The sequence below is a fragment of the Falco cherrug genome, chromosome Z, assembly GCF_023634085.1.
Source record: "Falco cherrug isolate bFalChe1 chromosome Z, bFalChe1.pri, whole genome shotgun sequence".
Lineage (NCBI taxonomy): Eukaryota > Metazoa > Chordata > Aves > Falconiformes > Falconidae > Falco > Falco cherrug.
Window position 1 is genome coordinate 35095758 of NC_073720.1, and position 135711 is coordinate 35231468.

General features: G+C 40.1%; 2 protein-coding genes and 1 long non-coding RNA gene across 11 annotated transcripts; 2 read left to right on the forward strand and 1 right to left on the reverse strand.

The window, feature by feature from the left end:
- The first annotated feature begins 1857 nt into the window (after positions 1-1857).
- On the forward strand, positions 1858-9537 carry LOC114016332 (uncharacterized). The gene is made up of 2 exons (XR_008730184.1): positions 1858-6967; positions 7764-9537. It is a non-coding gene; the product is annotated as an uncharacterized LOC114016332 (long non-coding RNA).
- TTC39B (tetratricopeptide repeat domain 39B) lies at positions 8454-83634 on the reverse strand. Of its 9 annotated transcripts, XM_027807872.2 has the most exons (21): positions 73369-73468; positions 73134-73274; positions 56969-57026; positions 56518-56552; positions 35741-35845; positions 33132-33263; positions 31170-31246; positions 30009-30076; positions 28553-28617; positions 28296-28401; positions 26943-27008; positions 25178-25286; positions 24210-24277; positions 24063-24122; positions 23615-23776; positions 22445-22536; positions 22008-22128; positions 19788-19899; positions 16430-16547; positions 13003-13119; positions 8454-11973 (listed from the first exon to the last, which is right to left on the reverse strand). In XM_027807872.2, exons 5-21 carry the CDS (start codon positions 35833-35835, stop codon positions 11877-11879), a joined length of 1665 nt encoding a protein of 554 aa, XP_027663673.1. In that variant the 5' UTR covers positions 35836-35845; positions 56518-56552; positions 56969-57026; positions 73134-73274; positions 73369-73468; the 3' UTR covers positions 8454-11876. The 9 variants fall into 9 exon arrangements, with proteins under 9 accessions (XP_027663673.1, XP_027663672.1, XP_027663668.1 ...); XM_027807871.2 differs by lacking the exons at positions 56969-57026; positions 73369-73468 and adding an exon at positions 73672-73761; XM_027807867.2 differs by lacking the exon at positions 56969-57026.
- A 21612-nt stretch (positions 83635-105246) lies between these two features.
- On the forward strand, positions 105247-131011 carry SNAPC3 (small nuclear RNA activating complex polypeptide 3). The gene is made up of 9 exons (XM_055699167.1): positions 105247-105732; positions 112328-112405; positions 113674-113758; positions 115658-115762; positions 116289-116438; positions 123723-123805; positions 125104-125268; positions 126311-126418; positions 128089-131011. The coding sequence occupies exons 1-9, from the start codon at positions 105452-105454 to the stop codon at positions 128234-128236; spliced, it is 1203 nt and encodes a 400-aa protein (XP_055555142.1). The 5' UTR covers positions 105247-105451; the 3' UTR covers positions 128237-131011.
- The last annotated feature ends 4700 nt before the right edge of the window (positions 131012-135711 follow it).

A 135711-nucleotide genomic window follows, 5' to 3' on the forward strand; every position in this document is an offset into this window, starting at 1 on the left:
GAGCTCAGATAATCAGTTTCTTGTTTGATTGTCAGCTAGTTTTGTAGCATAAAATGTTTTCCTGATTGTTCTCCAACATCCAGAATTTCAGGCAGTATTTCAGAGTCACTGTGGCTTCATATGTCTTAACTAGAATTGTCCCAAGGGGCCTCCTGAACTTCTTTCTGAGAAGGCAACTTCATCCAGGCTCCGTAGCAGAAATGCGCACAGACCTTTCATGGTTCACAGGAACATTATACAAAGGGAAGACTGATGAGGAAATAGTTGAAACCATTTGAAAATACTTCAGATCCTTGAACCACTAGCTTTTTATGCTTTAAAAATTTCAGCCTTTTCTGGATGAAACTGCCTCTGATGTCACCAGTTGCTGCTAGCTCCCCTGGAAGCCCAGTTCTCCAGAAAGATTTGAGAGATGTCGGGGGCGGGGTGTGTGTGTGTGTGTGTGTGTGTGTTTTTAAAAACAATACTGTCACAGATAAACTGATCTGAACAAGCTTTTACTCATGATATATTGTTGTCTAGTACCTGAGGTACATGGTGGTAGCCAACACGAGGTCCCTCAAACATGTCAGCATGGTCCAGGGGTGTGGGGGCAGAAAAAACTGCCCCAAGCAACCCTGCTAAATGGCACAGCAGCACGGTGTGACTCCAGGTGGTCCCACCCCGGCACTGGAAACTCCTGGTTTGGTTTTTTTTTTCCTTTTTCACGAGATGGCACAAGATATTTCTAAAGCTTCTTCAGTAATGTTAATCACCTAGTGTTTTACAGTGGTCCAGTAGTACTGGACTTAGGAGATGAATTAGTGCAACCAGATAGTCAGGTCACACCAAGCACACTGGAATCTGTATGGATGCACTGGGTGGATAATGGTGGATTATCTGGTATTTAAAGCAGGAGTTACAATGCAAAGTCTTTCTTGCAAGATCTAGTGGGGCTGCTGCCCCAGGCTGTCACCATGCGATTTGGCCAGCAGCTGCCAATATTTAGGTAGAACAGGACAGTTTAAGTGTCACTCGGGTGTTCACTCAGAAACAGCTGGAAGACAGAGCCTACAGCTACATTTATCTTACTTTCTGTAACTTACTTTCTGATAAACGATTTTTAAAATTGTAACAATTAACAGTACAATGGATTCATCAGCAGGAAACTCCTGCATATGCCTACTACAGGGACATGCCAGCTGAGTCCTTGCACTGTTGCAGTCAGCCCATGACAATTTTACCTTGCCTAGCTGTATCGCAGCAGCAAACTGGACTAACAAAAGCTAATACTAACCCTATTAACTTCTCACTCAAAAGTGTATTGAAACATCACCTTTTTCTTTCTTTTTTTGTATTGGTGAAAATTCATTGAACATACCTCTTCACAAAAACACAGAAAGATACATTACTTGACCTGTCCCTACCTAAAATGCTATTCAAGTACTCCATTCCTCCAGGATGCCTTAACTGCATGCTTATGACAATGACTTACTTAGGCTCAGTAATGCAAGTTACCAAATGCAGAAGTGCATGTGCTGGGGGAATAAGGTGACAGAATATGATGCTGGAAAGATGCTTGATTTACGGATGAACATACTTCACTCTTCAGGTGGTAGATAGGTCTTTTCAACAGCCTCTTGGCATTGCCTCTGGTACAGCGTACTGGACTCAAAATAGAATAGTCCAATCCTACCAACTCCCTTAATAAAATCATCAGCTCCTTCAATGGTGTCACAGTAACACCTGCCAGCTAAAAATTTGCCCCCAATCTGTTATTTCAGTTTATGATTGGTCTAAACAATGGGTTTCTATTCCAAATGAAAACCAACTACTTCAGACTGAAGGGTTTGCTTGAAGGTCCTGATATCAGGTGATTGATGTGTTGATTGAATGCGTTGTTGGTGGTTTGGCTTTGAGACAGTTGCAGCGAACGAGTTGTTCAGGGCGAATTCATGTTCCAAGGGCTGTGCCTGTCCTGCTGAGCGCATCGTGAAGCACCGGCAAATCCTTCTGTTCAGGAACAGCAGCTCCCCAAGGGGAGCCCCTCCAGTGGGTGGATGGGCTGGCAGGGAGCTCACATGGGCAAGGAGCTCAGCAAAGCCAGGGGAAAGGTAACTCCGGCAGAGACAGATCGCAACCACCCACTCACTGACCACCGACTCGGGAAACCCCCCAGGCCCAAAAGAAGTTGAGACTGAGCATGTGAACAAACTGAGAAGTGAGAGGATTATTTGACAAATGGGAAATGGAGTAATGAAGGAGCTGGGTAACTGGTAACCAGCGAGGGGTGATGTCTTTGTATGCTTTTAAACTGTGCAAACAGTGTGGCGGTTTGACAGGCGGAGACCCGGGCATTTGTGGGTTGGCACCCAGCTCCCCGCTTCGTGCAAACCAGAATAAGGACGTAAGGAATGTCGCACCTCAGTGTGCGACCTGGTGCTGCACACCGGGTAACGAACCCACCCACAGGGAAATAGTCCCACTGCCCCCCCCAGGAAATAATCCTCTATTAATATAATGTACTTATTCAGGTATTGTGACTGAAAGTTGAGAAGCCCAAGTGTTGAAAACCATGCATGTAAACAGATACTTCATGAAAGTCTAATGGATTTAATTCTTGCTAATAATTTTCACCTATTGGCAGAGCTACCAGATCCATGCTACAACCGGTCTTGTAATTTAAGAACTTTCAGATGAAAGAGCTAAACTTCTTATAAAAATACCACAAGCTACAATTAAAACTTGGAACAGGATGAGATGAATTTGCCTACCACACGTTCTTCACAAAAGACTTCAAATTCACAAGGCAGGCAGTATGTTACTGCAACACATCCAGCTGTCCTCTTGCCAGGATTACTGGCCAATAGTACGGTTCACTCTGGGGACACCTCTCCGGGGATATTTTTTTTACAAATTCATTTCATTTTAAAATACTTCTCAGGAAAGGGCAGGGATTATGCTCCAAAGAGAATTGCATAGAAATTATTTTAATAATAAGATTTTTCGTGTTGCCTATCAAGTGGCTATTATTTCAAATAGCATTTTTACTCTGCTTCTTATCAGTGTTTTCTTTACAGTTTTGTTTGAAGAGATCTCACAATACAAGACTTTCACATAGCCATTGCACTAGTACATCTCATTTTTATAGTAACTGTTGTTACAAAATTTGATCCATTGAATCAATCAAACTCTCTTCCTTGAAAGAGGTATGTACTTTACTATGTAGCTAATTATTTAGTGGAGTAGAAAATGTATTTCAGAAGTTAAAATTCCGTTTCATCATTCCATACTACAAACTGAGTAAAGATACATGAGCTTTTATTAAATCAATAGGAATGAAAACAGAGTTTTCCCAGTTCTGAAGTTGTGCAACATCCCCGCTCATTCTAGGGTCCCTAGTGCAAAGTTACCACTGGGCTGTGTTTTTTTGAGGGGGAGGGGGGGTGTTTGGTTTTAATGTACACCTACAACAGGTAACGTATACGGTACCTTTTCACCCATCATAACAAAGACCAGATTACTGAATGAACAGACAGAACTGGAAAGGAAGACCCCCAACCCGCTACTGCCCCAGCACACAGTTTATAGTCAAAATAGATTATCAGGCAAGGTAGAAAGAAAAATTTGTAGTCTGCCTTCCTCTCCAGCCCCACCTAAAAAAACCAAGCAGGTTGCCCCATGGACACACTCATCCCTCCCAGGTGTTACCTTAGCACAGCAGCACAAGACTTTGGGGCAATTTGATTGCTGAAGAATGCAGTTAGCTTTGTGTAGTAGTTGCACATGTAATATAACCATAATGCCACTTATATTTGTATGATTTTTAGAAGTGCTTAGAGATGTTGTGTGTCATGTCATCCATCTGTCTGTCATTGCTCTGTGCCTGCCCCTCCCCCCCCCCCCCCCCCCCCAGTTTCAATAATGGTTTAAAAGCAAATAACCTAGTTTGAAAATCACCCAGGTCACAGTGTGTTAGCATTACAAAGTCTCATGAAGTCAGCTGGTAAAGTATAAGCATCTTTATCTTTAAGAGTTCAAGGTCTTTGTCAATGGCTTATGGAAGGTATTCTGGTCTCCCAAAACTTCTAACTACCTTCCTAAGTCAGGAAGCAGCAAGGGAGGAAAACCTCCTTCTTAGCCTGTAAAATGGGCAGTCTCTTTTTGATAATTGTATTGGCAAACCATCCCAAATGGCACACATTTTTGGATAGAAACAATTTATTACATAATGAAAAATGTAATTGCTGTAGTCATATTAGCTTTTCTGTGGCAAAAAGTGCCACAATATACAGGAGAAAAGCTTCAAAATTAAGTGTAAAGGTCCACAAACATTACAAATTCCACAGGACATTCAACAGCAAGAGCTTGTAAGACCATTGACAGAAAATTAACTAAAACAGCTCTTTAAAAATTTGGAAAATACTATTTTACTAGCATTCTGAAAAAAAGCTGTACCTCTCTACTATTAACTCTTTTCTAGCTTTTTCTACTAGGATGATAGGCTCCATCCCCTACATCCTCTACTGGAATTGTTGCTGTTATTAGTTCACCAAGTGATTTATTCAAACGTCAGGCAACATTTGTTTATTTTCTTCTGATGAAACTATTAAAATCTTAGTTTGAAGAAAAACATCCATAGCATATTCTGCAAGTTGCTTCATATTCACTAGATGCTAAAACATATGGATTGTCACTGGCCTCCAGCATGTACCACATCTTAAGCAGCATCCTGTTTAACTGTTCATCTTCTATAGCGACTGTGAACTCCCCACAACACATTCCACTTTCAGCCTTGTTTTCTTTCAACTCACAAGAATCTGATTTAAAGCAGCTACCTCTTCAAAGATTCATTCTGTAACCAATAGACACAATGATTATGTTATATATGTATTATTGACTAGAATAAGTTAATTACATGCTTCCACAGAATATGGACAGTCTAATAAAATTAATGTAAAATACAGGAGGAGCACTTTCCCTTTGGACTGTGAGAAGAAATTGATCTTGAACTTTATTTGTACTATACACAAAACAAGTTTAAACTTTTCTTTCACATAGTCTTCTATCCAAGTGTAAAAAACACTGAACAGCGGGTGAAAACATCCAACATTTCCCATCACTGTTGACAATGAGAAAGTTTTGAATGTTCCTTTGTAAAAACTAATGCAAACTGATTTGAAGCAATTGTATTAATGCAACTACAGAGTTTGGAATGAGATTTAAACAAGCATCTTGTCAAAGTAAAGCCTGAGCATGTACATGCTAAACCATATAAAACTTTGAACTGTAGCTGGATTCCTTTGTAGAATATTGTGTAAGTAGGTTCACCAATGCATGTAATACAGAAACAGTCTTAATAGAGAGGTAAATAATCTAATCAAAGTGGGTTGGGGGTTTTGGATAGAAGTTTTATACCTGCACCTCATTATATTTAGACATTGTGTTTTGCTTGGACATAAGCTCTATCCCCTTGAGTAAAACAGTATTAAAAATAAAACCATACTTAAATTCATACTGCCCTCTTTTCTACATCAAGTTTAATTCTGAATATCTCCTAATGCTCTGAAACAAGTTAAGCCTAACATAAGCTATATAAGTAGCATTAACCTAATTTTACATATCCCTCCACCCTGACTTTAGATACTGAAGACTTCATTTAAGCATTTCAAAAATGGTTACCTTAATGTAGTTTACACCTATTTTACAAGGGAAAAAAAGCTCCAAGATCCACATTTATGTGCTTGAGTATATAAAGACATTAACCTCTCTAGCTGGATTTCAGCAAACACTTTCTCACACAGTGGCAAGTCATCAACACTCGAGTACCAAATTTGAGGTACGCATTGAATCTGGCCCACGCAGTTCGGATGCTCCAGCTATGGTTTTGACAGTAGAAAAGCACAGCACAGGCAACAGAACCTTCTTAGTACTAATGCTTTTGAAGAAATTATCTCTTTAAATGCATGACTAAATCTAGGAAGGTATTCCTAACTGTGATTACTAGCTGACATGTGCTTTTCCACAGATTGGAACTGCACACTTACACTTCTATAAAAAGGAGAATATTTTATTTTGCATTCATTAAACATTGAATTTGCTATGTAACCACAGGCTCTAATTTTGGCCAGAGTCTTTTCCTCTACAAACTGTGAAGCTGAGAGCCACAATGCTTGAATTTCTTTATGAAGCTGTCCTACAGGATTTATTAAAAAAAAAATAGTAAATAACAAGACCAGATTTAAAAAAAGACAAATAAGAAACAAAACCCACAACCAACCAAACCAAGCTAAGGTCACAGCACCACTGACACCCTTCCCCTGGCTGGAAGGCAGGAAGTCCAAGTGTTGAACAGATCAGATGACTATAGCTTAGACTTATAAATGTAACATAACTTCTGTCAAATGATTGCATGAATGCAGATATAGTTCCTACTTTTGTGCTTTTGTCTTTCTTCTGTGGGTCTTCCTTCTCCTTCTTCTATTCAATGTACTTCATTCAATACTCTGGCAAGCACTCAAGCTGCAAAGGTGTTATTCTGGAATATGGTATGTCTAATCATTGAGAGTCAATTAGCATCTTACAGCAACAAATATACAGGACAGTACAAAAGAACCTCTATTCTTTTGTCTTTCTGTGAGTGCAGTTATCTACTATCTCTGTTCCTATGATAAGCAAAATCGCCACTCTCATCATTCACATCATGGTAATTAAAGTTGACCTATTTGCTGAGAAGCATCAGGTAAAATTACATGCAACTATGGAAACGTTTAACTATGCCACATAAAAAAGTAACTTTGAACATTTACTTTACTAAATGTCGCTAAAATCAAGCCCTACACATATGTAAAAAGATCATTTTCTCCCTGTTTTTAATGTTGGGATTTTAAAAGTGTCCTAGGACTCTAGTTCTCACTGAATTTCATGAAATAAATGATAACAGAATGAGTTTATTAATCACTCCTGTATTTTATGCCATTTAAAGGTGGTGATATTGAGATGATAGATATAAAGGTGGTGATATTGAGATGATAGATATAAAGGTGGTGATATTGAGATGATAGATATAAAGGTGGTGATATTGAGATGATAGATATAAAGGTGGTGATATTGAGATGATAGATATAAAGGTGGTGATATTGAGATGATAGATATAAAGGTGGTGATATTGAGATGATAGATATAAAGGTGGTGATATTGAGATGATAGATATAAAGGTGGTGATATTGAGATGATAGATATAAAGGTGGTGATATTGAGATGATAGATATAAAGGTGGTGATATTGAGATGATAGATATAAAGGTGGTGATATTGAGATGATAGATATAAAGGTGGTGATATTGAGATGATAGATATAAAGGTGGTGATATTGAGATGATAGATATAAAGGTGGTGATATTGAGATGATAGATATAAAGGTGGTGATATTGAGATGATAGATATAAAGGTGGTGATATTGAGATGATAGATATAAAGGTGGTGATATTGAGATGATAGATATAAAGGTGGTGATATTGAGATGATAGATATAAAGGTGGTGATATTGAGATGATAGATATAAAGGTGGTGATATTGAGATGATAGATATAAAGGTGGTGATATTGAGATGATAGATATAAAGGTGGTGATATTGAGATGATAGATATAAAGGTGGTGATATTGAGATGATAGATATAAAGGTGGTGATATTGAGATGATATAAAGGTGATATTGAGATGATAGATATAAAGGTGATATTGAGATGATATAAAGGTGATATTGAGATATAAAGGTGATATTCAGGTGATATTCTCCGGTGAGAAATTAAGTAAATGTAATATAACTACTTGAGTCTATATTTCAAAAGACCCTTTATTCTCTCCTACTGCTTGACAGTTTTGTACAACCTCTCAGCCTAGATAGGTTTCATACGAATACCTATATGTCCAGGACAGCACGTTTAAACTTGAGATCAGACCTTTTGTGTTGATACTGTTTTGGTCTATCTCAGTTGAAGGTTCTTTTTGCACAACTAGAATGCAATGCCAAATTCAGCACTCAGTAGCACAAGCATAAAATGTGATTTATTCCTCTGAAGTAGAAGCCATTCCAATGCATCTCAATGAACATTTCTGTATGCTCTTAAAACCAGAATATATTTCACCATCCTTCATCCTTCATTATTCTGACCTTGGTTTTACTCAAGTACCAGATATGAACATGTCCAAACCTCAACAGTTTAGAAGTAAATGAACCGCACCACCAGGGCAAATATAAACATTCTCTGTTGAACTACACAGTGTAAGAATATACAGAAACAAAAGGACACTAAACATTAGTATTAGTAATAAAATAATTGCAAAGTCTAAGCTGGATTTGTTACAAGAAAATACTTCTTTTACATGTTAGTTGGCAAGCCGTTTTAGAAACAACAGGATCTGATTATTGTACATTGTCCTGGCTGTAAGGTGCTAACTACAGCTGCTACCCACGCGTATTAGAACAGGCATAAAACAATCTTTAATTAGCTTTCTTTTAATATACATTGTCTTTCAGTTTTTATTAAAAAGTCGTGAGCTAGGACTTAAAAAACATAATACAATGATCTCTCACCAACAGAATAAGCATTTGAATGATATGCATGGACAAGTTTTCTATGATATTTTCTAAGTAGACATTTCTTAATCAATGAGAAATTTTGTCTTATAACCAGGCTTCTTTATTATTCCTCACCTTAAAAAACCCAAACATCTAGTATCAGAAAGATCAGAATGACCTTTTGTCATAACATAAGCAAGCAATGCTAAACTTACATATTTAAATTAAGGACTCAGCTTTGCTATTGCATATATTTCAATTCCTACTATTATCGAGAGAGGTTATAACATCATAGGTGTTAAGTGCTCGGCTCTGCTCAGTTTCAAAGTTTCAGCACGTTACTCAAAATTCCCATGGAACAAGAGCAAATGAGGTGAAGATTATAAAAAGTAGTTAAGACTAAATCAGAGTTGCATTTAAGGCCCAGTACAGTATACAGCAGGATAAAAAAAAATGAAAAATAAAAACACAAAGGCCAGACTTTTCATCTAAACTCTTAGCTACAAATCACTTAACTTGGACATCATATACTAAATAATACTGCATCAACGATGCATTGTGTTGGGGAGACATGCACTTCTGCAGCATTTGGAAGAAAAAGCATCTCTAAAACTCTACTAAGACCTACCTTATGTGAAGGGTTACAAATCACACTCATACATTTATATTTCCACTGTTAGTAAATTGGAGAAAAAGTCCAGAATATAGCTAAGACTCTTGATCAATTAGGCTTTCTAACAAACAAATTTGGAACAGCAGCACAGAAAAGGAGACAAGCTGTAAAAAGGACTTATACTGGGGACCTCAGGGCATTCAAACACTACAGAGGGTATTGCGAATTTGTGTTGATATGTCTGTTCTCTCTATTAGTGCAAAAAGGCTGATCTTAAAAGAGACAGCATAACACACACAGGGCATTAATATTGACCTTGGAAGGCTGAACTGAAGAAAAAAGTATCTTTTACTCTGTGCAGTCAGTATTCTAGTCTGTGAAAAAAAGTACACTGCTACATGACACATTGCTCATTGTTTACTTTTCGTTAATTGTGATTTTCATTTCAAATCACCCGTAAAATACTGACACTCCCCACAAAAACAAGATATCATAGACTACTTCATGCTCCATCCTGAGAGTCTGTAGTCCCAGTTCTAACTCCTCTGTACAGTGAATTACTATTTTAATCAAATTACAGAAGTTTTACTGAAAACTTTTCAACACCTTTCATGAGAAAATCAAGTGGTCCCAGTTGATTACTACAACCCACTAATCCGCTTAAACCAAAATAATCCTAAACTGAACATACAAATAAATACCCAGCAGTATTAAAAGTATTGTCTGAAAATATAACATACATAATTTTATTTTTGCTTCCCACAGCTTATAATCAGATACATATAAATGGGCAAGTAATTAGAGCTAATCTCTGTTGACAAAGAGACAAATATCTTTTGTATTTTAGCTACATTCAATGGAATATATTTTAAAACAAGCATGCTGCATTTTTTCAGCTATTCAGTGTCTCAGGTATCTAAGCTCCAAATCTACATGTGTATAATTTTACACAAATAATTTAGTTATGCATTTACAATAGGCAGAAATCCAAACCAGTGCAGACAACAGACTTTGGATCAGGTTTCTACTTTGAAAGACCCATTATGTTTATTTAGCTCGTATTTTCAAACTCTTACTTCACCTGTAAATATGCCACTGTATTGCAGATTTATATGCAATTAAATGACTCAAGTCATTTATAAAGTCATAGAAGACTCACCTGAGAAGAGTAACTACAGCATTTACATTATATTGATTGCTTAATTAGAAACTTTCAGTTACTCATTTACTGAAGACACATTTTTCACCTATTTATTTTGTTGTATTTTTTCTTGGATGGGAGTTAAGGGCACAGATTCACATACAAGAGCATAGTTACTATGAATTTACTGTGCAGAAGTCAATATACTGGCATTAATAAAATATAGAAATGGGCAAGTTTTGCAATAATTGGTGAAAGAACAAGTCATTGGGTGCATATTTAAATAAAAATCAAGTATATTCTTATTTTTAGGAATAGACAGCTAGCAGAATCTGCATATATAATGAACTGGGAAACTCAATTTCATACTGATGTTCATAAACTAATATTAAAAGAAAAATACATGCACTTGTGTCTCAATTTTACTACCCATTTTTGGTAGAAAGTTGTGATTAGAATATGCACATTTTCTTAATGCTAAGTATAAAACTGGATACACAATCAACTTGCATTACTATGAGTTATTTCCATTATTAGGAAAATAAATAGATTATTCAAATTTTTATTTATTTGGTTTGGAATCCAAGAACAAAGAATATCAATAAGGGGGCTAATCTTTTAATATTAAAAGACTGTTTCATAAAAGGAAAAGAACAATCTTTCTCCAGATCCATGACATGGAAGATGGGAAGCAAACTGTTTCAGTTGTGCCAAAAAGTATTTGGAGTAGACAGGAAAAACTTCCCAGTGCTTTCCTACTAGGAAAGGCATCCTGTATAAGTCCAGGATGTCTCTCAGTGCAAAGTTGTTGGGAGTTTTTTTAAGAAAAGCAGGTTAAACAATTCTGTCAGAAACAACGTAAGACTGTTGATTCTGCTTTAGGGCAAGAATGCAGAATACGTGATATCTTAATGTCTCTAGAAGACCTTCATTTTTATGGCTGAAAAATATCCCCTGTAACCACTTAATTTGAGTGAAACAGACCTGCAAAGACATTATATTATACCTGTAGCCCTGCTTAACGTTATCTGACAGTGTAAAAATATTGCACTTCAGACCGGTTCATTTTGTTCCCAAAATGAAATTAAAGCTGATGAATTTTTTCCTCTGGAACACAAATTTCAGAATATGGTATGCCAAATGTGTGTAAGGTTATCTGCAGACATTGCATTTTTGTTCCAGAGGCAAAGGTCTGAAGTGTACTACAGAATATCAGACCTTCAAAAAAATGAGAAATTATCACCAGTTCTACTGTCTAACCAGCATCTGCTTTCATATAAAAAAATAAAGTGTTTGCATTAAATTTTATTGCACCATCAACTTTTTAAAATATCCCCCATTCAAGTCAAATACTAAATTATTTTTATCAAATAAAATATAAGTTTTTCTTTAAAGTATCAAGTAGCTACAGTATATGTACTATACAGAAAAAGAACAGTCTAATGGAATGACACACATCAAAGCAGAGATGACAGAATACAATCATCAGTTGTTTCTTTTCCATGATTAAAAAAAGATTGCAAAAAGATTGCGTAGGCTATGCATTAAAAGCTTCCCTCCTCATTCAAGGTGTTGAAGCAGGTGACACTTTCAAGCTGTCAAGTGCTGCATGAATTCTGAAGTGCAACCTGGACTCCATAGAGTATTCTTTGTAGTTGTTCCTGCAAACAATAAAGTTATGTTAAGAAAAATGGTTTTGGCCTGGATTGTTTCTACTCCATACATGCACTGAAGCACCAAAGGTAACAGCCTTCATTCCTTCAACAGGAAAGGGAGGTTGATACACAGAGGAGTTATGGGACATTTAAAGCCACATCCACAAACTGAGCAGAAAGTTACACAGTACTAACAATTAAATGTCCTGATAAACTGAGTCCATGTCTTACTACTTCTTTCACTTACATTGATTCTTACAGCAGCCCTCCCAATTACTTATTTGCTGTGGAAAGACAATCTAGAAGTCTACAATAAAGAAAGGCTAGTAGCCAACAGTGTGTGTTCAGCTTCGAAACACAATTCAGGCAGAACAATAAAACACAGGGAAATCGCATTATGCAAACCAAACAAACAAAAAGAAAAAAACTACTATGTTTCTAAAAAAGGGTTTAGGAGATTGTTTTTAACTCACACTTACCACACCACTGCACAACTGGTACACTTTTCTGTACACACAAGGGGCAAATTCTACCCCATACTACAATCTACAGATACTGCTGTACAGTGAATTTAGCTCCCTACTGCTCCTCTGTGACAGGAGGTAAAAGCAAAAAGGAAGGTGGTCAGAAGCGTACTGGCTTTCAACCTACTCCCACTAACACCTTTAGCACAGCAGATGTAAGCCCCACAGCTGCTCTCTGGGACACAGGTGGTATAGATCCTTACTCTGGACTCTCCTGCTCCATTCCATGCATGCAGTGGAGCCTCAGCATCTCTGAAGCCTAAATGAAAAGGAGACATTTTCCCTTTATACTGCATCTTGTGTGATACTGTCTACTCCACTGGGTCTGAAGGACAGTTTCCTGAAACTGTAAAATTCAACTATATCAGACAACTCAAGTGACAAACACAGACTTGTAACTACTTGTATTTTGCAAAGGGGCTGGCAGAAAGAAAAGGCACATGCCTTCACTGCTAAAGTTACCCAGTTATTCTTCATCTACAGGCTGATACAAATAAAAATTTCCACTTACTTTGCAGCTTCTATGTATCTTACTGCTTTTTCTCTCTCATCCTGTTGTTTGTACAGAAGACCCAACTCATACAAGGTGAATGGCACCAAATAACTATCATATTTTATTTGCTTCTCACTAGAAAACCAGAAAAATACAGAAATGATTAACTGCAGCCTTTCCTCAAGCAACCACTCAATTTTAAAATGCAATCACTGCCTGTAAAAGCACATGGCCAGAGAAAACACTCTGGAACCTTCCCTACTGGTTAACTCTGTGCACATTAATTACACCTGTAAAGAGCGGATATAAAATACTGCCAACATGACCTTTTAGGAGCAAAAATCTATTCTTTCCTACTTTCCTTTTGTATTGTGGTATGTTACCCAAGCCACCACGAACACAATTCCAAGACTGGGACCCTATTGTGTGACTTACAGTTAAAAAACAAACAAACAAACAAAAAAAAAACACAACACCAAAAAAGATAACTTGAGATAAAACCAACATTCATTAGGTTAGGCAGTATAATACAAATACTATTTCCCACACACCTAGCTTGCCTGAACAAATCAGCAGAGAATTAAGAAAATTCAATGTTTCCTCAACACAAGAAATTCTCAGAATCACTGTGGCTGGAACACGCCCCTCTGGAGATCTTCTAGTCCAGTCCTCTGCTCAAAGCATGGTCAATGGCAGCAACCTGTCCAGGACTGTGTCCACCTAGGTCTCAAATATCTCCAACAATGGAGACTCTACAGTCTCTCTGGGTAACTCGTGCCAGTGTTTGACCAACTTGACAATAAAAAAAAAATCCTTATGTTTGTGCCGTATTTCCTGCATTTGTTTGTGCCATTACCTCTCATTTTGTCACTTGTTTTTTTTAAAAAAAAAAAAACCACAACAAAATCCCTTCATTCAGGCAACCCTTTCAGGTCTTCTCTTGTCCAGGCTTCACACTCCCTGCTTTCTCAGCTTCTTATATGACAAATGCATCAATCCTTTAACCATCTTTGTGGTCCTGTTAGACCCACGTCTCTCATACCAGTGAGTCCAAGACTGGATGCAGTACTCCAGATGGTGCCTCACCGGTGTTGAGGGGGTGGAAGGATCGCCATTCTTGACTTGCTGCTGATGCTGCTCTTAATGCAATTCAGGATGCTGTTGGCTGCCTTTGTTGCAAAGGCACATTGCTCCTTCACAGTCAACTTGGGGTTGACTGTGATGCCCAGGATACCCAGGGCATATTCTGACAAGCTGCTCTCCAGCCAGTCAGCCCTGAGCCTGTACTGGTGCATGGGTTAATTCCTTCCCAGGGGTACAGACTGGCACTTCCCTTTGTGGAACTTCTGAGGTTGCTGTCAGCCCGTTGCTGCAGCCCGTCTAGGTTGCTCTGAATGGCAGCACACCCATCTGGTTTATCACACACTTCTCCCACTTTGTATCATCTGCACATTTGCTGAGGTTGCATTCTGTACCATAATCTTAATGAAGACGTTACAAACTACCGGCCCCAGTATCAAACTCAGCTGGTGACTGACCTCCAGCTGACTTCATGCCACTGATCACAGCCTTGTGAACCCAGCAGTTCAGCCAGTTTTCAACCCACCTCACCACCCATTTACCTATTTGAGACTTCATCAGTTTGCCTGTGATGATATCGTGAGAGACAGTGTCAAAAACCTTTCTAAACTCAAGATGAAGAACATCCACTGCTGTCCCCTCATCTACTGAGCCAGTCATCTCATTGTAGAAGAATATAAGGATGGTTAAGCATGATGTCCCCTTCATAAATCCCTGCTGACTACTCCTGATGATGTTCATGATTTTGGAAATGGTTTCCAGAATTATTTACTCCACCTTCCCAGGGACTGATGAGAAGCTGACATGCTTACAGTCTCACAGAACTTCCTTCTTGTCCTTATTGAAGACAGAGGTGACATTTGTTTTATCTGGTCCTCAGAAACTTCCCTAATTGCTATGACCCTTCAAAGATAATGGAGTGTCACAATGACATTGGCCAGCTTCCTCAGCACTCATGGATATATGACAATTTCATTTGGTATGTCCAGTTGCCATGGATGTATGTATGTCTAGTTCGTCCACATTTTTCCTAACCTGACCCTCCTCCACAAGATTAATTCTTTCTTGTTCTAAACTTTACCATAGGTTTCCTGGATCTGAACTCTTGAAAGCTGATTTTGCCACTACAGAATGGGGTAAAGAAGGCATCACACATCTTGGCCTTTCCTGTGTCTTTTAGTCACCTCTTTGATTCTTATCCAGATAGAGTAACATCAACCAATATTGCAGAAAACATTGTGGAAAAGTTCACAACAAACACTGGAAAAGCTCTCAACATTTTGACAGAAACACTTCTAAAGAGGAAGTTCATCCACCAAGGCAAGCCTTGATGCACAGAAAGTGTGTTGTAATGCAGGCAGAGTGCTTATGTCTTAATGCACTGCTGCAGCCCAAGAAACAAAGAGAGTAAAGCTGACCAGAATGTACATATTTAATTTACCAGAAAACCTCTCCTCCTCCCCATGCAAAACATCCACTTTATGAAGAAGTGTTGTCTGAAAATTTTTGAGATGTCTCATCTCTAAAAGCCTGCACTGTGTCAACTACCTTTGGAGCAAGATTTTCAGAAACATTTCTTTGACTTGTAAGCAATCAAACCCCACTGCCCTGTAACTTGCAAAGTGCTTGACTAAACTCACTTGAAATCTTAGAAACTGCAAGAGAAGGGAAGATGGCAAGAAAATAATAGTAAGCAATAGAATTACATGTTACAAATTCTCCTTAAATACTTTTTTTTCTGAATTACTTATTAGAAAAATTGCACATGTAAAAACTGCTTTTGCAGCCTAATTACTCTAAAAATTCTAAAAAGTTTACAGCTACAATCAGTACATAGCTCAATGTTATATAAAAAGTTATTACAGAAGATATGGATTTGACACCTGAAGTATTTGATAAATCTGTAACACAGGAAACTCAAGTTTTCATTTGAAACAAGTAACAGCAGCGAGCAGCAACAAAACCAACTTCTCACCTACACAGAGAAACATTAACTACTGAAGTACTAAAATCCTAAAAAAAACCCCAAGAAATCCATGTGAATTATCTTTACTTGTATTTATAGTTCTGCAAATACAACAATACTAATTCCAAATGTATTTAGATAAATGTGTTACCCATCAGTTTGATGTATTTAGTCTAAATCAGACTTATATGAAGATATATAGTGTTAAATTGCTGTAGAAAAATCTTAGCAGAGTTCTGTGGTTGTGCAACTACTTTCAGAGGTATTTTAATTTTAGCTCCTTAACAGGATGTTGAAGTTTTATTATTCAAAATTTAACACGATGGCTTCTACAAAAGTATCAGAAATTTTAGCCGAAATGACAAAACAGAGGTTAAAAGTCTATTTATGTCGTTTTACCTTTGAATTACTTTACTGAAACACAGTTCAGCTTGCATGAGTCTTCCCAAGTGTTTCAGGCAGAGGCCCTTCAGTAACTGCAACATGCACACATCATCCATATAATATTCATTGCAATCTAAAAGTAAGAGCAAGATAAATCAAACAATTTGAAGATATCTCATGAAGAGGAAAAATAGATTTTCAGTAGGGAATATATATGCAGACTCAGAACCTTGCTTCTCAGATTTTATACCTCAAAAAACACATAACCTTCAAGCACAATTTTAAATACTGTCTACTAATGAAGCTGTGTGCATAACATCTGTATCTTTTGTTTTAAAGATACAGGCTAAGACATCTAAATATCCAGATATTCCCCAGTCCTCTGTATCTGGAAGTCAGCACAAAGCATGCATAAACTGAAAACAGGTAAAGATTTCTGTACTTGTAGCATCGAAAACAGGAAGCAAAACCTACAATGAGACCAAAACCTCCACACTACATTGTCTTAATAGCCTCCCTTGTTGCAGAGCACTGGCAGACATCCAGTAGCAGCAGCAGCAATGTGAAAAGCACAAGAACACACTAGAACTCTGTCCTGCAGAACTTTTCAGACGCATTATTCAGCAGTAAATGCAAGAAACCGTGTTTATTAGTATTCCCATCATCTCTTAACGATGAAGAAGCTTCATTAGTAGTGTATAATATTTGGAAAATTCAAGAAAGTTTTATGTTAGATAGGACTAAAAATGTCAGAGGAAATAGCTTTTGTGAAGCAATTCAGAAACAGAACCTTAACATGCGTGGTCCTGTTTTATTGCCTTGGTTTAAAGCATTTGCTGGGTGCAGGGAAGGAAAAGAAAGGAAAGAAAACACATATGGACAGACAGATGGTGGCACATACATTAACAATTCAAGAAGCAAAACACACTCCCTTCAGATCATGTTGTTTACAATTAATTACCAGCTCTCTAAGGTCACATTAATTTTTTACTTAATAGTCTGCCAAAAAAATCCTACATAAACAGTTCTGAAACGTGCAAGGCTAAAGCATCTTAGGAATCAGTGAAGTGCTTTGCCAGTACATTCAGGCTTATTTCTGTCTGGGTTTAAACCCAGACAGTATCGACAGTTAATAACTGACAAGACTGCGCTTTTAGTGACAGGTAGAAGCACAGTGGGTGAGTATTTTGCATTTCCTCCAGCCTGTTTTGCTAGGCTAAGGTGTTGGTTTCACGTGACTCCTAAAGGACTCATTCATTGAAATTACTGGGGGTGAGCACTGATGTCAGTAAAAGCTTGCCAGCCTTTAACAACTAGTATCTCCCTGGTATTTCCCTCAGGAAGAAAAGCTATTATGCCAAAACACTGACAGTAAAAGACAGTAATTGCTCAGCCCAATTTAATACAGACAACCTTGCAATAAATGTGGGAGAACCACCTTCCTGCAGTTCTCTATACCAGAGGAAATATCATTATCAGGATTATAAAACACAAAAGAAATTAATTTTTCTTGAAATGATAAATTCCTTTTTTGCATCTTTGAGATGACAACTGTGGAAAAATAAGACTTCCGGAAATGCTGAGGAAAACAAAATAATTTCTAATATCTTCCATCTGTTTGCTCTACCATCTCTATTTTCAGCTCTGTCTTGACAGATTCCTTGCTGTGCCTGTTCACTTGAAGCGAATGAAGTATCAACAGCTCTCTAAGTAGTTTCAATCCCTAAATGACCTTTGTATATAATTAACACTTTTTTACATCACCTTAGCAGTTCTTTAAAGCTACCTAGTGCTGACAGCTGTCTCAAAATAATATTTTATCTTTGCCACACTCTGCTAATAGCCTTAATCACTTTCTTTGGGTCTCAGTTCAGCACCAATTCTGGTAATCAGAGCCTTTATCTTGTCTGAGTCCCTATCTTTAAAAGCACATCAGGCTCACAGATACAAAGTCCAGAACAAAACTATATTTGACTACAGTTATTACTAAACAAGATACAGAAAGCATAAAACCCAAATATGCTTCCAGATTACATCTTACTTGTAAACTCCATATTTCCATAAGAAAAACATACTGGGGTTATTTCTGTTCCTTTTATTTTGGCACATTGTACATCTCTGCTTAGGAATTTAACAGGAAATACAATTCACTGTTACAACTGATCTGTGCTTACAGTCCGAGCCTCTGCATGATACAGCACTGGGCTCCCAAAAACTTACGACAGAACCCTCTGCACAGAAATCATGGGAACATTATTTGCAGGTGTCTTGCATATTCATACTTTTTGGTTTTAATACAACAACAAAAAGAGGGAAAACGCTTCAGATTTAGAAGGCATACTATCGATTCTGCAGAAAAGTGAGTAACAGCATAAAAAAATTAAGGGGCCCAATTTAGTCTTGGCCTTGCAAGTTACTCATTTAGTTTGCTATACTATCCAGGTTTTACCACTATGCATTTCTTGTATGTCCTTGCATAACTTCTGATGCATCACCTCAGTTTATATGTAAATCATAATTAGGCATATTTTTACATTCCATAATTAATGTTTTAATACGTGACAAAACAAACCTTGCTAAATTAAGTGTGATTCAAATCTGGGTTCAAGAGAAATTATTTTTAGTGAATTACCATTAAAAAAAGTCTCATGTGCAAAAAAGATAGTATTTATTCATTCTGGAAGAATTCAGAAATATACCAAGAAGCTCACATGATACATAACAGCACCCACCTGATAAAGCCAGGTACTTCTGCACTAAACCTGTTGTAATAACGGAACCTAAGTTCATTTAAGTTATGGACTGATTCTCTAAACATTATCCTGAACATCTATGCTTCAAATACAGCAAGATCTAAAACCATGGTCAAATTTAATTTGTTAAACATGGTGTATTTTGCAGCTAGCGAACATGTTTTAATTTGCCAGAAAGTAAAGACCAGACTCATGCATAGTAATTTTTTGTTTCCTTTATACTTAGTCATACTCTGCTCAGTATGTGTCCTCTGTATTAAAGTGTGGTATAAATTGGTTTAGAAAAAAGTACTTTTCAGACATTTAAAAAATTAGCATATTATGCTCCAAGAATGCTCTGAGACTGCAAAGTCACAGTAAGAATCAGTAAAGTTCTGTAATTCATAACCTCACATCCTCGAGTTTTCTGTATTCTGCAGCACCAATCAAGCCAGATAAAGAACATACTGAAGAACGACTGCTAACTTTCACGTGGCTCCAAAATCTCCATGCTCAGATTTAACAGCACACTGTCCAAGTGTGTCCAACTCTTACCTCACAGAACACTAGCAGACAGAAGCAAAGAAAAAATGTCAGTATTTCTTACCAGCTTGTTAATTTCATTGTAACTGATCACTTACTAGTTTCATTTTGTAGAGCAGCTTCTTCTTTTTCAATTGTTACCAGTAAGTTTTCAGTGAGGTCTGCTCTTTTGCCCACAACTGCAAAGCCATTCCAGACATACATCATTTCCTGACAAAAACACCCAAAACAAGACAGTCACAGAATTTCATAAATATTTAACTAAAGAGTGTCCTTTGGAAGGCTGTTATGGAATATTTTGAGTACATAAAAATGCTGCCTACAAAAACTTGTTTTAAACAATATGACAGGTTTCAAAGCCACAACACTCACTGTTGAGAAGACCATGAATGAGAGTATTCGTATGACTCCAAATCACCACCCACAATGAGCACAAGTAATTCTGTCAGTTACATGCAACTTTACAAAAAGACAGTGACATTTGCCTTAATAATCATTTAATCAAAGTTGCACGACAGTATCTACGCACAGGGGAGGCAAAATGGCATTGAATGTGTGTGGGCAAAGTTAACCTGGGTTTACTTTGTAAAGGTGTTTTGACACCTTTTCAACGGATTCAGTCATGGATTTTCATAAATCTTTAAAAACCAAAACTGAGCAGGTTTTATCTTGTGATTAGTTTACCAGCACCCACGTAACACATCTGCAAAAATGGGTATTTTAGGTTCAGCTTGAGGCCTCTGCCATATAAGCTATAGCAGCAGATGAAAGTAGCTACTTTCTACAGTATAACAGATAAATTTGTGTGTGTATCTGTGGGCACACGCATGTAGATACAGTGTATATATATATATGTGTGCACCCAAACACACACTTGTGCATGTGTTTGTATATTGATGCTATAATCTACAGGCAGTTACCTTCCATATGGAGCAACGCTGGAAGCAGATAAAACTTTCTAGATAACAATGTGGTTCCAGAATACACATCCAACATACACTTCCAATATAATTCCCGCAAAATTTAATTAAAAAAAAAATCCTTCCCAGATGCTTCAGTACAATAGTAAGCAATATGCTTGTTTCAATGCATTAAGTATCACATTGTAACACATGAAAAGTATGAGAATACACAGAGAGAATTCATGCTAACCAGTACAAAACTTTGCCAATATCTTTAGTCATCACAAACACAAAGAGTATAATTTGTTCTACTGTACTTTAATTGTTATCACACCTCAAATGTGAAGCCTGATGTCATTCTGAAGCTGATACAAGCAGAAATATTCCAACAATGTCTTGTATTTGTGATGTAACTATGTGGGCTTTCAGAGGGAGAAATGGTTCTGTCAAAGTCTGAAGTAGTGTTCTTGACACTTATCAACTACATTATGCTATTTCATTCATATATCATTTCAACTCTGTAGTCCTGTCTAATTTATGCTTACTGCAGTAATACCATACACTATGTTTATTCTTGCTTAACCATGATGGACAAATTCTTAAATTATGCTGGGATTTGGCAGCAAGATACATACTCACAACTGAATAGTACTGTGTCTTTAACATGTAATTGAATACACAATAAATTCTAAAACTGATGGATTAGTTTTCTTTGGACTCCTCTTTCTATATCAGTGAGCTTTAACATAATAAATTCATTCTCAAATGATGGTTTTTGTCTTCCAAAAGTTGTTGCTAAATTATCCATGTACAAATATTTTAGTATACACATATGCAAAGTATCATTGCTGTGCACACATAAACAGACTGTGCACTACTAATGCCTCTGCAGTTAAAAGCATGGGAAACTACAATAGCATTAGTCAAGTATCATTAACTTCTGCACATTCTATTCAGACTCAATATAAGAAAAAAAAAAACAACACAACCCACCCCACACCCACAAGTCTTCATTTTCACTAGAGGAACAGAAAGTGGTGAAGTACTCCTTAACTTCCTATTGAGTTTAGAAGACAAGGACTGAAGTCCCGATGAACTAAGTAACATGTACACATAGACTAGAAACCCATGCAGGTTTCTAGCTGAAAGCTGACTTCCAGCCTCAACATCAATCATTCTCTGTATGTTTCAGCTTTCACATCAAAAATCTGGCTCTGGTTTTGGTAGTTGGTAGCGTGATCCAGCCCCAAGCACACTTCACAAAAATTCCATTGCATGAATGCAATAATTCTTTAAACAAATTATTTTAAAAATGCAGACACATACTACCTGATAATATTATTCTTTCCCTGTATAATGACCTATACTTATTTCTTTTTTGTTTGAAAATGATGAAAAGAAAGCAAGCATAAATACCAAGGCAGGTAATATCAGCTTCACTGGTTGAGGACTTGCATAGCGTCGAGCTTTCCTTACTGCAAACTTCTCAGTCGGGATAGATTTTCCTGCAATTCTCTGTTTTAGACCATCCACTTGTCTACAAGGAAGGAAAATGGAAAACAGTAGTTGCTTTATGTAACTTCTATTTCATCTTACTTCAGTTAGTAAAATTTGCCTTTCACCTCTGAAGTATAACATCTTAAATGGTTTCACACCACTTAGACTGCAGTTGTAGGATGTAAGTTTGCTGAGAAAAGCAGCACTTTAAAGATTTTAATGCTAAAAAGCAAAGAGAAAAACTGAAAAGTTGATTGTTGCAAGTAGACAGTTTGTCACACAAGACAATGATACTCATGTCAAAAAAATTTATATGGGGGAAAGACTGCGTATCTCGTTGCTTTATAAATATTTACCTGAATAAAGATACAATGTCCTCACCAGTCCTTTGCAAATCATCCTCTGGAAGCATACACAGAATTGCTGCCTTCTGGAATACATATATTGCCTATTTCGAAAAGAAATGGCAACATATTACCACATCTAATTTGCTGTGTTCAGTCAATACACTAAGGACTCAAATCTCTCATACCACTTGCTGCAGTGACGTGTTTCCAGTAATTCTCAGGCAGGTGGAAATATGTAAGTCTAGCATTCTCTCTGTCACATAATTTATGCTCTAATTATTTATTATTCTTATAATTTATTAATATTCTAAAAAAGCTAGTCAGAATGCTGAAGGTGTCTCCCACAAAGAACAGGACAAATTATGATGCAAATCACTGAAAGAGATGAGGCTAAATGACATAACTATTCCAAAAACTTGTTACTGTTACTATATGATCTGTTAAGTGTAGAGACATGCCCAAAAAACCAGAAGAAAATATCTGAGTACTGATTCAAAGAAAGTTCAATAACTGGACTTTGCAGAGAAAAAGAAACATCCACAATTCTATTCAAAACATTTGCACTTCACGTTGAACATACTGTTCTCTTCCCCTTTTGTCAAGAACTGGCTATATCCCCTTTTCCACCAAGCATAATAAAACAGTAATGTAGAAAGGAACAAACAACAGACAAAACAATGTATCACAAATTATTTGCACATTGTCATTGGCTCATGCTTTGAGAAACATTTTTACAAGGAAAAGGTAGAGACCCCAACATTTCTCATGAGTCCTGCCTCCAGCAGCCTTTTCATTTCATGTCACAAAGCATCTGCTGAGTAGGCATGCTCTCATCTGTTTATACTTAATGAACACACACAGTTTTTTCAGCCAAGTTTTATTAGTGAGTGTTAGAACTTGACTAGAGATGCAAGTTAACAGTTTTGCTCTCCCTCTTTCTCACAACTGTGAGAAGTACCTCTGTTTTCAGAAGGGCTGAAGCGTTGGTTCTGGTGCTTCAGAATGTGACATAAAAACTCCTCCTCAACCACCCAGTTAAACCTACCATTTTGGTGCCTTTGTGTCTTTGCTTATTGGTTTCAGAAGAAAAGAAACATTACGCTTACTGTGTGAATTAACATAAATTCAACTGCAGAGAGGCTACTGGTATATCATAACAATGTCCACCTGCCCATTTACCTTTGACCACCTGCTCTCTTTGCTGAGCAGATCTGCATACCGATATGCTTGAAGCCAGTTCTGCTGAAAGGTGTAGCACCACATCAGTTCCCAGTAACAGAGATGATGGATCTGCTTCCACTCTTGCTGGGCTGCTATGCATTCTTGGAACCTCAGCTGCGCCTACAATGTAGTGAAGTAAGAAGGATGAAAATTACAACTCCACGTGAGAGCCATGTCTAATTACAGAGCAAATTCTTACCTAACACCCAAGTGGAAAACACCTGACTAGTAAAATGAGATAAATTGCCCTTTCAGTCTCACTTCGAGAGCTGGAATCAGTATTGACACTGAACACAAACAGGGATAAGAGCATAACTATCAATCCAACTAAAATAAATTACTTAGATGAATTGGGCATTTTTCCCAAGTTGAACACTGAACAAATAAAAACAAAAAAATCACTTACCTTTTCAAAATTTCCTTTCAGTATATCTATTCTGGCAGCATAAAATAGAATAATGGAACCCTTGAAAGGAGATGAGAAAAATACCCAGTTACTATTTTAAGCTCAGGGAAGTACACTGCTGTTACAAAACTCATTGAAAATACATACATTTGGAAATTTCTGGAGGTAGGGTTCAAGGAGACTGTCTGCTTCCTGAAGGTTGGCTTCCCCTGTACCTAGAAAACATAACAAACCAACCTCAATGTACTTAAAACACATGAGTTTCCTAGATTAAGATTTTGGTTTCCAAATCATATTATTGGATGAATAGATTAACAGAAGACTGACTGCTTTTACACAAAAGCAGAATTATTTCATCATGTTGTGTTTCTATAAAAATGAATTGTCCTGAAAGTATTAAGTGCCTTTTTTTTTTTTTTTTTTTTTTTTAGGATAGTAAATGTCTAAGTAGAAACAGAACAGAATACATGAATAATCTTTAAACTGTTCCATTATATATTCTAATTATATTTTTAGGTGCCTTTAATTGCTTTAGCAAGTTAAGAAAACATTCCTCAGCTGCCTCCTTTCCTAATTTTGAGCTCAGTAATGAAGTACAGGTAATACTAAAAGAAATCGAAGTTCTCCTTAATTTCCTGATGAGCCTGAGGGACAAGGGCTAAAATACTTCCAAACTAAAGAATGTGAAAATATATGTCAAAGATACATATGGATTAAAGGTGATTTTTACCCTCATGTGGCAAAAGCAATTAATTATCTACATGTTTGACATTCCAAGTAAATTGTTTGGGAGTACAGACTTCTTTCTGGAGGCAACTTTTCACAACATCTGACATTAGTTTATGGATAAGGACTTATCTGAATTTGGAAGTGTTTTGTGATATTTTGCTGTTGCATGTTGACACAGCCCTGCAAATGGAACGAGATGTTGATACAACAGTATCTACCCTCACTATTTCTGCAGACAGCTTTGTCAGAGATATTAGTTTCATATCATAAGCATACAGTAATCTCCTATTACAAAGCTAATTGGCCACAGTTTTGAAACCGAGTTCAAAAAAATCCAAATATTTATCAATGCATAGCATGACCGAACAGCTCACAGCGGGTCTCACCAAGGATTAAGGAGACGTAAGTATGATAAACCAACAGGGTGAAAGTACACAGAATGGCCCTCAAACTGCTGCCAGATGCGCCTTCCCGTAGTTGGCAGAGGCCCAGCTCCTAAGAAGCATCACAAAGACATGCAGAATTAACTATGAGTATACAGAGTTACCATTAATAGTTTCTGGCTCCCCCAAATTCAGTTTTCCTTTCAGATATTTTGTAAAACAGCACTTTTATCTCAGATCCAACACAGCCTTCTACCAAAACAGTTCTGCCACAGCTGATAGCACTCGGCAAAGAGAAGATTAAGCTACATAAAATTACCCATGCATTTCAGTTCTCTGGTAAAACAGGAACACCGCACTGACCATGCAGACACACAGATCTACATCCCCTCCCTATGATTTTCTGGCTATGAGCCTTTTAGAATAATGTCTTTAAATCTAGGTTCAGTGAGAACCTCTCTCAGCTGTTCCAGTGCTACCTGTCAGCAAGACTTCCTTCATGGAAACACCTGGTTATCCTTAATTCTCTTCCATCAAGTCAGCCACTGTTTTGAGGTTCTGATCAAAGTATTAGACATACCAACACACCAACTTCTAGATACTGGTTCCAGAAACTACAATGGAATCTGTGTGTGCTGAAAAAAGGAATCCAGATTCAAGGAAACTTACTCAGCTCAACATATCAAACTTCTTCCCACCCTTTCCAGTTTATGCCCCTTGCATGACAGCTTTGACAAGCTGTTGTTGACGTGCTGAGATGAGCTCAGATCCTCCCTGCTCAAGAGCAGTGGCTCTACAGAAACATAACAGATTTTAACAGTTTTGCCTCAAAACAAGCATTAACTTAACAGAAGTTTTACCGCACAGCAATTTGATGAGTTACAGGAGAATTCAAGCACCATAAAAAAATGTGGTGATACTCTAAAGTTCTTTGTTCTTTCCTTTCAGCTTTTATTGCCTTTTCAGTCAAGGCAAAGAAGTGCACTATGGAAAAGCTTCAGCCTGAACCAGGTCTTTCACAGGAAGAAAGAGAATGAACAGGTCCCTACTGAAATCTAATTTTAAATTAGCAGAACCGTATTTGTGGACAAACAGCGATAAAACCATATGATGACATGTAACTAATAACTTGAACTTCAGTTACATATAATTCTGTGGATTGCTTTGGTTGGGTTGTTGGGTTTTTTGTATTATTTTTCTTATCTATTTTGGGTACCAGAAAGAGTTTTAAAGGGCTGTAAGATACTTAAAAAACAAGGCTAGGTTTATAAAAACAAGGCTATGATTATAAATACTTTTTCATGGATGAGAAAATATGCGCTCAGATTCCACAGTGACACATGCTATTCAGAAATTCCTACTCCCAAAGAAATGGGCTGCAATTGTGGGCAGAAAAGTGTAAAACTGTGAGACTCCCCTTGGTTACTGGTATGAAGAACATTAATTTCTGACTGTACAGGCTAGGAAAGAAAGCTGATATCCTCTCCTTTCCTCTCCTTAAGGATCAGTGAAAGGAAAGGAAATCACAATTTGAAACCCCCCCTCTGAAGCAGACTGGTCATTTCCCATGGTTATTGAAGATCAGAACATCACCATACATGCTTTTATGCCTGCATCATATACCCCACTTCTCATCTTTTAATAGAACTAAAAAACCAATTAAAAATATAGATCATTATACTTTTAGTGTGAAATATAGAGACTGAATGGTTTTAAAGTCATATCTGAGAAAAGACTACTTTGAAAAAACAAGCATCAGATCCAATACCCTATTGCCAGAAAATCCAATAAATTCTAAAAGTCGGAGGATCCTTCCAGGTAAAAGTGACAGCATCTGAAATACATTTCAAGCAAGAGTAAGATAAATATTTAGATACATTTTTAAAAAAGGTAAAACTACCATAAACTAAAACCAAAAATGCCAGCTACTATATCAAATGCCATTAAACATTAATGAAAGAGTAAAACACAAAAGAACTTGAAAATAGATATGCATGATCAACAATATACAATCAGCCTACACCTTCAGGGAAACCCAGACTTTTGATCATCCAGCATGGAAACAGCAAGACAGTCCAGCTGCGCTTCTTCAGATTGTGACAGATTCTTCTGTATTCATCTGATCAGAGTTGTTAGAAAATTGTAGGTAAATTGCAATTAAAGTATTATCTATTTTAGTAGTACTCAATCTACAGTTGTCATATTCCTTTACTCCCAACCAAATGACAATAGTATCACAAAAATTCTACTTGTTCGTACTGTGGGAGCACTGAATTAGCAGATCAGCAAGAATACTTGTTCTAGAAATACTAACTTACTGTTCCTATACTTTAGCCCTCTATGACATCCACTTGCTGTTCCCTTTGTAACTGCATTCTCTACATCCTACACAGCAGAAAACTTCTGAAGGTCACAACCACCTTTCCAACAAGCATTACAAGAAGGTAATTGACCCTAGTACATCCTGCCCAGCAAAGACTTTTTCTGTTAAGCTTCCTACTGAGGAGACTTCATGAAGAACAGGAAAGGTGAGAGCACTTATGAACACAGACATCTACCAGTTGTCTGGGTTTTAAAGACAGACAGGTGCAGACCGAGTTCTTCTGACCATACTTGGAACTGGCCAGCTCTAGTCTGGAATGATTGTAATTAATATACCAGCAAAAAACAACTCTCACCATTGCCATGACATTCATTCTCCTCATTCTTCTGAATTTTTAATTATCTATGCCAACCTACAGTATGCCACTGAAGCAAAAGAATGGTATACGTGGGGGTGTGAGGATAAAAGCAGTCAATCCAGGTATCCTGTAACTAACAGCATCAGCATTTTAAATGTTCCTGCTACACACAGGTAGATGTAGCTGCTTTTCCTCTCAAGAAATACATACATAAATTAGTCCAAGAGAATTAAACACAACTATGAATGAGTTAGTAGAAAGATCCTAGAAGCATGCACACAAAAAGCCACTGCTGTTTTCATACTGTATAAAATCTTCAGAGTCTGTATCTCCATTTTGCAAATGTGTAATTTTTAAAGCAGGATTACAGTACTGTATCTGCAAAAAAAAATCCTACAGAATTATCCCAAGGGCCTTTCTGTAGTCTTAAAAAGTCATACCAAGTTGAATGCTCCGATTCCAAGTTTTACTCCTCCTTCAAACTGGTAATGAGTTTCATTTTTGCTTTTGTTCCCCTGAGTCATCTGTAGCACTTGATGACATTCTCTTTTGATACAGGAAAAAAAGGAGAGAAGGGAAAACTTAGAAATTATATGAAGTATAATTTTTATGATTGCTATAAAAATATTTATTTTGGAGGCATTCATGCAACTGTACCTGCTTATACCAACACTGAAACTGTTTTCTAATGGCTTACTTGTATATTTGGTAACTCGTCCTAATTTTGAGGCCACCTTTGATAAAGTTGATCATATTTTCATCCTGGAAGAAAAAAGTGTAATTGTACAAAAATGTGCTTTGAGCTGTAACATATAACACATACATAAAAATCTTCCAGCTACATTTACATTTATCTCTAAATTAACAATAATCAAAATATTAAAAATATTTTCCAGTTATCAGACTCATCTCTAAGACTGAACATTACACTTGCTTTAAGTAGTCAAGGAAACATTTCCGTGGTGCATGTTAAAAATTCTAAGAAGGGGGTAAAAAAGAAGTGACGAGTTACTTCTAATGGAATTTCCAATGCATATAAATGAAACAAGAAAGCTGTCCACCAGATGGTGCTGCAGGATCTTTTTAGAAAGTTGTGACATGCCGATATGACACACAAGTGAGCCCAGAACCTGGCAGAAAACAAACCGAAGAATCCCCTGAACAGATGAATTCCCATTGCTGATCAATAGTAACCACATTTACTACCCGACATATATCCTTATTAATCTCTAGGAAAATGAAAGTAAAGCCACAATGTACTAGCCATCAAAAATAAAATGCCAGGAAGGCCTGGCATTCCACTAATAATATTTCCTCACATTTCTGGTGAAAGTACTGTATTAAGTGGTTTATAAAGCTTTGCCAGATTAACATTTTAGGTCCATTTGATCTTAGTATCTTTGTGCCTTGCCTCTTTCTCGTAATTTTTATCTGAAGCATATCTGTTAGAAATGTTTAATGAATGTATTTTACATTTCTAACACACACATACATAAAAGAAGTATGTCTAACACCTCCTGTTTTCAGGAATCAAATTGCAAATCGAATTTGAAAACACTGTAGCATGAAGTCCCTGAACCAGAAGTTAAATGAGAAGCACAAGACTTAAACACCAGATCTTTCTGTGCACTATTACCTCAGCAACGCTAAGGCATGCTCATTTTACACTCATTCATTAGTGTATTGTTCCTGACACCATGTCAAAAGTGCATAGAGAGTGATACTGAATTGGAGATAAGTGTGCATCAGTTGAAGTTTTGTTAGATGAGAAACATACTGTCCTCACGTGAAAAAAACGACTTTCACTTTCAAGCAAGACATTTCCTCATACTTGAAAATCTTTCTAAACAAGTGCTGAACATCATCAGATGTGATGCAAGTCATTCAAACATACCATCTGTGCAAGACTGCAACACACCTTAGGTTTTTGGTTCCTGGGTATCAATAACATCTTTGATTATTCATACAAACAAAGAGAAGGATTTCTGGGTAGCACAGTATTTACTGTATTTTCTATCACTGCCGTGAAATAACATGCATTCACTAGGAAAAAGTTTGGGTTTTAAATACAGTTATCTACTGTAGGAGCAATGTTTTACAAGTACTAACATCTTCCCATTAAACTGCTAGAGATACAAAATAATTTACTTTACCTGTACAAAGGTGAGAGCTGCTTTCTGTAGTAAGCATTCAGCATAGCAGATTTCAGCATGCATTTCCTCTATATAAGAGAGAAAAGTTATTTAGTCAGCAAAGTTAGTGTCAAGTTCTCTTCTTGAGGTCAATGGAACAAATAAAATGCTGCCAAGAAAAGAAAGCAGGATTCTGCTGTTGCTGTTTTGATAACTGCTAAATAATAGCTGTAGCAGAAATCCCAGCAGAATTCTTCTGTTTCACTTCTCCTCAGACAAAAGCTTTGATCTCCAGAGCTGACTTCAGCCTAGGGCAAAAGCTACTTGTCATTCTGGCTGGCTGATCTCCTGTACTTTCCATTGATCCCAAGCAACTACACCTTCCAACCCTCCCCCCATGTCTTAGAAAAAACTTTTAGTGATGAATGGTAAACTCACTGTGGCTCAGGCTTTTCCTAAGTCCTGGTTTTGACCAAGTCATGCTTAACAGACTAAAAGACCCAGGCAGACTTTGTGTCCTCATGCAGCACTAAATTATACTTGACTTAACACACATGACACAAATTACTCCACACTCATGCTGCAAGGCCAGCCGCGTGCACAAGGCTGCTCTATGTACAGTGCACTCTTTGTGAGTTTGATGTGCCTGGTGTTAAACAGGATTCTTTTGTGTCAGGTTAGAAAAAAATACATACTTGATTCTGCCCAAATCAGAAATAGGAGATCAGCATTTTCACAGCCATGAACAATATACTGATAGCATTTCCCAAAACACCTTAAGGCAAAACTACAAGCACAAAACTCAATATATTCAGATTTCAATATAATTAATGATAGGGATGTATTCTGCAGCATTAGTGGTTCTTAATCTTTTCGAAGTTGTCTTAAGTATTAAAAAAAAAAAAAAGGAAAGGAAATCCCTTTTCATTCCTACAATGTGTTGTGAAAGGTATTCCTTTAACTCATACACACTCAGAGCCAAACAAAAAATAAATTCAGCTGAATCCCCCATTTTCACAAGCTCTGCATTCAAATTCAAAAAAAATATCATACAGGTGATTTCTTTATTTTTTATTGTAAGACACTGGTCAAGTTACAGAGTTAAGCATATTACTACAAATTAGTATGGTGTTTTTAAGCTTTTTTCATTTTGCTATTTTAATAGTACTATAAACCACTTGCCTTCACTCAGCTGTTCCGCTGACTGTTTAGAAACTAGATTGGACAAGGATTCCACCACTGTGCTCCTTTTCCTGAACCTAAATCAGTCATGCATGGAAGAAAAAGCCACACAGCACAAACAACATTTCAGTGCAAACTTGAACTTGATTATTTCTAATTCATAACAATTTCCAACCACAATTTATAGACATTCTCAGTAAAGTGATGATTTGCCAATAGTTGCAATTCTTTGAGTAGTCTAATCATGGCCGCTTGTACGTATCTAGGCAATCCAACCTTAACTGATAGTCCAAGCATGCATTTAGTCTACTTTAAGTGTACAACAGCTTCCACTTCACTTCCACTGACCAGCTGCAGTGGTCATCAGCTGTGTCACTGATGCCAGGCCAGTCATTTGAACTGGACTTCAAAGTTTTATGAATTATTTTCTTACGTTCCCTAAGCTTGAACTCTGAATTAGAAATAAAAAAAAATAACCAAAAGGAGCTCTGTTTTCAACATAAATGAAAGCATACATTCTTCAGTATTTTACAGCATTTTATGCCAGATATGATGCCAAAACTGTCACATTTTGCTTTCAACAGATCTCAACTGTCCACGTTATAAATTGCTAGTTTTGTTTGTAAATAGTAACAAATACATTTTTGGAATGCTGTACTAGAATACTCAGCTTTATGAAGAAGCTAAAGAAACACTTCTGCATTCAGAAAAAGAATGTACTTTGTAAGCCAGGAAGTCATTAATTATAAATACTTCTGCACATTGAAAAGCTCAGGATCCTGACAATAGGATGTTAATGTAATGCATACCAAAAAATGGTCAATTAAGGCACATGTAGTTCTGACAATTCTTCACCTTTGAGTGTCTGATCACCCTTATCTTGCATTTTTATTACTTTTGTGACAAACTAGACCAGAGCACTTATGCGTAAAAAGTCTGTATCCTGCAGAGATGGAGGCCCTTATGGAAACTATCTGAAGTACAAGGGTGCACCTAATTTTCAGACATACTAAACAGTTCAGATGAAATTGACAGCACACCTGAAAGAGGCAGGAACTGGTGACCATTTATTTTCTTCAGGTAGTATCTGATAATGTTGTCCCATCTCCTTTTTTTATTTGTCACTGCTAAGGAGGTGATGTTAAATGTCTAAACTAACAACATTTGGAGGTAATATCTTTGGAGACTATTCATGATAAATTATGGCCTAACCAGTGTATGAAGAACCGGTATAGTAGAATAAAGCAGTCACTTCTGGTTTTGTCAGAGGCATATTAAGCACTTTAGCTTCAACAACTAATTTTCTATTTTTTAAAATAATCTAAAACAAAAAGAAAAAAGGTCACTAATAACTTTTATTTTCTACCCTATTTCATTTCTACCCAAGCAAGACCAGAAGCAAAAGGTTCAGACCATTCTTGATGACAATAGTAGCCCTTTATTTTTAAGGTAAGCTGAACACTTAACATGTGTAACTAATTCAAAAATTGCTCTGGTTTTAGAAAAAAACTCAAAGTACAAGCTTTTTTCTATTAGACTGTTGGGCCCATCTTTGAAAACTGCTTTTTAAAAAAGTATTTTCATGATGAAAGAGAAAATTTAAAATATGGAGTTTTTAAATCGTTGATCACTATGGAAAATAAAACCTCACAGGTTGAAATAGCTCAGGCAGCTCAATCATGTATAGTGTCAGCTTCCATGTAGGTCCACATAGCCAATCAACCACTTAATTGACTTTAGAGGCCATACATGCCTAGACCCAACAAGTCAGTTGTTTCTGCAACACTAGGAAATATATCCTCACCCATAATAACTGGATAGTGAGACTTACTCCACTTTTCCAAATTTAGATCACTATCATACTGACAGTAGCCTGCTTTGAAAGCTTATAGACAGCTGGACACCTTACAAAGAACACTTGGTGGATTAAGTACCTTACAAAAGTTCATTGCTTGGGCTTACCTTTGGCAGGTTTGCAAAGCTTCCTTCATTGTAGAAATTCCTGTTTGTATATCCTGCTGTTCAAAGGTCATAGCAGCCTGCATAACTAAAATAGTGCTGTACCCGAGGGCATGGTACATACTATCTTTAGACCTAGGGCAAACATACAAATCTTGTGCATTTAAGCAAAATTTTAAATTACAATACAAATTTTAATGCTGAGACACTTGCATTAGTTTGTAAAAAGACAGAAGAATAAAGTAGGAAAGTAATGAGAACCTAACCTATCAAGTATCATCTTCCCCTGGGCGCTACACCTCTGCCTCCACAGGATACTGTCGCAGCAAGTTCCAGAAAATATTCAAACCGGGTTACACAAACATTTACACTTAATTATATCCCATTTATAGTCTGTGGGTGGTATCTATTCAATCTAGCTAATTAAGCCTTGACATAAATACTCATTCCTCTGCTTTCCTTTAACATAAGAATTAAGGACGTTCTTCTAACATTACTCTTAATCCAAAGACACAAAAATCAGTTTTGTGTCATATAACAGTACACACGTGTTCAGTCCTGCATAAAAGGCTACACTGAACCAGCCTGGCTTTCACAACATAATTACACAATCAAAAAAAAACCAACCTCAAAACCCCCTGTTGCTGGAAAGTGGCTATGGGAGGTCATTCATATACTCAAACCAGTAGTTGCAGCAGCACTATTGGCAACATTATGTCAAACAAACTCAGGTTTTGTCTAAACAAGTTTCGAGAAGTTCAAGAAAATGAAGACTGCATACCCCTGTGGCAGCTGTTCTGGTACTGTACTATCAATGTACTTTTTTCTATGGTCCAGTTTGAACCTCTTAAACCTCAACTTGTAGTGACTGCTTCTTGTTTTATCACCTGCCACTATGCAGAAGGATGTCTGTCTGTGCAACTTTCCCTCAATAGCTCCAGGCCACTATTAGATTAACGTCTAAGCCTTCTTTTTGCCAAACTAAAACAAACCCAGCTCTCTCAATCAGTCATGTGTCTCTCATATGCCTCCTAGCCACGCTGCTAGCCCTCTGTTGGATCTTCTCCAGTTCCCTCAACTTTTTCTTCTTCCCATTAAATCAAGGAGCCACCTGTCAAATGTAGTTCTGAAGACATGAAACTTCGGCAGAGTCAAGGAAGATACAGCCTTGGGCTGTGTTTATTTCTTAAATATATCAACACTTCCCCTGGTTTTTTTACATTATTTAATGACTTAAGTTTAACTTCCATTAAAAGGTTATTTTTCAGTAAAACAATCGGGCTTTTTCTTTTTTAGAGGCAGGTTTTTGTTTCCTTGCTAGGCTAGGTCCTCCTTTGCAGACTAGCTGAATACGCTATATAAGAAGCTCAAAGTCTTAGCTGCCAGGGACCCAAAGCATCAAAATATTTTTTTTTCTTCGTAGCAAACATTAACTAAAACACTGTACATAAAAACACTATTATATGAAACAAGGGGGGGTGTCTTTTACAACACAAAATGAAATATATATACAAACCATACAAAAAAATTTGGGTAATATGTGTGCACATGTATTTAGTAATACAGGTACGCATAATTCTTGCGTGTTGAACATAGTATGTTATACTACTCAAATATTTTTAGCATATAGAAGTGCAGGCCTTTCTCAAAGCATTGCTTTATTACAAATAACACTCACAGTGCTCAGAGAGGACAGCTTGGGTCTAAGTATAGCTAATTTGAAAAGCTGTTACTCCTGCCTACCTCCCCTATGCTTGAGCTCTCCACAGCGCTAAAAGCGAACACATCGTAGATGTGCCATCCTCCCAAGGTTTCATTTAATGGTATTCTTCTACTTGTCCATACTACTGACCTAACACCACCAACCCACCATTCTTAATCCTGTCTTACTATCACCAAAATGCAGAGCAAGAACTCCACCTCACTCTACTAACAAAAGCTACAGATACCTCTCACTGACACATCCCTCAACCTCATCTTTGAGACAGACAGGAGAAGAGCAGCGGACAGGATTCAGATCCCAGTCCTAAAGAACAGCCACTCACATTGCCTCACCACACAGTCACAGGTAACACAGGTTTACGCTATGAACCCTTCCGTATTCTTTATTTCCCTACATCTGCACTGCCATGCTTTTCTTCTCAGTGGAGCAAAGACAACAGGGGAACAGGCTGAACTAGTCAGAAGATCAAAAGGTGGGTTTCAGTGATAGACACTACTGTGACTCCAACATAACATAAAAAGCAACAGAGTATTCCGGAGTTTTGTTCCAGTTTTGTTGTTTTGTCAAAACTAGTTCCATTGTACAAATTCTCTGACCAAAGATACATTGGATAAGGTCTTGCTCCGCTGTTTTCCCCCCTGCACAAGGGAAGACAGCTTGAATGATAAACACCAAGAGAACAATCCAGTGCTTCATTAACAGGTTTTGCAACAGTCTTAAGGAGAAACAAGTGCACTGCTAAAACCTAATGATACTAAGAAATGCTTTTGGACAGAAGGGAATAAATTAAAACTACTATCTTCAGAGGCCTTAAATTAATCTGCAGCTACCAGACAGCATACTTTACCCTATCGCTTCATAGTAACTTCAGCAAGTAACAGGACCTCACCATGGACGAAGCAGTTCCAGGGCTTCAGAGAACTTATTGTTTAGAAATAAGTTCAGTGCCATTGAACATTCTTCCAGAGCACACTTGAGATCCATCTTGGATGCCCTAGAAAAAGATTCTTAGTTTAGTCAAACTGTAAATGTAAATACAAAATTGAAAGATTTTTTTCCCCCTTATAAAAAGGCCTTCTGTATTATATAGCAATTTTATTACTATCTTTAAAATCTAGCTTTACAAAAGCAAGTCACGTGCTTAATTTATCCATGCTACATGGGCATGCCCTCTTTGCTTATTTAAGTGACGTTTATGGCTTTGAGTTTTTGTTGTTTGTTGGGGTTTTTTGTTTGTTTTACAAATCAGTATGCAATGGAGTAATTTTTACTATTGCTTATATAGCACAAATACTCAAAACTTACCACTGTGCCCAAGCTCTAAATTCTCAATATTAATACAAATGCTGTTTCAGACTCTGTATTCAGATCTAAATCTCAAGAGAGATGACAAAACACTATTTTTGCCCAAGAAAGCAGTAAACAGACAACTCATTCTGCAAACAGCTATGCCAAAAATAGCTGTCAAAAGCCTGAAGCTATGCCAAAAGCTTTTGTTTTTCCTAATTCACTTCAAGAAAAAAAAAAAAAAATCACTTGAACCTGCTTAAAAGGAAGCCATCAAACAAAACCAGTACCTTGGCCAGTTTTGTCTGAAAGACTTGGGAGCACTGAAATTGCTCCATGGACAGAACTGGTGAGAAATCAGACATTCATGGTAACAGCAAATAGACAGAAACTACACATCCTTCAATGTGAACAGCTGGATCTGGAAAAGAGCGTCTGTCTACAGCTTTAAAACAACAGGTTTAGGCTCTACAATGTGCATTTATCCAAGTAAAGTTAAGGAGTGGTAAGCAACAATCACGTCAATGAGACGAATATTTAAGTGCTGACCAGAACAGAAGAACCCTGAAGGAGGAATTTGAGAAACAACAGTGGAGTGCTGCTGCTCTAAATCTGACAGTCACACATGCAAACACGCACAAATAAAACAAGAAAAAGGGGGACATGAAATAGGACTGGAGAGGTTTTTACACAGAATCATCAATGCTCCTACCCTCCTCCTCTCTCCATTACCCGAAAGCTTTAAAAACATTAGCTCTGGTTTTTGCATCCATTTTGGGGCAGAAAATTGGGATAAAGCTAGATGAGATCCCAAAATCTTTCCTCAGCTTCATATTCTGTCATTTTTGGGTGGGGGTTCTCGAAGAAAATCACCTTCTGTAGAAAACTAAAATCTCTTAACTCAATACTTGGCAATTACTAGATATTTATTGTTGAACACACCAAGAGGCAAATGCTGCCCTTCATTATGAAGTAGTGAACTGCCTAGCAGTCAAAATCCAGCAGTTTTACCACTACACTGTTACCAGCAATTTTAAATAACATTTACATACCTTTATTTTCTCCCATTCTGGGATCCAACTTGATTATTATGTACACAATTTTAAGATTCATGTATTTTTATGAAGCTAAAATGTACAGTTCTCAAAAGCTGAAGCGTTTGCAGCTCTGCTTCAACTGTAACCATCAGCCACTCAGCTAAGCTTTCACATTCACACTGCAGGAAAGGTCATATTCTCAATGCAGCCTACGGCCCTGATCTCTGGTTGTCCAACAAAAGTACCACTGTCACACCAGCAGAGAAGAGGCACTGTTTTATTCCTGCTGTATTATTTCACTTACTATTCTATTGCCTTAAATGTAACTAAAGATAAACCCACTTCTTTAACTAGAGGTCTGTGTCCTTTTTCACTGACTGCCAAAACAGTGTTACAATTAAACTGTATAAAAAATTAGAGGTTTGGATTTCTGCTTTTGTTTAAATTTATTTTCAAAGTCCTAAATCTTTTGGTATATAGGCCTGTGTGGTTGGTCTTTTCAAGACAGTTGATAATCCAGGCTACTCAGTGACAGACGTATATATGAGTAAATCTATACATTTATTTTTCAAATTTTCCCTACAATACATACATCAAAAGTTTCTGAAACACACCTCACAATGAAAAATGGTGGTGGTGGGCAAGTAGTAGCATTGTTCCAAGATGGTTATAAAATGAGACACCATTTTCACTATGAAATCAACAGGATCATGCACAATTGTTGGCTTCCCCTTTTAATCTGGTTTGCTTAATTTCTCTGATTTTTTTACTTATTCCTTTGTCTCCCAAACACCTTATTAATGCTTTCCATTTGGCTTCTCCTTGATGAGGGGAAAAGGAAAGCAGTATACCAAGCATATGAATTTTTATCAGAAAGCAGCAATTTGCTGTAGGTCATATAGGGTTAAGAACTTTCTTCATGTTTCAGTGGACACAGCTTTTTATCTTTAAGATGCTTCTTGCACTGAAATTGACAGACTTCTCAGATGTCACTTGAAAAAATTTTAAAACCTTAGAACATCAGAGATTGAATTGTAAATGCAAATCATCACCTCATGTTCACATCTCATCTGACTTACAGGCCAAAATGCAAACTGCCTTCCAATTCTAACACAGAGACACCTTCCACCATTTCTTCGTGAAAAATGAACCTATAGACCAAGAAAGCCACACAGGAGGGAAAGAGAGTATCTCGATCTCCTCACATCTCCCACATTAGTTTAGGGAAAAAACTCCAACAGATGTAGGCCAACTGCAAACTCATTTTGTATTTTGCACATTCTAGCTTATAAATCCAGAAAACAAAATAACCTGACTGAGCATTTAGTTTGGATGCCTGACAAAGCCTCAGCTTCGGCACCTTTTCATACTCCCAAAGTATAATTCTTTCCAGAGTCTGGATCAAGGGAGCCAGACTTGAGATTACAAAGCATCCCACCTATTTGGCAAAAGAATGGATTTAGCACTTCACGCTGAATCTGCTCAACTGGTTAAAGGCTTCCCATTAAAACAATGATCAGAAATAAGTATATTTAAGGTCTTACACTTCCTACTCTGTAAAGTAGAATTAAAATGTTTATCAAAACGAATATGAAGAAAGCAATTGTATTTTGGTGCATTCAGACTCCAAATATGTAAACAAATCTGTTCAAATTAAAATATTTATACACATTTACATTATACAAGCAGTAGAGAAATGTATGTCTACATGTCCTCTTCAAATGTCTTAAATAGCATGCCCTCTAAGGAACTGTTAATTAAAAAATGTAAATTAAAAAACTCAAACTCATTTATACTGACTGAAAGTTTTTTAAAACACTAGGTTTTATTAGCCAATTCCATGAATACCATCTGCTACCATTTTCAAATAACTAATTTACTAATTTTTAGCTAGATTTAGAGACTGGAGATTTTTTTGGTACACAAGCAAGGACCTGCGTTAGTCCCTCAATAACACACCATCACCCTCACCGTGTGTTCCCATGCTTCTATATCCTCTTTTCACATTTCTTTTTCAGGAAACCATGTTTCTCTCAGTCCAGGCCTGGTTAGATTACACTTTCTATTTGCTCTGCTTTCCCAGCTAGGAAAAACAGCTAGCTGCTTGCAAATAATTTCTCAAGTAGTTAAAAAAAGGGGGGGGGGATTTTCTTTTTTAAATACCAAATTTGCAGTGATATTCTTAAAAAAAAACCAAAAAACAAAAACCAAAAAACAACAGTAATCAGAGCTAAGATCTACTAGACATCAAGAATGAGGTTTTACTATTTCAAACTGGCGCACCACAACTATGACTGTGTGACCATCACTGAAGCAGTGCCCTGTTCCCAACGCCTTCCAATACAAATCCCAGTTGCTGTATTAAGTGGGCAGCAGGGGGGAAAATCTTTAAAACTGCAAAGGACAGATGAACCTTCTGGTCCTCTCTCGTCACGGCACGCTTGCTAACTTTGAGGTGGGCCAACAACTCTGTGAACTATTGGAACAGAAAAAACCCAATGGGAGGCAATGACCTGCTACACAGAGTATGGAGGGATCACGGACAGTCATCTGAAGTAAGACAGGGAAGAGAACCACAAGCAAGAGATGTATAATCACATAGTTCATAGAAGAATCTGAGGGAAGGCAAGTCATTCATAACAACAGGTAATTTAACAACTGATGACTACTTTATTCACTTAGTTGTACAATATTTGGGTTCAGCTTACAGAGTAAAAGAGTAAAAAAGTTTCCTACCACTTCATGTGAAAAGTAACAGCAGATAAACATTACAGTATTACAGTATCCCACCGCTGTACCATTCTTCTGAATGTAAGGATCAAGATGTAAGGGCAATGTTCTTTTTCCCACTGCTTCAGTACGCCTCATCTTAGTGGAAATAAACACAACTTCTGTATTTGTATGCTGTAAAACTGCACATTTCCTTACCCTGCAATCAGCAACTGCTGGAACTTCATTTGGAAGGAAAAATCTAATCTTTATTTTGTATAACACAGCTACAGGCATGCTGACTTTTCAGCTGTTATCACAGAGGACTGTTACCCACCCGGCTCCCAAATGCCATCATACCACCAACTCCAGCATCACCAGGGTATGTATGGATATTCAGAAAACTTAAATAAGGTTCCTTAAAACACAGCCCTAGCACCCTGCCAAAACTACTTTTCCTATTAGATGGGTAAGCAGCAGATCTCTCCAACATGGTGCTGTCATGTTCTCTTCCAGTGTTTCAGACTAGTTCCTGTGCTGCTGCCTTTATGTGTGATCAAAGCCTGCAGACAATGCAAAGTGTTCTTTACATTAATACATTTACTGTTCCTTACATCAAGCAAGCTTGTAAGAGTATTCTGCCACTTCAGATACAAAACTTGGGAAGCCAGTTTTCTGAGACTTTTATTTCCAGTTAGCGAATCATAGCCTCTTCCAAAGAGTCTCACTCCTGTTTACTCACTCTTTGCATGTATTTTCTCCTATTTTCCTGCATCCTGCAGCAGAGGTACACAATCAGAAGCATTCACTCCAACTCAGATTCATAACCTGATACCAGAACAGTCAGAAGAAAGGAGCACACTGACTCAGAAGCAACTTGGCTATCTTCACTGGCAGACAACGCATATTTCTATGCAGAGGCTCAGAAAAAGCACATTTTTATTTCTCCTCCCAAAACATCACAAACCAATTTCTACGGCAAGTTAACAAACTGATGAACAGTTCAGTCAGCAATGCTGACTCACACTTTCTGACTCATGTTCTCCTTCTGTCTCAGTCCTACTTTTGCAATCTCTTTTTTTTTCCTCCCTACCTCCACGCAGTTTCCTAGAATCGAAAGGAAGTTCACACATTTTATCACCTCAGATGAGCATATGCATCAATTTATCCTGGAGTAGTCTAAATTACTACTACTCCAGTGAAACTGCTACGTGTTTTAGACCCAGTGAATACAGTTAGCTTCTAAATGAAAAAAAGGAAAAGAAAAATGTGCTATATTGGGTGTTACACAAAGATAACATCACATTATAAGGAGAATAAAACATCATCGTGTTACTGTATGTACTTTAAGGATAACTGGAAAAAATGCTGTGTGTTGGGAAGAGGTTATCTTCTCACTACTATTTCAAACTTCTTTTATGAAAAAAGAATAATCTTTTGAATTCCAGCAATAGCTTATGTATCTTGGGCTTGGTGCTGAGCTACTCATGAAGCTGTTCCAATACAGTGCAGACACAATGCTCATAAAAGAAGTTATTAGTAGCCTTAAGTAGGCTGTTCTAATCAGCTACTTGGAGCTGCAGTGGAAACAAAGAGTAAGAATACTGACTTGAAAACCCTGAGATGTAATGGAATATTCACTATTAGGATGACAATCCTCAGGGTGTACACAAAGCAAGCGCAGTAGTAACCCAAAACATCAAAGCTGTTTACAGCTTAAGCCACTTTCCTTTTCCCCCCTAAAGATTAATTAAAAAGGGAGCATAACTGCTCATCTGAAACAAGGGGGGGAAGTCACTTCTCTAGTACTTAAAATACAGTAATTTAAGTATGTATTGAGTAAGGCAATAACACCTATCTGTTCACACCAGGGCTCTGTTCACACCAGGGTCGGAGTAAGAGAATTCCTGAAAGGCAGTTATATAGCTAAAGTTAACTGGGTGCTTGCTACTGTCTTTGTATCTGCAGGAGGTTTAGTCAGCTTTTAATACAATCACCCCTGGCACAAAGATCTACCAACTCTTGAAAGAGGATTCAGGAGCTCAGAAAAGAAGAATTGCAGAGAAGTTTACCTTTAACCTAACTATATTTTCAACATTTTAAATTATATATTTAGGGCTGAGTTCCACATTGCTTTATTAACATTAGGTAGACCTAAACGTGCAAGCAGCACTTTGCATAAATAGGGACTACAGAATTTAGGTTTTGAACTTCTAAAACCATTTGTTTCTCTTTTACAACACAGCCAAAATAATCAGCCTCATCTGATAAACAACATTTAATTGCCTGCTACTTGGTTTTGTACAGCTACTGTACTTACTACCAGCAGTCTCACTGGGCTACAGTTAGAAATTATCTGCAGTTATTAGTGAGAGCAAAGCAAAACTTACAGGAGAAAAAACCCACAGAAATGCAAAACTAGCAATAAAAGTTTAGTTTTTAAGATACCCACATTAAGATGCACATCTGACAAACAAATGGAGTGAATGCAAGGTCTTCTGAAAAGTGGGGCTATACAAAGAGGATGCTATGTTGATGATAAGGATGAAGAAAACAAGATGCATTATATCTAAAAAAACACTTTCATGGGAAATAAACTCAAGCCTTCAACAGAGTCCTGCGAGAGCTGGAACCCACTGTCTCCCTGGAAGACCTTCTCCCAGCCAAGATCAAAAGTTGTACTCAGACTACAGTATCAAAGGTCACAGTTTACAGCTCACAGAGATACCATTAAATCATCACTTCATGTTCACGTCTTGCATGGCTTTACGTGCCATACTTGATGTCCTCTTGGCTGGTCTTACTATTTAGCAGAGATCCAAAACATTTTAAAAATGCCACCAACACACCACCAATCACTTGTTAAACTCAAATGACCCAGATGCTTTGTGTCACTGCAGCATGAAGACTTTCTGTCCCTGGCATCCTTCTTGCTGTGTTTTTAACTTTGAACTAAGCCTCAGATTAGCAGTGTGTCACTAGAACAAGGATACTTCCATTCTTAATTCTGCAATATTCAAGCATCATCCTTTAAGAACAAGGAAACTGGTAGTGAACAGGTTCTTAGCTCTTAATCCCTGCCAGTCATTTTCTATTCAAGTATAGGAAGTCCCATAGTAGTCTACTACTACTTCTTTCTTGTCAGTCTTTGTGAAGGGAAAGGACAGTCATCCTTTACTATGACAGAGACACTTTCCTTCTGCCTAGACCCATAAAATAACAATGAAAAGCCCAGAATCATTGTTTTCTTCAATTATTTTATCCTTCACCGATATTCCTCTTGTGATTCAACTGCTTGCCTTTGCACACTGTCAGATTCTTCCAGTAAGCGTCAAGCAGAAAACGCAACTAGTGTCCCTGTCCATGGTAACATGTAAGGAACACCACTACCTTGTGTGTTTAAGGAAACATCACTGAACTACAATCCTTAGTACCTATTTAATGTTAAACAGATAGTGGCCTGCTACCTCTGCGAAATGGTTATGTCCTTGAAAAATCTATTATAGGACTGTATTTGGCCTTCTTTCTATTTGCACAGCTAGCAACTGCAAAGATTTGTAATTTCCAATAGGAATTACTTTCACATTAACAGTAACATACATCCATGTGTATCCATCATATCTAAGCCAGCCTACAGAAAATTCAGCTATTGGTTCTGCTATCTGGAAATACCTCTGCAAATAATTTTCTTCATATTTTGAAAGCACAGTACTCCTCACCATTAGAGTTAGCCATTTGAGAAGAAGTCTTTTTCATCTTATCCCTCAACTCATATATGAGCCAGCATTAATACTTCACTTTTCCACTTCGTCATGCACCAAAATCTGGTTTGGATCACTTGCTAAGGGACAGCGTTATTTGCTGTCACTTTTATCAATCCTTTGCACAGGCACCAAGTTGCAGGACAAGTAGAAATCTCATCAAATAAACACTGAGACTTTTTAGGAGTACTACCAACCAACCACAGAGCAGCAGGTGGCACCACTCCACATTACAAATACTCATCACCACCAGTGGTGTGACGTGAAGCGAAGGCTAACATGAAATAAGCTTATTGCTAAATCCTACTGACATGTTCTGTTAGGTCTACATTTTATGTTCAGGAGAGTTCAGCGAAGGATGGCTGACAGCTTGGTACTAAGATCCACAGACTTACCTCCAGTGAACATTAGGAAACATTCATAAAAGTAAAGAGAGTGGCTTTCTAGTTATGTTAGATTTTCTTCCTATTACAAGGGACTACTTCTAAAACTCATAAGTCAGGGACTTCTGTTAGGTTTGGTTTTGCTTTAAAACAAATATAAGCAGAGATGCCCCACTTTCAGGAAAAAACTCTGTATCAAGTTTGAATCTAACGAACCCTCATGAAAGCAGAGCATGTATCATTTTCTCTGAGGACTACTGACCCAAGTAAGTAATGGCACACACTCCTCAATCCCAAACTATGCTAGTGCTGGCACACATCTTTCAGTATCTTGCTGGCCAGGTACAGAACTCAGGCTCTAAAAAAGCAAGGGGCACCAGGCAATCCTCCATGAGGCTGGATTTTCTTCTTCTGTCTGTATGAATGCTATGTATTCCTTCCACCTGGAAAGCAATTCAGAAAGGTGGAACCGAACTGAGTAACCTTTCTCATATTTACACGTTTCTTGCAGCTAACAAGCGTGTTAAATCCTTTACATTAAAGGGCTGGGATCATGGTATTTTTAAATTGCCAATCACTTCCAGTTTATGAACAAAACTGATTATTAACCCAATGCACTAGTTTAAAGATAATCAGGGAAAGATATAAGACCATGTGACCAACAGTTTTTTCTACCATGAACAGAAAACTTTTTGCGAACTCTTTTTGCCATTTAATCTAAAACCAAGACTTCAACAACACTTATAATCACACAACAGAAAAAAATCTTAAGCCGTACAGTTAGAAGTTTGAAATTATTTCCAACTTAGATAAATTACTTCCTATCCTAGTCCATCATCATTAATATAGAAAGCGTACAAACTACAGCTGATCAGCATAGCAAATGCTGACTTTTTACCCATATGGTAAACCTATTAGTCATAGTTTACCTCCACAGCAAATTATGCATTCATTATGCACACATCCCTTTTTATAAGAAGCATGAATTTCAGATAAATAAAATTGCGTGGTTTACATACTCTTGGAAATACCAGCTTTGGGAAGCACTGAAAAAAAATTCATGCTGATGCAAGACAGACTTTATTCCTTTGAAGGCGTAGTGTCTTCGCTGTTTCAGAACTTCACCAACACATGCTGTATGTAGTCTGTGTGCTAAACACTCATTTAAGGAAATCCAACTGGCAGCAAAACTATCCAGTGCTGTGCTAGCCAAATTTGCTAACAGGCAGAAATTACTCTACAAGCTTACTATATTTTGACCCATTCAACAACAAGCAGGTTTTTTAAGAACATACATAATAAAAAAAAACACTCCAAACCACACAACAGCTACACACCCCCTTAAAATAGCCATTCAGTTTAAACTATAGTAGTTTACACTGACTGGTATTTTGGCAAAACTGCTAGGGTAACACACATTTTCATCTTTTTCCTCTCCCTTTGGACTTTCTTGCATGCTGTATATAAAATCACATTCTACAGCTGAGGCAGGCAAACTGCTTTGGTCCTACCCCAAGCCCTTCCTGGGTACTAGCTTTTACTTGAACTGGGAGACACCTATCCGCCCACAGAACTGATAGCTGCACAGGATGGAAACACCAGGCTCCAAGGCAATTCAGTTCAGTGAGGCTGCACCTTCCTTGTCAACATTACCTGACTCTGAGATAGCACCATTTAGTCAGTTACCTGTAAATCTGTATCAGTGTATTCCTGGATTATTGTTGCAATACCAAGGGATCTGCCTATACTATCCTTTGCATGATCAAGTAATTGCACCACTAGGGCATTTTCCTTTTATTTTAATAGTGTTGGGTCTTCTGTTTCATTGTTTTTGGGGGTTTTGTTTATTGTTGCTTTTCATGGCAGTGGGTTTTCTTTGGGGGTTTGGGGGGTAATTGAGTTCTTTCTTGTCCCTCATCTTACAGCTGTGGCAGAAATGCTGATACAGAGCGGAAAAGTGTAGAAAAGGAGTAGGAGCTCTCAGAAAAATGGACACAAGAAGGGAAGAGGTAGCTGAGTGAGTGGAGGGGAAAAAAGGCAGTTGCTGCTGTTGAAAACCAACAATTATTAAAATTACATGCATGAAAATGAGCTGATAACTTTCCAGTTTTTATCTCTACCTCAGCATTGCCAAAAAAGGTTCAAACTGACAGCTTTTCATAGACTACTGGAATTTCACAAGGAAAGTATTTTAATTGATCAATCATTAAACATTAACAAACACATATAACCTAATGACAAGGAGACAGAAGACCAATAGCTTCTGATCTGTGAGGAACAGAGCTTTGAGGGCTGGGGGAAGGGGGACAAGCTGCTGGCATTTTAGGAGGGGTGTTTGCCCTCTCTTCCTTTTTAGGAAATGAAGCTCTAATTTTAGCTTTTATAAACTTCACAGATATATATTTAGATACAGGAGACAACTTTGTCTTGTTTTTTATTACTGCTCACAGCTGTAGAAGTATTTGTAATACTGTCTCATGAATGAAATGCATTAAAACACCCTCAAACACACAAAAACCCCTTTATATACAAATAAAAATTCCTTCCAATAAGTCTCATCTGACCTTAAACTTTAAATGTCAGACCACCACCTGTCAGGAGATTGATAATGTTTCTTTGCTTTGCATTCTGCATGCGAGTCTTACTTGTGATCCCAGACTTCAGGGGCATGCACAGAACTATCTGTCTTCTACTTAGAAAGCAGTCCAGAGCTGCTTCATGAGAATCTAGTAATGGAATACAAGAAAGTAATCAAAAGGTTTTGCTTCCATTTACTCTGTGTCCATGACTGAAGGGGTAGGCAGAGGTGATGAAAGGAACTTTTCCTGATGGTCTTTCTTATTGAACAAGTGGCATTTGCTTACCTATATATTTATTACCAATGCAATATCTGAGCACCAAAAGAAAATACTGATTGCTGTATCCTCGCTGATTATGTGAGGTCAGAGCTCTCTACAGATGCCACAAAGCAACCGAATAGACACAGTGGAGGAAAACCAGGGCAAAGTTAATAATGTTTGAGGTTCCAAGTGCCACAGGAAATAACATCAAAAGTAACTCACTGTACTGGCTAACCAGGCCCTCTGAAAAAAACACAAAAACACAGGCTACATTTCTAGCCATTTTTGTTTTGTTTAAAGGAAAGAAACACGAGCATTCATGAATGTTTCAGTTTTGGACTGACAATCAGATTCAGTAAGCCAATAATCAATTTATTGCAAGTCAGATGTTTTCACAGCCTCATGGAAAAAAGAAACAGCAGCAGCTTCATCTGACACCAAGTTCTTTAAGTTCAACAGCAAACTGCATTGCACATGCACAGGAAGCAAGATACAAATTTTCCATAATGAATCAGCCATATTGTGGGACCAAAATGCATGACAAGTACCTGTGTTACTATTTACCGATGTGAATATGCAAGTACAGTTATCTGATCATTAAAATGATTGTGAAATAATCCTATTCAGGCGTATCAAGCTACTTCAATTTGGCACAGCATTGCAAGACACGTGTAATCCTAAAAACAGTCAGCAAAACAATCAGATCACAGGTATTTAGAAGTGACCACAGTTTGACAGAGGGGCAAGAAAAAACAAAGCAGTGTCAATGTTGGTTTGCAGGTAGAAGAAAAGTCTGCTTTACACTGTTCTGCTGGATACTAATGGAAATGCACAGCCCCGTCTCAGGTTTATTAATAGAACTCAGTGGTTCAACAGTATTTCTAGACTTTATGTTTTAACATTAGATCTCTTCAAGTAAACTGAGTTTACCAAGTTTGAGTACCTCTTATCAGACTGATAGTTTATATCAAATAATATAGGTAAGGTCAAGACAGGCAATACTGTGTAAAAAAATGAGCACCTGAATATGTCAGAGAACAATTCTGCCCAAACTTAATATACAATATGCAGCGATAAAGAGCCTCACGAAAAAAAAAATAATCTGTTCAACATTTCCCTTAGAAAGTAGGTCTAAATAAGAAATGCTGACAAGAAAATAGGTTGAAAGAACTCCTCCTGAAAGAGCTAGCACATATAAATAGTAATGACAGCTTACTGACAGTTTTACACAAAATGAATAAAAAATTCCACTTATCTTGCTATGGAAAAAACAAGAACTAAATCATGCATCAAGTAGGACACCAGATCAGGCCAGATGTTTATGGGACTAACACTGCGTCAAACAAATATTGGCTCTGATCCAAAGAGACAATTAGGACAGTGTGATCCTAGTAAGACACTTCCTAAACTTCAAACCCAATTACTGGAATTTATTACACTGTGAACTTATACTTGATGTTGGAGACCTTAAATTACAAAAATCTCTAAAAGCACACTGTATTATACTTAATATTTAGTACTTAGAGAGCACAGAACTGCATCCATAAAATGAATTATTTAAGTTTAAAAAATTATATAACCGCAAATGGTTAAATCGGCACAGCTACCAGGAGTAGAAGACATACTAAATGGAGAAAATAACTACAAGTCCAACACTGTCCTTAAATAACCACATTTTAAAGAATGGCATCCCAAAATACACACCTTGCAGTATTCTACAACCTACAGCATCCGAGCTGATAAAGCACTGACATCAGCACAGAAGCTTCTGCTCTCTGCAAGCATTGTTCACCACTGCAAAGTGCAGGGAAAAAAACAATTATTTCATAAATCCATTGTGAATATACAGCTTTCTCCTCCTCTTCAAGGAAGTCAATCTAAAATTATTTTTTTTTTGTCATTTAAGTGTTCAACATACCTGCCAAAGTAAATTTTCACAGATAAAACCCCATAAATCTACCACATTCATGATTTCAGGGACTAGTAGGCAGAGATCATATACTTACAGGATTAATTCAGTTAACTTCAGGTATGTAAATACAGTCCTTATGCAAGTATAACTGCTGCTGCTTTCACTCTGTTCTTTTCTACCGCACATACACACACACAAAAAAAAAAAAAAAACCCACAGTAGAAAAGCATAAAGAGAAAACTGATTCTGTTTTTATTTCTCAATATCCATGAGGTTTCATTAATGAGTGATCAAGCAAAAAGGATAAAAGGATAAAAGTTCGCAAGCCAGCAGCTGGCATCACAGGCACTCTCCATAGCCGAATTCAAAAGAAATGTCAGTTAGAGTGGCAGCAGCTACAGTCAATGCTGGAAGCTGATGCCTCTGCAGGAAGAGGATGCTGGGAGATTTTCCCAATCTGTGCTGCAGCCTAATTCTAATCCATCACTCCTAACTGCAAGGAGAAAATGGAGACATGAGGAATGCAAAGTAATTTATATTTAAAAGGGAGTTACCTCAGCATTTCCTGAATATCAAAAAAAAAAAAAAAAGTAAATGCTACCATTAAGTCAGAAAAGCATACCAATGCAACTGCAGTAAAAATAGATCAAACATACAAGAGTTGGTAGCAAGCTGCACTGAAAAAACTAGCTCATATTTGATTTTCATTATCTGACACTACTCAATTCAACATTTTTTTTTATTAACCCTTTGACATTTTTTCCCCAGAAATCCAAGGTTTTAGCTAGACTCCCATGACCAAAATAAATCAATAGCACAAAGGCAGCTAACAAACAGGTTCATGAGTATCAGCAGCAGTAGGAAAAATGGAGTCAGAAGCAAAACAGCTGCAACAGAGATAGTTTCATCCCCTTGGTCTAATCTCTTCAGATGAGATGTGGGAAAGCTCAGCACATGGTAGCTAAGCTGCAGAAAATTAAACTATATCCTCCACCATTACCTTCAAAAAGTATTCTTTAAAGCTGTACCACCTGGGCTAACAGTACCTACCCCTAGCTATGTTTATTGTCATGAACTGAGATTTACTTTAAAAAAATCCTTTAAAACACAATGCAGGAAATTACACATTTGCATTTGCTCATTACAGATGGGTGTTAAGCTATAAAAGCAGCAATACTTCAAACTAAGCCATTTAAATGATTTATTTTTGAAAAATGCAAGCAACATACTAGGAAAGAGTTGCACAGTGCTTTCTAAAACACCCAGGGAAACCAAGGGCTGTGATCAGGTAAGACAGGGTTTGCAGGACAGAGGTGAGATGGATAGTGGCAACTTAGGGACAACAGCAACTTTAAAATCAGGATGTTCCTACCTCCCCCCCTGACAGTGGTAAAGACCAAGGAGTTCAGATACCAGTATTCTCCACCATGCGACGTGGAAGCAGTGCTTATGTGTATTGTCACTTATTAACAAAATTTTGGCCAGGGAGAGAGTCAGAGGGTCAGGATCTCTCTCATCTCTTTTGCAATGAAAGGTAAACCATGTTTTAATCAAGGTTGAGCAGTCACATAAAAGTTGACCCAGTTCACACACAAAACATACAATGTTCTGTAATTGACTCAGCATAAATTGCAGATAGTCCACAACTGAGGCCTCAGAAAGTATTCCCCAGTAAAAACTGAGAAAGTGTCAGGAGCACATTTCCAGTAAACTGACAAAAGCAAGCTTTCTTTTGAATGTGTATTGGTGTTTGCCGACAGATTTTCCCTAGATTGTCTTAAAGAAAAACCCACTGATACACACTCAGGCCACCTTCCACTCATATTGTTTCCCAAAATGCTCTCAGACAGTTTTCAACCACTGGGGACAGGGTGGTGGGGTGGGACAAAAAGAAAACAACTACTCAAACACAACATTATTAAAGACCAGAGAGGTTTTTGTTCATTTGGTAGTTTAAAATAAAGAATGTGGCAAACTTGGTTTTCAATCCTTTCTCCCAAAAAACAACCTTCCTTCACAGTATCTGAGCAAGTCATAACCTACAAGTTTTTGGTTTTTTAATCTATGAGTTAGCGCTCATCTTTTTCTTAACTAAAGCACTAATGACTTTAAGGTTGTACCACCAATCCAAAACATTAAGAGTCTACATCCCTTTCAAAGTCTCTGAAGTCACTCAGAAAAGGCAGTTCTCAAGTTAAAGACTGTGTAACACTATTTGCAGTCATACGTTAAAGCACAGGATAAACATTAATTTCCTGAAAGAAACATGAAGAAAACAGATATGATCAGCAGATTATGTATTCCAGCACAACATCGAAATTCCACAATGATAATTGACAGGCTCCAGCAGTCCCCAGGAATCCCCGCCCCAAAAATATTATTATTATGGGAGTTTACAGCCACAGCGTTAGTTTATTTTTTATGAAAAAGCAAGCCACAAGCAGCAACCCAAATACTTGAACTCAATTAAGACAAACTTGTTTTGGTGAACACTGGATCACAGAAAACCAGGCTGTGGCACCTTTCTGTGCACTAGCCTTTCACTAACAGCTTGCATGTATGCCTATGTGGAAGAGATGCAGTGTTTCAGGTAGTTTTGTGTAGAATGCCCCCAAGATCTTCTGTTTGGGTTTGGGTTGGGTTTTGGTTTATTTCTTTCCCTCCCCCCTCTCCTGTTTTTTGCCCTCCTTGCTTTCTAAGCAGCTATGGACACAGGTAGAATTGCACATTTCAAAGTCAACAGAAGATACCAATATAGAAATATGCACAATGTGGCCTGAAGGCTTCTACTCAAATACAAACACACACAGAAATCTTACACCAGAGGCAAACAGTGTAGTTGCAATAAATATGGAAGAGTTTAGGACTGACATAATTATTGCCCACTTAAAACCCCTTAAATTCAAACAATTTATAATCCAGGAACAATTTGGAGTAGAGAAGGATTAGTGAGATTAGGCTGTTGTCTCACTACTGCAGTTCCAAATCTTAAGACTAGCAATATAAAGTAGCGACTGTGCCATATTTATGTAGTTACTGCATTGTATTTACGTAGGTATGAAAATACTATTTACTGGATACAAAAATCATCTTTACTGGATTTTTTCCTTTGACCTTGAGGACCAAACATAAGAAAATAAAATTATGATCATTTAAACTGTCACAACTGTTTCTCACCATCTTAAGACAATGTCAGAATTTGAGTTCAAACTTATGGAGACAAGCACTTCTTTTCTCTCCAAATTCAAATTTGAATTTAGGACCATTTCCTCAGCTGTTCAATTTCATTCACCAGCAAAACACACACGTGTGCAGGTAAAACTGAAATCTTAACTACACTTCTGAGATTACAAGGATAACCTGCTCTAACTTTCTTAAACACTTCGGGCCCTTAATCTGTCACCCTAGTAATACCACACAGAGCTGCTTTGGTAGGATCAAGGATTAACCGTATCCAGCTATGGGTAGGGAAAGGAAATGCAAAAGAGTAATGATAATATAGCAATGAAATATGTCTCTTTCTTTTGAAATTCATAAAGATGGAAAATCTCAAGAATTCCATTATTCATCAAAAATCACCTGTTTGCTTTTTCTACAGAATTCTAGCTTCCACCTTTTCACTAATTCATTTTTTTTATGTGTTTAAATGACATCTCACTCTGTTTCCACTGATGCTATAACTCAGGATCTGGTGTCAGAAATTTCTATACAGAGAGCACAATAGGAAGACTTCCTCTGCACATGAACCGCCTGCAGCAGTCAAGCAGACTACTATGTTTCTTCCCAAAGACAACTAAGAAACATTTGCTATAAACATGTCCAGGCAGCTACTGTATGATTGGTACATAATACAGTTACTCTAAATGTTGCTATTCATTTACACAAGCCTCTGATAATGGGGCAGTAATTGAAAACACCATCTTGCCTTTATCTCAAAGACAAAGACCGTGTGACAAACAGTACCATGGAAAAGCATAACAACTTGGTAACTTATTCATGTCACCTAAAGATGATATTTTAAAGAACAGTAAGTCAAATGAGGTGGGAGGAAATCCAAATTTCATACAAGTTCCTAACAAATTAAGAACTTCAGAGGATAAAATACAGAGAAATCAAAACAGCAGTGACAAGGTCAGTAAGTTGTGGCGATTAAAAATTTTTTGAGAACTCAAACCTCTTTTAATCTTCTTGTAAAACCAAAGAAGATATAACTTACAAAAATCATTCTTTGGCAACAGAAAACCTGGATCCCTGCATTCCACAAAAAGAATTTCTGAATAATTTGGGAGGAAATTAAGGTAGCAAAAATACACAGGAAAAAAGTCATAGAAGTTGAGAATTAGCTTGTTCAGTAAAACTGAAGTTAAAGTTCATAGTTTTTCCACATTAGAATTCAGGTATGGATGAAGCATTTTTAGCAAAAATTAAATAAAAGAACAATACACACATAAATCTGTTCCATCCATGTATGTCTTTGAACCTGTAGATGCTTGGCAGTTAACAGCATTAGGTTACTTTGTGAAACAGATTTCCTTTTAAATGTAAAGCAAGCAGACACTCCAGTGGAAACATAGGGAAGTATCTGGTAAAAAGTAGCTGATCATCACAAAACCTCCTGGCAGACACCTGAATTTCCAAAACAGAACAAACCATTTGTCTCCAGTTATTTGGTTCCTTTTACAACACAATACGCCAATCCGAAACCAATTCTCAGCTAACACAACCATGTAATGGCAAATCTGTTTTCACATATATCCCACCTATCCTCTCTGTAAGGTTGAAGATGCTGTATCAAAAGTTACTACCAAGCCCACACTTCAAAAACTTAGTAACTCCCTGACAGAGAGGATAGTGGGTGAAATACTACTGCTTGCTTTAAGCAAAATGGCAGACTAATCTACCTTTCTTTGGCTTTAGAGCCAGTGAGTAAAGAACTTCATTTACAGGTGGAACTCCATTTAATGGTCTTTCCACATTTCTACAAAGCAAGTATTTTAGGCTTATTACAAAAATTGTTTCAAAGCTGATGTGTATACCTACAGTTTCCACCATGAGTAGATGATCACAAGAGTCTAGATAAAGAATCTAATCCATTTAGACAATCGGAGCAAAGACTTATTTCCTCCTGGACCTGTCCTCATATACAACAGCCAGCACTAGAGATTTAGGGCACGATTTTACCCTATTAAGGTAACTAGTTACCCTTTTAACATCTAACCTGCACAACCTGGTATCTACAGTTAAGTGATAATATTTAAGGAACAAAGCCAGTTAAAGCCAAGCTAGATTAGCAAACCCATTTGCTAGCATTTACTGGAGCAATACACAGAGCAGTGTTACTCTATACATGTTTTACATGAAGAATTAGAATGATGTACGAAATACTATCAAGACATGGTTCCCACACATTCTTTCCAAATTCTCTAAACCAACAAGTTATCTGACAAAATCTGAACCAGCTATGATCTCATAAGTAAACATCAACAGTCTTTGTAGACACAATTCTCTATAAAAAGGTCCATTTTAATTAAATTCAATTGGGTATAAGCAAACTGCAATAAGCCACTCAAACCTATGCTATGTATATCATCACAGAGCTGTAATGATGCGACTTTCTTATCCAAAATAAAAGAGATTGAAACATTGATACATTGGAGAATTTTAAAAGAAACTTTTTGATTTTGCTGTTGATAATGTTCAAGATCATTGTTTGTTTCAATGTCACCATTGAATAATATGACTACTATACTACTCTGTTATTAACAGAAAAGCTACCATTATTCCTGACCTTTCCCTGTCTAGAATTAACCACGTGGCACTAGATTTGGGAAAGGCTTTCCCTCAGGCAAACTACCACTGTCATTCGAAAACTACACTCAAAAGAGTTTGAAGGAAGATAAGACTTCCACAAAAAGACCCAAGGGGGGTGAGGCAGGTTCAGTTCCTTCCATACTTTTTAAAAACAGCTGTACCTTCAAAAGAATAGAGTCTAATCAAGTGAAGAATCCTGCACAGATACAAAAGAATACACACATTTCTAAATAATTTCTGTAACTGCAGAGCTGCTAATTGTCTAAACATAGAGCAAGTTATCAGCATCAAGTATTCCAGCTGAGATTATCCTGCTCTTACTGCTCAAATACACAAACAGAACTGCCTCTCTATGAACCTCATTTTCAAAGGAAACAACATACATAATTATGTCCACTGTCCAATCACACTCTTAATATTTTAACCTATTGGCCAGTTTCAATCAGCCAGATTTGGTACAGACACAGTGGTCTCAAAAAACAATTAAAATTAATATTTAGAGAGTGCAAAAATACCTGAAGGATACCCACTGAGGGAAAGGCTACAGTGTAATACTGAATATTCTGTTTTGTTGGCCTGCTGAAAAATCAAGCCATCTGTTGCCCATCCAGGAGCAAGGAGGGCACAGGTACAGCTGGGTGACAGGAGAGGTAAGCAGGTCGTGAGGACATCTGCAAGGATGAGCAAGAGCTTAGCCAATGTAGTTACTCATGTCGTACTATCTCTTCGGCTTGTGTAGGACCATCTGAACAAGAACTGTGGGTGGTCCTATGTTACTGAAACAGGCTGAACTAAAGGCTGTCAAACCCGAACAAACGGAAGTTAGTTTTAGAATATGCATATACCAGAATCAGGCAACAATGTAACAGCACATGCATTGCATTTTTGGCCAGCGGGCGAGGACGTCAACCACAGTTAGAGACGTTCAGCTAGAGACAAGTAAACTACACTATTTCTGTCCCACTAATATTCTCTCCATCATCCTGCATTTACTCTTCTGTATAATGATTATTACAGACAGAAGCAATACCAGGCAGAATAAACTACCACCAGTCTAACTTCTACACTATAAAAAGTCTCTATATGACAGCTATGAGCACAGAAGAGAGATTCAGGAAGAACAACTCAAATCTCTGCATGCCAATAATAAACGTTCATGCCCAGCTCAGCTATCAATAAAAACAACAAAACACCACCCTCACAGGAGTGAGTGTTGGATAAATATTCTCATAAAGTAAATATTAGAGTCACTTTCTTCCCTGTCCTGAGAGAAACAAGTGCCAGAAAGAGAAGTTAACTGATCATACAGCAGAGATCATACATGCTAGAGTCAAAGAAAGAAAAAGTAATCAACATAAGAATCTGATATACTCATGTTGAAAACTTCTCATTTCCTTCCTTCTGAGCCTCAGGAAGTGCTAAGTTTAATTTTTCAACTAAAGTTTTACATGGAGAACAGACCTTACTACTCTAGGTAAGATACAAATACAGGGTCTATCAAACCTGTAATGTATAATTTGCCAAGGCCATGGATATTTTGGCAATTAAATTCAGTCTAAAGCTACTGCTCTTGGGTCTAGAACTGTTTTAGAAAGCTTTTCCTCTAATGCTGTGCTGTCTTTTTTTTTTTTTTTTTTTTTTTACCATGCAGGATGTTCAGAGCTATCACTATGTGACCAGAAGTTACTAAATATGCTATTTTTAATCCTTTACAACTTTCACATTTGTTGACAAATACTTCATCACATGTATCAACCTAATTACACTTCCATTTCCCAGCTCCTGGGGATCTTAAATGTGCTGGAAAATGCAAATGTAGTCAGCGCATATAAAATTATGCTTCCCTGGAATGGTGTGCATATGGTATTTCATTGCTGTATAAGTAGTTTTAATAAAAGCATACACATTTTAAACAACTCTACTTACACAGGGATGTTTTCAAAAGCATCTTCAAAATTTTCCTGCAAAAGAAAAGAAAACTGAATCAAATGTGCATGTGATTTGAAACTCTGTAACACAGCAGAGTGTTATCATTACCAGATAGCACTTAATTCTGCAACTTACAGTAATAAATTAATAGTATTATATAATAATAAAATATATAATAGCATATTAGTATAGATAACACATTATATTATAATACAGAATAATGTGGTAGTAGTAATATTATACAGTAATAATATAGTACAGTAATAATCAGAACATTCACAGTCTACTGGCTTATTGTTACGCTTTCAGTGCAAAGCATTACCCAGACACACACATTTCCTGTAGGCCCAGTACATCTGACTACAGCTAACTTAAACCAAAGACCTCTTCCTTTTCAGACTCCAAAAATTCCACCATGTAAATCACAGAGAGCAATGCAGACTTATACCTCAGGAGTTCGTGCAGCCCATCTGATGCATCCAGGATGGACTAGCTGACCAGTGTATCTACACATTAAAAAAAATAAAAAATGAAGTGTTTTAAGTGTATAGCTGATATGCAGGTTGGCTAGAGTATATATACTAGGTCCAGGATGCATTATAGATGACATGCATATACAGCCAGCTCATGCATTAGCAGGAGTTATGTGACCAGTTTGGTCAACATCTGGAAGATATATCTTTCCACCTAGATTCAAACCTAGGTTCAAATTTCAAATTAGAGATACACAGACATAAGAGTGGTTCAATTCAAGGATCATCTTTTTTTCTATCCAGTTTCCAAAACTGGTCTGTAGAAGTGCATAGCAGAGGCAACAGGGCAAACAGCCCTCCCTCCTGCATCTTTCCCTTCACCCCACACTTTGCAGCCTTATGGCAACTCAGGGGATTCCAGGCCTTAAAGTGGTTTGTCCATCTAGTGATTTTCAGTAGATCTCTGTTGCAAGTACGGGTCCAGTCTCCCTGTGATCCCATGTACACTTCTTATTTAAGAGGTAATGACCTCAGCAAGGAATTTCACAAGTCTGCCAGCCATTTTGTGCAAATAATAATTTCTACTTGAACCTGGCTCCTACTACCTTTGTTTAACATTCTCTAGCTTTTCAACTGAAACACAGTGAAGAATCTATTCACACTTGCTCTTTCCTTGACACTTAAGACACTGAAAAAATCTTTGGTTTATTATCCAGATCATCCATTTTCCAAGCCAAAGACTGCTACCTTAGTTTCTGTTCAAGGACTTAGTTGTTTCCCATTTATGGCTACTCTTTCCATCATAAAAACTGGAAGCATGATGGAACAAATTGTTCCAAATTGTAACATATCCCAGGAATAACACTGACTTGGTGTGCAAAGGATAATACAAATCTCACAGAGCATCCTCAAGGTATGTAACCACCAATACAAGCACTACAGCGCTTGCATCAAAGCTTCCAAAAAGAAGTTTTCAAACCAAAACCAACACTAACAGAAGAAACAACTTTAAGTGCCTTCTCAAAACACCAACTGCAGCTTACTTCAAGACTGTCCACTCAGCTAAGACAACCCACACACTTGGAATATTGTTAGACTCACTGGCAGTAAGGTGGAGGATTAGTGTTTTGGTGGTAATTACCTCAAGCATGATAACACGAGATTGAAGCTAACATTCAAGCAACACTTCAGAAGACAGACCTTCGCTTCATTCATTTTGCATTTCTCAGCAAACTCACCAGAAAATGCAGCTGATAAATATCAAGCATTATAATGATGCATTAGATACTGTTTCTCTGGGACAAGAAAAATTCAGCAGTACACTATGGGACCGTGATCCACCCTCCAGAAAACATTACTTTACTTGTATTTTTAACTGAGGAAAAAAATTTATTCTGAAGAAAAAAACCTAACTATTGCAAAAGGACAAACTTCATCCTTCACAGATAGAATATACTATTATGTCAGTTTTAAACCACTGCAATTGCATGTTCTTTATTGCCTCCAGCTGCCACTACCAAGGAGTAACATGAATATATTTAAATAAATGTTATTAACAGACTGCCCAAATGCTCTCTTTCAAGCTAAATTTGCTGGCTGACGATACTATAGGGGGCAGAACAAGACCTACCATGAAGAACACAGTAATCAACTTCAGAGGCCAATAAAATGAAGCCTGATCTCAGTAGAGCTGAACTGAGTTTTGAAAAGCTGAACAGAAACCAACAGGAACAAACACCCTGGACAGAAACCTTGTTACTCATGTCTCCCCCAGACACTGACAGAAATCATCAGTCTTCTAGAAGAGTGCTTCTCTGAAAACTGTTTGCCTCCTGGAGCCACTTCTAGAGACAAGAGGAGATATTCAGAAAAACAAACAAACAAAACACACTGACAGCTTTTTGAGCACACCTCCATTTTTCCTAAGAGAACAAACTTGACAAGCAAAAGTCACAGTACGTTTAACTGTCAGGAACTTACAAAGAACAGTAACAATAAAGCTGTAAAAATATCTGTGACATGAACCTCTTTCAAACCCAAGAGCAGCAGCTACATACAAGAAGAAAGGGAGAGGTAACTCACAGCCTGTTTAGGTAAGGGCCACCTCTGCCTGGCTGCTACTGAATTTTGCTCCCTGCTATTCACACTGGTGAAACACGTCTAAACATTAGAAGATTAACTATAAACTTAGTATTCTTGGGAATAATCACAGCCTCTGAAGAGACTGTCAATAGAGCTAAAAACATTGCTGAAGGTGACTTCTTCCAGGCTAAAAAAAAGCAGTTTTTCTGAAGTTCTCCATGCTTTACCATTCCCACCACATGCAAAATGGGTATGTATTAGAAGGCAATCAACTTGATAAGCTTGTTTTCGTGTCCTTAACTGTCTCACACAAGTTTGTGGTTGGCTCTACACACTCACAGATTCCCTATATATAGAAGAAAGTTGAAGGCACTAAAAGAGAAGCAGTCATCCTCTACTCCATTCCATGCCTATTACAGCAAAAAAAGTTCTATAATCCTAAAATGTAAGGGAAGAGACTGAATTGAAGTACTCAGAACAGCTCCTCCTAGATGAAGTTCTGGGATTCACCACATCCATACCGAAATATGAAAGGTTTCAGAAATACTCAGAACATATTCACTTTTCCCCAGCAGTCTGTTAAAATTTACTTCCAAATCAAGACTGTTCAAGAAGGGGGGGGGGGGGGAAGAGGGAAAAAAAAAAAGTGAAGTGTTACACAAAATACAGAGAGCACCCTGAAGACTTCAAGCTGTATATAATATACAAATGTGTATAGGTATGCATAATGTGTTATATCAATAAAAAAAATGATCAAGTCATTGATAAAGTTTATCCATTCTTCACAGTTCAGAAGCAGCCCAAAAACATAGATAGACACATTCTTGCACATTTGGTTAAAGCCTAGTAAAGTTCCCATCCTAAACTGCTCAACCCAACACTGCAACTTCCAGCTGCTACAGCTGAAATGTCATAAATTTCTAGAGGCGCTTGTTCATTTCAGTCTACAGAAAAGCAGGTTACTTAATTTAAATAAATAACTGATGATAGGCCGTACAAAAACTCTTTCAAGCCTAAAGTCATGTGCAACTATATCAGCCATATTTGTGACCTCTACACTTCAGCAGTATTAGCATAGGAATACAATTTCCTTTATTTACATGGCTGGGGAGACTTGACAGAGACTGAGGTTTTAACAGTCCTTCATTCATTTCCTTCACCTGACTCTGGTCCATCCTGCAGCAAGTCCCAGAGGTCCTGCTCCAGGATGTCCTTGTTTCATCAGAAATCTTCAGAAAATACAAACTGCAATTAAATCCACAAAAAGGGTAACACAGCTTTTTTTTCCAGGCATTCTACTCAAAAGAAATATATTAACATTAACATCGGTACCAAAAGTATCACTTAAACAACAGTCTCTTAGTATACAATGCTGGCTAATGCTGCAGTTCCAGAGAACATCCATCCAAGAATTTCACACAAATGTAAGTAAAACTTCCATTAGATGGCATGACAAACTGATTCAGACTTTTCCGCAAATTTAAGGAAAAAAATGGTACAAGATTTGACAAAGTAAAAATGTCTCCAAATTACTGTTTTCTTGAATTAGATCATCTTCATTTTTTCTGGTAGATCACTATAGTGTTTCACATCTTTACGATGCATCATTTTCAAGATGTGAGCAGGTGTGAAAAGAATTAAGTTTACACAACTTGGAGACAATTCATGTATTGCAAATCCAAGAAAGTCAGACAGCGACATAAATGGGCACTGTATTACTGCAGAAAAACTGACCACAGTTTCTTTAGCAATAAAAGCGGAAACCACTCACAGCCAACCACAATTCACCTGCAAAGCCTCATGAAAAACAACATGCAAGTGAGACCTTTAAACTACTATAGCATGTTCATCAGTGACTATACTGCTGTAATACAGTGGTGGAAAGTGGAACAACTGCTTGCCTTGATTATTACCAATTTATTAACGATCTAGATTCTCCCCACTGATAACAACATAACTTCAGAAAACTAAGTCAAATAGTATCTAGAAACACTAGCCATGATTTGAAGTCCATACTGGATTGGGCAGGCTGGGGGGAAGCGCAGCCTTATCTCAGAAGTATCAACATAAGATTAGTAAGGCTGCACATTGAATCAACAGACAAACGAGACCACACATTTTAACCAAAATTAAATACTGTTGCTATACCACATTTACACCTGCCTAGCCACAACTTTGTTTTGCAGGTACTAAATAGAGCACAGTTTAAAAAAAAAAAAAAAGATTTGAAGAACCATAAATTTAACAGTAACTCCCTTCCCTGGAAAGCCCACATACTAAGATATTGCAAAGCACGGGGATCTATGAAGACAGTTACATATCTATCAAGTACACATACACCGAGACGTTTTTATCCTGATACTTTTATCCAAATTTCTGTTCAAATATGAGTACATGTAATTATTTTTGTCTTCTGTAATTCAGCCCCATACCATCCTTCCCCTCAAAAAATGAATGCTAGGTGAAGGTGATAGACAGCAAACACAGCCTCTATCAACAGCCATGCCACCCTGCACACTTTCTGCCTACACCTGTCTGTGGGAAGCACCGCAGCCCATTTGGAAGTCAGTGGCTGGATTCTACATAAAGGCTCCACTAAGAGATCAAAATTTCTCAAACCAACAGGAAGTAAAACACATCCTTCACTGTGTTCACATGAAAATTACCGTATAATCATGGAATTGTTTAGGTTGCAAAAGACCTTTAGGATCATCAAGTCCAGCCACTGACCCAGGACTTCCAAGTCCACCTCTAAACCATGTCCCTAAGCCCCACATCTATGTGTTTTCTAAACACCTCCAAGGATAGTGATTCCACCACCTCCCTGGGCAGCCTGTTCCAATGCTTGACCACCCTTTCAATGAAGAAACTGTTCCAAAGACCCAATCTGAACTTCCCCCTGGCCCAAGTGGAGGCCATTCCCTCTTGTCCAGACACTTCTTACCTGGGAGAAGAGACTGACACCCCCCTGTCTACAGCATCCTGTCAGGTAGTTGCAGAGAGCACTAAGGTCCCCCCTGAGCCTCCTCTTCTCCAGACTAAACAGCTTCAGTTCCCTCAGCCACTGCTCATAAGCCTTGTTCTCTTGACCCTTGCACAGCTCCGTTGCCCTTCTCTGGCCACGCTCCAGCACCTCCATGGCCCTCTTGCAGTGAGGGGCCCAAACCTGAACACAGCGTTCGAGGTGCGGCCTCACCAGTGCCCAGGACAGGGGGACCATCGCTGCCCTGGTCCTGCTGGCCACACTGTGTCTGGTACCAGCCAGGGTGCTGCTGGCCGCCTTGGCCACCTGGGCACACTGCTGGCTCATGCCCAGCCGGCTGTGGACCAGCACCCCCAGGCCCTTTCCCACCAGGCCCTTTCCAGCCGCTCTGCCCCAGCCTGTAGCGCTGTGTGGGGCTGCTGTGACCCAAGGGCAGGACCCGGCACTGAGCCCTGTTGAACCTCACAGGAATGGCCTCGGCCCGTCGCTCCAGCCTGCCCAGCTCCCTCTGCAGAGCCTGCCCGCCCTAAGGACAGCAACACTCCCCCCAGCCTGGTGTCACCTGCAAACTTACTGAGGGTGCACTCAGTCCCCCCATCCAGATCACTGACGAAGACATTAAACAGGACTGGCCCCAGGACTGAGCCCTGAGGAGCACCACTTGTGACCAGTCACCAAGAGTTAACTTCATTCTGTACAGGGATTAATTTTACAAGAATTAAGGGATTTTTAATTAAACTTGGTTGACAAGCTCAGAAGCAGTTTCCTAATGCCAGGGAGATGCGCTCTACTACCTCTGGCTAAAACTGCCCAGACCTAGCTGAAACGGCAACAGTCTACACAGTGCGTGGGGGCATATGGACTAAATCTCTTTCCTTGATAATACTGAATACAGGGAAAAAAGTTTGACCATGGGGAGAGAATGGGGGAGGTGTAAGGAGGAACTGATTTACAACACTCATACTAGACTCATACCAAGACTATGGAAGAGGGGCCTTCCATATGAACTTTGTTTGTACAATGGAACCAGCTTCCAGACAGTTTCTGCAAGTCAGTAGCCACCATACAGTTCTATTACCAAAATGGGACAGAATTTTTTTTTAAAAATATATATTTTTTGAACAAAGTCGAGGTATATACTCTTTTTTTTTTTGTTCTATGCAACATCATAAATATTTATTAGCCTTAGCCAGGAATACATTAAAAATTAAATCAAAGAAACTGGTGGCTAAGAGTTTTAAACTCCAGGCCCACAGAAGCAACAACTTAAAATCACTGGGCATTTAAAACTTCAGAGGATTTTATAGCAGTATGCAAGATCCTAAGAATATTACTCAAGGATACAAGAGGACAATATACCATCTCTTCCCTTAGTTGACTTAATTGAGAACTGCTAACAGAGGCTGGAAAATCTCCCCAATAAACAGCAACAAAATTAGCAAATCCCCCAGACTTGCAAGCTGACTCCCAGTACACACTTCTTGTCAGCATTTTCCATTTGCATTATAAAAATACTGGGATTTTCTTAGTCTTTCAAGTAGAATCTGAAACTTTAGCAAAAGAATTGCTAGAACAGCCCAGTGCTACCATCACAACAAGCAACAAGCAACTGCAAGACCTCAGTTACTGTGAACTGGTTAACATCACAACAATCTCAGGAAAAAAGCAAAACACAAGACAAAAAACCCCACCAAAATAAAAAGCCACAAAAATGGTATTTAATTAAGAAATAATTGCAGCAGAGTTGACACAGTTGGAACAAAAAATTATGATCTGAGAATATTAAAAACCTCTCTTCATGGAAGGAACTGTAAAGACAAACTCTTCAGACTTGACAAGCCCTTTTTTTACATGCTATGCTGATCTAGCTTCTAAGAGATATCTGATAAAACATATAGTATGTTAAGAGTTAGCTGAGTAACCAAGAGGAAAAGCAGTTATCAGTGGAAGACAGCAATTGTTTCTAACAGAATTTCTCCAAGGCTTCTTTCTGTTCAATGCAATTTTTAATCAATACTCTCAGAATGAACATAACGCCAATGAAATGTTCACCCATAAGAATCAGTGGAACACACATCAGAATAAGAAAAATTACACTCCCTTTAAGAGATTGGTATGGTTAAGTCAGTCTCAAATAAGGAGATGCCCATGTAAAAATCAAAGAAATCAAACACACAGGTTAAGGTTGTATTATGGAAAGCAACAATCCTAAGACAGACAGAAAGGTCATTTTGACAATAAATTCAGTATGAACTCCTGTTGTTAACTTGTTGCGGTTTAACCCTGGCTGGCAACTAAGCAGCACGCAACCACTTGCTCACTCCCCCCACAGTGGCATGGGGGAGAGGATCGGAAGGATAAAAGTAAAAAATCTTGTGGGCTGAGATAAAGGCAGTTTAATAGAGGAAGCAAAAGTCGCACATGCAGGCAAAGCAAAGCAAGGAATTAATTCACCATTTCCCATCAGCAGGCAGGTGCTCAGCCATCTCCAAGAAAGCAGGGCTCCATCACACATAACTGTTACTTGGGAAGACAAATGCCGTAATGCCAAATGTTCCCCCTTCCTTCTTCTTGCCCCAGCTTATATATATTCAGCATGATGTCATACCATATGGAATATCCCTTTGGCTGGTTCAGGTCAGCTGTCCCGGCTGTGTCGCCTTCCAATTTCTTGTGCCCCTTCAGCCCTCCGGCTGGCAGGGCCTGAGAAATTGAAAAGCCCTTGATTTAATATAAACATTACTTAGCAATAACTAAAAACATCTGTGTTTTATCAACATTGTTATCACACCAAATCCAAAACACAGCAAGCACCACCTACTGAGAAGAAAATTAACTCCATCTCAGCTGAAACCAGGACAGCACATAATCCCTAAATTAATCTGCAACCAGCAGAAAACAAGTTTTAGTGTTCAACTGTAAAATTTTGTACTTTCCTATAATTCAGCCTTCTTAAATATCAATAAACATGTAAGATAACAGAAAAGATCCCATGAAATAGTTTAAGAACTATAACACATGATTTACTTTAAAAGCTACTTAAAATTCCAATCTTTGATTCACCAAAAGCAGGACAGCAGAAGTACTTACTATCTCTGGCTCATACAAACAAACTCACAGAAACAAAATCAGTACCAGGCAAAACCTCTTTGGATTCTTGTAAACTTTAGTTTTCATCATGCCTGTTTTCTGCTATCTCAAATTCACATCTTTCAGGCAGAGTGCTAACTACTGGAGCACACCAGCAAGAACAACCACAGACACTGTCTTTCATGTCTCCAAATTAAGAGTCTGAAAAGCACACAGCGTAACAGTTCAGCTAAGCACAAACTACTAGGTTTGACACCAGCCAAGTTTCATGAAAGACCGTTTTTGTTACACAAGGAGCATTTCTCTGTAGTTCTGACATTACTGTATGTGCTATAACTTGAGCCACCAATGCTTTTACACTACCGAATTTACTGTCAGAATCCCCTTCATAGAATCAAAACAGTAATGCACATATATATTCCTTTCCAAGTAGTTTCCAAATGCTGCTTTCCCAGCAAAAGTATGCTCATTCTCCTTGTAACAAAGTATCTTTTTCACATACCTGGATTTGACCTTGTTGCTTTAACCAACACCCACTCCCCAACCACTCCACTGAAGCACGAAATATCGGAAATGACTTCTTCACAAAAAGAATGATGGAGGTGAACAGTGCAAGCTCACTCATCTAGAAGTTGTGAAAGCTCAGCTTGAGATACTGCTCAGTTAAAAATAAATACATTCAGCTAAGAAAAATTGTTTTTATTACTCATCTGCAGTAAGAGAAGGTAACATGTCTACACACATCTACAAACTTCAGGTACAACAAGCACAAACAAAACCAAAAAGTAATTCTAAGAACTTGAGCTATGAAGCATAATCTGTAATGGACACCTTTCCTATGTCCTAACCATCAGATCAATGTCCTTATGTGTCACATAAGGACAGAATTCAACTGTTGCCTAAATCGACAATGGCATGAGAAAACATCACCTAGGACCGCGTATTTTTCCAGGTGTTAAGAGTGAATGTAATTCTCAGCAGTACAGCAGAACCCTGAAACTAATATGCCACTTATCTTGAGCTAATTAATGAAGTATTCATGTAAAGAATTAGCACTGATGAGCAAAATAACATTCAGATTTCTTTTCATTTCACAAACATAGATGCTTTTCACTTCCTAATACTTATTCAGAATACCGAGTACTTTCTACTATGAAGAGCTTAAAAATTGCAACTTTTAGTTACCAATTCATTAGACTTGACATAGCCATTTCTTGCAGAAAAGATTAGTCCACTTTATATATAACTATATATATATAACATCTATATATATAACATATATATAGATTAACATATATAACATATATATAACATTATATATAACTATATATATATAACTATATATATAACTAGCAGAACAGAAAAGTAACCTGGGAATTAAACTATGTCTTAACACTTATTGTCAAAAATCCCCAAACATATGACAGAAAAGGTGTTTCAATGTTGTCTTGGCAGCAAAACAACATGGGAGAGTAGAGGAAGAAGGCACTCCCAAACCCTTCTTCTCCATTACCTACACACATTTTATTTGCCTCTGTGACACTGGATCCTGGTCTTAATGATTTGTATCCTAGAAACACATGAAAAACACAGAGTTCAAAAGGGGAAGGAGACAATGTAGCTGTTACAAAAGAGGAAAACCATTTCCTCTTCCCAGAGACAGAAACAGCCTTGAGGCAGCAAGAACCGAATTGAAATGCACAACTTCCGTTCTCAGTATAACCAATTCTTACATAAAAGCTAAAATACAAGATTAATTTATCTAAAAGAAAAAAATGCACATATTTTTGTGCTTATGTATTATTTCAAACTCATTGGTTTGAACTGCAAATATAACCCATTGGCTTTTTAAAAATCATTCTCAAGAATATTTGCATAAATTATCAGTGGTTTTCCAGAGAGCTGAGTAGGCTGATTGGTGGCTGTTTTGGAGGAGCTGTGTTTTGCTAGATGTTTTCCATGGCAGATGAAGAACCTTAGCTGTCAAAAGCCAAAGATCAAGCTCAGTAGTTCACACTTAGTTACTCAAATCTTACCCACGTAGCCACATTCAAGAACTTTACTAATGTCAGTGACCTGGTCAGATAAACCCCTCCATATCCCAAAAAGAAAACAGGAGTTGGGAAAGTAGAATCCAGCTTTGCTAGAAATTTGGTTAAGTAACGAGTTGCTGATCAGTTAGTAATCCAACTTCAGTGTCACTTAGCTAAAAAATCAGATGTCAATACCCACAAAACAAGGGTTTCTCCATCACAGTCTGGAAAGCAGTGGCCTTTCAATGCAGCGGGTCACCTCAGAATTATCAGAAGACATAGGAAAACATAGTCTTTAAAGAAAATCCACCTTTTTTTTTTAACAGAGAACAGATGTTTGTAATGGAACTACCTGCCATAACGAAATGCAACTAATCAAATTGCCCACTTGATAAAGTGGACAATTCCTACTTGGCTTTCAGCTGTGTGCAAGCTGGACAAGTCTTAAACAGCATAGTAGCCACACTGTATAAACCAGGTCAGGACTGAGCATGAACATCAACTGAAGGAATTGCATTCAGCAATGTCAGTCATTGTGGGTCAGATTGGATACACAGAGGGAGCAACAAGATGAATGCTTTTCTGAAACTACTTTTAAAGATGGGGCACAAGGCAGCCACACTTTAGTAAACTGACATCAGTCTCACTTGTTCTGAACACAACTGGCTGAGCTTGTGCTGTTTTAAATGATACCTCTCCCTCATGACTGAAATATCCAACATTTTGCACATAAAAAGCAAGAGTACAGTTTCAGTTAAAGTTGGCTGAACACCAAGGTGGTTTCTCTTACTGTTTACACTGGCACCTTCCTGCTATTTGACCTGCAGTCATTTTTGCACAAAGAGCACTTCTAAGAGGCAGAGGAATCGGGTAGCAGCATAGAACTTCATTGCTGTAATAAAGCTTTTTTTCTTAATTTTTAAACTAGTTGACCATCTTTTCTCTCCATCTCACACACACACCCTCAGACACCCCTGAGCCCAAAGGAGTGTCACTCAGGTTTGTATTTGTTTGAGCGGCATCAGGAAAACAAACAAATCCCAACACAGAAAACAAATAAATCACATGCTCATTCAGGAGTTCAAAGTCCCGTACAAATGCACCAAAGTACACTCCTCATGGAAAAATCTCTGAGGAGATGGCATATGTTGCTATTCTTGATCAACTTCATTGGACAAAACCAATTGTGAAGCAATTCTAAACTGAAAAATAGATACAAACAGATGCAACTTGGCTGGATACATCTTCCTTTTCATACTGTATCAAGAATGATTGAGAATAACGTGAAGGTGACTAAGAAGACTGAGAAGGTAGCAACAATACACAACCACTCTTCTCAAAATAGACACCATGTAAGGGAAGGCACTGTAAGCTGGTCCTCTCTAGCCATAAGAAAGATTACTCAACCAAATTAATTCTTCTTGCAGCAGACATGTCTTATAAGAACTTTGTGTCCAGCTAGTTAAACTTTTTACAAAAACTTCATCACTGAATTGTTTCACTGGAATTACATAAAACCTCATTAAAATAAAAAAGAACTTTAGTATGCTATTTATTATAAAGTCTTATGAAGTTGGTAAGACAATTGTTACATTCTTCTAGACTTAATTCTTCTGACAGATAACCATAGCGCATAAGTACTAGGTACATCTGTAATTTCCAGGACACTGGACATGGGTAAGATACCACTGTTGAAACACAAAGCTGGTAAAGACTTTCCTACTTCCAGTCATATGGATTAGCAACAAACATTTAGCAAACTCCTATCAGCTTCCAAATAGACTCTTCAGTTAATTTTTTCATTCAATAGAAGAGGTAAAGACACGAGAGGTTTCAGAGACACAAGCTGGGGGTTCTTTCAGACAGTAACAGTGCTCAGAAACAGAACAAATGTTTACTCTCTCAACTTGCTTGCATGCAGCCAAGGCCCGAGCAACTTTAAAGTCACTAGCCTCCCTACGACTCAAATACAAAAAACTTGGTCTTATCAATTCTGGCAAAGTTAATATTTCACAGCTAGTGACATTTCACCCATTCTAGCTCAGAAGTAGCCATCTCTCACGAAGTTTAACTTTCCACGACTGGCTAACCTTCACAGAAGCTTCAGTTCAGTCTAGACTAAAGATCACTATAGTTTGCTGCTAACAAATATGGTATCTCTTTAAGAGATACAATCCTACTGCACAAGGAGGTAGGAGGCTCACTTGGACTCATTTGAGTCAACACAACCTACCAAAAAAAACCCCATTACCTTTAGGAAGCAAGAAGAACATTGTTGTAAGATCAGAAGATCCATTTCACAAACACCAGGTAACACATCTGTGCTCTTTTTGGAGCTGGGAGGATCCCAATTCTTCCCCTTTCACAAGGGTAGATCTATTCAACAGTCTCATCTAATCTTCCACCTTCAGTCCCATGTCAGGTTCCTGATGTAAATGATGAGGCAAAACCTGACAGTTTTCATTTATGTTACCTTATGCATTATGATATTGTGGGATACTAAAAAAACCAAACACAACACAACAAACAAACCCACCTATAGTAGACCTGAAAGCAACAACAGCCGAACTCTCTAATTTTTTGTTTGCTGGCTGAGAATGATTCTCCTGGAAAACCAGCTAGAAGCCAATGAGAAAGAAAAGAAGTTCCTTAAATCACTTGTTCCATGCAAACGGCCTTGGATGGAAAGAACAGTTAATTTCACCTGCTTCCTGCTTCCATATTAGATATGCTACCACCATGACCACTGATAAGTCAGGCAAAAGTGGTTATTTCATGGCAAGTAAAAACACTTTCCATTTGTGTTTCTTTCATTATTTCAGTGCTACAACTTCTATTTTTGCCCTGATAAACTTCATTAGTAAGCCTAAGTATTTGCTACTAAACTAAGTCTTAAAAAAACTGAAATCCTTAGATGTCAAGAACAGGTTTATTCAGAACAGAAGGCAAAGAAATAACCCATCCCCCAATCAAATATGTACTTTTTAGTGGGAGCACCGTTAGCTGCAACTTAACTGAGCTGTTGACCCCGCTGATCAACATTAGAGACAGCGAAAAACTATAACCAACCAGTGCTCAAAAATAGGGAGCTAAAGAACCAGGAGGTTAAAAAAAAAAAGGTAGCAAACACAAATTTCTAATGCTAAAATGGATCATAAATCTAGACCATTTCAAAGGTTTTAAGCCATCAGACAAAACGTAAAAAAGAGAAGTAACAGCAATTACCCTTCAAGCAATGTGGAAATGTGCTTATCTCTTGACAGGCCAGACACAATCTCATAATAAACAAGTGTGGGAAATTCAAAAGAATCTATAAATTGTGGGGAAAAAACTAATAATAAAAAATAAAACAAAAACACAAACCATCTTGTCTCTGGTTTTGTAAAAGTCATGAAACTTTAAGAGTTATCCTGAACTGAATCCAGTCTTTCCAAAATACCTGGCCGTTTTATAACAAAGGGTCAGTCACTGATTTTTTTCCCCAATTCCAGTGCTAAGAAACAAATGCCATCACTTTCACTAGATGAAAGGGTATCAGCTATACTTTGATGGCATAATGATTGATACCATGGCTGTAGGCTTTGGAATTCTTCTGGTGTAATTTTTTTCAGGACAACAGGTGTCTTACCTACCATGGAGAATTGCATGGCTTATACAAGGAGGCTTTCTAAAGATCTTACTTAAATGCAACTTCAGTTGTCATACTTCCACAGACTTCCTTGATCTCATTCACACAACAATGTGCTTTATGGGTTTTAAAAAAAAACACCAGGAAAATAAGAATTGCTCGAGTCAGATAGACTGCAATCCACGGTAAAAAAACAACTGCATAATCAAAGTAAGGGGTGCTGTTGCTAGAGCATTCATGTACTTCAGGGACAGGTTCTATTATTGTTGCTTGGTACCTACCAAGACCAGAATTCAAATAATTTATTTTTAAATAGTAATAATAAACTTGGAGTTTTATCTTAGTGTTGTGACATACCAATAGCACATCTGAACAGAACGTGAGGTCTCTGAAGTGTATCATCAGCTGTACTTGTACCATGAAGAGAAACAGTCATCTATGAAAGTGCAAGCAAGTAGAGCAGCAGTGCTTTCTATAAGTTTGTCATCAGATAAAATTTTAAAGGTGTATCAGAATTACTAGTATGTTTTCATCATTACAAGAGTTATGCCCAGGACTGACAGAAGTGGTTACTAAGAGATTTGTCAGTGTTTGGTGGTGGTTTTCTAGAAAAAAAAACTGTGCTGAGGTATTTGCAGTTGAGATTAAAATACATTTACTGAATTTCCCAAGCCCTTCTCCAAAGATCTGTTAGCATACAACAGTTTCCAAGCTTTGATGAGGTCTTTAGTACCACAATCAAGTTAATGTTACGCATGGGTAGCTTTTAGCAGGAAGCAGCAAAACTTCAGTTCTAGTCTCTCTGTCCTCACCCCACAACATACCTGACTTGGTAATGCAATGTACTATGTTGAAAACAAAATAAATCAATCACATAATTTTGTAATTTTTTAAAAAAGAAGAATCTTGCACATATCAGGATGGATCAAACAAAGTCTGTAAAGTGTAAGTCAAGCTGCAATTACAAATTGAGAGTCAGTCTTGACTCAACATAAGAAAGAAGCAGACAGTGGAAACCACCGCCCTGTAAAAGAAAAAGGGTAAAATATAAACAGCTAAGAGGAAGAGCACATTGTGTTGTCCTGAACTCTTCCAGGCATTTTCAAATACAGATGCTCAATGCTTACTTGTTTCCACAGATTCCTAAAGCTGCTAAAAAAAAATATGCTGATTATGCAACAGGTTCACCATGCACTTACTACACACGGATCCAGACAAAAGCATCAAAACTCTTACAAATTACAGTTTCCTAAAGGGCTATTTTGTCAGCGTTCCAGATTGCTTACCAATTACAATGTAATCAATAATCCTAAATAAATCTCATTACAGAGACACCACCTTGGAACTGCTGATACCAATACTTTTCAGAGATGACCTCAAGCTGGGGAACAAAACATGTTGACCACATATTAAAGATGATTCAGGGCCAGTTATGTTTGCTGGTTTGCCTATAACTAATCAATAAAAGGGAAAATATGAAAGGGACATTAATATGATCATCTTGGGTATTAACCTCCCTCAGATTAAAAGATCCTCTTGACTACACAGCTGGTTACTCATCTGTACAGAATGCAACAGCAGTTGTTACACATTTAGCACCACAAAGTTCTATTTTATAGTGAAAAGCAACTTAAGTGATTTTTATTAACTGGTTCATTTCCTTTAAAAGAAGGCCTTGTTGCAGTAACAGCAATTCCCACAACCCTATTTACGATAACGTTGATCTCATTACAGAATTTGAAAGTCTCTATGGGTATCTTCTGCTCCTTGTACTAACTGCAGTAACAGAGCAGCAGAGCTTTAGAAGGCAACATTATCTACAGTTAGAAGTGTATGTAATACAGGATTGAAGCAATAACTTTTGTCCAGAGAAAAACAGACACAGGTCATCTTCCATCTCTCCTAGAAACAATCAGATTTTTTTCATTAATAGAAAAGCATCATCTTAAGGCTACTGAAACTTAACTTTATACTAGTAATGAAGCTAACTAATTCCTAGCCAGTTTGTAAATGTGTTCTAGAGAGTTTGTGGTCTTTCCACCAGAATGCAAGTCAGACAGACAAAGACCTAACACAGAAATATAGCGTCACATTCAGACCAAGTGTCATGTTAAATTACACTAAGCACAATCGGGTCTTGACTTAACCAGGCAGTAAGCTAGAGTGTTAGTTCTTCCTAGGCTACTTACAGGCAAGCATAAACAGAAAACACTCATCTGAAGTTATGAGGATAACCCTTACATTAAAAAAAAAAACAAACAAACAACAAAGATTCACAAGTAACAGCTGCCTTCAAATTTCATTAACATAAAGTTACACTTAACCTATTAATGTCCCCCCGAAGTTTTGTTAATGCGTCATGTGTCTATAGCTTTCCTTCTTCAGTCAAGGCTCCCCCTGCTTTAATTCTTCATCCAGTCTATCCCCAAGCAGGGCATGGTATTTCTTCAGGCAGTGCAAGACAGCTGCAGGATCCAGAAGAGAGACACTGAATAGACTACACAGGTGCACTGAAAGCAGCATGTGTTTCCCCATATATAAGCTGTAACATTTACCTACACATTAAAGCTTGACAGAAAGGTGCAGTTACCCCCTGCCACATCCCCTACACTCCTTGTACAGCTTTCTGATGTCATGAGGAATTTATAACCTTTGGAAGTTCTAGCTGGAGTGTAACAACAAGGACAGAATAAATATACAGTTGTTACCAGATTTGTCACTTCTGCCCAAAGGGTCACTTTACCCCAAATGCAAGGTTACAGAATGTCAATGCCTCTAGGAAACTGCTCAGGCACACACACTCCCTCCTCCTCTTCCCGAAAGGTTATAGCCCTCTTTTGGCACTTTGCATTGTGTACTCACAGGCAACCAGAGCATTGCTTCCTTTACAACAAGCCCACACTGCAGCAAGTGTCCCGTGAACTGGCTGTCATGACTCACGCTGCGCAAAAGGAAAGCCCACATGACCACAGGGTCCAATCTAAAGCACAGAACCTCTGCACACCACTTCCTCCCGTCAGCACCCACAGACACAAAAACAGAAAAGCCAAACTCGTCACACAAGGCATAGACTACTTCTTTTAAACTATGAAAAGAGAAGTATCAGCCAGACAACTATTCTAGGCTGCCAGGGAACTATTTATGTCACAAGTGATCTCTGCCCGTTCCTGGTATCCATATCCATTTTCACTATAGCCCACAGTCATCATATACTAGAAAGTTTTCTAATTTGTGGTGGCTGTTGCAAAGTTTTCTGAAATCTCACATAATTTCTTAATTACTTCTTCAGACTGTGCAAAAAACACTGACCAAAGGGTAAAATTTCTATGTAAGAAAGATACAATTTAGACCACTTTCTGCAACTATTAAAATGTAAGTTTAGTAGTTTCCAGAACTCACCTATGTCATCCAAAGAAACCAACTGCTACTGTAAGGTATGATCTACACAGATACAAAACTCATACAAAGTTTACCTTCCCAGTGTAAAACCACATGCTCTACTACCCCTAACACTGACCAAAGCTAAAATAAACACAACAGACCAAACAAAACTTCTGTGCTCAGCTTCAGTCAAGGACAAGAGGAACACGCTTCAGAGACAACTAAGAAACCAAGCCCTGTATCCTGGGCTGCCATCAAAAATCTTAACTTCAGCTGCCCCTTCTCGCACTCCACCTGTCCTTGTAACAGCAGAGGATTTCCACAAACAAAAAGCAACACACACCAGGGAAGTTATGTGGGTTTAACAAAAAATAAAAATCACGACTCAAACGAACCCAAAATGTTAACAACACTGGAAAAGTGAGGTCTTTGAGGGATGTCAGGAGAGTTCCCTTCTCTGCTGCACCACACGGACATGCACTCACTGACAGAATTAAAGGCAACTGCTCAAATCCCATTAGCCAAGGGAGACTGCTTTTTGCAGAGAAACTAGTTTAAAAGTACCATAAACTACATCCCGCACTTGCAACTCTTAAAACCATTCAGAGAAAGCATACAAGCACCTTCCTACCACCCAGTCTCTAGTCCTTGTCCCCACACTTTTCTTCCCCTACTCCTTCAGTTGTGCCAGTGCAGTTACCTTTGACGACACATCTGTAAGCTGAACAACTTAGTTGATTCAGCATGAAATCCCAAAAGCAAGGCACCATGGACACAGAGCTATAAAAGCTCTCCAGTAACTACTTGCCTACTTTCCCTTAGAGGCAAGAATATCCCTTCTCTCCACTCAGGCACATCACTACTTAAATCTGCAAGCTCACTTTTCAACTACTCCAGTGTACAAAATCACAAGTGCCAATTCAGAAAGCAGTTACAAGGAGTTCTCCATGGTAGAACTCTGAACTGCAGAACAAGAGAATAAATATAGAGCATGACTTGCAGGAGGTCCGTTGGGACCTGATTTGTGACACTGGCATGAGACTGTGCTTCTGTTTCCAGTTCACAAAAAAAGTACAAAGCCAGGACAACTTTCATTTACTTTACAATTCCACTCCAAACATATCAGTTAACTCAAATGAAAGATCAAAATCCCACCATTCAAACAAGCAAAATGGACTTGTAAACAGCCCACCATAATTTATTTCACTTGGGCCTTAGCAGTCCTTTGGTGTTCACTTACTGAGAAATACATTCACTCTGAAACTTAGCCACACAACTTGTGTGATCCCTTCTACTCAGCATGACTTGAATTTACATAGTTCACATTTAGCTGAAGTCGCAGCTCTTTGCCAGACTAACCATTGCATCTTCCAGAAGTGACTGGCCATGAGCTACCACTTATTTTCCACTGATAGAGGGAGCTATAGCCATATATAGCTCTTTAATCCAAATTACATTAAAAGACACAGACACTCAGCTGCTGCTGAATCTCTCTTTCTCAAGGTTTTAAAGAGACTTTTCTTAAGCTCAGTAAAACGCAGCTTAACAGAGCCAGCTACTTCAGTGGTGTCAAGTAGCAGTACACAGGGAGATACATTTAACTGGATTTTCCAGAGCTGCGCGTGTTTTTCATGCTAAGATTTCTCCATCTGGACAAGGCACAGATTTAGATACTCCTTAATACTACGTTTAAGCCACTGAGTCTTACATTAAAGTTCTTCTTTTGGTCCAAGTCACACACTTAAATTTATCTAAACTGCTTTGTCTCCAATGTTTAGTTGCCATGCTTTTCACATTTCCCTTGACAAAGAACATTATAATCAACATGACTAACATGTGATAAAGATTTAAGGATATAATAATCTAGTGTTTAGATAAAAATGGATCAAACACACTCACTCCAGCTCCCCCTCAATGCAGTTAATAGGATTCCTTTTCAAAACATTTTCCTTGCCGGGAAGGCCCTAACAAACTGTGTATCACAAAGCCTTCAGTTATGCTACAGTTTATTAAAAAATAAGTCAAGAAGCACTGAAGCTTCACCTCACATACTATGACTCTTTTCAGTCATTATTTGTAACTGTTCCCATGAAAAATTATCTCCTCAAATTCAAGTGGGAAAGTTTTGTACAGAATGTGGAATATTTCAGTTTTTGACACGTTTCTTCAGCAGCAACTAGCCAGGTAAGCTATAAAATCCCTAAAGATCTGCACAAATTTGCTTCACCTTAAAAAAAAATTAAAAAAAAAAAGGACTCTTTAATAAAGCCACAACTGGTAATTCTGTATGTCTGCCGTATTTTCAACGGCAAGCTCAGGTTTTGCCTCAGGACATTAGAGTAGCCATTTAACAGTGAATTACTATTCATACTTCTTTAAAAAAAAGAAAATATTAAATGAAAAAAAGTAATTTGTTCCAGCCCTGGAAGCTTCCTAAGCTTGCAGAAAAGGAGGAAAAAAAAAACAAACACACACCACAAAAACACAGAGAACAAGTTTAGCTAGCTGCCCCACTGCATTGCATTATCAACAGTGCTAAGGTAGAGAACCCAGATAAAACATCTTCCTAGTCCATAATTTCTTGGTCAAAATAAAGGACAGTGTGACATATTCTACCTTTACAATCACACTTTCCTCAACTAAAGCTAATGTGAATATTTCTTCTTTCTTCTGGCCACCTACTACTAGGTACAGCCAAGTATTACTACTCAGCTACTATACACCACACTTCCTAGAAAAACCAGTACGGCCAGCTGGTGCCAAACACAGAAATTACTGTCTTCAGAAACAGGGTTCTTCCAGACCCTCTGTTTTTATGACAGACTGTCATTGTACATCCTCCAACAAAAGGATTTCTGGATAGCAAGAGTGCGCTCGATGCTGACTCCTGTAGACAAGAAGAAATCAAAGCAATGCTGCACACCCGAACACTGGCTTGCAAAGTTTATTTACTAATCTATTGCACAGTAAATGCATGAGAAGTGGAATAAAGACATGACACACTCACTGCATCATAACAAAAAGTATCACTGCTAACAAGATCCGAGGTATTGACTATCCTGCGTTACTATGTGGTAGCAGCATTGCTTCCTTACTCTAGACAGAATAAGATGACAGGCAGGTTTTCACCGGCTTGATAAGAAAATCTTACTTTTAGCACCTGCTGTTTGGGAATAAGTACACAGGTCCATGATATTTATTTGCTACTGACTCACCTGAAACATTTTTTTGAGCCTCAGAGAACTTAGAAAAGCAGAAGAAGTTTTTAGCACTCACAAATTCTCACATTTCTGACCGCCTATAGCACAAAGGTCTTGGACATGCCCAGGCTCTAAGCAGAACACACATCAACAGCAGCAGAGATCCACCTCTGAAAGCCAGTTCTCAGGTCTTCAGTTGCATGATTTTGCTCTCTTTTCAAAATGAGAGCAGTGATCCACCATGTCTGCTCCTACAAGTATAATATTGTTTCTATTAATCCAGAGGAAACAGCATGTGTGAAAACCACTGCCCACCAGATCGATGTGGTCTATCAGGCTGTACTCCTGCCAGCCTGCCCCCAGCAACTATGATCTTACCTCCACCTTGTCTGCCGGTGCCACGCAAGAAGAGAAAGCCCTATTACTTATTTGAAATTTCCCTTGTCATTGCAAGTCCTTTTGGTTAGGTAAGCTATAGGAGACTTACTTAACAAAACAGGAGGCATAAGACTATGCATGCTTATCACCTACTCATACGTTGAGTCATCCTGGGCTATGCTGCTATATAACCCATGGTCTGCCAAGAAGCAATTGTGTTCCTTTTCTCTTTCAACATGCAACTTCTTTGCCGTGAGAACAGGAACCCTTACCCAAGACAAGTCATTGACCTCCAGCAGTTCCAACAAGCCCATCAGGTCTAGAGTTTTGTTGCAAACACACTGGCACCAAGATATCAACAAGGGAAGAATATACATTTGCAGAACTAAACATGCTTCCACTAAGTCAGAATTCTCACACAGATCTACCGTAACTACAAGAAGAATCTATACCCCTTTAAGTTTACACATGAAATAGAGTTGTCTTTCCATATAGTGCATGGCAAGCTTTCAGCTACAGTTACCAAGACAGCTATAACCATAAGGACAGTAAATTCCACTGCTCAGTGCAAAGACTTCACAAAAGATATTAGATGCTGCTTTCCACAACAGAATAGAAGCTTCTCCATATGCAAAGAAAAACCAAAGCCTTAAGGAAAAAAACAAAAAAATTGACTCTTAGTTTTTGTTCTACTTTTTTTCCATCTATATACAAAATAAATATCACCACCTCACACAACCCCACACATAAAAAAACCAAACATCGAAAAGAGAAGTAAAAGCAAATCATAACAGACAAATTCACAAGTTTATCGGTCAGCCCTGCCTCCCTAGGAGGCATCTGGTGCTTTCCACAGTAACTCCACCTTTCTTCATATCCCCTGTACCTTTTATCCCTTAGTGTGAGGAGGAACAGCACACTAACTAACTAAAGTGAATTAGTTTCATCATTGTAATGAAATAAGAAAATAAGAAAGTTTAATTGGAACAGTTACATATACTTCCTTTTCCCTTCCAGGAAACCAACAAAGACTTAAGCCGCATTTTCTTTTCTCAGTCTACCTGGCTTTCAAATTTGGTCACAGACAACCAAGGGGCTCAAACAGATGTATGAAGCAAGCTCTAGAAAGGCAAATAAAAAATAGAAAAAAGTGAACAATAAAAATTAGGTATCTCAGAAAATAAGGTAATATAAAATTGAGAATACACATCTTACCTTGAATAGGTGGTTGCATGGAAAAATAATACCTCAACAAGTACACCCATGGGTAAAACAAAGTTTTATTCAAAATAAAGAACCTCAGAAGCAGAAACAGCAACAAAGTGTTACTTAATAAAGAAGAAATTAGTAGTCACACTCAGTTTTCCCATGGTCCTTTTCTCATCTGTGCTGCTGGAATAGCATGCCCATCATCTTAGAGGCAGATGTACTTTGACAGTAGGATGGGGCCAAAACAGGAACAGGAAACACAGATGAGCTAAATGCCAAAGCACAAGCCTTCGGAATAAGCCAATAAAAGTTCAAATATTACATTCTCCAGTTGGGCAAGATCTACTTCTCTAGAGAGACAAAACCAAACAAATTAGATTAGGATGTTTTAAAACAATCATCCTTCATGACAGGAATTGCCCTTACTACCCCTTCCCAACTCAGTATTCCCACATATTCTTCACTTTTTCAGGTGAAAAATGCATCATAGTGGCCCGTTTCCAGCTTGCCAAAGTCTCCAGGGCAGTGCAGCTACCACCATTTCTCACCACTGAAACTCTTCTTCCAGGCTGGAATTACCAAACAAAACTGGTGAAGAATCCTCCTAAACAAGAGAGCAAGAACAGCCAGTGCTGCACACTTCTGTAATTTATTCTAAAGTACATTATTATATTAAACTACTGGTGGGAAGAAGCATACCAGCAGCAAGTTCTTTGATTACAAGTGCAGCAGCTGTTGCAGCAGTGGATGAAAAGCTTGAGTACTTGGAGTACTAACCAGTACTAAACAGCTTTTGAGTTAAAGACAGTGCTGGTTTCATTTTGGAATTAGTTCTGGAGATAAACTGTCCAGGCTGATAAAGCCAGCCTGTACAGTGTTTGTCCCCGCTTGGGCGGTTCAAGAGAATACAGCACACATTATCGGGTCTTCATTACCTAAATTTTCCTTAATGTTACTTTAGAGCTGAGGCACAGATTAGCTGAATTGACCAAGCTGTCCTTAATACAAGCCCTGAAGTCAACCACAGCAAGGGCACCAAATCACTTTCAGATCTGTGTATAATCCTTAGTCTGGCTCAGTGTGGCCAAACAAGGCATTTTTTTTTAGCATCTAGATACTTCTTTACCATGATCCTTTGTCTGGCCAAAACACTCGCATGCACAAAAGCCAAGGTTGGGTTCGCTGGGGTTTTTTTAATGGATAGGGAATCCCCAAGTAACCAATTAAGCTGGCTTTAAGACTTTGAAAAACCAGGGCAGCACAGAGTGAACTTAATGTGAAGCAGATCTGGCCCACTATTTTAAGTAATCTTTAGACCGGGGTGGGGGGGAGGGCAGCAGGGAGTGGGGGCTTAAAGTTTTGCTTGAAGACTCTGCAATTGCTGGAAGTGCTCCTTTGCCATTAAAGTTAAGCATACCTGTCCTAGATTTGCAACCTGTTCCTACTAATACGAGTACTTTTAGCAGGTCAATTCAGTGTCATATAGTGGTTTAAGTGCCAATGGCACCTCACATTTTGAGTTCACAACTGGACACACCACAGATGGCCACTTTCACTCTGATCACATAGCACCTAGGAAACTGCTTCCTAGTAGAGGATGACCACACACACTAACACCCAGGAAGCAACACTGCTCAGGAAAATCCCAAGTTTAATAACCACTTGTTTTCCCAGATGAGCATACCCCTAACACCATCTCAATAATAGAGCCTCTTAGGCTTAGGTTTCCAACTTCTGTTGGTGTTTGGTTTTGTTGTTGTTTTTTAAAAAAAAAAAAAAGAACAAAACACCATGCCTAAACACTGGACTACCACGCTGTATTAGCTGAGGGGAAAAACCCAAACACTTATTTAGACTTCACACCACTTCCTCACCATGCCCACTGGAAAGCCAAGCTGGAGGACAATGAGGCATAAATCAGTAAAAAAATTAAATATAAACAAACAAACTATCTGACACTTCCTTGAGCTGAAAGAAGTATAAGGAAAACCAGAAATTTTACTCATCAGGGACTACAGCAGGGGCCAGCTACCTGCTACCTTAACCTTGGACTTTGGAAGCAGGGTTCTTCCTGGTCAATATCCTGTTAAGCAGGAAACAACTTCAAGGTTTAGCTTAGCATGTCCTTCAAAGCTTCAGGGATAAGTATTCCCAAGTCCCTGCAAAGCAAAATTATGTGCTGAAAGCTATGTTCATATAGTACTATGCATGTACACTTTTAAAATCAGGAAGCAGAGTTCCCATCTGCCATACTTCATGTAAACGTTATTTAGATGCACACAGCTCTTTAAGAGCAAAGCTAGTAGTAACATTCCCCAGCTTCAGTTCCCCAACACCATAACCGCCGCTAACACTTACAAAAACCCCACCTAAAACACTTAAAACCAACTACCTCATGCATGAAGTGCTGAAATCACATCCAGCTTGAGTAAACAGATGTGGTAAACCCATAGGCAAACCCAGCTTACAGTGGTCTAGACTTCTGTTACAGAAGCAGTGACTCACCCCAATATCAAGCTACTGTTCACCCTCCCCTCCTGCACTCTGGGATCTCACCAGGAAAAATCCAAGCACTCATTCCATTAATAATTCTGGTCTGTTTCAGACTCCAGCAAATCAAGCACAGGTCTCTGCAAGGATCACGAAGTCTTTCGAGCTCATTGGAGAAAGCTTTGCACTTTTTGCAGTCTATTGCTTAAATTAAGCCTTTTTCAGGTACTTTTATGCCTACCTTTCAAATTGTTTGCATGGCAGCTTCTTTTTTTCTAACAAAGCACTGACACTCAATAGCAAACTCAGTGAAGAATATTCTTCCATATTGTTCACACAGGGCAGCTGGGCTGTAAGTTGCTAAATACCTGTTGTAACAACTGTGAATTCCAACTACTTGCTTCCTGAAAACAGCAAGCTTCTTAGTACCTTGTTCTCACTGGTACTACTCTTTATATCTGAACAAAAAAACTCAGCTCTGCAGAGATCACACTATGATTTTGCACTGATTCACTTCAGTATACAGCAAAATTCAAGCATTTCACATCCTCTTCCCCTTGTGCCTCCACACCATAACCTCAGGAAGCAGCAATTTCTATAGCACGCTCCGAAATAAAACTTCTCAATATAACCCAACCTTCCAACCATGAAAAAGAACAAGCTGGTTTTTATCATCTCTTCCAGAAACATCTTCTGCAACTGCCAAATACAAAACATGAGGACTCAAATGAACTACACCTCATACCAAGTCCCACACGTGTATTTGTCTGTTGCCCTGTTGTATAAAACACTGCCTTACTTCAGAAACGGGGCACTTACTACATCCCTGTTTTCAAAAATCATCCCAACATGGTTTAAAAAAAGAAAACAAAACAACAAAAAACAAAAACCCAACTATGATGTAACCATATGATTCATAAGCCTTCAGCAAAGTTTGGCTGCAGGCGTGCCTTACAAATCTTTTGAAGAAGCTGCTGAATGTACACAAAGCTAAATTCGTTCATTTTAGATTACACAGCCAGAAATCAAGTCAATATTCCCACATGTGCATGCCAGGACTGCAATCTACTGTGTTCAAAAGCACCATCCAGTTAAAACTGCCTCCAGTTTTGCAGTAGTACCTTTTTCCAAAGCTAGTCTAGGAGACCCCTTACTATCACCAGCCTTCCCAGGGGTGCTGTCAACGAGTTCTGCCACCGCGTCTTTCGGTACCAATAGGATACAAAGGAAACGTAAAAGTTCAGGTGATCACTTTAAGGAATTCGTGCTTGGGCCGTTTAAGAGACCTTTAACAAAGCAACAGCGAAATTACGAACTCCAGCCTATAACGCACCTCACATCAAGTGCGGTTCTGCCCGATTCCACTTCCCGGGCACACGGACTGCCCAGCCCTCCCGCGGCAGGACGGCGCACACTGCGCCCACGACGAGGCGCCGCAGCCCCCCCGGCCACCCCGGCAGTAACGCCTGCCGGCCGGCCGGCCCGGGCCACGCAGCGAATCCCGCGGCCGCAGCCGCGCCGAACCACCCGCGCAGCAGGCAGCGGTGCTGCCCGCACACCTGCGCTGCGCTGCCCCTGCGCTGCCACTGCCCTGCGCGGGGGATGCGCCGCCCGCCGCCGGGCAGGAACGCGCACCGGAGAGGCGGCGCGGCGAACTCGCACGGAGCAGCGCGGCGCTGACGCGGAGCTGGGGTGAAAGAAAAAATGGGAAGAGGACGAGGCGGATGAGGGGAGAAAAATCACAGCGGGGGCCTGGAAAGGGGCTGCCCGCGACCCCGTCGCCGGGAAAACTTTCCCCAAGTCCCGGCGGCCCCTTGCCCCACCGGCGGCCGGGCCTGACCCGCGGGGAGGGGGCTGCCCGCCCGCCCGCCCGGCCCCGGCGCGGCGGCAGGTGGCGATGGGGATGCCGGCGGAGCAGGGTCCCCGCCCGCACCTCCCCCCGCCGCCGCGCCGGCAGGGCATGACCGACCGCTGCCCGCCCGCCCGGAGCCCTCCCGCCGGCTGTCCACCGGTTACCTCCTCGCCGCCGCCGCTCTCCTCCGTGCCGTTTCCTACGCTCGCCATGTTCCCGCTCCGTTGCCTTGTGCGCCGGGATGACTGCTGCTGCCGCCGCGCCCCGTCCCGCTCCCTACCGCCCGGCGACGGTCCCCGCCCCCCGCACTTCCCGGCCGCCCCCGCTCGGCCCGGCCCGACCCGACCCGGCCCGGCCCCGGCGCCTCCCGCCTCGTCCGTGCGGGGCCGCGCTCGGCACCTCCTCCCCGCCCCGGCCGCCCCACCGCTCCGCTGGCCGCGCCCCCTCGTTTGCATCGCGGGCCCCGCCCCGCCGGTCGCGCCCTGTCGCTCGCGCGGCACCCCGGCCGCCCCTGGGCGCTTAGCGCCGGCCGGCCGGCCCACAGCGCCGACCCGGGGCCGGGGCGGGGAGGGGTGCCCCTGGCGCTCCCCCAGCCCCCCGGGTCGGCCGGAAGGTGAGGCCGGCCGGCTCGGCCTGCGGGGCGAGCGGAGCATCGTCCCGAACTCCCGCAGAGGCCTCCTTCCTCAGTGCGGCCGCGCTCCTTCCCGCCGCCCCGCGTCCGGCCGCCCGCGGCCGCCCGCCGCGCCGGCCCGAGAGCAGCGCAGCTTCCCTCAGGCACTGCTGCGGTCCCTTAGCGTCCCTGCGGCCCCCCCGGCACCCGAGGGCCGGATCGGTGCTGCCGAGGCGGTGCGCTACGCTCCCAGCCTGCTCGCTGACCCACCGGCTGCCGCAGGGCCCGGGGGCGCTGGCTGTGCCCTGCGCCCGCCGCGGAGCTCGTCCGGGGGCTCGGCGGGAGCCCTGCGCGGGGACCCGCCGCGCCCGCTGCTGTCGGCCCGCTCCGGGCACTCGCTACACGAAGTCCAGGAGAAACCTGGCACCTCCAGCCAGTCCTTCAGCGCCCTGCGGTGCTGCTGCACCAGCGCGCTGACGACCGCTCGGGGAGAAAGTTTGCAAAGCAGCCAGCTCTGAGTACTGTTAGATTCCGCCACCGTGCCTCATCCTCCTGTTAGTTCACAGTATCATCATGCTTTTTGCTAAAAATCACCGATTTCCACTCCTTCCTATCCTGCCAGCTGAGGTCAAGTTCCGCTAAAAAGTAGGGGGCATAGTGCCCATCTCCACTTCCTACAGGTTACTTGTCCATTACAGCCTCTCTTAAAAAATACATGTAGTTTTGATATACTAGCTTTGATTAGAACCAGAGGGATGAAAGAAAGACCTGAACAGATTCAGCTAACCAGGAGGCAAATACAGACTAAGAGCTCTTTTGCGAGATTCGGGATTGCAGTCTAGATGTGAGAAAGAAAGGTCCTTCAGTCTCAGAAGAGGCAGAGGTACAGCCTCTCAGTGTAGGCTAGGAACTTCAGTGTGTCCCCATTAGTCTTACACAGACTGTACTGCTGTATTTGATCTGCTATTTTTACCCTGCCAAGCTAAGTAAAAGGGGGAGGGGAAACTAACTTTAACATCTTCATCTGTCCTGCAATATTGCACTCTTATCAGTTAAGGCATCACAGACACACTGTTCTTCCATACTCCCATTGCATTTGAGTATGTTTCTTCACCAACAGCTTGTTGGAAGATAGTCCAGTGATACTAATATGCTTCTCTGGGACTGATCTGAAGCACGTGAAACACACCAGTAGGGCAAATGCAGTAGACAGGCACATACATGCTTTGTATTTGACTCACAGCACAGTCACATCTGCCCACACAGCTCCACCTGAAACTGACATTACCACTACATCAGAATTTTATACTGCTCACGAGGATTACACAAGTTATCATGCTCTGTTGAAGACATGACTCCCTTTCTGTTTTTCAGGTCCAAAGGCAATCCGTTTGAGATGTTCTTTTGCTTAGAGCAGCAGACTAACTGCATTTCAAGAAGTTTTAACCAGTGTTATTCTGTAACAGAATACTATAAGGCACATACTGTATGAGTAGGATAGCTAACCCATAAAGTTTCCAAGTTCTAGAAATATAGTCCTAAAAGATGAGAGCAAATTACACCATTCTGTAGCAGCCACACATCTAGGCAGTTCCACACTGCCAGTTCTAGCTGGAAAGAATAAAAAATTAGCCTGATCCCGTATGTTCTTGCAGAAACTGTTAATGGAGTATAGCACCAGCGCTTTTAGAGTTATGCTGAGGAAATCACACCAATGTGCAGAGTTTGTAGTCACAAGTACTTACTCTAATCAGTAGGAGACATAACTGCATGAGTCAGAGTTTCAGTTAATATATTTAGCAAATTCAAGACCAAGGTCTAGCACAACACCACTTTGTCATGATTAGCTCTTGATAGATTTCGTTTATATTGTTGTATAATCTTTCCTCCCCACCAAGTTCTTTAGCTTATTTATATTCTTTTGGGCAGATTTAAGGATATAACAATCACTGACCTTTCTCTGGTTAGAAAAAAGATACATGCTAAAATAATGATGGTAGAGATAAGTACATCATACCATTCCTGGCCCAGGTAGCTAAGGCTTGAAAATTGCTACTGAAGTCTGAATAAAAGCCCTGTGAATAGCAGAGCCATCACTGAGTTTTGCATGGTCTTTGACAGGCTGCCACAGGGCATGCTCCCATTTAAGCCATTATAATAATAGTCAAAAAGGCATCTCAAAGCCACCCCACCCTACCACTTGCCCCGATTTTCTTTCATCAGTTTAATCATTCTTCCCCCTCTCCCTTGAAATGTAAGCATTAAAGATTTGCAAATTCCTCTTCCTCTTACCATTTTCCATTTGTTTAAAAACCCAAACAAGACAGAAAACACAGATTCTGAAGGAACATGGACAAGAATCTATAGGTCTTAATCCTGTGAGAAGAGGAGCATGCTGCTGTTCCCATGCAGCTCTAGTTCCTATCCATTTGAATGCAGGTATCTTTGCAGTAAGAATTAGGAAGATTATGAGCCGATTACTAATCTTCCAGAGAGCATTCCAGTGGATGTGTTGAAAGGATGATATTTTTTTTCCTTTTTTTTTTTTTTTTTTTTTTTTTTTTTTTTTTTTTTTTTTTTTTTACTGATATCTGACAGAGGAGGCAAGACCTTGAGAGTCCATTCCCCTCTGGCTGGCATAGCTATGTAGAATTCCCACCCAGGAATGGCCTGCCTACATTTCCCTTCCCCCCCACCCCCACCCCCTGTCTGCAAAGCCATTACTTGTTATGTTAACACTACCTGGATATTTGATAGCTCTGCTAGTGTTTCCTTTTGCAGTATAGCTGCTACTCACTTGGAATTTGCTTCACTGTAAGAATGCATGGGACCATGAGGAAAAAGAAACAATTTTTAATTTGAGCTTCTGTAATCAAATACAGATTGACAAGGATGAAAAGTCCTATACTGCCCCTCATGATCAGATAATATAGAGGAATAAAATCAACTTCAGTATAAACACTTGTTACTGATTCAGTTTCCCTGAGGACTAGAAAACAGTCCTTGAGAACAGGCCCACTGTAAAGGAAGCCTAGCAAGTTGCCTTAGCACTCCTGCAGCTACTTTTCAGTAGGGTTATACTGTCTCAGACTCACCCAAACAGAACTGTAGATAACAATCATTAAACAATTAACAGATTCCCTGATGGGAGGTAAGGCAAGTGAGCAAGACAGAAACCAAGTCCCAACTAGTTCCAGAAGTACCGTTTCATAAACTACCTATTAGAACAATGAGTACTCTGAGCAGCACAAACTGCACGTGAATCTGCCCACATAAATGCACTGTGAAAGATTTCCTGAGGAAGAATCACCATGTCTGAGGAATATATTTCAAGACCAAGAGACTGAAATTTCTTGCAGCTTCGCTAGTTAGAAGACAGCTAAGAAAAAAAATTACAGTAACTTAGCAGAGGTACTAATTCACAAAAAACCTACAACAAAAGCAAGGTGTACAGCCAAGAGAGAAAACCTGATGAGGGTGTATTTCCATATAGGTTATAACAGCCGTACTGTAACCTCCAGGCAATTAATTTTTTTAGCCAACACTAATTTTGCCAATTAAGATGAAGCAACACCTCTTCTTGACCAGTATCAAAATATTGTTTCTTCCCACAAGCTGAGCCAGCCTGTGGCTCACAAACATTATTTCAGAGATTACTATAGCAACAGTAGTAACCCCTTTAGAGTTAAAACACATGAGAGTGCATTGATGCATACATGTAGTTGTATGAGAAGGCCAAGATTGATTATAAGATCTTTTTCTTGTTGGCTGTCCCATTCCTGCATGTGTGCACACACATATGTGCACTTGCGGTCCTTTGCCACTGCCCAGCCCTGTAACATGTCATCTCAGATGTTACCTTATTCTCTAAAAGGAATATTAACTCTCAGTCCCAGCATATGCAGCTATGAGGAAAGGTTTGCAAGCCACAGAGCAGCCCACCTACCCACACAAATGCAACAGTTAAAGTCACTAAAAAAAGGAGAATCAGTGTCCTCAAAATATGTTCTCTGGCCTCAGGCTCCAAAAAAAGGGCATACATAGCTGAACCAAACACACCAACGTACACTTTTTATGTAAGATACAAAAGAAAGCAGCCTCTCCAAGACACGTCTTGGCATGCATGGAGGCAGTATTATGGCACAGAATATTGATGTACTGCAAAGGCTACAGATATGGACATCAAATAAAGCTTAAAGTACTGAGCTATCACAGTTAGGAGTGAATGTTTTCTACCCTCAATAAGCTGCTTCATCTAAATCGTGTTTGTCAGACCTCTCAAGAACTTTATTTGGAAGTGAAGTGCAATATTTTTGTTTAAATACTTAGACTTTCACCTTCTGTTAGGCACTTTTAGAGAGCTGCAGTGGTTTCAAACTCCCAGATCATGTTTCCATACTTAAAAGCTGTAACCACCTTGAAGTAGAGCCACCATTTCTTTCAGTCAGCCATCCATATTTACCTTCACTCACCATACCAGCATGCAGCAAATACTGTAGGGGTGAAAAGACATACAGAACTGCTAGTTCACGTGCCCAAGACTAGAAGAGGCATGATTAGGCAGTTACCAGACTTTTCAGCATAAACAGGACCATGGATAATATCCATAAAAAAAGCTTCCTCTTCTCAGGTAAGCCCTGCCTCTTTCCCAAAGTCAGGGGAAGGACAATAATGAACTTTGGACAAGGTGAGGTAGTTTACCTCAATTGCCATGTGACTGGTTTCTGAGTACCTAAGACAGGTTGTATAAGTGATCCTCGGTGAAAGCATAATGCAATTAATGCATCTAGCTTTCAGTAAGCCTCTAGTGCTTTTACCAATGTATCTACGCAGATGTTATTTGCATACTAGTTTCCAGCAACGCTTCTGCAGGTGCCACCTCTAATTTATGGGATATATTTGGATTATTTTCTGTGCGCCTTTATCACCTTCTTAAGGGAGAACTCTAAAAGGTGTCACTCAGAACAACTAGTTAATTTTTTTTAGCCCTAGAAGCAGGCATACCCCCCAACACTTACATACCACATCTTTCCTGCTCCAGGGGGAGTCAAGCTATTCTTAGGCTGACACAATTTAAACTGGATGTATCCACAGCCAGCGCCCAACTTTTCACTGCAGTGTAATAAGGTAAGTCACAGAATACTTCAGGTTTGAAGTGACCTCAGGAGGTCACCTGATCCACCTACTGCTGAAAGTACAGCCAGGCTCAAGGTCAGAGCAGGTTGCTTACACTGCGTTATACACATGCCTTAACAGAGAACACCTAATATACCACATAAATACAGACCTTGAAGCAAAACATCAGAGTATTGGGTCAGACTCAATAGCATCAGGAAATCAGTAAGCCATGCAGAGTAAAGAACAACAGTAAACAAAAACAACAAAAAAGCAAACAAAAAAAACTAACAGCAAAACACAACAACATTTATTATCTCTCAGGAATTTTAAAAGTAATGAAGTTTCCCATGATTCTAGACAGCAAAGCCAAAGACCCAATGGATACTTCATTACATTTGGAAGTACAGGTAGGCATTCCATCACCTAAACTCCTCTTTCTCATGGTATCTTTATTGATCTGTATTCTGTCTTCCTAACATGCATATCCCATCCCATCCTATCCCATCCCACCCTACTCTCTGACATTCCATTCCACTCCATTTCATTCTATTCCATGGAAAAATTCCCTTTGTTTTTTTTTTCCGTTCATACCCTTCTTTGCTCATTCATTCAACCAAGAGCATCTTCTAGCAGGTGCTTAAGGGGCCCCAGCTATTACTCCTTCCATCAGGCCAGATGATTAATACTTTTCTGTCTTACAGCAGATGGTACGTTTATTTATCCTGGTATATTATGTCTCGTTTCTTTTCAGTTTTCTTTCCTTCTCTCCTCTCCTTTACTGCCAAGGGGTTTGCTGCTATTTCAGCAAGATATTCTCTGCACTTATCCCAGCCTTATCTCTAAGCTTCTTCCTGTTTATCATTACATTTCATCTCATTTATTTTCAGTGGAAGCATTTTGATGTTCCTTCTCCGATCCTGTTGTGAAAGCACATGTTTCAGAGAATTCCAAAGTCACAAAAGTCAGAAATGACCTCCAATTCTTCTTATCAAACCCTCAATTTTTTTTAAGATACAAAAAGCCACATGAAGTTATAGTATTTGTTTAGAAAATAAAATACATTCATGTGCCATCACACTCCCCCACCCCCCCGATACTAACAGGATGCTTGATGCTTCTGTGTATATTGGGAAGGACTGATCACCTCTTCTTGTAGAATGTCTTGTTAAATAAACCCTTAAGGATGTTGGTGCATTCCTGCCATTTAATAGGGTTGATTTTTAATTGGCTCTTTTTTCCCTTTGAAGCCTTTGGTCCTATTAACAGTTGTCATGTGGTTCTTTTATTAGCTTCAAGTAATGGAGCGGTTTACCTGTAAATCCTCTAGTAACTAGAGCTAACAGCATCTTCAACATATTATTTATGTAGTGAATCCTTTCCTTGTGCTTTTTCTTCATATACTGTTCTGCTTGTACCAGAAAAAGCAAAGGAAAAAGGTCTAACTCCACCTTACAGAAAATTTCTTTGCCCTACTAACAAAAGTTTTCAAAGTTATGCTTCCCAGAAAATATGTTAGATTTTTTGTCTATTCATTTTGTTATTCTTTCATTGCTCTGAAAACAACATGTTCTGGATTGAACCATCTGAACAGATGGTTGTTATATGTCCAAGTCATCAGGGAATGAAAATGCCTGAATGCAACCCATTCCTCCTCCCCACCAAAAAAAAAACCAACCACAAAACAAAACCTGAAATGTCACATATACATAACAATGTTTGTTCACACAAGGAAACAGGAATGGTATATCTGAATGAGGATTCTATTACTTAATGATAGGGCAGCAATTTATAATCACTGAATTATATCCAAGGGCCTTCCCTTCTCACTGTAGGAAAATATGTATTTTTATTTATTTATTTATTTATTTACTTGCATTTTCACTCCTTTTAGTTGATGTAATAGCCACGTTAAAGGTATTTTTTCTAAAAAAACAAAGACCTGCAGAACAGACGTGTGTGTGTTTCCTTCCTCTTGTCACGTAGCCACCATGTTCAGAAGCTCCTCCTGTAATGGCAGGTTTGGGTCCCGCTGTTCAGTGACGAGATTTTGCTGCAGGTTGGGTAGGGACTGCCTCTGTGCTCTGCAGCTAAATGTGTGCATTTCTCTGAGAAAACATTAAGATGTCTCATCTGGGGACATACGCCTTGTTCAGTACATCATGGCATTTGGCCTGAGCTCTTGAAGCCTGAATATAACTCTTCTGTCTCCAAAATTCCACACTAGCCAATGCAGAGAATGACATGTGTTAAGAGTAATGTGAGATGTTGTACTCTCCTACTAAAATTTATTAGAGTGAACAGTATTTGTTAATAACTTAAGTGCAAGTAGGTTTCAAATACTCTGTTTCTAGAGTTTACTTTAGAATTTCAACAGTATTGATTTAATTAGTTCATTCAAGCCACCTGTTACTTAAGAAGTCCTAAAATGCAAGAATTGGTTAACAAATTTCTTTAACACATTTTTATTTACTTTATCACTTAAAGTTTAATAAACAGATTTAGAGCATGGACAGTTATAGATAAACCCAAACTTGCCTTGTCCACACTTTATGGTGATTGTATCTGATCTGGCTCTTAATCAAAAGCCCAGTAGACATGTTAGTATGATGCTGTACCCAAACTAACATGCTTTCACACCAGGTTGGTTTGCAGCAGTTTTCAAATGTTTCTCCGCTAGAGTTGAAAGTTCTGTACCAAAGCCTTTACATAGTCCTTTGTAGCAGCTCACATGGCCAGTGATTTGGCAGACCATTTGAAAGAACTGAGAAACTAAGAAAACTACTTCAAAAAGGGATCTGAGGTTGACTGGATACATGGAGTATTATGCAGAAAAACATCCGGTGAATTTATAGTCTTTTTGTAGCTCATTTTGGGCTTCCTAGAGAAATTTGTTGATACATCCTGTGGAAAGATCTCCTGCAGCCGTGATCTTTGTCAAAATACTTGTTTTAGCTTTATGTTGCCTGTAGGCCACAGGCAGACCCTGATGGGGAAATCAGTGTATTAAGGGTGTGCATTCAGTTAATTCTGGTGTGATCAATAGCCTCAGCACTGTGTGGCACAAGTCCAGGAGGTGCTAAAACATCAAATAAAGGGTAGATACTTCCCAAGAAATAATTTCCTTTAATGGCCAGCTATAATCAGAAGAAAATTTCTGTTGTGCACAAGCGAAATACCAAACATGTTGAAGAGCATATAGTCAGGGATTGTTAGACTATATACAAGCTATGAAGAAAATACTTTCTGAATGCTCTGCATTTGATTTGCAGAAAGGCACAAAGAGAAGCTTTTATCTAAGAAACAGATGGACTGTGGCACATGGGTATTATGACGAAAAAACTCACAACTATGTCCTTGTCCAAGTGGAAATCCTTTGGGGGTCCATATCAAATCCTTTGGGGGACAGGGGGATTTAGTATTTCTATCAGTTATGCAGTGAACAAATCCTTTGTAAGAAAATTAAGGCTCATAGCATTCAAGAGGCAGCTCAGAATTTTCATAGTATTTACAGTTTCCGTACAAAACTGTTTTAATTGAACAAGGACATTTTCTATGAGGACAGACCACATTTGTTTTTCAGATGCAGCAGCGTGTAACTAGTGAATAGATAATATTTTACCTGTTTCTAGCTTCTATATTGGTTGGCTAAAAATGCTTTAAAAATATTTTTTATTGAAGAACATAATATCCATTAATAGAAGAAACAATTTCACTTTCTGCTCTCAAAAGTTTTAAAAAGGTCAAATTGAGAATATTTTCCAGTTTTGTATGAGCTCTTCCAGTCTCATTTCTCACTTTTGGAAGCCCTGATTTTACTTTTGGATTTTAAAAAATCAATACATCTTCAGTGTGCTCATTCAGAGAAACACTTCAGCATCATGCGACTAAACCAGGTTTGGCCTTTTCAGCTCCAGCACATGAAGCGCTGATTCCATTCTCATGATGTGGGTGCATGAACCAGATAAGATGGGAAGGCCCAGTGAGCGCATGCATTTCCAAACACTTGTCCAGAGCTGTGTTTCATTCAGGCTCCTCAGCACCAGATGCCTTGGCTTCTTCCATGGCATCAGTGATTCACATTCTTGCCCTTCTGGCAGTGGGAGTGGTTATGCCGTAACTAGGGGTGCAGGACAACCCCAAGACTGCTTCAGAAGCTGCAAGCTGCCTTCAGTTCTACAGTGCAAGGATATGCTGGGGTGTCTTCGTCTTTGTAACAACCATACAACTTCCTTCCATGTTGGGCTAGTTTACCTTTATTAGGTGCAGGCCCCATGTATTTTGTCAACAGATACACACATGAGGGTTTTGTTGTCCTGGAGATCATAAAGTGGTAAGAACAGCTGTGCTTTATGTGTTCCACAAATGTGTTCCTGTTTGCTACCTGAAATGTAACTGTGCTATTTAATGGCATCTTGTAAAAAGTATCAAGTCCTAATTTGATCTGATTTCCATCCTTTGCCAATGACGTTTATGGGAAATATTGGGGTTTAAGTCTTTTTGCATAATCACAGTCACAAACATATATGTAGTCTAGCAGAAACATAATTGGGTTGCAAAATAAGTTTTGTGGCTATTCCTGGCTCCAGCGTGGTTCAGAAAGACAGCTGACAGTCTGAAGTCAGCTAACATGGAGAAATGGAGAGTTCCCAAATGCCAGACTGAGGTACCCCCAACACTACACACACACACACATTGGGGAAATCTATGCATTTGGCTTGTTCTTATTTACATTTTGACTGTTTATTTAGTATGCACTGGTTATCTGAATATGCAGCCACTGCTAGAGGACCATGAAGGGTTTGAGGGAGCTAAGAAATACTCCCTTACTGCTGACATCAATAATCTAATAATCTTTTCAACTACCAATAATGCAAAGGCATTTTTGAAACACTAGCTCAGAGAACTGCTAGATTGCTTAGACCTCAAAAACAAAAAACAAAAAAAAAAAACCCATGCAGATTCTGGAGACTCCCTGAGACTGCAATAGATGGAGAGTGAAAGAGAAAAAAAATAAAAGCTTTGGGTTTTGATACTGCCTACAGACTAATGGATGTGGGCGATCTCTTACTGTAAACACAGATGGCTGTGAGCCACAATGGGTCATTCTGAGAAGCCAAGTATTTATTTGTGGGCTTCCTATTTCCCACTGAAGCACCAATTACTCAGCAGAAAGGCATATATTTGTAGTCATTAAAATAAAACCTTTTGGATTAGACAGTTTTGAATTAAAATACATTGCAGATGCATTAAGTGAAGTTTAAGAATGGTGTGTCTGATGTTTCCTCTACCAAGTGCAAATCAGGGCTGCAGATTTAGGTTTCAAAATTTTCTTGTAGAAACATTTCAAAATATTCTTACAGGAAATTCAATGTCATGGCATGTGTCATCACAAGATTTTATGCCCTCTTGAGCCAGGGTGCAAGGTAACCAATCATGGAAAATAGAGCACTTGGGATGCAGCCACATGCAAAGACATAGATGAACAGGAAGAACAAAACAGAAGTTATAAAACTAGTCCGGATCTTGAGTAACTAGTTCCACTGCCTGTGGATTCATTCAGTAGATACTGACTGGATGACCCTGTGCTGGCTACCTGATCTTTCCATGCCACAGTCCTATAATATGGGATAACAAGACTGGCTTGCATCAGCAGAATGTCATGAGGATTGGTACTCTCACAGGTATCTGCATTAACCCTGTGAGACCATATAATTACCTGGAATATATACACACTACCTGCCTATAACAGGTCTGTGTACAGACAGCCCAGCCTACAAAGGTCAGTGGGCTTATCTTCAGATTAGCCTTGGCTTATAATTACACATCCCTCTCACTGGGAGCTGTGGGGTGTGAGGTGAGGAGAACCACACCGACTGCCTTCTGCTCCCAGTCTCTCCCTGAGTCAGTCAAACCACAGCAGTAGCATTAGCAGCTAATAGTAATGAAAAGGATTCTTACCTCCTAGGGAGCAGCAGTAATACTTAAACCTGCATCCCTATACCATAAAATCCTTGGGAGAGCTGAGGTGGTATCAATTAATTTACATTGTAGGAGTCATCCCATGCACTGGCACACAAGATATGGAGCCATCACCTGAGGTTTCTGCAGAGCAAAGCTGTTCTGTTCCATAATGGGAAACAAAGGAGCCTACAGGGAAGCAATTAACTGGAGAGTAGTGATTTAGTTGTTCCTTCCCCCTGTATCACTGGATTGGTCCATGGCTCAGAGGAGGATGTGGAGAGCATCCTCAGCTAAGAAGTCCCATGTCACACAGAGCCAGGCTCAGCCAGCTGCTATACAGGCCAGTACAACTTCTTAAATTGTATTAGCTGTAGAAAATCTCATTAATTTAAGCATCACACAAGTTTGCAAAATGCCATTTGTAAGAAATTGAAACAACTCTTCAACCCCAGTATTTAAATATTCAAAATTTTCTCTCACACCTGAAAAGCTAATCTGCTTGATCAGTAAAAAGAGGGGCACAGAGGATGCTCTCCTTGGATTCGTTGCTATGCTCTTGAGGCCTAATACTGATCTAAAACTGCAGTGCTCCTCCTCATGCATTCCTCTTCTCTTCCTTTCATTGACACAAATCCTGATCTGGTCACACAGTAAGATCAGCTCTTTGTTCCAGATGAAAAAAGTGCAACAACAACAGCAACAAAACCTACAAGAAAAAAAATCAGTTTTCAAACAGTTCATATGAACTACCATTTCAGGTTCCCAGTAAATGCTTATTTCTTTCAGTACTGGCATTTTTATAAGTACTGACATTTATAAGATTTAAATGAGTGCCTTTGCCTCCCAAAAAGAGGACTATAGAAGTGAGGATTAAGCAGTCTTTTTCAAAAATGTTTGAGAACTGTTTATCAGCGCATGCAGTATTCTGTAGTTAGCTGTGAGTTTCCTACATGTGTTATCAGTTAATGAATGTTCTGTGTGCTTGAAAGCTTGTCATCTTTTTCCAGCTGTGCCATCTGGTCTCACGAAAGATCTGATTTCTTCCAATAAATCTCATGCAACATAGCTTCCAGGGTAAAAAGGAATTATAGAAATTTCCCTTTTTCCTTTTACCTAGTCTCAATCTCTTCTACCAGGAAGATGATTTCATCTTTTGTCTGACATCCTTTATTTTAACAGGCTTTAGGCAACACTTCCTCCCTGCGTCCTAGAGTTCAATTTATTTTCAAGTTGAAATACTGCATGCCTTAAGTCTAAAGCTGTATGAAGCTTAGGCAGTACAGATTTCAGCTACTGAATACTAGCTTATTCCTTACCGAGAGTTATTGTTAGAGGCTAAAAATTAAAAATTTAGACTGAATATGAACCCATGTGAAAAACTGCCAGGCTGTCCCTATTTTGGAATATCTAAATCTAGAGCGCATTAATAATCACTGAATAATCACTAGTAATTATCATCACTGGCATTCAACAGATTTGTTTAGAGAAATAGCTTCCAGTTTCTGATGGTAGCGTACCTCCCTGAATTATGCCCACGTGATAAGAAATGTGTGTGATTATTGTCAGTCTTGTCACTAACAGCTGGGCTTTATTTAGTAGATGAAAGATTATTCTGTTGGTGATGGAGTGGGAAGCCTATGCTGAAGGAGGTTACCATATATTTTGTTCTGAAGACATCAAGGTTTGCTTTTGTGCTGTTCTGGAAAGGCAAGTTGCAAATTAATTTGTTTGGCAGCATGAACAGTCTATCTACCTCAGCTGATATTTTTACTAATGAAGTGGGACGTAGCTTTCATGGCATATCATAAGGAGATGAAATGAGGTAATCTCTCTAGTAACTTGGACTTTAGTGAGATACGAAGGTGATGATGGAATGTGGATTTCACCTAGAATTCCAGAGGAAGCCATAGATGAGGCTATACACATTGGTGGCTGAATAAAATCACAGAGTTTTTCAAAACTTGTTTTTATACTTGTGGTTTTTCAACCACAAAGTGTAAAAATACATTTTGGTTTTTTTTAAACCAGTTTCTGTAAAGAGGGTAGAATAATCAGCGTGGGAAATCACATGCTCTTTGTTCTATGCAATGACACTAGAACTTACAGCAAGCTATGTGGATCCATTGGGAATCATCACTCACATTTGAGATTTTTCTGTCCATGATTGCGTGCATTACTACAATATACTGAAAAGGCCCAATGAGCAGTCCAGTTGTCTATACTTGGGATGACAGGTCAGCAGTACATGTGATGGAGATTGGTGTGATCCCTGCCCCATCAACATCATTTCACTCTTTGTGGCATTCACCTTTAACCTAAAGGTCTTTTCAGAAACCTCAAAAGATTATGGTTACTCTGTGCCAGATGAAAAGGCAGTATACAGTAGAATGTTATTTGCCAATTGCAATCCATGCTATCCCTGCCTCTTCAGATAACTTATTAATTTGTTTGTTTGTTTGTTTACTTATAAGCACTCTGTTTTTATGCACCATTTGCTAGTGAGACAGAAAATAGTTGACTTGCAGGCAGCACTGCTATGTTAGAGTTTTGGATGTTACATAAGATAGAAGACTCCATCATACCTAGTAAGTTATAAATTGTATCAACAGAATAAATTGTTGTAAGATTTGCCCAACAGACAAATCAGCCAGTGTTAAAAATAAACTTCCAAAACCTCAGACAAAATATCTGCTATTTTTATTTATCTATCTTTATTATCTTTATTTTATTATCTATTTTTATTTATCTATTTATTATATTTATCTAAAGGATATATCACCGTTTAGACACTCCAGGAAACTTTTCTTGAAAAGATTCATTGGCCAATTAATGCACTCTGGCCTGGGGATTACTAATGATGATGGAATGTGTTTGGCGAGGGTGGGACTTTTCTGCACCTTCTTTAAAAAAAAAAAAAATGTCAGTGAGATAAGTGCAATAAGAACAAAAAATTGGTCACAATATCCATCTAGCCTTGTATTCTGGCTCTGCCACTGTCAAAAAACACAGGCTTGCAAAGAACGTAAGAACGTTGCAAGTATATGTAATCCTTTCCACAGTTCCATTATTTTGCAGCTCAAGAATTTCTTGAGCATGTATGTAAGAATCCTCACCAGATTACGCTTCCATCAGTTGTATGGACTTCTCTTTAATCAGTGTAAAACCTTCATCATCCACAACATTTTGTACAAGAAATTCCACAGCTTAACTGAGGAAGGAGGTTCTTCCAAAGCAGAGCATAGGCTTTAGCCCTTCGGATTCAGCTCTCACAAACTACTCATTGAGCTGCTCAAGACAAATCAAACTTACTGGTCTAGATATAAGGGACAAAGTCAATAAGTACTGCAACACAGAAAACAGCCTAAAAGGCCCAAGCCACCTTTCTCTTGATATCCCTTCAGGACCCAAGGTGATCGACCTGTGCACAGACAAACTGGCTCGCCCTCAGATCGACAGCTGGGAAGCTTGTTACTGATATAACCGGAGAGACTGACAGCCTCAGTAGAGTTTACTAAGCAAGAGTCTAGCTATGCACAAAAGGTGCTCTTACCTGAACCCAGTTCTTCCAGTCAGCTTTGTTATCTAAGCAGTGCTATGTTACTTCATAGTCTCCTCACTCCTGATGCCTCAATGAGTGATGCTCATGGAAGGAAACCACAGCATTTATCCACTTCAGAAACAATTTTGCTGTACGAGACCACTAGGCACACAGCAGGAATCAAAAGTGCTCCTTTGCAAAGCAAAATGAAAAATTACCACTCTGCTTTTTTGCCAGACATAGGCACTTGTGACCAAAAGGCTGTCCAGTAAGTACTCCGTCCCCTGGCAGCTGGTGGGATGAGAATGAATGTACATGGACACTATCTGGCACTCCCCCTGGTGAAAGCGAACAGACATAATTTATTTTCTCTGGATATGGCAACAGCCAGCTTTCAACAAAGACAACATACCATCGCCTGGTATAACAGAAAGCCCTTAAAGTAGCACAAAAATTGTTGCTAGGGACAATTCATGGAGATAGTACAAAGGATAAAATGGGGCAAGACCCTCAAGTGCTGTCAAGAACAATCATAGTCAGGCTGGAATAGGAGAGAGGGACTTTTCGATAGCACATCACCGCAGGCACCCTGAGCAGAACACTGTGTTACAGCTGTCTGCTCAACAAAACAACTGTGACCATGTTAATCCTGTGCTCTTTCCTGTCTTTGCTTTGTTTACATGGAAAAAAGAGGTCCTTGCTCATGACTAAGGCCCTTGGGGAAAAAAAATATTAAAAAATAAAGAAATCATAGCTCGCTATCTGTCAGATGAAGAACATACCCTAAAATACCAACAAGGTCTTCTATAGGTAGATTTGATAGTCAAAAAAGCAATAATCACAATATAGTCCATAGGCTACATCTATCTCTTTGAATGGACACCCTGACCCTAGAGAAAGTAACAAATTTATCATGTTACAACGTATCTGGAGTGGTGAGTGTGTGTCCTTCAGTTCATCCTCTTTTCACCTTAAAAGGCAGCTGACAATCACTCATGTCTGTTTTCAAGTCAGCCTCTGTTCAGAACCACTTCTTTCTTTTTCTCCACGACCCCCCCCCCCCCCTTTTTTTTTTTTTTATCCCAGTGTGTACAGATTAAAAGCTGGTGATGATAGCATAAAATGACTGTAGCAATTACCCAATTTGCAACATTGTAATACCTTTCTGAAGTATAAACCTTTCGTAAGTATAAACAAAAGAACTTTGTTTACTAATTCAAATTTCAAGGGAAGTTAGCTGAACTCTGGCTCCTTCGCTTCAGGTTTCACAACTAAGCTACAGCTTTTAACTGGTTTTTTGATAGATACAGTCTTATGTATTCCAAGCCAGTGAAATTTACACTGACATCAAATGTATCCATCTTTTCTTTGAAATATACTCAAGAAAAAACAAGACAACTTTTTTTTTTCCCAGAGAAGTAGAGAGTAGTCCTATGATCAGCCCTCCAAGCCCATAAAACAGAAATTAAAAATCTGAGCAATAAATTATAGTGTCATGTGGCAAGGTTCCCTTCATACTTTGTAAATGAAAATTCTGAAATGGAGGGGACAGTAACACATCGTGCAAATGAAAGATTCAGTATTGAGTCTTCAGCCAAAGGGAGCTGGTAGATCAGATGAGACATCTTGCAGAAGCTTGGCTATAGTCCTGCTTGGTGTCTCATAAAATCTTTGCATGCTTTAACTAGAAAACATTCCAATAGAAAGAGAAAACTGCCTGGAAGAAGTTTATAGTTTCTTTGGTCTTAGCATGATCCCCTTGGCAATTTACACTGGCAAAGTGCTAAGTAATTTTGTTGTAGCACTACCTGCCTCTGCAAATCTGAGCCTTTTCTATACTATCTCACTGCCTTATATAAACTGGTTTATAAAACTGTACCAGTAAACATTTTCTTAGTCTTTTGTTACGTATGTAACATAGCTGGACTGGCAAAAGGTTCCCATGCCAGAAGGTTCTCTGGTGATGCAAAAGCAACTTCAATTAATAGAATTCCTTGTCCTACAAATCTCATAGACATGTCATGTTTTCTAGCTGAGAATTTCTTCAATGGAGTTTCAAATCCAGATGTGATTTCCTGAATCATTCCTTTCCAACTTGTAACAAAATGCGAACATGATCTAGTGCACACCCAAATCCAAGAATGATATTTATATGAATTTCCAAAGAAGCTGCAAGTGAAAACAGCATCCATGGTTTGCATTTTTAAAGTGTTTCACTGTACAAACCAGCTTTGAAATGAGATGTTGGGAAGTTACCGCTGGAGTAGAAGTTTGGTATGACTGCAGCAGCCTGAATCCTGAACAAAATTTTATTTATGGCTGTGCTTGTTCGTGACTGAAAATAACATGTAACATACTCCACAACTGTAGATGTTGTCCACTCTGTGATACTGCTGCTGCTTTGTGTCTGACTTTGTTTGTACTTTATTCCAGTAATATACCCAAATTCAGCTGTAAATATCAGAATGACTTGGGTCAGTAACGTTTAAATCCTAAAGACTAGACCTCTGTTTGGAGTGTTTTGGGTATATGCATCCGTGTCATCATCTTTCTCTTAAGCTTGTCTTCTACTTGCAGCTGTTTTAACAGCAAACAAGAACAAGCACTAGAGGTAGATGAAAAACCTTCAGGGAAATTGCTTTGCTCAGCATTCATGAGATGAAAGTATCCTGCATTCATTTGACTCCCACTTAAGTCATGTAAATGTAATAGTCACCTGTGAAATAGTTCAGACATTGTCAACTACAGGATGTTTCCTTCCTTTTTTTTTTTTTTAAGAAATTGTTTCTGTGTATCTTAGGTGATAGCAAAACAGTATGCTGTACCCTGGCAAAACAACATGCTGTCCATGGGAAGTGCTCTCACTTTTGGGGAAAGATGCAAAAAACAGTATAACTTCTGTCTTTGGACAGAACTGTATTTTAGTTACACAGCTTTCAAGTTACCTGCACAAATTTTTATGTGATCTGTTTAGACATGAAATGTTTGCAGAGCCTTTATGAACCTATTAATGTGTATTAATATTTTATAGTAAATACAATTCATTGTAAAAGTAATGTAAGCTACGTTTTTGTCCCACCTGTGGCTACATTTTAGGAATGGATTGTTCCTTTTCAGGTGTAATAGTGAAAGATGCTGTTGGCTGCCTTTGAGAGTGTTTGATGTAGAATTGTCACACCCCTAGACCACTGTTCGTTGGCACGGGATTTTTGGAAGCAGTGACAGACAAGACGTTGCTAGGCTTTCCCCTTCATTCCCACTGTTGGTGAACATCAGGCTGGCTATATGGATGCAACCCCGTGTGAGATCATACTATAAAGTTATGGCTTAGCTTAGGCCAAATTAAAATGTGCTCCCCTAGAAGAACTGGGGGAGGACTTTCAATTGGGTTTGATGTGCTTTGGGTGCTGGTATCCAAAAGACAGCTGCATCCTCAGAACAAAGGCCTGCAGTACAGAGCATGGCAAAGAAAAGACTGACAGCTGTTTAAACCCCATCTGAAATTATAGCTTTCTGTATCTCTAATTGCTGTGCTGAGAAACGTTCAATTCAGTTTAAATCTCTTTGTTTTTCATATTACTCTTCCAGTCTGACATCAGAATGGTTCTGGAAATCTAAGTTTGCTTGTTCATCATTGTCACTTAAAAATGAGTGACAATGTCCCTAGTCTACCAAGCTACAGAGGTACCACAGAGCTCAAGACTGAGGTAATGAATGAGGACAGAGCAGATTCTAAAATATTGAATAAAAATAATGCTCATCATCTATTCTCCAAAGTTTTTTCCAATTACCTACAAACATTAATTTTGTAAGTCTCGTGACACTCCTGTGGGAGCATAAATGATGACTATGGTGATTTTTTGGGATTGAAGTGGAAGTCCAGGGTACTTTAAATGACTTCTCTAAATTTAGTGATGTGAACCGGGGCTGAGAAGAGCATGACATCTGATTTATGATTAAGGCACAAAACTACCCTTTCATAAGCATTACCATGTCATTTTATTAAAACTATGTCTGTTAGAGCAAGTAATATTCAATACCCCCATAGAATGTGATTAACTTGACAAATATTTGTATTTTTCTGAGGCTGTGTGAATCAAGAGAGGAATGAAGGGTGTTTCTTGTGGTGAAAGACTAGCCTGGAACTAAGGGGTTTAATTAACATCTTTGCCTTAGACTTCCTGGACCATTTAGGACCGGTTTTTCAGAATGGTTATGTATCCACAGTGTTTACTGACTGTAGCTGGAGTTGTGTGCACGTGAGCTCGAAAAATCAGTCTCTGTAGCAGTAGCAGGTCAGCTACAATTTCTCTCTATTCCTCTTGCACCTAGGGTGCTTTTATTAGCTTGTTTACTGGTCCTCTTTTGCACCATCTCCACTTCTTCTCTAACTCCAGTGGTCTTTCAATGCTCTTCAGATTTCAGCACTTCTGTCTTAAGGAATTCAACTCAACACCTGTCCGGTTTACACTGCTTGAGTTCTCCATACTTCCTTCATTGCGTTAATGTTGAATTATTAAGCCTCGCAAGCAGAGAAAAGTAGCTCTTGGAAACCTTGGAATGCCCATGTACCTTGCGCCTACTATATAAAAGGCAGATTAATTCCAAGCTATAAAAATAAATAGCTCTCTTTGTTCTTAAGAGGATTTGGATTGAGCGGAGTTGCCTTATAAGTATATGACTTCTTAGTATTGAAGTTTGGAAATGAAACAGAAAACATATTATCCACTCATGCTTAAAAATTATCAGCATTGGTATTTTCAACTTAGCTGCTGCTTGAGCTTCTGCTTATCCAGTACTTCCTGCTTGAGGTTTATGTACTCTGTGATGGGCTTTTTAACTAATAATGAAGAACTCCAAAATCAAACCTGTCATGGGAAGAAGGAAGAGAGGCTGTGAGAGAAATTCATATATCTAACTGAACAGCCCAAGGTGATTATTCCAGGAAGCATGAAGAACAGTGCAGCAGTCCCTAGCCCCTTTCGAACCATGCTCCCCTCTGTGATAGCACTGTGGATGGCAGTGACCACCCTTGTGCTTGGGAATTCTGTGATGTCATTTTCATGCGGTCTTAGAAAAAATCCAGCCCACTGATTTCTGCACAGTTTGGTGTGTTTTGTTTTCCAGAGAAGGTTTTTGGAAACAGATGTCTTCTTTACTTTCTTTCAAAACACTAAAAATCTCTGACTGTTTTCTGGAAGAGTAGGCTTTAATCCTGCTTGTCTTGGCTGAAATTGCTCCTGTAAGTTTATGTCAACACTGCACTTAGATCAATACTGCCCAGTCACTTCCACCCTAGATGTGGGTATACCAGGTAAGTGATGGGGCGTTTCCAAATTTCAGGTAACACTGTAAGTACACAGAGGGGAAAGGTATGTTCATAACAAAAACAGAGCATGGGAGATAACAACAAACACATTAAAAGGCAGGCATTGTTTTGCAAATTGGAATGAGAATCACTCTTGGAAGTAGGTTTCAGGGAGGATACATCTGGAAGTGAGTGCAACAGCCCTTAATCACGAGCTTCTTCCAGAGCTGGGGAGTGTCATGATGCACAGAGGTGGTAGATGAAGAAAGCAGAGGGTGTAGCTTGAGAAGGTAACAGAGACTGTCCATAACTACGGGCAAAATGGGCTGTAAAAAAAAGCTTAGCAAGACTTCCATAATGAGGAATAATAACTGCAATTAAGAGGCAGAGGTGAGTGAGAGCTAATAAAAGAATTCAGCATTGAAATGCAGTGCAAGTCTAAATCTAACTGAGGGAGGTGTAAGGGCTTTAGGTCATGCTGTTATTGCTAAATGAAGCAAAATATGCTCTTATATCATTGGGCTGTGCTATTACATTCTTACGCCCCCTTAACTACTTTCCATTGTGAAAGCAGCAGGCAAATGTTGTGACCTTCTTCCACTCTCAGCTTCCTACCCCTTCCACACAGCTTGCAAGGAATCAGTCTCCTGTCATGAACTTTTTCTGGCCTTAGCTTCACCCTCTGCTCCAAGAAACCACACAGCACACCTTCTTTTTGAGTACTGTTTTCTTATTTAAAGAAGCGATAGGATATTTTGGCTTGAAGCAAGTGAGAAGGCTGTGGTTCAACTGGTATGTGCAACAGGTATGTCAGGTTAGCTCAATCCAGAATTGCTTCTGCCTCTTTCTTAACAGGAGGTTGTGCTCACGGCAGCTTTGTCACGCTGCTCCAGTGGGGTATTCCCAGGTGCTCTAGCACAAGAATATTTTGCAGCTGTCTGCTGTGGTGTTCTTTGTATATACCATAAAAAAAATTAATGATAATAAAAAAATCACTCCTGGAGCAACAGGAGTACATCATTAATCCCAAACGGCTAGGAAGAAAGTCTGGGACGAACGGTTACATTTTTTAAAGCAATGTCATGACCAATGCTAGTGAATAGTCACCCACCTGGGGAACCTGGTTTGTTGCGCTACTGAACACCCCCATGCTGCAAAAGAAAGTCTTGGCAAGCGTGAGGCTTTCACTTTGGCAGGAGAAAGTGCATTTTTCCAGTGAAGCACGATGAAAGACTGTACTGCTGTAGTGCCACAGGCACCGTGCGTTTGTAACGACTGGAGATATATTTTTTTTTTTTTAATTATTATTTTTTTTTAAGGGACGCTAGCAGGCCCTCCCCCGCCCCCAGAAGGAGCCCCCCCCCGCCCACCGCCGGCAGGGCCCCTCCCGCAGCACCCCGGAGCGGCGGGCTGCCCGCCCCCGCCCCCTGCGGCCACGCGGAGCGCCGGGCCGGCCGGCCAGGCCCTCGGCAGCCTCACTGCGGGCCCCGCCGCGGGAGGGCCCCGCCGCTCCCCGCAGAGGCACGGAGCTGAGGCGACCGTGACACGCTATCGGTGGACTACAGGCCCCAGCGGGCCGCGCGTGAGCCCGACGGCCATGGCTGCGGCCGGGCTGGTGGGGGCCGCGGCCCGTCATGAGGCGGCGGCGGAGGCGGCTGCGGCGGCCGATTATGAGGCGGCGGAGGAGCCGGCGCCCGATTACGAGGCGGCGGAGCTGTACACCCGTGCCTTCCGCCTGGGGGCCTTTGGCCGCTGCTGGAGGCAGCGGCTGGGGCCGCCGGATCTCTCGCTAGCGGCGGCGGCAGAGTCGGACACGGCCGTGGCGGCGGAGCTGGGCTGCGCGGCGGAGACGGCGGCCGAGCTGCGGGCGGTGTGCAGGTGGCCGCGGAGCCGGCGCGGGCGGGGGGGCGGCGGGGCCTCCCGACGAGGCTGCGCGGCCGTGTGCGGGGGGCGCCGTCCGGCACGGCGGGGCCCGCGGGCGGGCCGACACCGCCGGCGCTGCGGGCGGGGCTGGCGGCCCGGCCCCAGCAGGAGACTGCGGCCCCGCTGGGTGCCGGCGCGGGGAAGGCCGCCCGGGGCCGGGGCAGTGCGCGCTGCCGCCGGGGCGCCGCATGGGCACCCTGCGGGGCGGGGGGAGGCGCTGCAGCAAAACCGCGCGGAGCGGGACTGCCCCGCCTCTGTGCCCTGCGGGGTTTTATCTCCCGGCTTAATATGCCCTGAGTCCGTAGAGCATCGTTCTCCTACACGGTGATGCTCCGCTGGCGGAAACTTTTATGTTGTGGCCTCGAGTTAATAAACCGTTCAGTGCTTAACAAGTTACTTAAGTAACTACTCAGCAACATACTGCTTGTTAGGTGAAACGTCAGGTATTTGCACGTGTATGTGGTTCTGGGGGGCCCCAGCTGCAGAATGAAAGGCGTTTCAGCAAGGAGGAAGAGGCAGGTATCTGCCTTAGCGCCATTCAGACGAGTCCTAGTAGCTGGCAGTACATGCTAGCTCTTCAGCTTGGCCTAGGCCCTTACCCTCTGCCGACTTCTGCTAGGCCTCATTTCAGCCAGTATTTCCTACAGGAGGCGTCAGAGCGGAAGATTTGTCTGTAGCTCATCAGTAAGGAAGACGTGCCTTAGAACAAGAGTTCTGTTACTACCTGTATAGCTTTGTGCAAGTTCTGTCCTCCAGTCACTATTTCCTCAAAGGCGCAGAAGTATTTACCAGCCATTTCAAAGGCCAGATGGAGATTGTTCACTTCCATGTACTGTACAGAATGAATGTAGTCTCAGAAGAGTTGTAGATGGTGTGATTTGATAATGTAGCTAGAATTGCACTACAGATTAAGCTCTTCTTGATGGCTTTTCCTGTAGTGCCCTGCATGCAAGATGCATATGAAAAATGCAGGTCATGAGCGTGGAGATGAGTATGTTGTGAACATGTCCTTCTAATGTTTTTAGAGTTATACCTCAAATTATGGGGATAACATGACAGCAAAACCGACATTAGCAACATTATTTGGGATAAAGTTGTTAACTGGACAAAGTTCATTTGATAATTATTGTTTATTTAAATTATTATGGTACCTCAGAGGTAGGAGTAAGAGGAAGGTAATTTGTCACTTTAGTAAAAGGCAAGGAGCAAACAGAGAATAGGAACAGCAGCACAGGCACGTGGAGTTCAGTGTTGGAGCCAAAATATACCTGTGTGAGTGTCGTGTGTAATGGTGAGAGCTTAGTAAGCCATTCAGAAGTCAAGAGATTTAGGGACATTTTTAATCAGAAAGACATCAACACTTAGTGAATTGCATCTGGCCTTGCCAACATAGAAGAAATTTGTCAGGCATTCTCGCTTTTTCTAATGCTAGCTTAACTAAAAGAATGCTTTACTTCAGCTGTCGTAGTTCTGGTGAGGAGGATAATTTTTCATCATTACTAGGCTTAGTAAAAACAGAGGCTGATATTAGTATTAAAACCAGTTCATGTATTCTGGTGTGGCAGTAACTGTGAGAATTATCCTGTGAGCTTTCCCAGTGCATATGTCGTCTCCGAGTGCTCCTGTGCTGTGGCTTGTTCTCTGCAGTGACCCTGTTGCTTGCGCGTGTTGCAATTTTCACTTGAATTCCAAGCAGATTGTCTATGCTTTGTTGAATTTTCCCGTCATTCATTCTGGTTTTTCTTTTGTTCTGCTTTCTTTAATCTACGACTGGTACATTTTGTCTGCTGTGTGTGTTTGCCAGTGTTACATAGCAATGCTGTCTGTTTGCTGCTGAGTGTACTGTGTAAAGTGGTGCTGTGTAGTGAAAAAGTTAGGGAAGGAAAGAAAGGACAGGTAGTCTGTGCGGGGGGGACAGGGCACATGATCTGGGAGCTGCTTGTCGGCTTTCCAGGAGAATGAAGGTAAGCCTACACATTCTGCTGTGACCTTTCCCCTGTGCGGGTTGGAAATCCCAATCCATAATCTCCATTTGCTTATACATTAAATAATCCTAGCTTCTGGAATCTCTCCTTAACATTAGCCAACCTCAAATCACTACCTCTGATCACTTTCACTGTCTTGCTCTGAGCTGTTTGTATTCCTCCGGTGAGAAGAGATGAAGACACTGGACTACACCAAGATCTGTTCTATGGTTTGCTGGGGTCACGTTTATTATTAGCATAAATATAGTTTTCTAGGCACTGAAGTGATACATCCTGGATGTAAACACAGATGTTTTCTGACTGTAAACTACTTGTAAGGAAACTTCTAGCAAATGAATGTTTTATTTGGGTAGAAGAGAGATGGGAAGATGTAGATACTCCTGCTATATCTATTTTTAAAATAGTGGTGGGTTAAGAGAATCTTTCATAGACTCAGGGTGAAAATAACCATAGTTAAATCTTTCTTAGAATATAGTGACATAATGTATGTTTAAGTATTCTTGATGATTTAGAGTCTTCTGGTGAGGAGAAATGGTGTAATGTTTAAATGCTGTTTAACTCTTTTTGCATCTCAGTGTCTTGTGGTTGATTTTTTTTCTTCTATTTTCTTCGTGTAATGCATTGCTGTGAACTTAACACACGAAAAAAAGTATGGTCTTCACTTGAGTTTAACTCAGTAAGAAGGCTTTGCATACTGCTCAAGTTGTCGTTACAGAGGTTGCTTGTGTTTTCATCAGACTTTAAACAGGTGTAAGATGGTGTCCTTAGTTGGGAGATTCCATCAGTAGTTTTCCAAGGGGTTGGCAAAGTAAAGTTTATTTTTTGTTCAAATTCCTTAACAGTCTGTGAACAAAGAGGTTTACCTTGGGATTCATTATTGGTGTTTGAGTGATTGAAGTGCTTGAACATTGGAAATGCGAAGTTATGTTACTCTGTTTTGCCTTCTGAGTGATTTATTGTGGCGTGTAGGGCAGGCTAAGACTCAGATTGGTGTGGATTTTAGGTAGGTCAGTGGAGGTGAGGCTACAGGTACCCAATTCCACTTCAGCCCTAATTCACCTTCTTGTTTTATTAGGAGGGGTAGTTGTAAATATCTCTAGGGATGTGTTATAAAGCTGCATTAAGCTAGCATTAACGTCTTAATGTATTAGTATTTAGTGTCTCGTAGTATTAGTGTCTGAAAGGTGATGAAAGTACTGCCTTTAAAGTATATGCAATGTAAAGAGTAATATAAACACTCTACCTGCTTACTATGAAAATACCAGGCAAAATAATAAAGCATCTTCTGATTTCTAAAACTGAGAAAGCTCATTGTGCTGCCAGAATATTCTGAGAAAATTAAAGCCATGTGATTAAAGGCTTCACTAATAGTCTATTTCCATGTCCAAATTTCCACAGTCTTGCCTTTGGCCTTTTTATTTCTAGCCATCTTATTTTTCTAGGGACATGAATTTCATGTAACACTTGGCCTGCTTTTCTCAAGTGAGACCTTCAGCTGTTGTTCCTCATCACTGCTACAGTTCACTTCAGTGTCCATTAAAACCGTATGGCCAGGGTTTTCCCCTCTACCATAACTGAGTGCACTTGAGTGTATTTGTCTCGTGTGCAGGGGCTATTCTGTGTGGGCCCACGGTGAAATGCTATGCTTGTGGCTGTCAGGAGTGTGTATTGCCTGCACTTTCATCTGTTGGGTGTATGACACTGACTACTTAGCCTTAATTTCTGAAGGGTTTAGCATATACTTCCCATCGTAAAGCCAGGTTTCATCAGGACCATGGACCAAGGACCAAATGTTAGTGATGGGGCTTTTATGGCTGCAGCGGATTTGCTCAGGAGGAGCTCCAGCATGGCTTGTGCAAAGGGCATACAGCAAAGCCTTTCAAGGCTTCAGTGCATGTGATACAATGACATATGTCATGAATTGTTAGACTGATGCAAAATACTGGAGAAGTGCTCTGTGTGTTAACATTCCTTTAGAAACTGAGGGTTTCTTACTTTCCAGGAGTGAGAAATGGCAGTAACTGGGCTCACAGTGGTCCACAGAACTGTCAGGGATTCAGTGGCAGTTTGTAGTAGCTGCCTTTCTGTCCTTACAAGGAAAAAGAGGACACAGTTTACATGCCAGCTATTTCACATGGTGGCTGCTTGGAGCTGCTTTCTGGAGAACATTTTTTCCTGCAGCAGGAGATTAGTGGGTATGGTGTAGATACCACAGTCAGAGATCCAGGCCTAGAGCTGTACAGGAGGGAAGGAAAGCACAAATCTTATTGGTGAGTTCTGACATCGTCTGTATACACAGAAGGGAAATGGGAAACTCACATTTGATGCAGGTGGAACTTCACAATCCTGGGCAACAGGCTTTTTCAGATCCTGCAAATAATGTCTGTGGTGTTTAAAGAACAAAATACACAGCCACTTCTTCGAAATGGCAGGTCATCAAGTGACTAGGGGCTTTTTAATGAATGGGATAACTGATTCGTGTGCAGGAAGACTTAGATAAACAGTCTGGTCATGCTGGTTGGGAAGTTGATTCCACAGAAGGGTCATTTGTGATTTGCTTTACCTGTCAGGGGTTGTACGTCACTTCATTAGGTGGGCTGTTCATAACACTAATCTATGCTGAATGGAGAACAGCCCCATCTAAAAGGCTAGTGCTTGCTCTGTGTTCTCCAGAGTGCTATTCTCCTCCTTTAATGTTAGTTGGATAACTATTCCTCAGCAGTAGTTCAGTCTGCACTTGATACAGGACTTGCTCAGTTGTCCCTACAGGACTTGCTCACTTGTCCCTGTCTCCACTTCCTTGAGTGGGATTGAAGGATAAGGTTGATTCTCTTTCCAAGAGGTTATAACTAGTTGGTGCATAGTTTGTTTTAAAATGGTATTTCTGAAGGAATGCCCTTTTCTCAGTAATTCAAACCCAGCAATTTTCAGTTTGAGATGAAACCTGTAGGACACAGAGGTTAATACTCTGTGTACTGCTGGATGGTAAGAAACTAACTAAACAGCAGCAAATTCAAATTATCTTTAATGAAAGGTTACTTTATTGAGTCATCATAACTAGGCCATCTACCCACAACCAAAATTTTGTCTCTGACTTTTGCGTATTGTCAGCTGATACCAGTTAATTCCAGGCTTCAGTTTCTCAATGACTATATATTCCTATGCAGGTCCACCCTGAAGACTCATTACTGCAGTGTTAGTATTACCTAGCTTAGTGTTGTTAACATGGGGGACATTATAAGATTGTGGGGAACGTTATAATATTACAATGAAAAATAATATAATGAAATCATAAATTATATTGAGTATTGAGAATAAATTTTACAATCCAAAAATTTTCCCTGGACCTCACAAATGCTTTGGGTGTCCCATAAAGAGATGGGTTTGCACAAGAGTTTGGTGGGATTCCAACTGCGCATGGATTTAGGTAATGGTATCAGCTGTGCCTTTATACAGTCTGCAGATGATAGAGACAAAAAAGATCAAGTCTGATTCAAAGTCTATGATACTTCTCTGTTTTAAATAATACTTTCCAGACTATTTTTAAGTTGTATAAAATTATTTTGTGATTAATACAGAAGTATTACTGTGTTTGAGTCAGTGTTGTTCTGTGTTTCTGAAAAGGTAATTGATACTATTATAGTGCCTAATCTGAAGCTTTCAGATGGATGATTTGGTCTGTTTGTGGAATGGTGTAGGGTAACATTATGTTATAAAACTGTGGCAGGGGAACAGATATGGGATCCCACAAGTTTCATTTTTTTGTGGCATGTTTATGAGAAGTTCCATCCTCATTTATGTTATTAAAACTTAACATTTGTATAATCAGTTGAAATTATTGCTGCAGCCAAAAGCAGTACCACTTTTCCTTTCCAGATCCTGCACTGATTTGTACTACAGCAAAAAAACTGTGGTTAGCTATACTTCGGGTTCTGTGCTAACAAAAGAAGAGTGTGGGTGAAAGGATCTGAGGATGGAAAGAAGGATACAAGGAAGAGTGGATGTGTCACTTCTGGCAGAAGTGATGTCCTACTCCCACTGGAAGACATGGCATAAATTCATGCCTTAATACACCAATGACAGATCATGTAAATGTGGTGGCTTGCCCACGTTTGCACCTGCGGAGGGGTGTTGGCTTTACGATGCGGGTTGAGGTTGATGGTTCCTTTTGGTTGAATCTATTTTGCTATATATCATCAGAAAATCCGAATAGGTGGATGAGATTTTAAAAAGTCATTTTTAGTTCATATAAAGTATCGAGACACATTTTGAATGGGGATAATTAAACCTCTCTAGGCAGCTATGCTTCATTAGGAAGAATGCAAAATAAAGATAAAATTTACCCCGTCTTTCTGAAAGCCAGATATAAAGTCCAGAACTCTTTGACTTCTGGTTCTTTATCTCGTCAACCGTACTGCCTTTTTACCCTGATTTAGGCTATACAGGCTCTGTCTTGTTTATTTGCTTTTTTCTCTTGGCTCCTTCTAAGCTTCATAGATTTTTTTGTTACAAAGTAAGTATGAAAAAATATGTAATAGTTTTTTTGTTTCTTTTAATTGTCCTAGCCTTGATATGTTACTGTCTTCTGATAAAGAAAAGGACCCAGATGTTATTCCTGAAGACAGCAGTCTGCTAACTCTTCGGTATGTTCGTTATATACTTCATAGTACCCTGATATGGGGTGGGGTGGAAAACAAGCACAAAAGCATGGCTGGCTGATTGTTCCCTTTCAGGGCAATGGTGTGGTTTCTGAAGCAGAGTCCAGAAATACTCTAAGGGCAGAAACACCAGCTTGATAGGATAATTGGTATGAGCCTTCTGCTTGAATGTTACTTAGAATGTTTTTATTATGATATACAAAATATTCCATCTTTGTTATTGGAAGAACTTAGGATTTCTGGACCTAGGTACTTTTGAACTAGTGCCTGAATTTGAATTTGGAGCATGCAAGGAACTTCTCATAGTCCTGCAGGAGGTTTCCCCAGAGCCTTGTGAAATAGATCTGTTTAGCTTTGCCTCTAGTAACCCACAGTCACATCGTAACAGCCAAAGTGTAAGTAGTGAAGTTGTAGCCAGATAACCTCTTTATCTAAACCCACTCTTTACGGAATTCGTTGATACTACTGATGCATTTCAGACACTGAGTGATGTATATTAAGTTTCTATCAGTTAGTGAACTTTGAACTCATACTTGACCAGTTCAGGCCTTCGCTGTACTTGAATTTCAGTTTACATATGTTTCAGTTTACTAATGTAAAGGAATGTTTTAACGACTGTGATCAGTGTTAAGTCTGATTGTTACTGAAAACCTTCAGGAAGGTCTAGAGGATAAATAGACTTGTCCTGAAGGTTAAAAGGATTTGGTGTTCATGCAGTAGTTAAATACATGTATTTTAGTAGATATTCTATGTATGATACTTTCTTCCACAAATGATACTGAAGTGTTTTTAGAACAGTATCTGTCATGGGGTTGAGAATATTTGTGGGCTCTTTCTTCTGGTTGCATGAACATGAATTCGATTTCTCTGAAGTAGGAGGGATAGTTGAAACAGCTTCCTTAAAGGTAGGAAAATGTACTTTCTAGGGGAGCCTCTTCAGACAACATTTTGCTGGGTTTTTTTTTTCTTAAGTGTAAAACTAACCTGTAATTTGCACATAAGGGGAAAGAAAAACACTAACTGAAATCCACAAGCCAGCCTGTGTACTACTAGGAAGTAGTATGCTACTACTACTAGAAAGACCACACTTCTGCGGAAGTCAGGAGGTAAGTATTGTAAGAGACATGCTAAGACAGCCAGAAATCCTCCTCTTTGAAAGCTGCACTGTAGTAGCTTCTGTTGTTTAAAAATATACCTAGAGATTCTGCATGGAAGTTGTTGAATGAATTTTGTCCTGTGTTCCTGCCCCTTAGAATTAGAAAGAAGGCATTAGAGAGGAGAGAAGAAACAATTATTGTGGATCGGGCTTGCAGACAAGAAACTCTTACCTATGAGATGGTAAGTTCCTTGTCTTAAGTTCTCTGTCATCTCATAAGATCTCAAGACAGTTCTGCACAGCCAAAATCCAGCTTCTCCTTTTGCTTTTTTTCATCACTGTGAACCTCTGTACACTGTAAGTGTTTGCAGGTACAGATTTGCAGGTAATGATTAAGATTAAAAACATTTTATAGAAAGATAGGACAGGAACTCTTGTTACGGTCTGTTAGTACTGAATATAGTAAGGAGGAACACCAGCCCATTACCACTGTATGACTGTTTTTATTTGGTCGCTACTAAAGCGTTGTGTGTGTAATGAGCATCATGTGAAGTTATCATAAAGCCAGATAAAATGTTTTTGCTCATGGAGTCCTGTATTGGAATCTAAGCTTTAATGTGTAAATGATTGTGAGCTAGTTTTTGTAGGGCTGAAGGAGGAAGACAGTAGGAGCATGGTGGGAGTAACTTCCTAATTCTGAGCTTTGTAACCCAAGTTCCTCAGCTATTCTGAGCTGTCAGGAGTGTAGTGATCAGCCCCTCAAATGCCATCTTGGAATTCCTTTAACTATGCTTAGTAGCTCTTTGGGTTTTTTTCTTTAAGATTTCTTCACAACCATTAAAGCCTTAAAAAGGGAAACTGAAGTTCTTAAATTTTGCATTGCTGGAATCCATGACTTGAACAAGCAAGCCGTGAACTGTTGTAAAAGTTAGGGTTGAAGGTGTAGTAGGGAAGGAGCCTCACTTGTGACTATTGACACTTTTTCTCCTTGAGGTTTCGTGATCTGTCACGAGCGATTGTGTTTCAACTCTCCAGAGGCCCAGGTGCATGGTGTAAACATCATGTATCAGCTGAGATGCAACAGCTGTGTTGGGCTTTTAGCCTAGGGCGTATCTGAGAAAATATTTGCAATAGAAATATTCATAAAGGGTTTTGATGAGTGGCGTTTTATTTCTATTTCTGAAAGAGCACGCACATGGTCAGTTATCGCATCCTTTAAGCAAGCTGTGGTAATTGGTTTCTGTGTCAGAGCTGGTTGGGAACACAGTGTCCTAGAACAGGATGAGAGCAATAAGAAATGTCAGCTTGGAACGTGTCGCATGAAGAAGAGAGATGCAAGGGACAGACGACAAGTATCCCTGGACTGAAGTCTCACAGTAGTACACATTCTTGCTATTAAATCTGAAGTACGCTTCAGGCTGGTTGAAAGTGTTTCTGCAGTCAGTGTTCTCTCTTGATTTGTTGAAAAGGGAGCAAACCAACTGCCACAGAGAAGTGCCCTCCTTCATTCTCACAGCTGGGCTATGCCTTAAACATAAAGTAGGATGGAAATGGGGAAATGCTTTCACTTCTTTCCTAAAACATAGTAGTGTGGCAAGGGCAGTGCTCTATTTTGCGTTTGGATTCTGGAGAAATGGAGACCTCCAGCTATGTCAAGCTTCCCTAATAAGAGGAAGCATCACACTAATTTTTATTTTCATATACTTCCTCTTATGCCTAGTATCTAGGTCAGCCTTTCTCAGGTTGAGGGTTGCAATCTCCCTTCGCATGTGAAAGCACATTCAAAGAGCATTTCAAAGCATTAAGTGAAGGAAGTTGGTAGCAGTTAGGTTCCATGAGGGCAGAGCAGTGGCAAGCTTTAATTCCTTAATGCAGGGTGTCTCAGTAGCCACAGAGTAGCCAGTTACCTTGTAACTGCTGAAAGCACCTCAGCTTCTCCAGAGATGAGGAATGAAGAAGAATGCTTGAAATCAGTAATTACAGCAGGTTCTAATACTTCATCTTCGACGAGGTAGGCTGCTATCAGTTCAGAAGGCTACACAGTCAGAAGTGAGTTACAGTTAGAACAGCATTTCTCAGACTTTTGTCCAGGGGCTATGATATATAAGTGGTTGCCAATACATATTTTTTTTTCTTCCCAGGAATCACATGCAATTGGAAAGAGGCCAGACAATCCAACAGATCTAGTTGAGGAGGGAGAACTACTTTTAACTCTGAATGTCTTCTATCCTGTCATATTTCAAAAGGCTGGTACTAAATCTTCTAGGTTGTATACTGATGTCTCTTCCCTACTCAGGTAGTATGTTGCTTTCCCAGCAGTTAAAATCAGTGAGTCCACTGAGGAAGCATGGTAAACCCTTCAACTGTGGTAACTTTTTAAAGGATTTTCAGAATCTGCCTTTCATTCTGTTAGTGGTTTACAGAAGGAAATTTTTACAGTAATTATTCAGCAGTTAATTGATTTCACAGAAAGCTCAAAATCTGAAACTAAATACATAAAAACTAAAGTATTCTTTCTGGATTTGGGATGAATGTGCTTAGACTTTATATCTTTTGGGCACTTTCTAATGGGGATTGTAATTTTTGAGTTTATGAATGAAACTAATAAATGACAGCCTTAGGAGAGGCTGAGGTAAGATGCCGTTTAAAATCTTGTACAGAGAGGGGGTGTGCTGTGTGCTGCCATTATTGACCTCAAGCTATCAACTGAAGAGCAGTACTGATGATAACAAGTGATTTTTAATTGAAGCTTATATGCCCTTTTCTTTGTAGCATAAACACCACAAACCCTATCAGACAGTCCTTGTACTGGGCAGCCAGAAGCTCACTGAGCTGAGAGACTCAATTTCCTGTGTCAGTGACCTTCAGATGGGTGGTGAGTTCAGCACTCAGCCAGATCAAGCACCAGAGCACATCAGCAAGGTAAAATGTTCTATGTGGAAACCTCTACATGTGCAGGAGCTTTGAGAATATACAGGAGAGAGGGAGGCAGAGTTTTGCTCTGATGTTTTTCAGCAGTAAATTCAGCAGTAAATTGGTTCTGCCTGTGGGTGGCACTGCAAGTTAATACTTCCTGGTAGCACTACCAAGCTGATCTGTTTTGTTCCATGTCAAGAAAAACACCTTTAATGCTACCGCTGGGATGTAGTAACACTGGTGGTGAGTTTTTGCATAGATGTACCCTGTGGACTAACTTGACTTTAAGCTATAGTCTAAGACACCAGAGGCAGTAGAAAACAATCTGCAGATCATCCCCCTTTGAACTTTGATGCTTTGGTGTTTGGAGTTGGGTGCTAATCAAAAGTAGGAATGAAGGTTATTCCCCTCTTGCCCAATTGCCAGGTGTGCTCTGGGGATATGCAAAAGGGGTCAATAGAGAGAAAGTACTTTAATTGAAAATACTAAAAATGCATCTTTTCAATAATATATCACATATAATGGTTCAGGTTGGAAGGGACCTCTGGAGGTCATCTGGTGCAAGCTCAAGCAAGGCCACCTACGGCCAGTTGTTCAGGACCATGTCCAGACAGCTCTTGGATATCTCCAAGGATGGAGATTCCACAGTTGTCTGGGGCAACTCTACCAGTGCTTGGTCACCCTCACAACGAAGTGTTTCCTGATGCTCAGAGGGAACCTCCTGTGTTTCAGTTTGTGCCTAATGCCTTTTGTCCTGTCACTGGGCACCAGGGAAAAGAACCTGGTGTTGTCCTTTTTGCATCTTGCATAGAGGTATTTATATGTGTTAATAAGGTCCCCCCTGAACCTTCCTCTTCTCCAGCTGAACAGTCCCAGCTGTCTCAGCCTCTCCTCATAGGAGAGATGCTCCAGTCCCTTCATCTTCATGGCTGTTATGGGACTCTCTCCAGTATGTCCATGTCTCTTACTGAGAGCCTCAGGACTGGACAGAGGACTCCAGGTGCGGCCTCACTAGCTGAGTAGAAGGAAAGGATCACCTCCCTCAACCTGCTGACAATACTTTGTCTAATGCAGCACAGAATCCTGTTTGTTGTCTTTGCTGCAAGGGCACGTTGCTGGCTCACAGTCAATTTGGTTTCTATCAGGACCCCCAGGTCCTTTTCTGCCAAGTTCCTTTCCAGCTTAGGGGCCCCCAGTACCAAACGGTGCATGGGTTGCTCCTCCTCATGTGCAGGACCTTGCACTTCTTGCTGAAATTCATGAAGTTGGCCCATTTCTCCAGCCTGTCGAGGTCCCCCTGGGTGGCAGCGTGGTATATCAACCACACCTCCCAGTTTTGTGTCAGCAGCAAACTTTCTGAGGGTATGCTCTGCCCCCATCATCCAGATCATTAATGAAGATGTTAAACAGAACTGGACCTGGTGCTGACCTCTCAAGTACTCCACTAGTTACTGCCTTCCAACTAGACTTTGTTCCACTGATTATTACCCTTAGGACCCAGCTGTTCCGCCAACCTTATGTATTAATAATATAATATATTATCAATATAATAGGCATCAAATAATATACGACATGCAAGCTGAGAGAAACCAGAGGATTTCACATACTTGTATACACAATAGTGAAGAGGTAATACATCCTTGTTTAAGGAGACTGAAATACATCCCAGATACTAGTTTTTCATTTACGTAAAGTAAATGGAAGAATCTTTCTGCCACTACCTAGTAAAGCACTAGCTGGTTAGTTCTGAGACCAGACAGTTCTGAGGCTCTCCTCCTGGGGATGCAGAGGAGTCATGTGAGGCTGTCATGGCCTCAACAGGGTTGGATTTAGGTTTCCTCACCTCAGTAATTTCCCCAAAGTAAAGTGCATGCCACCATGCCTGGCCTCCCAGCAGGAGCTGTTAATGAGTGGTGTGCATTCATTCAATTTACTTGTTTTCCTCAAGCATGATTGTTAATTTACAGTTTGCATTGAAGTATAGGCTCAGTATGTGGTAAGTCTTCACAATAAAATTTGCAAGTTGCTTCAGAAACCAGGTAATGAGCCATTGGTGGGGAAGAATTTTCTTCCTTTCAGTCTAGGAAGTGGCACCATGACCTGCCAAAAGTATGTTACCTTTTCCAAATAGAGAAAATTACTTCTGTTTACTTTAGGGATGTTAAAGAGACTGATACAAATAAGAATGGTGCTCTGAGAGTCTGCAGGAAAGAGGCTGTGTAAGTAAGTTAGGTGTTGATGTCAGCTTCTGCTTCTCTTGAATTACCACTTGAGTACACAGGCTGAGCACAAGGATCAAGTTGCTGCTCTCATTGGTTAAGTAAACAAGTGCAGCTTGTCAGCTGGTACGGACAGAGTTAGAGAGACTTTCTGGATTTTATTGGCATAGATAGGCCTAACTTCTCTTTCATTCCTGCTCCTTTTGAGTTTTGTGATTTTATTTTTTGCTTTTTCTTCATTGGGCAATGATTAAAGGGATGAAATTTAACAAGTCCAAACGCTGGACTCTGCATCTAGGGTGGAGTAATGCCAGGCACAAGCACAGGCTGGGAGAGGAGTGGCTGGAGAGCAGCCCTGCAGCAAGGGGACCGGGGGTGCTGGTGGGCATTAAGCTCACTTGGGTCAGCAGCGTGCCCTGGCAGCCAGGAGGGCAAACCGCGTCCTGGGGGGCACCAAACACGCCGTAACCAGCCGGTCAGAAGGGGGGATTATCCCGCTGCATTCAGCGCTGGTGCAGCCTGACCTTGGGTACTGTGTGCAGTTCTGGGCCCCGCAATTCAAGACTGATGTGAAGGTACCCGAATGCATCCAGAGGAGAGCAACAAAGCTGGTGACAGGGCCAGAAGGCATGTCCTATAAGTAATGGCTGAGAACTGTGTCATTTCCTGGTTTAGAGGAAAGGAGTCTGAGGGGTAACCTCATTGCTCTCTACAGCTTCCTAAAAGGGTAAAGTGGAGAGGGAGGTGCTGGTCTCTTCTCCCTGGGATCCAGAGATAGGATGTGTAGGAATGGTTCAAAGCCGTGATGGGGAGGTTTAGACTGGACATTATGAAACATACCTTTACTGAGAGGGTTGTCAAATCATGAAACAGGCTTCCTAGGGTGGTGGTCAGTGCCCCACAGCTGTCAGTGTTTAAGAGGCATTTGGACAATGCCCTTAATAACATGCTTCAACTTTTGGTCAGCCCTGAGTTGGTCAGGCAGTTGGACTAAGTGATCGTTACAGGTCCCGTCCAACTGAAATACTCTGTTCTGTTCTATTATGTGCCTTGTTTGGTTTGGTTTGTTAACAAACCCCTTAGTAAAACCAGCATCAGGGGGATGTTTGAGAGAACTGGGCAATATTGAGGTATTTCCTCATATATGGATACTTTTAACAAGGATCCTGGATACTTCATGTGGTTACTGCTAGTGGTAGGGTTCCCTGGGAAAATGTAATAGGGCATCCCTCCTTGCAAAGTGAAGCCTAATGCAGAGTCCGGGAGGAAGGAATGTCTGAGTCATACCTCTGGCCAACACTAATCAAACTCCCAAGAAGTTTTTAACAGTGGCTCTCTTCTGTTCACTATGACAAACAGCTGTTTTCTGAAGTTTGGAGCAGCTTTAAAGGACTAGCTAACTCAGAACTGCGGTGACCCACAGAAATTCCTAGGGAGGTGTCAGAGCATGGCAGTACTTAACATTTTGTGGTTGGAGAGCCAGGGATGGTGGCAATAACAGAGCCAAAACAAACTGTCTGAATGTAAAACACATTCCTACTGCTGTGCCTTTGTGCAGGTCACCTGCAGTCATGGACCCCATCTCTGGCCCCAGTGTCTGTGTTTCCCATCTTTTGACATGTTGGAGTTAATAGCTTAAAGAGACCTCTGGCCACAAATGAGCATTCATTCTTTCTTAATAAAGACATGTGAGACTGGTCTGGGGATCCAGAGTGCCTAGTTGTCCATGGTTTTGCTGTTTGATTCTTATTTAGTCTGCTTATGCCTCTGCAGCCAGCCTGTAAAGTAATTCCTTTCACTTCTTGCCTTCTACTTGTTCTTTTCCACTGTAAGCTCTTGCAGGTCATAGGCTGCTTCGCAACAGACATGTAAAAAGTTCATCAGGATTCTGTGACTTAATGAGCAAGTTACAGAATTGGAGTGAGCTGGTCACCATGTTAATCATGGAAAGCGACTGCAGTTACTTAATTTGTGCAATGATGCCTGTGTTCTTGTTCTCTGTTTTTGTAGAAATTTGTAACTGCTATAATGGATGTAGAAATAAGAACACTAAAATAAGCTGTAATGGCTTGAGCACAGTATCAGCAGAGCAGCTGCCTAGCTGGCAGTCATATAAACCTTGTTGTCACATCAGGATCTAAAACCAGTACAAAGCTTTTCTTAGAAATCTGTACAGTGACATCTCTTAAGCACTTTAGATTTCTAAATTATATTGTATTATATTATTATAATATAAAAATATAAATATAAAAAATACAAAATCAGTATATTACATTATCCTGACCCAGCTGGTGAGTGAGCCAGCCAGGGGAAATGCCTTGCTGGACCTGCTGTTTATGAACAGGGAAGGACTGGTGGGTGACATAGGGGTGGGAGGATATCTTGGGCATAGCAGTTGCAAGATAAGAGTTTTCAGTTCTCAAAGTAGTGATGAGGGGGGTCAGCAGAGTCACTGTCTTGGACTTCCAAACAGCCAACTTTAGCCTGTTTAAGAGCCTGGTTGACAAGGTCCCTTGAGATACAGTCCTGAAGGCCCAGGAAGCGTGGACATTGTTCAAGAAGGAAATCTTAATGACACCAGGAGTGGGCTGTCCCCATGTGCCAAAAGGTGAGCCAGTGTGGAAGAAGACCTGCCTGGCTGAACAGTGAGCTTTGGCTGGAACTCGGGGTGGGGATGGGGCGGGAAAGGAGAGTTTACCACCTTTGGAAGAAGGGGCAGGCAACTCTGGAGAACTATAAGGATGTTGTGAGGTTATACAGGGCAAAGATTAGAGATCCGAAAGCCCAGCTAGAACTCAGGCTGGCCACAGCTGTAAAAGATAAAAAAAATGTTTCTGCAAATATATTGGAAACAAAAGGAGAGCAGAGGTCTATCTGCATCCTTATTAGATGTTGAGGGGGAACATTGCAAGGAAGGACAAGGAAAAGGCTGAGGTACTTAATGCTTTCTTTGCCTCGGTCTTTAATAGTAAGACCAGTTACCCTCTGAGTACTCAGCCCTTGAGCTGGAAGATGAAGATGAGGAGCAGAATGAAGTCCCCATGGTCCAGGAGAGAACAGTTAGTGACCTGCTGCTGCACTTAGACACACACAAGTCTATGGTGCCAGATGGGGTCCACCTGAGGGTACTGAGGGAGCCGGTGGAGGAGCTCACCAGAACACCCTCCATCAGTTATCAACAGTCCTGGCTAACCAGGGTGGTCCCAGAAGACTGGGGGTCAGCCAGTGTGACACCCGTCTACAAGAAGGATGGATCTGGGGAACTACAGGTCTGTCAGTGTGACCTCAGTGCAGGAGAAGGTTATGAAGCACGTCATCCTGAGCGCCGTCACACAGATGTGCGGGACAACAGGGGGATCAGGCCCAGCCAGCATGGGTTTATGAAAGGCAGGTCCTGCCTGACAAACTTGATCTCTTCCTAGAACAAGATGACCCGCCTAGTGGATGAGGGAAAGGCTGTGGGTGTTGCCTACCTGGATCTTGGTAAAGCCTTTGGCACTGCCTCCCATGACATTCTCCTGGCTGCTCATGGCTGGGATGGGTGTGCTCTATGCTGGGTTGAAAGCTGGCTGGACAGCCTAGTCCAAAGACGGTGGTGAATGCAGTGACGTCCAGCTGGCAACTGGTCACAGATGGTGTTCACTAGGGCTCAGTCCTGGGGCCAGTCCTGTTTAATGTCTTCGTCAGTGATCTGGATGGGGGGACTGAGTGCACCCTCAGTAAGTTTGCAGGTGACACCAGGCTGGGGGGAGTGTTGCTGTCCTTAGGGCAGGCAGGCTCTGCAGAGGGATCTGGGCAGGTTGGAGCGACAGGCCGAGGCCATTCCTGTGAGGTTCAACAGGGCTCAGTGCCGGGTCCTGCCTTGGGTCACAGCAGCCCCACACAGCGCTACAGGCTGGGGCAGAGCGGCTGGAAAGGGCCTGGTGGGAAAGGGCCTGGGGGTGCTGGTCCACAGCCGGCTGGGCATGAGCCAGCAGTGTGCCCAGGTGGCCAAGGCGGCCAGCAGCACCCTGGCTGGTACCAGACACAGTGTGGCCAGCAGGACCAGGGCAGCGATGGTCCCCCTGTCCTGGGCACTGGTGAGGCCGCACCTCGAACGCTGTGTTCAGGTTTGGGCCCCTCACTGCAAGAGGGCCATGGAGGTGCTGGAGCGTGGCCAGAGAAGGGCAACGGAGCTGGGGAAGGGTCTGGAGCACAAGGCTTACAAAGAGCAGCTGAGGGAGCTGGGGCTGTTTAGTCAGGAGTGGAGGAGAGTCAGGGAGAAATTTACTGTTCTCTACAGCCACCTGAAAGGAGGTTGTAAGCAAGTGGGGACAGGTCTGTTTTCCAACATAACAATGGCAAGGCAAGAGGGAAAAGCCTCAAGTCAGGCTGGGGAGGTTTAGATGGATCTTCGGAACAGTTACTTCACTAAAAGAGTGGTTGTTACTGCACAAGCAACAAGGCTTTTACCATCACATACCAGGTTAACCTCAGTAGGTAGTTACCACACGTTGCCCCAGCACAGCCACCAATCCCCCACAAGGTTTCAACAGTTCATTTACTGTTTGTGCTGTTTCTTCATCCTCTTCAGGCCAGTCCACCCTGCTTCTTGCCTCTGCTGCATCCTTCTCTCTCCTCCATCCAGGGCACACTCTCTCCTCCCTCTGCTTCTCCCAGGTCTCTCATCATTGGCCACCCTTCACACAGTCCTTAGAGCTGTTTAACTGCTTCACAGGAACCAGCCACAGCTGCATGTTATCCACCTCAGCCAACCCACCACCCCTGAAGCAAGCCCGTAGCTGTATATTATCAATGTTAATTAACCTGCCTTCATTCCTCTGTAATTCCTCTACAGGTGGTCAAGCACTGGAACAGGGAGGTGGTGGAATCACCATCCCTGGAGGTGTTTAAAAAACACATAGATAGCAACATGGTTTAGTGGTGGACTTAGCAGTCCTGGGTCAGTGGCTGGACTTGGTAATCTTAAAGGTCATTTCCAACCTAAGTGATACTATGATTTTGTGGATTTTGACATGTTCTTTTGTTTAATCTCTCATAACACTAATGCAGACTTATCTCTTTCTCTCAGGATCTCTACAAATCTGCTTTCTTTTATTTTGAAGGCATCTTTTATAATGATAGAAGATACCCAGAGTGCAGAGATCTGAGCAGGTATAATATTTGTAGACGTTGACTAAGGAAAACCTTAAGGGACAGGAGATTTATTTAATTTTGTTTATGATTTCTGGTGTTTTGAAGACTGGAACGTCTAGTGTATGAAGCTGGAATGGACTTTTTTTACGATCTTTTCATGTGGAATTGATTCTTACATAGAGGTTTAACTTTACTTGCTTTGCTTTTTCCTTCCATTCACTTCCTTTCTGAAAAGGGGATGAACGCATTTTTTCCCCACAAATTTTGTTTTGCTTGTTGGGATGGGATTGCTGTGGAAAGTGCAAGGTGCCAGTCTGTACTGGCTTATTAAGTGCCCTCCCTAGTTGTGATGACCACCAGAAAACTTGCCTGTGAGGTAGAAGATGGGTCAGAAAGACAAGCTCAGCTGTGTAGAAGTAAGATTTCTGCTCAGTCTTGAAAACAAGCTAAATGCCTTCATGGTAAAGTCAACAAGGGGACTGTGTGACTGTTGTGAGAAGAAATCTGAGATGACATTGCCAAGAGTCTCTGGGATCTCTTGTTTGGATCTATAGCTCACGCTGGTTGAGCACAGGTCATGTCCATTTAAACTGTACGTAGTGGTTTATTTTACGGAAGTATGGGCTTGCTGACACACTAGTGAGATTTAGGAGATCAAGATGTTAAAATGGATGGAAGAGCTGTGAGTTTGGAATCTGTTCTTGATATGCCAGACTTAAGTGTGACTTCAGAGAAATTATTTTGCCACTTCTCTTTCTGTCCGTGAGCGGCAGTGGCCTTCATGGAAGGGTTTGTGATAACATACATAGTTTATAGAAGTGAAGTATGTAGGAATATGCTGAAAAGCCAAGAAAAAATTGCAGCAGTGGCCAGTGCCCTTCAAGTGCCAAATTTTGGAAATGTAACTGTGCAGTTGGCAGCTTTGTGTTTCTCCTTGGCAAAACCAAAAAAAGCTTTATAATAGAGTTATTGACCAAGGGAGCAAAAATGACCTGCTGGTAACTTGAATTATTGGAATGCTTGAGAACTGTTGCGCTTGCAAACCAGACCTGGATGGGTGTCATCAGGAGCTTACACTCTCAGGAAGGTGCCTGGTGGGGATTTAAAGATGGGTGTTCCACAAGAACAGTGCACAGTTCTGTGGGGCAGTGGTATTGCTGTAAAATTACCTTAAATTATTACAAAATGCGAGGTGTTTTGATTTCCATCTTTTTAACTGTGTCCCAGTGAAGAGTTTTGCATGTTCCCCAAGGCCTTCCTTTTCACTGCATTCACAGTTTATAGCATTGCTATGCTGAATACCTTTCTGTTTTTAGGACAGTTATTGAGTGGTCAGAATCTCATGACAGAGGCTATGGAAGTCTTCAGTCTGTTAAAATGGAGGACTACACATTTAATGATTTGTCCCTCAAAATTGGCTTTCCATACCTTTTCTGCCATCAAGGGAACTGTGAGCACATCATTATCGTCACAGATATAAGGTAGGTTACTGCTCTTTGGTAGTCCTTAGGCAGTTGAATGCAAGCTTTCTGTGGACAAACTTCAGACATTAAATGCTGAGTATTTGTTAGACTAATTTTAAGATTATTCTGCAGCCTTCTGCAGGGTTTATTTAAGACTTCAGTCCATACATGTGACTACTTCTGCAAGGAAGAAAGTAATCTCCGGTACTTTTTTTCTTTTTTTTTTTTTTTTTATAAGTTGTCTGCATAAAAAGATTGTTTTCTAACTAGCATGGCGTGACTATGGTATGGGAGGAATGGCACCCACAGTGAAAAGCACTTTCTGTGCAGAGCCAGTGTGTGGCAGATGAACATGCTGGTTCCGGAGCACCAGGGAGCAGAATGCTGTTAATGGCTCTGGCTGGAGTCAGCTGCACTTGTTAGTTTAGACTTGATGCCGAGGGGAAGGAACTGAAAAGAGAACAGAGAAGTGGAAATAGTGGGCTGAGGTGGATAGGCAAGGGAGAGAAGGAGGAGCTGATAAAGGTGGCAACCCCATCAACAGAACTGCTGTGTCCTCTGCTCAGTGCATAGCAGGTAGAGAGAGCACTCCTCTGATTGTCTGTAGTGGGTGACAGATAATTTTTTGTTTCCAGAAGCCTAATGTATCTAAGCATTGTCAATAAATGATACCTCCCAAGAGGAACACAACCCAAAGAAGGGCATAGATGTTGCAAGTAAATGATCTCGGGATTACGAACCTCTGAACATTCACCTGGTGACGATTTTGCCTGTTGGTTAGTCTATATAAGAGATAAAACCTTTGAAAATACCATCTAAAATAGATGAAGACTTCTGAGTTACTGCACAAACTGAATTTACTGCTGACCATAAAATCCAGAGATGGTGCAGCTAGCAGTCTATCCCGAGGTCTTCATCTGTGTTGAAATGCTAAGCAGAAATCTAGTCATAGTTTACACAGGAATGTAAATTATGCCTTATCTTCAATGTCCATGCTTATATCCAGATAAATTCCGACACTGCTGAGTCTTTATTTTATGCATTATTTATTTCCCTCAAGGCTCATTCATCATGATGACTGCCTGGACAGGAACCTCTATCCCTTGCTGATGAAGAAACACTGGTTATGTACCAGAAAATGCTTTGTGTGCAAAATGTATACAGCCAGGTAAGCTACGCTCTCATTCCTCTTAAATGAGTCTTTCTAGGTGCTGCTACTAACTTGAAAAAAAATAATTAAAAATCAAAGCTCTGTATATATTTGATAAGGTGTGTGAATAATCTTCATGCAAGTATTTTGAAATCTTACTCCTCAAGCAGCTGTCCACTCTCTACCCAGGAAAAGGCCTCCTGCAGGTAGCAGTCATTTGGAGATGATGATTCAGGTCGATCAAAAGAAATGATGAAGTGGCTAATTATTTGACTCACAGAGCTTTCATTAAATCTAGCATCTGAGTAAAGGGAAGCATGGATCTGTCCAACTTGAGTATGGTAAAATCTAGGTATTTTTTCAGAACGGCGTATAGCATTGCCCACAGGTAAACCCCTAACCCTCTACCTGAAAACCCTGCTGTGCAGCTGTACTTGAAGGAACTTTTTTGTGATGCACAGATTTTCTGCAGTTAAGAGAGCAGAATGTGAATTTGGTGCTCTTTATCTGCTTTAGTGCTGTTTACTTAGACATGATAAAGCTTTTCAATAGACACAGTAGAAATTTCTCTACAGGATTTCTACAGACTAGGCTAGGCTCTCTGATTTTATAGGTCTGAATGATGTATTTACAAAAATACCCACTGCTCCTTTTTTCCCCCCAGAGCAGCTTACAGTCTCAGCCTCAGTTTGACACAGCAGCTGTGTCCTTGTTATCTTGCTTGTTTGGCCTTAGACTTCCCTGGAATCAGGCAAGGAGCCAATTCCGCTTGTGATGGGAGCCCATCCTAGGGTTCCTAGCAGAGCCCCTAGGATGCCTTCACAAGCAGCTATAATCTGTGAGGCATTTGGCCATAAGGGGAGGTGGAGCCAAAGGGTCAATATGGGGGAAAGATGGGATGGGGAGGGCATTACCAGAGGTGATGTAAATGCATTAAATTAAAACCAGGATAAAGCACTAAGCTGAAGTGGGGAGATGCTAAACCATGGATGGCAGAGCTGCTTTGGCTGGCTGTCCTGCGTATTTTAATCTGTGCAGATAGCATCTAATCACTAGAGGCCTTGAGCTGTCGTGGCCGCTGAGTGCTACCATAAATTAATTGCTCCGTGGCATGGCAGGCCCTCCTTGTACTGGCACCTGTGTTCATGTTAACTCCAGTGCTTGCTGGAGTATGCAGCAATCTTCTCCTTGTCTTGTCTGCATCATCCAGGTGCTTCTTTTGGAGTCATAAATGGATTTGTTACTACTCGAGAGTAGTTTGGGTCAAGTCATGTGTCTGCTCTGTATCACAGTTTCTTGCCTTAAGGGAAAACAGATTTTTTCTTTCATTACTTAAATGGTCATAGGGTGGACAGAAGATTCTTGTTAATTTTGGGGTGGGTTGGGGGTTTTTTTTTCGGTTATGCAGTGTACCAGCTACCGCAGGTTAGAGGAGTTCAGGAAATGCTGCTGTAGCAGTGTAAGGTAGCAGCTGGGATTGGCACTGTGTGGGTGTGAGTTTGGAAAAAAAGCTGTATGCCTGGGGTGGGAAATAGACAATATAGGCAGTACCTGGTCAATATAACATTAATTATTGATGTTTGTCGCTGCCATCCCCAACTCCAGGTAAAATGTTGAGATGTTTGTCACAAGTGAGATTCGCAAGTGTTTGACTCACACAGAAAATACTTGTATTTTGTAACCTGCAGGTGGGTAACCAACAAAGACAGTCTGGCACCAGAGGATCCTTGTTTCTTCTGTGATGTTTGTTTTCGGATGCTCCATTATGATGTGGAAGGCAATAAACTGGGGGAGTTTCTTGCATATCCTTATGTCGATCCTGGAATTTTCAGCTGAAACTGACGTGAGCTAGTGTGGTGGGCTGGATGCCAGGTGCCCACCAAGCCGCTCTGTCACTCCTGTCTGCAAAACAACAGGGTAGAAAATAAGATGGAAAAAAATAAACTCGTGGGCCAAGATAAAGGCAGTTTAATGAAGCAATAGCAAAAGGTGTGTCTGCAGAAGGAAAACAGACGATGTTACTGTCTAATTCCCATCAGCAGGTGATGTTCAGCCACTTCCCAGGAAGCAGGGCTTCAGCGGGCGTAGCAGTTGCTCCGGAAGACAAATGTCATAAATAACGAATGTCCCCCTTCCTCCAGCTTTCCCTTAGCTTTCATATCTGAGCAGACGGCATGTGGTATGGAATATCCCACTGGCCATTCGGGTCAGCTGTCCTGCCTGTGTCCCCTCCCAAGACCTTGCCCACCCCCAGCCCACTGGTGTGTGTTGGGGGAAGGTTGGAGAGGCAGCCTTGGTGCTGTGTGAGCGCTGCTCAGCACTAGCCAAAGCACTGGGTGTTACCACCACCTTTCCAGCTACCAATACAAGCTCGGTGCTGTGAGGGCTGCCGTGGGGCTCTGCCAGACCCAGTACAGCCAGAATTAATTCGATGAGCTACGTTGGTGAATCAGTTACTCTGGCTGTTCAAACCACCAGACAGCTTGAGTTTTGAGCGTACTGCTGGGGTTTGTGTTAGGCTTTTAATTCTCTCCCCTTAGGTCAAAGGAGCTCTTTGCACTTGAAGTCTTGCTGGCGTGCTTTTCTGAGTAAGAATGGTTTTAAGAGATAAGTTAGCATGGAAAAATACTCTCAGACATCTACTTGATTTTAATCAGTTACATCTTTTTTTCTAATGCACTGACAAAAATACAGTAGTTCGGAGACTATGGACTCTAAAAATATGGATGTTGCAAAAGCATCCCTGGTCTTAAGAATTTGTGTGCATCTAAGTCTCTGTTAACCTTGAAGGATGAAAACAAAGTGTTTGGACATCTTACCTTGAAAACTCTGGCAGGTTGTCATCTTTGAACAAGGGTGGATAGCACTGCATTTGTGGGGAGCAGAGCGTTTTCTGAGAGAAGCTCAGAATCCTTGTTAACTTTTAAGGTCTTTCCTGCAAACAGGGCATGCTTGCATCTGTAAGCCACTGCTGTCCTTGCGTTCTGAAGACTGATCCTGTGAAGAATAAACTACATTTCGCTGATTACGGAATTGTAGCCTGCCTTTCAAACAGCTGTTAACTGTTCACAGTGTGTGCAGTTTTAACTGTTCATAAAGTAGAGTTCATTGTGCATTTCTTTTTTTTAGTATCATTCTGTTGTTGTAAATATTGTTGGGTTTTATTAAAATGTGACCGATTTGTACTTGCTAGTCTTGATGTTAAGTTGAAACTCTGCTTGCCAAGACAGAACATACTTATCTAGTGCCTTGCTTTTTAAAGTAATCTGCAATTCAGAGGATTTTAGTGGGCATAATTGCTGTTAAGTAAAGCTATTAGCACTAACTGCTTTCTTTTTGAAAGCTTCAGCTAGTTCTCCAAAAAAGTCTCGTTCTGGTTGGTGTAAGAGACAACCAGCTCTGATAACCTCTGCACAGAAACGTACTTGACAGATTACATTGTATTCAGGTCCTGTGGCCACAGATTGTGTAAGCGCTCACTTGATTATCTGAGATGTCTTGAAACAAAAGTGTCTTAAGCATTTGCAGGACTTCATGCATCACTCTCATATCTGACTGCTTTCCAGTGGTGTGTTAGCTCAGCCAGCTGTTGGCCAGTGTACTTTGGTAACAGGGTGGTGAACCAAGCACTTGTAGCAGCAGGTGGTGGTAGTTCTCTTACCCTTCAGGAATCTGCGGAAGAGGGAGCGAGCGCCCTTCCTGCCGCAACTGTTGCCAGTTAAACTGCTAGGGCTGGACTGCTTTGTGGTGCTGTAGCAGCTGCGTTAAATACCCCACGTGGAAAAATTACTGAAGTTGTATTATAATATTAAGGAAATTTTAGGGTAAAACTGCAGCTGCTACTTCCAGGGTGGAATATAGTTGGTATGCACAGGCTCTACTCGCCAGTAGTTCCCCAGCCAGCACAACTTGCAACCTTAGGACATGCCAAGAGAAGGTGAAGGGCCGCGGGGGGGAGGAGCAGAGTGGAGACACTGCGCCCAGACCCTGTTGTGCTCCCTGCAGGAAGGGGAGCCTGGTGGTACCATGTACTGATAAACTTTATGCGTAGTAGCTGTCTAACAAGGAAGATAAGGGAAGGTACCGGCTGCTGAGCCAGCAGCTGCAGTGAGCCAGCAACTGTGGTGAAATTGCTTTCTTTGGATGAACTTTGCTCGTTATAATTTCATTGTAATACCAAAGCACACCTCCATCTCAAAGCCGCCTGCCTCCAAGGTACGACCACCCCTTAATCAGCTGTGCCTTTAAAGGTAAAGCAAGATAAGTTTGCACCCATCAGTAACCAAAGTCTGTATGACTGGAGTCACTCAAGCTCCACCTGGAATTCAAGAAGTACTATATAAGTAAGTTAGGAAGGGGAGAAGTTAGGGAAGACTCCGTTGTAACTCTTGGTGTTGGTGGATGGGCTGAACCCATCTTCCCCATAAGGACACCTGTCGGGTAAGAACTGTACTCCGCACATTTAATGATGAACTCCAGCTGGCTTTTATTAGTGATTAGATTTTGTGTGTATACTACTTCACACTTGTTCTTGCAGTCAGTGTACTATCAATGGCAATCTGGAACCTTAAATCTGTCATGGGTTTTGTATAATAAAAAATTCTCAACTGAGATGCCTTCTGTGTACGTTTCTGGAAGCTTGAATAATTGATTTGACTAGCGAATCCATCAGCGCACGTCCCTGCACAGGGCGGGTGAATCACCCTCCGATGCAGTGTGCTGCCCAGGAAAGTCCCTGTGGTGAGCTCTGACAGGCTGGTTGATGCAAGGGTCTCATCTTTCCTGGGATGTTGACAGACTCGTTGAACTTAAAGCACTGGGGGGGGAAACACATACACCCATACATACACACACCCCCCGTAGTGTGACACCCTGCAATACAACTCTGGCTGCAACTTCAGTGTTTGCCTCATAGGTTGCTAATCTTTCCCTGACCTCCTCCTCTTTCAGCTGTCTCCTGGTAACATGGGACAACACAACAACTCAGTCCTATCCAGTATTCAGGCAGATCGTGTAGACAGCTGGCATCGTTCTGAAGATCCTGTTTGCTTTTTTGATGGCTGCCTATGCTGATCTACAAGGCAGCAGTCACTAGGGTTTTTGTGTGTGGCAGTGGTTGTTTGGTTTTTTTTTTTTTCTTTTTTTTAGCAGTAGGCAGAAGGTAGTAGGAAAAATGTGAATTTAGTCTTTCATTAAACTAATTCTGCCTCGGTGTGCTATCTCTCACCCAACCAATTTACCTTCTTTCCAGTAAAAAAGTTATGGTCAAATATATTTCAAAATTGCTGTCCCTGCAGATTAAGGAATTTTTCTAGGGCCCAGTCCCATACTTCCAGTAACACAAAGAGAACTGGCCACATCTGGGTGTGGGAGTTGTGCTTAACTACAAAGCAGAGAACTCCTTGTAGGAGAAGCTGTGCTTCGTGTGTTCTGGTCCTCTTTCATATTGAATGATTCAACTTAAATGACAAATGGAACAAAAAGTTTACACTAAATCAGTTTTTAAAAGTACTTCACTTCCCGGGAGCTGGGAAGTCACAGGACAGCTGGGTCTGGTCTTGATTTAATGTGTCTGAGTGAGTTCTCCGAGTGAAATTCAGCATCATACCCAGCTGCCCATTCATAGTTAAATTTCTGTGACACCACTTGGATATTTGTGTTTTGGCTGCTTGTTTTAAATGCATTTAGCGTTTCAGTGATCAAAACTTCCAAACAGATTTATGATGAAAATGAGAAAATATTTTTAATAATCACTTCTCTGTGTGCTTGATATTTATGCCTTTTGTCATGTTTTTGTCTTCCACAATCAGCAATTTTTTCTTATAAATCTCTTGTTACATAAACTAGATATAAGGGGTTGGAACCTGAAGATTGTTTGAGTTATATTTAAACTTCAAAGGCCCTGTCTGCTGACAGGTGACTTGTGTCTGTACTTGGTGGGGGCAGCAAAAAGGCTGGAGTATAAAAACTGTAGTTGAATCTGAAAAGCATTAACCTGAATCTCTGTTGGCTTTTTACTTTGATCTTCTTTAAATGCTTAGTGATTTGGCAGCATGAACCTTTGTAACTTACTTCAGACTTCCAAAAGGTGTTGGAGATTCTCTCCCTAATGAAAGTTTTTGCCTTGCTGACAAGACGTGATGTTGAGGAAGAGGAGAGGCCCTCTGATTCCGGGTTGGTTTAAAGTTCGAAAGCGAGGTGTGATACATACATAGAGTGTCGCTTTCTGCTGCTGGCTGGGCACTTGTAACAGTATCAGGGCGGCCCTTCGCACGCTTGAATGATGCCCAGCTCAACAGGGCTGCATAATATTTCAAGCTGTAGTGAACATGACTCTTGAAGGAGGGATGCTGCAGTTGAAGCTAACTCTGCTTTGAATTGTGTGCATTAACTGTGGTTTGTTTCCCTTCTGCAAAAAGCATCGGCCTTCCTCCTTAGGAGACTTAAGTTTGGCTGCCTAGTCAGTTCTTGTTTCTCGGAAATAATATCTGTATCTTTCAAGAGACACCTCATGGACACTCGGGCACCTTGGAAGGCGAGATGACCATTTTTACAGTCTTAGGTTACTTCTGATTTGTAAATGGGCAGTAAATTGGGGCAGTAAAGGCCCAAGTGTTGTTTAAACTCCCAAATTCTTGAACTCTGATTTAGTGCTGAACTCAATTTAGTGTTTAACTATAGGTTGAACAAATATGTGCACAGAGTTTAGGGCAAGATGACCCTCTAGAGTTGTCAAGAATGACAAATCAAGGGACTTCTAATCACACCCTTGGGAGTGACAGAACAAAGAACATCCCATTTTTGTGATTTAACATGTACTTAAGATTATCTTGTTCACGTTAACTCTGATGAGTCAGCTCTTACGGTCTTTAGCCTTGCCCTAGAAGTGAGCTATCCTCATTATAATACCAAAAATCACACCCCCTAAGGGAAAGACCTAGGCCCACTAAAAGACCCTTCCTCAGAGAGCCTGCTAGTAGTAGTAAGGTTAAGTTAGGTAATGGCTGTGCCCACTAGCTATATGGACCCACCGTCTGAGCTGGAAAAGCACAATAAGGTTTTGTGTATGATTAACTTTGTACCATGGTACTCCAGCTTTGCTGGCATCCAGGCTTGCGCAGCTCCGTGATGAAGCAGTAGCTCACCTCCGTGTTGGAGTGGCTTGTTGCACGCACCAGGAATGGACTCACATTTTAGAGACGACACAGGCGAACGGATGGATGAAAGCATGGCTTTGGCACTTGCAGCGTATCATCAGAAGCTTGATCTCTGTATCCATCTCAAGTAACCCTTTGAAGTAGTGGCATGGTTGACTCATTGTCTCTGAAGCAGTGCTGAAAGACAGACGTCTGTTGGCTCATCAACACTTGTGTGAAAACAGGGTGGGTTTGGCCAGTTTGTTGAACATGCTGTACTTTTTTAGTGGTAAAAGGGGTTTTGATACAAAGGAGTGGTCAAAATCGGGAAGCACATATGTGAGAATTCCCATTTATTTTGCATTAACATCTTCACAGAAACACTCTTGAGGGTGAAAGTGGAAGTCGCTTTAGTTTCCTAAGGCAATACAATACATCTTGTGACTAGCTGTATGTAGAAATATACAAAATCTAGTGTATAGTAACTACCTGTATTCCGAAGCTGAAGGAGAGTGCCATGGTCTGACGGTCTAGCTGTGTGGCCGTGTTAGTCCCTCCCTTCGGTCTGTTGTGGAATGCTAGAGACTGCGGAAACTCGCACCTGTGGAGGCCAAGCAGTGCTGGTCATCTGCTGAGGACATTTTCATACTGGGAGCTGCCAGGGCTATTGATCTGCCAGGTTTAACCTGGGGGTGTCTTCAAGACCGGAAAGCTATTCAGTTTTGATATATTAACACCTTCCATTTCATTACACAAGTGCATACTAACTACGCACATGGAAAGCTCTGCAAGCAATTTTAGCTTTTGGCAACGACTTGCATGTTTTTACCTTTGTGTAGGGATTGCAATATTCAAAATCTTAAATGTACTGCTACCAACTAAAACAACTTTCCATGCTGAGTTTTAACTTCCAGTAATCACTTAAGTGGATCCTGCTTTGAAAATATAAGCTTCAATATTTAATCATGAACCATTCTAAATGCTTATAACTTGGTACTTTGATTTCCTAAGGCAGCCAGCGCCTTACTACAAAGCGCTACTGTAACTGAGTGCTGGTGCGTTTCATGCAAAAGCCATTGGTGGGCACGATTCTTTGAGCAACAACATGGAGCCCTTCCCCCAGGCATGCTGCACATCTCTCCCCTGTCTGGTTAATAAAGCTGTGAAGGGAGAATACAGTTTTAAGCAGCTTGCAACTTTGGGCAGAAAGGCGGAGTGGAAATAGTACCGTGTTGTAAATATGCACAAATGACACATTTTTGTTAAGATGGGTGCAGATGCGTACATGTGCACATGCTTCTCTATCCCCTGACTTAAAAGTGAGAGTGGAGTGATAAGGAAGGATAAAAACCATGCTTGCATCTATAAAAGTTCTTAATATAGTGAAGTCTTTAGGAAGTGTGCAGCATACTCCAATATTGAGAAGTCTGCTGTACAAATACAGCACAACAGGTGCTGTAAATTCAGCTGCGAGCAAACAGTGTTGTTGAATGTTGAAATACTATTGTGTTGCCTTTTCCACATACCAAACCTATAATCCTGCCTCATCTTAACATGACAGACTACTTACTTCAAAAATAAGTGTAATGGGTTATGCGTAAATGACAGCCTATGGAAGCAGTTAACATCACCTAGGTGTACCACTGTGTAAATGGACAATTACAAGCTGGTCAAACTACTTCGAACAGGAAGCAGCAGCAGCTTACATGTAGTAACTACATGTTGCACACATAGTCTCTGAAGGACTGGTGTATTTAACAGGGAAAAAAACATTCACTGATGGATTCTGGCAAAGTTATATAAAAATAGGAAGTAGTGCAAGCTCGCAAACTGACAAAGTGGCAGTTCTGAACACAATAAACATAACGCTGCTTGTGCAAAGAGCATCAGGTACTAGAGGTTTGATTTTCAGGCTTTTCATGAATTTTTCAGTGCCTCTGGTCACTGGTGAATATTTTTTTTGCTGTTACTTAAATCTTGCAAGTGAAGAGAAGAAGTTAGGACTATGATCCTAAAACTATTATGTGGTTTACTACTCTAGTCTCTTGCAGGGAGGGGGACAGCAAAAAGGCAACGCTAGGGAAAAAAGTTTTCATCTCTTTACAATTAGGAGATGGAGAATAAGGAGAAGTTACTTCATAGTAGTGCATGATTTCAGTGGGAGAAAAAGCATGA

Coding starts and splice junctions, on each gene's coding strand:
- SNAPC3 (XM_055699167.1), top strand. CDS start 105,452: ATGGCTGCGGCCGGGCTGGTGGGGGCCGCGGCCCGTCATGAGGCGGCG. Junction 112,406..113,673: donor AGCAGTCTGCTAACTCTTCG/GTATGTTCGTTA, acceptor CCTGCCCCTTAG/AATTAGAAAGAAGGCATTAG. Junction 115,763..116,288: donor ATCCTGTCATATTTCAAAAG/GCTGGTACTAAA, acceptor TTTTCTTTGTAG/CATAAACACCACAAACCCTA.
- TTC39B (XM_055698617.1), bottom strand. CDS start 83,531: ATGGCGAGCGTAGGAAACGGCACGGAGGAGAGCGGCGGCGGCGAGGAG. Junction 56,553..83,483: donor AGAGCGGCGGCGGCGAGGAG/GTAACCGGTGGA, acceptor TTTCTTTTGCAG/GAAAATTTTGAAGATGCTTT. Junction 28,618..30,008: donor CAGCTCTCACCTTTGTACAG/GTAAAGTAAATT, acceptor TTTTTCTTCCAG/GATGAAAATATGATCAACTT.